This window comes from Desmodus rotundus, chromosome 8, assembly GCF_022682495.2.
Source record: "Desmodus rotundus isolate HL8 chromosome 8, HLdesRot8A.1, whole genome shotgun sequence".
Lineage (NCBI taxonomy): Eukaryota > Metazoa > Chordata > Mammalia > Chiroptera > Phyllostomidae > Desmodus > Desmodus rotundus.
In genome coordinates this window covers 65100106-65219541 of record NC_071394.1, presented here as the reverse complement: position 1 = coordinate 65219541, position 119436 = coordinate 65100106, and the positions used below count along the sequence as shown (strand labels likewise).

Genomic DNA, 119436 nt, shown 5'->3' with positions numbered 1-119436 from the left:
GATAAGAAATCTGAATTTGCAAATTGGCTACTATCCTATAAGAACCCAGCAGCTCTCAATTAACTTCTTGTTGGCAGTTTTCCCAACTGAGTATTTAATTATACTGCACTGTGGACTTTGTAAAATGATTTTTCTCAGACTCTACAACAAAGAAAACACCCAGTTCATGGAGTCATGAGGATTAAGGAGTTACCATGAGTATCAGTATGCACATTAAACACCATGGTCCTCTGATTGCATTCTCCTTTGAGGAAATTGGGGGGAGAGAAGTTGGAATTTAGTAGGAGATGCCACTTTTAGACTTGTCTTTTTTTGTTGGTATAACTTTATTTTGGTGGCATTTTTTGCTTTTGTGCAAGCTCACTCTAGACGCTGTTTTGGCCTATGTGCCTGGGCATCACTGTGGTAACTTTGGCAAGGACCATGGGGTTCACATGACAAATGTTTCGCACTCAGCATTGAACTGTGTCTTTTGACTGGAGAGAGTATAGTAGGTGCAGAGGAGCCTCAAGAAGGTAAAAGGCCTTCTGATGAGGTCACCTGTGGATGTGGTCTGTCAAGGGAAAAGCATAGAGCACAAGTTTGGCTTTTCAGTTCAGTGCATTAAGAAGTGTATGTATGTTGGAGGGGGGTGAATTACCATGTCAGTGTTGCTGTCACATGCTACCCTGTCTGCTTCTGAGGATAAAAAGAGCTGGGTAGGTGGGCAAGCCAAGGCTGCAGGTTAAGTTTTTCAGACCTTTCAGTTCTAACTGCCGAGGAAGGACTGAGAACAAAACCACTCCTAGTGTCTGTCCAGAGAAGGCCAGCAACTAATATGGTATACACAAGTGTGTTGTGCCTGTGATCCGTTTTCTTGTGCTGATGCTGCATGTCACTAAACCTCCCTTGGGAGCTGTCTGTGCTGGGACCAGTCAGGATAGGGGATCCTGCCTGCAGGTCTGCATTTCTGTCATTGTTATAGAAGGGGGAAAGTCTCTCCAGAAAGCTGATCTGGGTTATGTTGGCCCATTTGGTCACAATAATTTCTTACCTGAAGTGGGGAGGGGACCAGACCCATGAAAACCTCCTGTCTTCAGACATCACAAACTCATCCAGCTGGGGTACCTTTATGTGTCTGACACTGAACTCTTTTCAGGTATAACTTGAGTGGCACTTTAAAGACTACTTATCACCCTCTACTGCCTTATATCACATAACCTGTCTGTCATATGTTAGGATTTAAAAAAAACTTTTCTTAAATTTTTTTTAAAGATTTTATTTATTTCTAGAGAGAGGGGAAGGAAGGGAGAAAGAGAGGGACAGAAATATCAATGTATGGTTGCCTCTTGCATGGTCCCCACTGGGGACCTGGCCTGCAACCCAGACATGTGCCCTGACTAGGAATCGAACTGACGACCCTTTGGTCCGTGGCCCACGCTTAATCCACTGAGCTACACCAGCCAGGACTAAAACAAAAATTCTTTAGGCTTGAAAATAACCCATATCAGCGGTTAGGATTTGGGAAAGGAATCTATTCAACCAACTGGATCACTGCCTTTATTGCATCTTTACTGTGAGTTTTGAAAAAATACAGAACACAATCTAATATATATAAAAAAATGTTTTGGCAAAACAAACTTGAGGGAAATTAGATTATGTACTGATTTTTGTACGTATTCAGCAGTGAAATATATTAACATTCTAGGATGTCACTTCTGTGGTTATAAAAAAATTTTAAATGAAATTTACAGTGCATATTGAGATACAAATTTAAATTTTTGTATTAATTCGGAAGCCCTGTTTGCTAAAGTAGCATTAATATCACATCAGATTTTGTTATACAACTTTGTAGCTCAGAAAATGGCTCTGATAACAAAAAACAATTAAGTTAATTTACTTAGGACAAAAATAATCTATATGGAAAGGGGGGAAGGACCAAAAGATTGTTTATATGCTTATTTAATTCATATACATAGAATTTTCATGAATAGAAAATCATTAGACTCATTTGAGTTCAAATGAACTCTTCAGTCCATCTGGTTTAATGAACTTAAAACTTTGAAAACAAAAATGGAAAAGTTCATGTTACCTTTTATATGTCCATCCCTAAGTATCAAATTGCATCAATTTATTATGAATTAAAAGGCCATCACACTTAAAAACAAAAGCACAGATATGCCTGATTCTTTTAATCCCACAAATACCTGGTATCCTGAAGGAACATGTAAACAAAACTCTATGCTTCTCAATAGATTTTTTCTCATCTCTAGACTAGAATGAATGGTGCTGGGCCTGTCAGTACATGACTTTCACGTAAGGATGCTTTCGTTTGTTACTTTGACTGCATTTCCTTAGTGGTGTGGCAGAGAGGGGAAATTTTCAACTATTCTATTTATTTAAAATAAATCGACAGGTTTGAGCACCTGTCTTCAGAAAAAGCCAGCAGCATTAGTTAACATACTCAAAGTCAGATTTGGCCTAGGCCCTCAGTATCTTCCTGAACAGCCACACAACTACACACACCACGTGGGGTATGTCAGGTGAGGGGGCAGAACTGAGGTGAAGGCATCCAGACTGCTTCTGCAGGAACGCTGTTGTGATGATGCAGCCGAGCAGCTCTATAAAACTAGAGCCACTACGGGCACGCTGATGTAGATACTTGTTTTTAATAAAGTCTCTTGCTTCAAAAGTTAAGGGTAATTCTTTTTCCTGGTCAGTCAGTTCAAGGGAATAATAAATAAAGTAGAAAAGGATGAGTTCTTTTGCATATTCTGTGTAACAACAGAAAACATTTATAGTTAGAGATGTTCAGAAAATTCACTGTACAGAACGAACAGCTTATTTACACTTATCTGTGCAATTTTTCTTGGCTGGGGTATGTGAACACCAGAGTTCCCCAAGACGAGAAACCTCATTTATTCTTGTCCAAACCCCTCTGTTTCTTCTATTGCAAAAAGAAGTTTCTCCTTCAGTTGCTCGTAACTCTTATACGGTGGGAGATCCAAGCGATTAAAACTAAAACAGAATCAGATGTGTGTTCAATAAAATGAAGATTTCTAGTACAGTATTTTAAAAGCACATTTGAAAATTTAAAAGGACAGAGACATGTTACTATACTAAACTATTATTAAGGTATCTAAATTTGTTAGAGCAGTCTATTCAGACTTAAGACCTAGTCATAAGACTATTTTAACGTTTCTCAGAAAAAGTGGTCCATCTATTTAATCACTGCCTTGAAAGACATTTACATCCCTGTCTCTCCTCTCTCCCTCTTTTGACCTTAATCAACACTCAGAACCTGAATGAATTCAACCTTGTCCTTTCTCATTTCTTGTACTTTGATGGGGGACATCCCAGGAGTAGGTAAATTGGTGTCCCTTTCCAGTAGGCAGTCCCATCCTGCCTGCAGCCTTGCCTTCCTGACAGCTCTCTCTTTCTGAAGTTTCTCCTTTCTTCAACCCTCACCAGCGACCTTACCTTATATTTTGAAAAAAAACAAAAAGCAACAGTTGATAATTGTCTCCCTTTCACAAAATCTAAAATCTGTCTATAGTGACAACCAACTTTTCTCCCTCCCATTACAGCAAAGGGTAGTTCCTTTCAGCTGTCCTTGGGGATTCTCTCTCATGGAATGCCCTTCCCTCCCTGGCTCGGCAACTCCTCCTCTACTGGCTTCACCAATTTAATCTAGGCTGGTATGCAAATGTCTGGTCACAGGATCCCTTTTCACACTTTAAAAGTACTGAGAACCCAAAACAGCTTTTGTTTATGTGAATTATAACTACTATATTAGAAGTGAAAACTGAGAAATTTAAAAAATAATTCATTTTGAAACGTGACCTTGTTTTATATTTCTGCAAATCTTTTTACTGTCTGGACTCTGATACCTGTGCACTTGCTCTGCTGTTCTATATGATCTTGGTTAGCAAATAATGTACATCTGTCTCCACACATGTGCAGTAGGAACTAGAGATGGACTCTAGTCACTTTTTCAGATAATTGTGAATATTATTCTTTGACACTATTTGACCAGGTTACATGTAATACGGGTTCTGAAATCCTATCCAAGAACTTTTGGTACTGTTATGTAAAATTTGGATTGTGTTGCCCTCTGAACCATCTTTTTTGACCTGCACATGATTTTGTGACATGTATTGGTCACTTGCAAATATTGGTTCACCAACTTAGGATTTTCTAATGTGACACATTTAATTATGTAATAGGAAAAAAAATCATCTTGTAACACTGCTAATCTCACTAGAAAAATTTTGGGAAGCTGTCAAGCCCATAGTGTGTGTATGTATATATGCGTGCATATATAAAAGTTTTCCAAAATTCTAATTTTTGCTCAAAACCTTCACCGCCCACAAATGCTGTGAATTTCCCTTGAAGTGACATGCTTACTTCACTACTTTCAAGAAAGTATTTGCCAAATACCGAAGTCTGAATAAACCATTTGTTAGTCATTCTTTGAAGTAATGGGAGAGTGTTCATAAAAAAGCCAGCTGAGTCAGTCTTCAACTCAAGCAGCTCCCTGAGAGTCTCCCCTCACAACAGGCACCATCGTCAGATAGATGCTTAGATACCAGATGAACAAAGTCAATTCTCACAGCCTCATGAAGTGCAATCCTCAGTGAACCTGGGTTGTTGGTTTTTTTCTTTTGCTGTCAACATCACACATGGGGCACAAGGACCTGGTAAAGGGGTGACAGTTTGCCACCAGCGTGCAGATGTGAATACCATAAAAAGGCAAAGCGTGGCTTAGCATGAACACAGTTCTGACAGAAGAGAACCATGCACATCAGGCCGCTGCCTGCTGGGAACACTGACAGTTGTGTACTATCTCCCTGTTCACTGTCCCTGGTCTCTCCTCTGGCCAGTGGATTTCCTTGAATCTCATCACCTACTTAAAACACTTGAGAAGCTTCCACTTGCCCTTACAGTGAAACCCACATTCCTCAGAGGAGCCCGGGGCCCTCCTGCACAGTTGACCTGTAATGACTGCCTGCATTTCCAAAGCCCTTATCTCTCTCCCCTGACTCATACTCTGTTCCTTTCAAACCAGTCATTTCTGCAATTTCTCACTTCAGGGTCTTTGGAAAACAACCATGTACAAAGAATGCACTTCCCACATCTCCACAGCATGCTGTTCATCAAACTCCAACACAGCCTTTTCTGAGGGCTCCGTGCCCACCAAGCCAGCTGTGTCTACCATGGCTTAGCTTCATTTCCCTCTACAGACTTCCTAGAACTGTCATTTCTGTGCCCTTCCCCAAGGAGTGCAAACTGACAGTGGATATTCTAAATATTGGTTCAGTCAGGGCTACACTTGTCAGATTAACTAGCTAGAAACCATTTGGTGGTGCTCAGTTATAGGATGCTGCATTAGTGACTGTATTCTAAACACTGAAATCTGGCTACTCTAAGGAACTAGCAGTTATATTGGGTCATATATTTAAAAAAAAGAAAACACTGGCTTTCATCTTCCACTTAGGACTCTCTCCCACTTACCATGTGTGGCTTCTTGGTAACCAGGTGTCTTTCCCAACTTTTTCAATGCAAAATTTTTGAGGCCCATTACTTCCTAAAGCAGGAAAATAAGATAAAATTTATCTGATCCTTGAAACTTTTTGGTCTTAAAAACTAGTTATATAACACATCACATAGATAATAGAGTGAGCTAAACTGTCCCTTGCTTCTGCCAAGAACAGCTCCTTCTGGCTGCAGGGACCCAGCAGCAAACATCACATCAGTGCAAAGGCCAGTATCTGCAGAAATCTGCTCCCCCGTCACCATGAGGGGCAGAGCAGTGGTCACCCAGGCAGGTGGCTTTCCTTGTCTCACCCTATGTATATAGCACCAGGAATGAGCCTTAGGCCAGTGACCAAAGTGACCCACAGAGGTGGCACTCACCCATGAGCTCAGCGAAGCCTCCAAGGGGCAGGCGGCAGGTCCCCGTGACAAACTGTAGCAGACGCATTCTCACCTCATTGTCTGTCTCCTTCACAAACTATAACAAGGTCAAAGTTAATGTAAAATAAATGCCAAGTTACCTTCAGTAATGAAAATAATAGACACTTAAAAGTGCTCCTAAATTTTTTCCAGAAAATTAAGAGTGAACTTGAAGAATAAGAAATTTAACAATGAAATTGGTTCAAAAGAAAAGTGATAAAAAGTGGCTGCAGCATTTACCATGTATTAGGGCTAGTCTGTGCTGTGCTGAGAACACTACAGAGAGGAAGTAGAAACTTAGAAACATCATCACTGGTCCAAGGAACCAGGACAGGTGTTACATCTGTCACCTCTGGAGGGTCCCGCCAGCACAGTGTTGTGAGCTTCTTGGGTGTGCAGCCCTCACAATACTGTGAGATGGGTCCTATATTAGCATCCCCATTACATGTAAGGAGACAAGGCCTAGGGAGCCAAACACTGTGTTCTCAAATGGCTAATAAGTGGCAGAACTAACCTCTGAACATAGGTTGGGTAAGCTCTGAACCACTGTCCTGTCCTGTCCTGTCCTGAACAACTGCACTTTCCCTTTAGGGACCCCCTCAAAAATGACCACTTCCTCCCACTCAGCACCACTTCCGAACTTTGCTCTTCATACATGAAAACCCAAAGTATGCATTCTTCCACAAATAATCTAGTTCACTGTTTCTTTTCAAAGAGGGACACAAATGGGTTATGTGCTGTTACAGTGATCTGAATTGGTCTGAGCATCGTCAAAGAATGCAGGGATACTCTGAGAGCAGACATGTACCTTACAGGCAGGACTAAACTTAGGGAAGGACAAGTCATTTACTAATCCAACCACAATGTTTCCATGCACAGTGGTGGTGCTGACATACTCCATCGGACACAAGAAACAAATGAGTGGGTCTGGCATACACCTCACCACTGTCCCAAAAACCAACCCAATCCATATGGATTTACGTGGTTTAAGTGTCAGCTCCTCAGATTTAGACACATCCAAATGAACAGGCTCGTGATGAGCCTAAAGAAACAATGGCAGACCCCTGCACTCAGGCCTGAAGTCACAGGTAGTAACAGCAGCTTCCATGCCTTTGCCTCCAGCTGCTCAGCTCTCCACTTCTCAGAGCTGGCTCCTCTACATTCGGATTTTTCTTTGAACCAGCAGACAGTGTCACAGACACACCTCCCTTCCCCCTTAATGCTCTATCGAAACCATTCTCCAGTGTCTTTGTTGATCTGCATTTAAGAAGAGTGATTGCAGAGCACAGTATTGCAGAATGGATATATTATAGTTTATTTACTCAGTCCCCTCCTGATGCACATCAGGTGTTTCCTGTCTCCGTCAGTGTACCAATAATGCTGCACTAAGTACTCTGGTATGTGCCATTTTGCATGTCAAAATATTTCTCTAAGATGAACACATGGCACATATCCTTCCATAAAGACACAACTTTTGGGAAATCTTTTTCTAGTAATACAAATACCCACACTATCTTTGCACCTGGGAGTGAAGCAGTAAACCAGCTCAGTCACTATGTGAGTCTCAGTTACTAGGTTTATGTGGAGACTGCCCCCTGGCCTAGAGATTTTAAATTTTCAAATGAACACAAAAAACAGTCTATCATCAAGATCAGTATGCATCACTTGGATGCCCAGAAACCACCTGATGGCAGCTTTAGCCAAAACAAAGGAACAAGAAAGGAGAGGGTGGACATTACCCTGTGGATTATTCTAATTCCCTAGCATGTTGTCACCTTCAGATGAATTAAATGTCTGCTTTGACTTTCTCGTAAAACATACTTCCTCCTTCACTTACAGAACTAAGTAGAATTTGTAGAGTACTTTGATATTGCTAGAAAAAATGCTATACCTAAACTTACTACCATTAATCACTTAGAGTATAAGATTCTGCCATTTATTCTTTCATCCAGAAATGGTCAAAATAAGCAATCTTTTGACATGTATTCACTTAAAAAAAAAAATCCTCACCGGAGGATATGTTTATTGATTTTAGAGGGAGGGAGGAAGAGAAGGACAGAGAAAGAGACAGAAACATTGACAGGCTGCTTCCCATAAGCGCCCCAACTGGTATCAAACCCACAACCCTAGGTGAGTGCTTTTACTGGGGACTGAACTGCCACCACCCCCACCTGTGCAACATTTTGCTGTATGGGATGACGTTCCAACTGAGCCACCCAAACAAAGCCACATACTCACTTTTGGTCTGGAATTCAACGACTAAAAAATCATGTCCAAAAGTCTCAACTTGGTGTCAATTATAAAAATTAAAAAAACCTTTTAAATTGCTGTTCATTAGAAAATATCTTAAGTACTTTGTTTCAAAAAAAAATAAAAGCAAATACCTGCCAAAACCAAATGATCTGCTTGCTGTTTCTTGTGTAATGTCGATACACAGTATTTCTCTGCCAGTCAGCCAGGTCGACCTCCTGCATGCCACAGAGCATAACCTGGGGCGGGGGGAGCACAGTCTCAGTTGTGGTCAGGACTTGGAAATAAGAACTATGACCCCATGTGCACGACCATGGGCACAGTAAGCAAATCCACAACATTTATGGCTATTTATCATGCAAGATTCTTTGGTACCTTATCTATGTTTTCTGAACTCAGAAAACAACCTAGCTGCTATTCAAGAAAATAGGTGTGTTAAAAGAGTATTTCCCTTTACTATAAATACACCCTAAATTAGGTATCCAAATTATTGATGCATTTCAAACATGTATTTTTGCTTTTTAAAAGTTTGTGCTCTTATCTCCTTAAAAAGATACTAACCTGTTTTCATTTATCCAGGATTTGTGAATAAAATATTCTATGTATGTCAAGTTTTCAAATAATGCTAACTTATTATACGTGGGATGAAACTATTTTGTGTGTAACAGAATAGTATGGTACATATGATACTTCTCACACATCAACTCTGAACTATAATTTACAGACAACAAGATGCACATTTTAAGTATAGAGTTAGATGAGCTTTGACACACACACACACACACACACACACACACACACACACACACACACACACACACACACACACACACACACACACACACACACACACACACACACACACACCCCCCCCCCCCCCCCCCCCCCCCCCCCCGCATAACCACCACTGCAATAGAGATGCATAACGTTTCCATGATGTCTCCTTTGCAGTCAAAAAGCCACCACCCTCATCTGGTGCTAGGTGACCAATGACTGGATTCTCAAGAATGTGGCACACAGTGTGCACAGTCTTGTTTGTTCCCCACCCAACACAATGTTATACCTGGTGCTGTGGGTACCAGCACTGTTTCATATCACTGGGGTGTATTTCTATATATGAACATACAACACTTTATCCATTCACTTGTTGGTGGATGTTTAGATTACTTCAGATTTTGGGCTTTGAGGCATAAAGTTGTGATGAACATTACAGAAAAGTCTTTTGTGGATTTGTATTTCCTTTCACTTGGGTAAATACCTAATAGCTGAGTGGCCAGGGCATGAGGGTGAGGTATGTCTAACATGGTAGTAGAACTAAATGGTCCCAAAGTGGACTTCATGGGTCTTTCACTTGCACTTTCTAGGGACTAAGGAGTACCTTTCAGGCATTTACCTGCTGTCACTGCCCTTGTGCTAAACAAGCCTTTGTCAATATCTGATGCCATATGTGGGCTGTCTTTTAAGTAAACACTTTGAAGAGGAGAAAGTTTCAGTTTTGGTGAAGTCAAATTTAACCTGTTTGTATGGTTTATAGTTTTTTTGTGTTCTAAGAAATTAATGCCTACACCAACATTTTGCTTCCATGTTTTATTTTTAGCTTTCATATTTATGTTTTGACTTATTTTAAGTTAATCTTTTTTTATGGGCTGAGGCAAGAGTTGAGGGTAATTTTCTTCCACATGGATATCCTGGTGATCCAACGTCCTTTGTTCAGAAGACTTTCCCTTTCCCCACTGAAATGTATCATCACTTCTGTTAAATATCAAATGACAATTCCATACGGGTCTATCTCTGGACTTTACAATGTTCCACTGATCTGTTTGTTTCCCCTTTCACAAAGACCACGTTGTTGCCAGGGTGCTAACAATTCTTGAACACAGGTACTGCACAGCCTCCAAGTTTGTCCTTTTTCAAAACTGTTTTGGCTGATCTAGAGCCTTTGTATTCCCTAGTAATTTTAGAATCGTCCTATCAATTTTTACAAAAAAATTCTGCTGGGATGTTGACTGGGGTTGTGTTGAATATACAGATTAATTTGGAGAGAAATGACATTTTTACAATACTGAATCTTTCGATATATAACCTGATATACCTCTCCACTTATTCCAGTTACCCTTAATTTTCGTGAGCAATGTTTGGGTTTTTAGGATAGAGGTCTTACATGTCTTTGGTTAAAGTAGTTCATTTTTTTTTTATGCTTCAGTAAATGAGACTTCCAACTGTTCATTGCTAGTAAATAGAAGATAAAAATTGATTTATACAATTACTGGACCTTGTACCCTATGGTCTTGTCAAATTCACTATTACTTCAAATAGTTTTTTGGTAGGTTCCTCGAGATTTCCTAAGTTGACAATCAATGATGTGAAACTTTCTCTTTGTTGATGCCTTTTATCAAACTGAGAAATCTCCCGTCTAGTCCTAGTATGGTCAGAGTTTTTATAAAGAATAACTGTTACATCTTAAAGTTTAAAATATTTTTAACTTATAAAAAGGGGCATGATTATGAATAGGCATTACTTTGAGTAATGATATGAATACCTATTACTGAATATTATTCATGGGTTAAGAGAGACAAGGGGAAGAAAAGAAAGAACAGACTAGGAATAAAAATCAAAACAAAGCAAGAAAGGATGGGTGTTTTCTCACAGTTCTGCACTATGAGCTAAAAGCAAGTTAGTACCCAACAGGACATAAGACTCTTTATGTATTGCAAGCAGCACACTATGTCTCAGGCTGTACACGAAAACATGTGAAGATCATCAAGGGCCATGGACCAGCACAGGCCCATCATGGCCTTCTGGGCCTCTGCCGTAGCCACTACCCAACACCCTTTCCCCAGGGTACCTCCAGGAAGCGCTTTCATCAGTGCCATGGAACATTTTAGGTTTATGTGTTTTGAGGATCCAGAATAGTTTAATTTTCTTCAGATTCTTAGTGAAGTCTGTGATTAAAAAATGATTAACACTACCCGAAGATTCTAGATTGTGCCACATGATTTAAAACTATTGGGCATTCTGTGAAAGCACCAAACAGCCCCTGCCCCCACTCTCTATAATACCTAGTTAAAGTGCCTCACCTCCAATTCTTTTTCGTCAAAGTACTGCAGCCACTGAAGAGGAACAACTTCATTGAAACCATCCAGGAAAGCTTTGGTCTGCTCCTGCACTCCTCTAGAGAAACGCCATTCTGTCATTAAACTGGAAATAAAGACGACATATAAAGTAGGTCACTTGTATGTGGTAAAAGGCTTAGGTAAAAATCCTAATAGTCCATTTTTTCCTAAATCTACCATCTATAATCCTCACACACACGTGTGTAGTTTTTGAGTTAACACACATCTACACGAGGAAATCACTGCAGCACACGTGCAGCTGTCAAGGTGCTTTTCAAAGTGAAGAACACATAAGAAGTTCCCTGTCGATGAGGCTACACCATGAGTAGGAAGGGCAGCCACAGCCAGCAGATGGACTCCACTTCCTCCTGACTCATAGTCCTCCACAGAGAAGCAATGGTGTGTCACAGGGACACCAGGGACGCTGTCTACAGGCCTCAGATGGGACAGGTTATGATCCCTGTCCCATCCCTGTTAGAGAAGGCTCGACACTGATTTACTGGAGAACACAAAGGTTTCCTAACACTTAAAGGAGAAATCATTTAAGACAGAAACAAAACATTCAGAGGAGTCATACGCAGCTGTAGAGGAGACAGGCAAGAAGGAGAAAGAAAAGCCGGCAGTTAGGTCTGGAAGGGAGGTGGATGTGGAGGCCCTGGTGCAGGAGCAGCCTCTCCACGTCCCCTGCTTCCAACCCCTCCCCTGCCTGTGTGGAGGAGGAAAGTGGTTGACTTGTTTCAGACACAACCTTTCATCCTTGTTACCTCCAAAACCTCCCTTCATCAGTGACTTAAGCCCTCAATTCTGTCCAGTTGCCCCCATGTGGCTCACATGGCTCTTTTCAAACACTCCCTTCAGTCCATTGCCCCTCCCTGCCCCGCCACCACTCATTAGAAGGGGATCCTAGCTCACAATCCTCACCTTCTCACCTCCCATTCACTCAAGTTTTAAACCACTGTAATTTGGCTTTCAACATTTCCTCCCACAGGAAGAAACAACTGCCTTCACAAAATGTCACCCAGGCACTGGAGGGGCCCAATCTTGTGCCCTTTTTTCTGTGCTCGTGTGACATGCTACCCGTGGCAGTGGCATGAGCATTCCCAGTCCTCAGAGCCCTTTCCATCCAGCAGCACCACAAGCTGATTGGTTCTGCCTATTCCTTGAAGGCCCTCCACCTGTCCTATAGGGTATCTGTCCTATAACTGAGTGTCACTGAGACCTCTTACCTTCTCAACTCTTCTAGTCACTCAACTATCTAAAGACGATTCCATTAATTACTGAAGTTTCAACTGTTGGGAACCGCCCTGCCTGGTTTCAGAAGCTGTAACCCCCCCATGGTTAAGGCTGAGTCAGAAACCTTGGGACCAAAATCAATTAAGGAGACAAAGCTTATCTTCCTGGCAGGGGTGCCATCTCTGCCCACTTTACTTCAACCTGCTTGGCCCTGAGCTTGACCAGTTAGCCAATGACGGGTAAGACTGCTCAAGGGAGGAACAACCTAAGACAGGCATGGTCACAAAAAAGGCCCACAGGGAAGGACTCGGGGGGCTACAGAAAAAGGGGGTGATGGACCCTTACCCCTTGGCTTTGACATAGCCTGAGTCCTCATTCTGTCTGCCAGAAGTCTCCTAATCTCTTGGCTGCCTTACTTCCCCTGCCTGACTTAAGCCTGAAACAATGACAGAGGGTGGTGCAGTCCTGTGCTGGAAAGGGCAGATTCCCAGGGGAATCAGGCCTAACAAAGAATGCATAAAATCCTGTGAAACCTGCTCTGTTTATACCCTCAGCTTAAATGATAAGGGCCCAGGCCTGAAATGAGTTTGTTTCACAAAGTTTTATAGCCCTTTAACTAACTGACCTTAACTCAGAATAAGCCCTCAAAGTTCTCTATATGTTATCTATTGTTTGATCCTTACTGCCTGACAATGATTGATGAGCTTTACCTGTATTCCTGTGCAAAATGAACCTAATAAAAGCCCATGGAGGAAAAGGCTCTTGGCCCTTCTCCTCTGAGAGATGGGCCACCTTTCCTCCCCAAGCAGATCATGTCTTGGTAGATTTATTCTCATCCGTGGTGGATGGGGGCAGCAGTAAAGCTCCCCCACATTCAACTATCATAGAAAAGCCAGTAATTCTTAAATCCCCAAATCCTGCTTTTCTCCTGAGATGAAGACATTTGTAATTCATCTCTCTGGACATCTTGCTAACACATCCACTATCAATCAGTCTAGAAACCTCAATCGTTAACTACTTCATTTACTATTTCCACACTATGTCTAAGTAATGACTTACTCTGAACCACTCCATTCCTGTAATGTCCTCAGACACCCATCCCTTCATTTTTATGTGTCATGCCTGTTTCAGGTCTCTAACCCCCACCTTCTAAGTTCCTGGGCCACCTCCTACCCAGGGTTCCTCCCCTTTCATTCACTTCCCATCTATAACCCCCCAGTTCATCCTCCACAGATGCTACAACTAGCCTTCCAAAACCACTTCTGATCATCCCATCTTGTTGGGTTTTGATGAAAATCCAGGTTTCTTAGAAATAATGCAGTTTCTTTAGACTAAGGCACAATGTGTCTACCTCTTGAGGCCCCTCTCTGGCCACTATTTGTCACTATTTGCCATATCCCTGGAATATCTCAATCCTCTGCTCTTGCTGGCTTCCGCTTCCCAAAGAGCTGTCTATCCGGTCGTATTTGTGCGCTAAAAACTAAGTATCACAACTAAGAGAATTATCACATTAATTTTAAGAACCAGATTAAAAAAACAAGATCAAAGTCTGCTCCTGTATCAGAGACTGAAGCAAAACCCTCCAAAAAATTTTATATTCAAGATTAGATATGAAATTAACTCTAATATAGTAGGTACTATAAAGAAAAGATTTTTTAAAGTCGTGGTTACCTTAACACAAAGTGTAGAATGCAAAGAAGCAAATTATGTAAGTATTGTACAAATATTAAACTGATTCTGATGTTTGAGAACATGGATAGCACTTTTTAAATGCTTAGGTTGTGTTATTTAATAACCATTGGATTAGACTTTGGGGAAAGCTTAAAGTTTAACAAATATAGAAAGCTGGGTGCCTTACTCACTACCTTTGTGAATATACTTTCTTAGGATGTTTTTCTAGTAAAAGTGATAAATGTTCCATGTGCTTCAACATGTATACAGAGGAACAGGCATGGGTGATTCCATACTCAGAGAAAATGAGGCTGACTAAGTATGGGACACTACCGTAACAACTGTAGGTTAAGAAGAAAGAAAGCAAGCAACACAGCCATGTCTATTCAATTGTCTTTAACTAAAATCTCCCCTTTTGGTAAATCTCCATGACAAGGACAGAGACAGCAGAATGACTGGATTCATGTTTACAGTTTTCTGCTGCCTGGTCTGTAGTGGCCCAAGCTGGACACAACCCCAATGGTGCAAGTAATACAGAATGGACATACCATGATTAACTATTAGGAAGCAAGTTAATCTAGCTCTCCTGACCTGCAAAAGCTAAGAGTAATGTATGTTATGTGATCCCATTTTGGGAACAATTACAGAAAGCAAACATAAAGAATCTGAAAGGAACAGACAAAGGTAACACTGAGAATCTTAAGTCTAGAAGGAGGGTGAAGACGCAGTAGAAAAAATGAGAAATCTGATGGTAGCACTTTACCATGGGTCACTTAGGAATTCAGGAGCCTGTGCGCCCAACATAGTCTGTAATTTGCTTTTCACAGAGCCCATGAGCTAAGAACAGTCTTTATATATTTTTTAATTATAAAAGTTGAAAAATTGTTAAAAGAATATTCCATGATTTGAAAACCACATGAAATCAAATTTCAGTGTGTATTCTGTGATTTTATCAGAGTACGGCCACGTGGGTCTATTCTCATCCTGTCTGCACTGCTTGAGCTCCAAGTGCAGGGCGCAGCAGTGGTAAACTGCCTGAAATATTTACTATCTGGTTCTTTCCTGGAAAAGTCTGCATTTACCGGGCTGGCAAATGGAAATGATTTCTAAAGTTCAGGTTTAACTTTAACAGAACACTGAGGTCATGAGAGCAGATTCCCCAGAGAAACAGGCTGAATGAAGGACCTTGGACGGAGATCCACATTTAGGAAGTGGAAAGAGATGGAGGGCACCATCATTGAAAGTGAAGAAACAACAGGTTGTAGGATCATGGGATTCAAGAGGACAGTTTAAAAACGGTGTGGGAGCACCTGTTAAGACTGGAAGTGGGAGGGCAGGTGAGATGCCCCAGGAGATGAACCCTGCAGGTCAGTCAGAGCCAGGGTCCATGTCACACTGCCCCATAGAACACCTCAACCACTCTTCTGGAAGGAAGCAGCTGTGGGCTCTGCACAAACCTCGGAGCACCAAGGGCAGTGACGTGTGATCTAACACAGGAAGGGAACACACAAGCCAGTGGTTGTGGAGAAGGAAGATCAGTGTACACTTCTCTTACTTCAAGAACAGAGAAGGACAGAGGGAAATTACTATAGTACACGTGAACTCTGAAGTATGGTGGAGCATGTATATAGGTTGAGTAGAGAGAAAATGATGAAAAGGTAAATGACAAGGAATGAATGTGGAGTCCTTCCAGAGTTGCAGAGAGGGAGGAAGCTGGGGTGTAGACATGGGATTAGTGCCAACATGTTCTGGAAACCTCACCCAATGTACTCATCCTTGTTGTCCTCAGTCACCAGGATATTGGCACCTCCCAGCTTCAGGTCGTGTGAGGTAACTTTTCCCAAAATCTCCATGTCAACAGAAAAGTACATTTCTAAGCCACATTCTTCAATGTCGTTGTCTCTGGGTGATAAAAATATATACATACTAATTAACAAGACATATAAATTGGTTTCAAGAAAATGCCTTATTGAAAGATAAATCTTCAAACCTTATCCAGATAAGGGAATTATAAAATTCAGTATCAATGGATTCCAAATCCTTAATCGTCAGTTTTTTACTTAGCATACGCTTGTAGAATGGTAAAGAGAAACCAGTATCAATAAACTTTCCATGGAAAAGTGCCTGCCAAGAAAAACAAAAAAATTATTTTAAAATTTACAAAATAGTTTTCTTATTGAGCGCACAATGGTAACAGAAAAATCACATGGTTTTACCTATTTAACTGAGGTCAAACATTCAGCTACATCATGTCCTATTAATAAGTAAAAGGGTGATAAAGGAGCTTTACCAACCCCACTCTAATGTACTTTATAAATTCAATTAACCTAACTGGATGTGGAATGGAGGAAGGGCATAAGGGCTCCCCGACTCCTGACTTTTCCCACTCTTCCTGGGGGTGTTCAGGCCTCCCTGGGCACACTGTGCCTTCATTGCTCTGACAACAGCCAGCACGGGGAGCCTAGTTCCATCAGTCCCCAACTTCTGTTGTGCTATGTCCTCTAAACTGCGCAATCCATCACTAGCAAAAGCTCCCAGAAACTCAACTGTTTCTCTTTAGAAAAACAGTGTCTTGCCCAGCCTGGGCAGCTCAGTTGGAGTGTTGTCCTATACACCAAAAGGTTATGAGTTCAGTCTTCAGTCAGGGCACATACCTAAGTTGTGGGTTTGACTCCCAGTCGGGGCATGTACAAGAGGCAACCGATCAATGTTTCTTTCACATTGATGTCTCTCTCTCTCCTCTCCTCCCCCATCAATAAACATATCCTTGGGTGAGGATTATAAAAAAAACCAAACAAACAAACAAAAAAAAAACGAGCATCTTGCTCTAACAAAAGTCTGGTATTTCTCTGAGGACCTTGCTTCCCCCCAAGTCCTTTCAAAGGGGTACGATTTCTTTTTGTCCCCTCATGTCACCAGGCCAGGAAGTGGGTGGGTATGTTCCTCCCTACTGATCCCTCCTCCCCAGCTGCCCATGACATGTGGTAGTCTCCTCTGGCTGTCTGGGCTCCTCTCCATCTGTTCAGTGTCACGATCTCTATACAATTGCCTGGTCCTACATGTTTCAGAATCCATGTGATGAGCCCTTTCTGAGGCTGGCTTTTAGTCCTTCCAGTGACTTTAGACTTTAACTTAGTGAAAAATGTTCAGCACCTGCCAGGGGTGCTGTGATGAGCAGTACACGCAATTCCTCTGTCACCTCAGATGCACATCCACCTCCACCCAGCTCAGTGCCTGTGGTAGTAACAGCAGGCATTTCTGCTCCACAGGACCTAATCCATAGAACTGCTACCTTTTCATTCTCAGCCCTGCACTGTCCCTGTATGCTCCCTTTAGATTCCATACCTTCAAAATCCCAAGGTCACGAAATCCAACTCTCAGCTGCCAGCCTGTGGCTGGGTGCTGGAACATGCCAGAATGGGTGTACAACCACATGCCTGATTCCTGCCCACAGCCCTAAGTGCAGTGCAGAGCAGTGCTGTGGTGCTGATATCCCACTGTGTTCACACCTACTTACTCGGCCAGTGGTGGGCTCTGCTCTTCCAGGAAACAGCCATCGGAGGACTGGCAGGGTCCCCATAGGTGCTCATGACCAGCTTACTACTACTCCTCTGTGCTCACACTAAGCTTCTCCTGGGTCTTGTCCTCCAGGTCTCATTGCACTGGCCTCTCTCAGTTCCTTCCTCTCCCACTCCATCAGCAGCGACAGCAGATAAATGTGTGAGTCCCTCCCATTCTCAATCCCGCATCAATTCTAGTCACTGCCTAGCTTCTCTCTGATCCTTTGAAGCAAGCTTCTTTATATTTCTCTGGCTTTCACTCCTGATTCTTACCTGGCCACACCAAATGGTCACTGCTCAGACCTCATCGTGCTCAGCCCAGCAGCACTGATCCAGGTGACGATCCTTTGTTCTTTCTTCCTTTGTTTGCTGGGAACCATTCTTACTGGATTCTCTGCTCCTCAACCTCATCTCTTTTGCTGGTTCCTCCTAATCTCATCTCCCTGATATAAATGTTCTTGAGCTTCCTGTCTGCCCACACTTGTTCCATAAACAACTGCACAGCCTCACCTAGCTATCCCCTTATTACTAGACTGACCTGCTGGCTACTTGTCCCCCACCAGGATGTTTACAGGTGTCTGAAACCTAACAAACCAAATCCAAATTCTTGATTCCCCAGCCCCCAAGTTTGCTCTTGCCACAACCCCACCACCTTAGGAAATGGAACTGCAAACTGACACAGAGGTCTGCACTTGATTCTGTCTCACACCTTGCATCTAAGCAGTCTGAGAGCCTGTCAGCTCAAACACAGAATAGCAAACCACTTCCTACCACCACGTTGCTGCACCACTCAGGTCCCTCATCTGCACTGCCACACGTCCCCACTTCTCCTGGGGCCTCTTCTGCCCCAACTATAGTCTCTTCTACACAGCAGCAAAGTCAGCACAATAAAGTCAATGTCAGACCATGTTACTTGGATCCTGCTGCTTCTCTGCTCACTGTCCTTCAGGTAAGGCCTGAAGGGTCCCTCGGTACACATCAGCCTGGGCTCTTACAACACCTGTACCTGCTCCGCTGTAGCCAAGCCGCTGGAGATCAGAACTGCAGTTCCAGCATCCCTGGTTTGCTATTCCCTCTGTCCTGAACATTGCTTTACAAGACACTTGCATGACAATGAACAGATATAACCAAGGACAATGCATGTCATTTTGCTACTTTTGAAATAAGTGAAGTTTAAATGAGTATCTTGGGGTCAGTCTCACCATGGCAATGAAGCGACCAATGAAGCAGAAGTAGGAAAGGTGGTCTGGGTTGATGGTGGATGCAGGGTTGATCTGCAGACAGTAGTTGTTCTTGCCAGCATACTCGAACAAGCAGTACATGGGATTTAGGACTTCATGTGAGAGCAAGAAAAACCATTCTCTAGAGAAAATAAGGTAAGATCATTTCTTAGCATTCACATGCACATGGATTTAAAACCAGACCAAATATACAAAATTCTGGCCAGTCCTGCACTGCCAAATAAAAAGCTGGTGTCACCACAACTAGTACTCTCACTTCTCTGGAGACTTGTTGTGTATGTCCCCTATCCCCTCAGCTCCAACTCCACCTCGGCAGGGGGCCCGCATTTTCCTTCAAGTCCTGCTTAGATCCATCTCACTTTGTGCAGTTTTGTGAAGTTATTTCCAGAGTATTATGTGTACCAGTAACTGGTAAAACTTCACAATTGTATTCCTTTTTCTGCAGATGTCCAGCCCCATCTACCAGAGTATAAGCCCCTCAAGAGAAAGAGCGACCTTTTAATACATTTTTGTAACCTTAACTCTTACAGGCATTGTAGGACTACACACATTAGGTTCTAAGAACTATTTGCTGGTAATATGGAGATACACAGCACTGCTGCTGTGGAACACTTTTAGTTTTAGCGCCAAAGCATTAAAAATGGAACTAAAATTAAAAAGGTGAAATCTTTAGATGTGATAAACATTCTCTAAATTGCTACCTAGTTTGCCTCATTTATAAAGGTCTAATACCTGAAATATAACTAGAAGAAAGACTAATAATTTATATAACAAAATAAGCTCAATTTGCAAAAGGCTCCTAAATAGCAATTTCTTCTAAAGCAGGGCTCTAAACCTGGATGCCTGCAGTAATCGTTGATTGGGAACAAGGGGCCTTAATTTACTACTTACCCACAAGCTCCTGCTTTCTACTGTATCCCTGATCAAAGTCATATTGGCTTTAAAGAAAAATGATTTCTGGGCATATAATCACAGTCCTTAGACAAAGGGGCAGTGATGGGCACAGGAGTGAAAGAGTGTCCACTAGACCACAGGGGGCAGGGGGAGGCAGCTCCTCTGATTCAGCCAATTGATGCCACGTGAGAAAGTGGCAATGTGGGTCTAATGTTTTTTTAAAGAAGCCAGAAATCTTGATTCTTAAGCATAATGTAGGAATTTTCTTTAATGTTGTCGAGTAAAATTTAAATAAAAATGGGGCTCACTCCTATGCAGGCTAGATCCGGCCTGGCAGGCTGTTTACAAATGTTTTTCTAGAGATTTTAAAACGTAATCTCAGAAATGCCTGAAAGGTACAGAAGGGAGTTCCCAAACAAAATCAACTAAGAAATAGGTACCAATTCCCAAAACTAAATCCAGTCCGAACACAGTAGCTGAACCAAATGGATAGGTGAAGTAATAAGGCATGCCCCAGGGAAGAGGGCTGGAGAGATCTGTTGAGAATGTGCTCGCTCAAACACAAAAACTAGGAACAAAGTTTCTGGTTGCTGCACATCACTGCCAGCAAAAGCAGCCCAGAGAAAACTGAATCCACTCAGAAGGAGGGCATTCACATGGCATCTGACCTATACCTGACAGCAGGAAAGAGGGAGACATTCTAACTAGCGAGAGGTAAAGTCACGTTCAGCACACCCCTCTCGTAACACCCTCATTAACTAAAAAGACACAGGAGTTCAAAAAAATCATAAGGCAACAGATGAGCTAGTAGAAAATAAAGGAAATCACAGCAAAAGCAGCAGAAGGCAGGCAGCACTGCAAACCCAGACATGGGAACAGGTGTGAGAAAAACCAAAACAAAATGGAACAGTGCAAAGAGAAAGAAAGCAGAGAAAAAAAATAATAGGCATGTATGGCTGACTCCACATGCCCATGACTGATGTTCCTCCAGAAAATGGAACATGCAGAACAGAAAAAATGTTCAAAGACATAAGAGAAGAAAATTTCCCTTAAATTAAAAAAGTCCTCAATATGTTCCTAAAAAAAAAAAAAGATATAAAGCAATCAACAATGAAATAAACAAATTTCAAGGATAAGGACTGTGTGGGCCCCCAGAGAAAACTGTTTTCCTAGGAGAGCTGGGCTCCCACTGGCAGCACTCACATTCATGCTAGAGGACAGGAGGCAATGTCCACAGAATCATTGTGCATGAAATTGACATCTGCTGAAGCTGATATTTATATACAAAAGCAACAGAAAACACATTCTGAAAACTGCAGGAATATACCACCCTTGTAAATTCTGAATTCCTGAATAAACCAAAATCAACACACGAATCAAAACAAAGAATTTGGGAATAAGAAAATTATGGTATGGAGGAACTAACTATATGCAGTAAAACTGTCAAAATATAAAACTAAACCAAAATAGTTGAGGTAAATAAGGGTTCGACCAGAATGAATGTTATAAAGGCAGACACTGTAAAAATAATACCATATTTCATTTCTAAGATGTACCTTTCTTTTTAATGTCTGAGCATTTCTGAAATTGAAATATAGCACAATAGATAGATGTAATATAACATTTATTGTGACAGGTAGTGTTTCTTTTCTTTAAAAAACTTCCTTAATAATGTTTTAGATGAGAAAATATGCTAATACAACCAACACTAATAATCCCTCTTATATACTCCCAGCAGTGGTGCCCAGTCCCACATCTCTTTTTCCCTGCTGCAGTAAAGCTATGATTTTGTAACTCTGTATACTTATGAAATGTGAGTTCAAAAAGAGAGTTGTTTCTATGAAAAGCAAGTTTAATTCTTTGGAAAGATTTAATGGAAGTGTTTTGCTAAAAAAACAAATTATTGTCATATTATGTGTGGGTAAAGCAATTAAAAAAAAAAACATTAAAAGAATTCCCCAATCATTGCTTCACAAGTATCTACTGTTAACAACATATTGAGTGAATGTGGAAAACTTTATTCTCAAAAAGACTCAGGCTGGATTAACAACACAAACATAAAACCAACACATACTGTTACAACAGTGAAAAATAACAAACAACTTTATACATGCTGATCCATACATTATGATATCTCCATATAATGAAATATTGTGCAGCCATTAAATGAAAAGAGTAATAGCTACGTATAGATTCTATAAAATTATAATTATGTAAAATAACAAATGTTCATATTATATAAAATAACAAAACCAAGCTTCTATATTGTTCACACTGTATGATCAATTGTTTAAAAAACCAGCAAATGGAGCTTCCGGCCATAGGTAGACACACTGCGCCTCCTCGCACAACCAAAAGGAGGACAACAATTTAAAAACAAAAAACAACTAGAACTGACAGAAAATCGAACTGCATGGAAGTGTGATAACCAAGGAGACAAAGAAACATTCATCCAGACCAGTAGGAGGGACAGAGAGGACTCGCAGCAAAGCCGCGGCTGGCGAACTCAGCGAGGTGGCGGATTGTGGAAGGGGGCAGGCAGTGCGACTGCTAGCAGACCCCACAGCCCCACACTCACGTGCATAGATAAACCAGGAGGAACAGCGGGATAGCTAAACAGACTGCGCAACCCAGGGCTCCAGCATGGGGGAAATAAAGCCTCAAACCTCTGATTGAAAACACCCATGGGGGTTGCGGCAGCAGTAGAAACTCCCAGCCTCACAGGAAAGTTCGTTGCAGAGACCCACAGGGGCCTAGAGCATGCACAAGCCCGCCCATTTGGGAATCAGCACTAGAGAGGCACAGTTTGATTATGGGTAGCAGAGGGAGTGACTGAAATCCGGCAGAGAGTGGAGCAAGCACTATTGCTCCCTCTCAACCCCTCCCCCACATACAGCATCACAGCGCAGTAACCAGCATTACCCCAACATGGTGAACACCTAAGGCTCTGCCCCTTCATGTAACAGGCACACCAAGACAAAAAAAAATGGCCCGAATGAAAGAACAGATCAAAGCTCCAGAAATAATACAACTAAGCAACGAAGAGATAGCCAACCTATCAGATGCACAGTTCAAAACACTGGTAATCAGGATGCTCACAGAATTGGTTGCATTTGGTCACAAATTAGATGAAAAAAATGAAGGCTATGTTAAGTGAAATAAAGGAAAATGTACAGGGAACCAGTAGTGATGGGAAGGAAACTAGGACTCAAATCAATGGTGTGGACCAGAAGGAAGAAAGAAACATCCAACCAGAAAAGAATGAAGAAACAAGAATTCAAAAAAATGAGAATCTTAGGAACCTCCAGGACATCTTTAAATATTCCAACAATTACAGGGGTGTCAGAAGGAGAAGAGGGAGAACAAAAAATTGAAAACTTATTTGAACAAATAATGAAGGAGAACTTCCCCAGTCTGGCAAAGGAAATAGACTTCCAGGAAGTCCAGGAAGCTCAGAGAGTCCCAAAGAAGCTGGACCCAAGGAGGAACACACCAAGGCACATCATGATTACATGACCCAAGATTAATCAGAAGGAGAGAATCTTAGAAGCAGCAAGAGAAAAGGACACAGTTACCTACAAAGGAGTTCCCATAAGACTGTCAGCTGATTTCTCAAAAGAGACCTTACAGGCAAGAAGGGGCTGGAAAGAAGTATCGGAAGTCATGAAAGGCAAGGACCTATATCCAAGGTTACTCTATCCAGCAAAGCTATCATTTAGAATGGAAGGGCAGATAAAGTTCTTCTCAGATAAGGTCGAGTTGAAGGAGTTCATCATCACCAAGCCCTTATTATATGAAATGTTAAAGGGATTTATCTAAGAAAAAGAAGATAAAAAATATGAACAGTAAAAATGACAGCAAACTCACAGTTATTAACAACCACACCTAAAACAAAAACAAAAGCAAACTAAGCCAACAACTAGAACAGGAACAGAACCACAGAAATGGAGATCACATGGAGGGTTATCAACAGGGGATTGAGAGGGGGAAATAGGAGGGGAAGGTACAGAGTGTAAGTAGCATAAATGTTAGGTGGAAAATAGACAGGGGGAGGGTAAGAATAGTATAGGAAATGTAGAAGCCAAAGAACTTATAAATATCACCCATGGACATGAACTCTAGGAGGGGAATGTGGGAGGAAGGGGGTGGGCAGGATGGAGTGGAGTGAAGGGGGGGAAATGGGACAACTGTAATAGCATAATCAATAAATATATTAAAAAAAACAAACCAGCAAATGCACAAATCTCATAAACAGACACAAATTTATATATGTGCAGAGAAAATGTTTAGGATAACCAAGAGTACTAATAGTAGTTATCTACAGAACTGTGTGTTTTAATTTTAATTTTTAAAAATAATCTTGGATTGCTATTAAAAATATATCTTATCAAGAATACATCCATTGCATAAATGGAGCCACACTGTTTAGAAGCAGATATTTTATTTTACCTTGCTAAACCACCATAATCAAGTCCTTCTTCTCCTCTAAATATTACATATAATCGCCTCCTCAAGTCATAGGGTTTTAATGCCATAATCTAATTAAAAACAAAAACATGGGACATTTAAACACATATAATACGGCACAAATTTCTTCCAAAACAATTCAACTTAAATTTCATCTGTATTTTCAAAATTACACATTTCCTTATGTCATACCACAATGCCTTTAACTCTAAACATCAATCGATTTGCTCCACAAAGTGATCAAGGTGTGCCTTGTGCTACTAGCTCTTACTCTCATGTCATGTCTTCTTGTACTGAGTGTTGGCTCTACTTTGGGTCAGTGGCAGGAGAGGAACAGTCTGGCAGGGAAAGCTTTAAGGTTAGATACTATTCCCTCTCCCTGTCAATCCCAAATTTTACGAAAATCTTGTAAAAGGTGACTTGCAACTTTTTCTGACTAGCAACACTAAATGATAAGTAGAAGATCTCGTTTTGGGTCCTGCTTATACAGACATTCCATTTCTCAGTAGGAAAGGAACTTCTTTGTAGCAATGATTTATAATATGATGCGTTTATGCATAGGATGTCTTAAAACAATACCTATAACCAATTTCATAATCCTTAATGGCTTATATTAAGGTTAATATAGTAAACAGACTTCACTTTTGGATAACAATGAATTCCTCACACGTGTCAGAACCCAACCTGAGGCCGGCATGCATGGTCAGGGCCCTCGCACATGGTGGCACGGGCTGGTCCTGCCCGTCAAATAGACCACAATTCTCCCAGGCAAAGCACAGAGCAAAACAAAACCCCCATGAATCTGGATGTACACAAACCAAAATAAAGCTTAGATAGAGCTTGGAACAGGTAGAATAATTTGACACTTACTTTGCTAAGAATTTACTAACTCAAACCAAAAGACAAGTCTGAAGAGTAACTATAGTAAGTGGCCTGTCCTCTCTCAATAGCTGGTCAAAGTAAGGTAGGACAAGAGCATCCTGACTTCAGAGTGCTCTGTTCCTTTCAAGCCTGTGCCTGTGGTGTCCACACAGGGCCTTCCGGGTCCTCATGGGAGTGCTTTGCAGGGATTGAAATGACTTACATGAATTATTCTCCAACTTATCACAATAAAAAGAACTGTCAAGATTCTGATGTTTTATCTTTAAATATTCTGCATAGGACTCAGGTGAGTAAACATATTACACTCATTTATCTGCTTACCAAGTGTTTCCTGAGCACCTACTATGTGCTGGGCTGTTCCAGGCACAACCACAGTCAACAAGACAATCTGTGCTCCCGTGTAGTGACATTCCAGTCCATCAGGTGGTACAAAATGTCAGCAGAAAGAATCAATTACCAAAAAAAGCTCTGTAAGGGGGCTGGGAGGGAGGTGAGCAGGGACTACCAGCTTAAAAAGTGAGTCCACACAGGGCTCGATTAGAGCATGACATTTACTCAGAAATCAGCAGGAGGGTTATTAAAGGAATACTCACATGGCAACAGTATCTATACCTATTAAATTTTAATTTGGTAATATTACCAAGACTTTGTGTTTTTTAAGTTAAAAAGTCTTAGCAAAATAAGTGTCAAAATGTGTCATTTTGTCCCAGAAGTTGTTTAAGGTTTAGTTTAGCAATCTCATTCATGGTAGAATGACTTTGTCTCAGCCTCAGCACCTCTGGCTGAGAAATGGAAGGATGTTGTGGGGATGAATTAAATGACAGTGCCATGCACATGGCAATCCCCCCAGGCCCGATGAGGTTTGTTACAACTGTGACAATAATGGGCATTCAGTAAGATAGTCACTGTTACAGCTGCATTCTGGGTGGTTAAAATATCTAAAGTCCTCACTGTCCCTCACAATAAGACAGCTCATGCTGGGTTACTCTGGTAAAGTTTTTCTTACCTGCTGAAAGGAATCTTCAAACAATGTCTGTCGGGACACGTTGATCTTTACATGACTGGGTAGTGCATTGGACTAAAAACAAAAATAGCATTACCATATCATGTAAGCTTAGTAGACACATGTGTAAAAATACAACTAAATACTATGATATGAGACTCATTTAGCAATGCAGTACCTGGCACAGATAACGGAAGTGAGCAAGCTTCCACCTAAAGCTGCGTTCATAAGCAATCTGTGGACCACCTTTAGTTCTAAAGAGAAACAGAACAAGCAGGTATTAATTCACATTAAAGTCACAACTTTAACATTCAGTATAACACGAGTGTGCCAGAGGCCTATAACGACCACAGAACAGTTATTTTCTGGGAGAGAGTGAGGATGTATCTGCTGGGCCAGCAGGAGCTTGCGCAACAAGGACACGTGACACCTGCACATGTAGAAGGCTGTATTTTGGACAGGGCTTTGTAAAGAATCAGTTAAGTGAAATACCAACATCCATTGCAGACTGTTTCAAAGAGAACCTCTGATAACCCTTAAATCTAAGGGACAGAGGAGCTGGGTAGAAGGGACATGGAGGCAATTCTACCACACCTTAACTGCTGAAACTAAAACAAACATAAGCAAGATGGGACCCCAGAGATAGGTGGGTCAGTGAGGGAAATGGCCAAGCTAGTGGCATGTAGGGACAGGTTTTACAAACAGGGCTCAATTCCCAGGGGAGGGCCTGAGTCTCCTGCCTCCTGAGTGAGCCTGAGACATGAGCACCAAGAGCTTTCACTTTCCAAGGGCACACTTTGGAATGGAGGGAGAATGTTCTCATGCAGCCAGGTTCAAGTGCATTCATTCAACAAATGTTATGAAATGTGTGCACACAACTGGCCCACTCCTGGACAGTGAGAGTGTTCTTTGTTTGTAAGAGATAAAAGGACTCCTTTTGTGGAGCTTAAACATGAGTGAAGGAGCCAGACAAGAAACAGCATGAATAAGTAAACTATTTCTACAAGGGGGACATGTCTCCCTGTTCCTCAAAAAGAAGAGAAAAAGTGGTGTGGAAAAGGATAGGGGGGGAGCAGGAGAGAATCTCTCACTGCTGAAAAAGCTAAGCAGAGTAGGGCTCACAAACCAGCACCTGCATGAAAACATGGAGGCAGAAGCCATGGAGATATCTGGGGAAGGGGCACACAAAGCAGACGGGGCATCAGGCATTACAGGGACAGCTGGGTGGCCAGTGGTGCTGGAGCAGAATGAAGAGGAGAAAAGAACCAGGGGTCAGGTGCTGAGGGGCCTTGTAAGGACTTTGCTTTTTACTCAGAACAAGAAGGAAACAACTGAATGCTTTTGTGCAAAGGAATGACTTCTTGCTTAGATTTTTTATTAAACAATCAGTCAAGGTGCTGTATGGAGAACATCACTGTGTGGAGTTATGGTAGGAAGCAGCAGGACAGGCAGCACTGCAGGTGATACTTGATGGTGGTAGCATCCTGAGACAGCAGTCAGAGTGCAGGGAGCTACAGTTCCCAATGGACTGAGGATTAGGTAAGAAACAAACAGTGCTCAGGACAATTCTGAGACTTCGGCCCAAGCATACCTAAGTGTGAGGTGGCCATCAGCTAAGATGGAAATATCTCTGGTGGTATAAGTGTTATGGAAATTGTCAGGAAGGGATGATAAGCAAAGATAACAAGGAAGTAGCTGAATAGAGGAAACAAAATTTGAAGTGAAAGATTGAAGTGTGTCATCAGTGTATCAATGCTTTTGAAAAGCATGACAGTGGATAAGAGTCACCAAGAGAACGAGTGTAGGTAGGTGAGGAGGGAGCTCTGGGACCTTCCTTTGATGTTGAGAGGCTGAAGAGAAAGGTGCACAGAAAGCAGAGGAGCAGATAAGACCAGAAGGAACATGGACATTCAGACCCCACCTGCTTCTGCCCAGAGACAGGTGTACTGTGTCAAATGCTCTGAGAAGTCCATAAAACAGGATGCAAGCCAGCCCCAGAATGACAACGTGAACAGTACTGGTACCCTTAACAAATTCAGAAGCGGGTAAGTGTCCAGGAGTTGGTCCAGACTGAAATCAGAAATAGCAACATAGACACAACTACTTCAGTTTTTTTTCCTGGAAAGATCAGTAATAGAGACAAATTTTTACTGAATGGATTTATAAGGTGAAGAGTTATGGGCTTTGTTTTTATTTTTAATCTAAGAGAAGTAAGAGCTGACAAGAGTAATTTAGTGGAAAAAGAAAAACTGATGATGTAGCACAGGAAGATGATCACTGCTGGAACAATTAAACGGGAAGGAGGGGACAAGACCCAGGCACCAGCAGAGGGCCTGAACTTTGATAGGAACAATGACAAGTCACTGACAAGATCAGGAGGGAAGACAGATGCTGGCAGGTAGGCAAACGTGACAGCAGGAATTTGCAAAAAGGCCTTTCATGATGGCTTCTATTCTCAGTGATGCAAAGACCTCACGCCCAGGAGTGAGGATGAAGGAGACATCTGTCAAATGCCTCAAAGATGCCTTCATCTCGAAAACTCAGTCTTGTTGAGTGTCTGAGCCCCTGAGATCATGGCACTGAGATGTGGTAGTCAGGGGCACAGGCAGCAGACAGACTACCTGGGTCTGAAACCAGCCCCATGACCTGCTATGTGATTCTGCCCAAGTCAGGCACACTCCCTAAGCCTCAGCTTCTGCACATGGTAAAGTAATCTTCCTCAAGGGGTTGCTGGAAAGTGAAACAAGCTAATGTCTGTCAGGTGCTCAGAACAATCTTTGGCACACTGTAGCCAATATATAAATATTTGCTACTGTTATTGTTAAGGAATTACATGCCCCAAACACATTCTAGGCTATTACTCAGCAGGTTTTCTTGATCCAAAGCAAAATTTGAGGCTCACTTAGCAGCTAACCCACATCCTAATGAAGCAGCATTAAGAACCTCAGGCTGTCACTTACACAGATGATTTCCCATTTCGAGGATCTTTAAATGTTGTTGTTCTGGTGTTATGATCAACAAAGTACCGCACACCTTCCCGAGTATACCTAATCTCCCAGCCTTCTGGCAGCGGCTCTTCATTCTGCAAGCTGAAAGAGAAACAATCAAAGGTGAAGACTCTCCAGGTACTAAAAACATCTGAGTCAAGGTTTACCTGATTCTAGCTACGTGTAGACATATGTAGAATGATGTAAGTAAGGCTGTAATATATACATACCCTTGAGTTCTAGGATCTTCCCACTGGGTGGTTTTTGTGTTATGATTCACGAAGTAAACTCTGTCTGTTGAATCTACTCTTTTTTCTAAAAAACAGTGAATATAGCATTTAATAACCATTTCTATATATACTTTTCAGGTATTTTTACCAACAACATATTGGCTTACCCCAGCCTGGTGGTAAAGGCCCGTAGGGGTCATTTTCTGCAGCTAACATTGAAGCCTGATTGGAGAAAGGGTTGGAAGGGAAATAAAATAACAGGATCTTAGTATAAAAGTGGAGACAAACCAAGCACTTGTCAGAACCACATTTTCTAATAATGTTCTAATTAATATAATAAAGGAATGTGTATATAGTAATTTCAAGACACTAAGTCCTAAAAGTACCATGAGTTAAGGGGAATCAATCAATTCTTATGTTTCTACAATGACTTAGAAATAACACTCTATCACTGTTTTCATTTTAGCCTTTCCACAATAATCTAGAGGCACCAGGTAGGAGGAGAGAAGGGCACATGGGAACAGTGGTACTTAAATGAGGCAACAGTATTTATGTAAAAAGACAACAATTATCACAGTTCTTTTTTAAAATAAATGCCTATTAACACAACCAATATTAAACTCCAGTATCATCATTACACAAATAAATGTTTATCTTAATATTCTCCTTGATGTAGTCATACATAAAACACTTATGCTTATACATTATTACAACCCAGAAAGGTATTCTGAAGCACATGTAAACATACTACCATCAATTTGAAAAGAATGACAAAAGTAAAATCATGACCTGAAAAGCCATTTCTCAGTGATAACGTACATGCATCTTGATGAACATTTTATCACTTTGGAAGAGCTGCTGCTACCCGTACTCAGTGTCCCTCCTCTCTCCTCCTTCCTTCACAAGAAGCCACTGTTCTGTGAGGGCAGTGATGTGCTGGCTAGTAGTAGTCCATCCCTATTCTCCTGTGCACAGGTCTGGCTGGTGGGATGACCATTCTAGACAAGGAGGTCTTGGCAGAGGTTCCTGCGGAGGGCCTCCATTTCTGAGTAAAAGGGCAAGGGCTTGCTAGAAAAAGCCATCTCCCTTCAACATCCCTTACCGTCCTTCTGCCTCAACTGGGGAAGTGAGGTCCCAGGAGAGCAGCTGCACAGGATGAAGGTAAGAAGCACAAAGCATGAGGACAAAGGAGCCATGCTCCTTCAGGGCAGAAAAAGCCCAGGCCCCTGATGGCATTACGGAGCCAGTGAGGACTGGCTTGGACTCCTCCCCAGACTTGGCGTTACATTTGGAACACTAACCCTCAGTCCATTCAAGAATGTTTTGTCATGTGCAGGAGAACACAGTTCTGATACACACCTGTTACCCGAGTCTGCCCTGTTTCCCCAAGGTGTTCCTGTGTACACCTAAGTCCCACTAAACACATACTCACACTATATAACCCCTGGTTTACTATATTCAGCCAGATGATGTGTATCACCACAGATTCTGTATAAGTTCCATGGGTGGCAGCTGGGTGGCCCACACCTCCCTGGTTGCAAACGGCAGGAAAGGGGTCACCTACACAAGAGACCTCATCATCTTACCTCTGAACAAGGCAGGACTCTGAAAGGCTGATTTTTCTTTTCATGTATTTGCTACCTCCTGTCCATCTACCAGCCTCTATATTTGGGGTTTAAGTTGCCTCAAAACACTATCTACAGATGCCCAGTACTTATAATTTATATTTTCTCCCTCCTATGATCAAACACATTTAACAATGGTTTTTTAGGGTTTTTTTCCAACCTTCTTGTGGATATTTACTTATGGCAATAAGTAAATCACCAAGTGGTCAAATTTTCAGGCACATTACATTTTTTTTGGACAAAAAATCCCCAATCCCAGGAGCATCTTTGACAGGCCAAAGGAGAACAAAGTACTGTTTCGGAACCTGGGAAGAGACCCAAAGCAGTTTGCGTATGATGAGGCTAGCCTTAAGTACAACCAGGAGCTAACTGCTTTTATTTAAAGCCAATAAAATGATCACAATTAAAGGTGGAAGACTGGGAATTTGTAAAGGCATAGTACTTCATAAAGAAATTGCAATTATGAAGCTACCATTTAATAAGGACAATGAGTAAGTTCTCTTAGTATGCCAGAAATTTTTTTTAAAAGCTTGACGTGGTTATCTATACCACAAACAATGCTAATTATTTATCAAAGGTTGACTATGAAGGGCCCTGTAATGCAGTGCAGCAGAATGTAACACAGTAGAATGCAGTGCAGTAGAATAGAATGCAGAACACAGTGCAGCGAAATGCAACACAGCAGAATGCAGTGCAGTAGAAGGTAACACAGGAAAATGCAGTAGAATGAAGTGTGGCAGAATGGAATAAAGCAGAACACAATGCCGTGGAATGCAATGCAGCCAAATGCTGCGCAGTTGAATGAAATGCAACAGAATGCAGTGTAGTAGAACGGAGTACAGTAGAATGTAATGTTCTGAATGAGGCAGACCCAGGGGCCATATGCACTCACTGAGTAGAGGTAGCGCTGATTGAACTGCTGCAGGGCACCCTGGAGCTGGCTGCGCTGCGACTGCCACTGTTCAAAGTCCCGCACCGACTCCAGGGTTGGCCGCTGCCACGTGGTTGTCCTGGTGTTGTGGTCCACATAGTATACCCTGCCACGGTCGTCCACTCTTCTCTCCCAGCTACCACCAAAAGTGATAATAAAAATAAACAATCTCTCAGTAGAAGACACTGAGAAGTAGTTAATACTACAAATAATTTAAAAACCAAGTCCAAGCCATGATAAAATAACTTAAAAAAATGCAAATTATGATATTTTTCAGAAAAGCTATGAACATATTAGAACTAAAATAAAAATCATGTTAACATAAAATGCTGGCAAGAATACAGAGAAAAATCAATCTTTTATATACTGCTGGCTAGAATATAAAATTGTAGGCATTTTGGAATACAATTTGCCATTTTTTTAAAAAAGAAACATATAATTACCATGTGATCTAGCAATTGTGCTCTTATGCATCTACTCCAGAGAGACAAAAACTTGTATTTACACAAAATCCTACACATGAATGTAATAGAAACTTACTTTATTTTAGTCAGTCAACTAACTAAAGAAGATTTAAAAAATTTAGTCAACCCAAATCTTCTTCAACAGGCAACTGATTAAACAATTTTGGGGGGGAAGAAAAACAAAGGGAAATATGTGAGGTAAAGAATGTGTGAATTAACTGGACTGTGGGAATTTTTACACTGTATACGTATATTAAATCATCATGTTGTACACTTCAAATATATTACAATTTGTCAATTACATCTCAATAAAGCTGAAAAACAACCTATGATAAAAAAAAGAAAAGCTATGAACATGTAATCTGCTATTTATCTTAACTAAATACTTCCCATTCTACCACTATGTGATTTCCAAATATTACTGGTGGGTGGTTGGCCCAGGGAGTAGCCCCCTGGCCAAGATAGTGGCAAGTGAAGGTTCTTACACTGTGTTCATGAACAGCCCTCCCCCTGGCCTCTCTAGTACCACATTGATGCTAGGACCAGGGGAAGACAGGCACATGTGCCAGAGAAGTCAAAATGGCAGCAAGAGAGGTGCTGGACCCAAGAGGCCTGTCAGCGTAGCCTGGGGAAAGATGGGATTGGTTGGGAAGTGGACCTATCCAAAGCACGCAAAAGTCTGGGAAATCGGTCATTTTGAGAAAGCACCTGGTCCATCCCACATCCAATTCAATATAAATACAAGGGAACAAAGATTGCTCTCTTTCTTGTTCATGGCTCACCTGCACTTAGATAGTGAACTCGCCTGTTCTGTCCATGGACCACGTGGCCTTAGCAGCCACATGGCCCATAGCCTCCAGGAAGGAGACTCTCTCACTCTCTCGCCCACCTGGTGAAGCATGCGTTGGCATGTTCTCCACCCTGGGAGTACACAACTTTGAGGAGCTAGCATGGCCCACGGCAGCACTGGCTCCACATGCAGGCTCCAGGACAGAGCCTGAAATAGGCAGAAGCTGGGAACAAGCTAAGCTACCTGGATGACCACTTAGCAGCTGCCTGCAGACTCCAAAAGATGGTACTTTAAGGTGAAGCAGGAACTCTGGGCACTGGCTTTTGTTTTGGTCTTGCTGAGGATCGTTGGTTGCGCAGAGGAGATGGCCTTTGAGACAGGTAGTCCCCCATTCTCCCAGATTACATCTGAATAAAATCTCTCCTTTTTCACTAGCTACTGTTTCACGTACTTGGCTTTTGTGGCAGGAGGCAGATGAACCCTCCTTTTTTTGTTTGGTAACATGAGGATGGTGTCAAAAAGGGCCCAGAGACTGAACCATCCCAGAATTGATCCAACTACACTTCCTCCCCCTTTTTTTTGATAAGCATTTACTGAGTGCTTATTGTATATTTGGCAATCAACCCCATAGCCACTCACCACATCAGGATGTTAACTCAAGTCTTGACAGTTCTTTGCCTACCGTCCTGCAGCTGATGTGAGCTGCAGGTGCAGTCATGTCATCCCACCTGCCATAGCTCTCAGGGACAAGTCAGAAAACATCCCAATTCCAGCCTCAGTGCCCCAACCCCCCAATGCTACCTTTCAGAGAACCATATGGAGCCACATGAACACCCTCTTTGTCCCTTGGAACAGAATGTCCCTCCCAGTCTCTGCACACCCAAACACATTCAAGCTCCAGGGTCCAGTTCACCTCGAACCTGTTGTGGTCATTAATTTACACGGCAATCTCAGAATTCTCTCAGCAACCAATCTCACAGAGTAACATTCCTTGCCTTGAATTTTCTAGAACTGAAATGTGTTTTGTATTGGTGGACAGAGCTCCCAAGTGTCAAAGATGGAAAGGAGAAATGCCAAGGGCAGTCAAGAGTGTGGGGACACTATGAATAGTAACCAAGCTGGCTATCAGTGGGGTGTGCTCATGAGGTGAATACATGAAACTTAAGACAAGGGACATCAGTTTGTGAGTGGCCTTCAGTGACAGCCTAACAGTATGAACTGTATTAGTAGCAACTAACAAATATCTGCATTTATGTAAACCCTCTTTAACATCAGCCAGAATGTAATGCAGTTTTAACTTGTGGCAACCTGCGGATTTCACTGTAAACCACTCAAATATCTGCCAGAAAATCCCATAGAACAACAGGGTTTGGATCACTGTCTATGAAAACCATGAATAAAAATTGTCTTTCATTCCTTAAAAAATTAAACAGGGACTGGCATTGGACCAAAATTCTGCAATGACCCTCAGTAACTCATTCCAGTGTTTGACAATCTCTTAGGAAGCCTTCAAGACAACGTAAGGAAACAATATGCAGAATGAAAGAATCACGTTATGTCATATGACGCAAACTTGAAAACCATGTTTGAGAAAACAACTGAAGATGGTAATACTGACACCTTACCCTGGTGGTAAAGGCTGTGGCCTCTCCCATGTGGTCGTTCGAGTATTATGATCCACGTAATACGTTCTTCCATGAGGATCTTTCCTCTGCTCCCACCTTTTAAAAAAATGTGAAAATATAAGTAAAAGACAACAAATATGACAATATGAAAATGACTCCTCCTTATAATCAGTAAAGTTACAGATACGTTTTACTTTCAAAGCCTACATATATATTATAAAGTTGTTTTTTTCCTCAATTATTAGTGCTAAGTTCTTACACATTTCCTTTTTCATTAACACAACTGGAAATTCAGTAACTATAGTTACCAGAGAAAGCTAGAGTAATATGCCAAGTTTTTAAAAGATACTAATTTACAAATTTCCAACTCATCAGAAAAAAGCAATTAAATCAAGGGTAGACAAACTTTCAGCCTAATATCAAGCCCAAGGCACAAAATGTCAGTGAAGTAATATTCATTTTTGCCTGCAAATTCAAAACCACACATCTAAAAGATTTCAGCAGAAACTACCTTGAAGAAGCGTATCGTGTTTCTGTGTCCTAACAGTTCTCCCTCTGTGTGCACCCCGTGTCTCCTCTCTGCGTCCATCTGTCTCTCTCTGGTTTGGGCTAAGCCTACAAATCTACACATATCCTGCTGTATTTTCTCTGTTCTACTCTGAAGACTCCCTCTCATTTTCTCCTCTGTGATCCCTGCTTCTATCTCTCCAGTCTTCCCATACCATGATATAGAAGAAATATTTCAAACATATAAAATAAAAACCTGATATTTCTGAGTTTAACATTCTTGGTTTCAATTTGAAAGCAGAATAGAAAGTATTTTTCTTTCTCTTAAAACACAGGGACCCAATTAAATCTGATTTCTTATTGATGAGAGGCCTTTAATGATTTTTTCCTATGCAATGACCACACTTGCTAGAGGTATTCCCTGAACAAGGTGTACAGATGAAGCTGTCAGTCTCCTGCACATGCACACAGACACACACACAGGCACAGGCACAAGCACACACACGCACAATCACACACACGCACATATACACTCACTCTGTAACACTCACCCTCCACCCAACTGTCCCCAAAACACACATGCTAGGCCCTTCCTCATGTGACTATGGAAACCCACCTGACAGCTGAGCCAGGAACAGGACGAGTGCTGTTCCCCTGTCCCTGCCCTTCTGCCTTCTTCCTTCTCCATATGCATCATCATTCTAACTGCAGGTACTTATCTTGTCTGTTGCCCCAGGTGAGAACCAGAACCCCTTCCAGCCCTTCCAGACCCCATTTCTTAGGTCCGTGACTTTCATTTTCTCTGCCTGGTTGGAGAACACAAGTCCTAGTAGCTTCCTAAGAAGGACACCTGGGCAGGACACTTGGATAAGCCTAGGGTAGGTGTCTGCACTCACACTCAACAGTGTAGCTGAACACAGAACTCAAGGTCACAGACAACATCCCTCCAGGATGGAAGCACCAGCCAGTCTCCTAGGGCTCTTTGTGTTGATTTTGAGAAGTCTGATACCATTCTGAGGAGTGTGAGACCTGCTTGCCCCCATTTCTTAACCTCTGGAAATGCTGAGGATTTTTTTTTTTCCTTCAGCCCCAAAGTACTAAAATTTTCCTAACTGAGTGTCTTAATACAGATTTATTTCCCCTTGACCTGAGTTTTGGTGAGCCCTTTCAAAAAGAAAATCATGTCCTTCACATTGTGAAAGTTCTGTTGTTATTTTGTTAAGGATTTCCTCTCATTTTCTCTTTTTCTGAAACTTCTCTTATCAGACCTTCTATTTTATAAATTTATCTTTTTATTCTACTTTCTGGGAAATTGCTTTACCTTCATCAGCCAAGTCTTTCACTGAATTAGATTTCCAAGAGCTTTTGGTTCTTCAAGTATTTAATTTTTATAACATCTTATTGCTTAATTTATGTTATATCTACTCTTATCCCTGAGAATATTGAAATAGTCTGTTTCTTCTGGTAGCATTTTCTAGGTTTGTTTTGATTTCTTTCTTTCTTTCTTTCCATAAGAGATTTCCCTTGGATGTCTAATGAGTAGAGGACCAAAAATTGCCTGGGACTTTGTGTGCCAGGGTGGGGCTTGTCGGTCGTGGGATTAATGGAAGGGCTATATGAGGCAATTTCACTGGAGAACAAACAGATACCAGTGTTTTTGTCTTTTTGGGGGGATGGGGGAATCTTCGATGGAAGACACTTCCAGTCTTCTGGGTGGAAAGGTAGAATCCTGGCTGTCAATACTCTGGGATTTGGGTAGGAAAGAACCAAGTGCTTCATTCATGTAAAAGGCTATGAAGCCCTTTTCAGTTTCATCCTAAATCAATTGCAAATATTTCCAGTTTAACATTTAACAATATTCAGTTAGCACTTATGCTAGCCACTGGTTCTTAATTTTTCCAAAATGAAAGATTACTCCCAGAATTCAGTATTTTTGTTCTAAACAGAATTTATCTTTCTCAAACTAAATTGCTTGCTACACAGAACATTATATTCAGAACTACTTTAAGATTTCTTCTTTATATTTTCTCTAATTCTTTTTTCTGGATCAAGGGGAGACAAACATTTTCTGTAAAGTGCCAGATAGTAAATATTTTATGCTTTGGGGAACAAGAGGCAAAACTGAGATCACTGGGTAAATATAAACCTAATAAGAGAGAAAACTTCTGCTGTGTCCCACCCTGTTTTCTGGGTGGGGCATCCCAGGCTGTGGGCGTGCTGACAACATTCTGGGGACACAGAAGTCCTGGCCCAGAGGGAGAAGCCTGGTCAATGTCGTGTCTTTCCAGTGAAACTGTCTAACCTCTCCTGACAGCTGGCCAAGAGCAGGAACTAGCTGAGCTACCACTTCCAGATGAGGCCCTGCCTCCAACAGTGAATCCTCAGTGTGTAGGTGGTGACCAGAGCAGCCTCAGCAGCAACAAAGGAGAAAGGTGCTGGGGAGTTCGGGGTGGGCAGAGGTGTTACAGCAGCAAAGGAGGCACTCTGGCTGTGCCTATGGGTCCTATAAAAGTGGCAGGCTGGAATTGGCCAGAGACCACATTATCCAGTAGTGGAAATTCATGAATACCCCTTAAACAGGTGCAGATTACTGATCTGATTAATGAGACTTCTCAACAGAACTCTTTATTTCCCTGGAGAGAAGTGCTAATTTGTAACTGGCGCTATCAACTTTACCCACAACATTCTCCTTTCTAGTGTTTAAATATAGTCTCTGCCTCACTAATCATAAAAAACCCCTCAAAACCTACTACTTACCACAGACCTTGTTAAAACAACAAAAGAAATAAATTTGGAAGAGTTTTGTGAAACATATTACAATAAAAACAATAGAATTTAGTTAGTGGTTGCGGAACTATGGGTTTCAAACCTGAGTAACAGGGCAGAGGGTGAAACTGCCTTCTCACAAGCTCAGTCCCACAGTCACCTCTCTCCTGCCCTGCTTACCTGCTGTCCCACTGTCCCCTCAGCAGCTGACACCCTTTCACCTATCTCAACCCCTAAAACAAGCAATTGCCCCCAGTTCTGTCTTTTCTTACCCGCTTCCACATATGTTCACAGGGAGAGGGTAAGAGTTGCTGTCACACCCCACCTCCCAGGCTCCACCTTGCAGCAACTTGAATACAGCTCTCATCATTTCCCAAAACCACTTGTCAAAGGTCAGCAGCAAATAACCTCTTTGTTGGTAAGTTCAATGGTGCCTTTCATTTCTTATCTTCCTTCAACTTTTCAGCATATTTTGACCTTAAGTCAAGCATTTCCTGATGTATTCACAAGGTAGGTCCTTTGCCCAACTGCTCACTCACTCAAAATCACTCACTTAAGCTCTAATTCACTTATTGAACAAATTGGCAGACACAGTTATAGGCACGAGGACTACAGAAATAGGAAAAAAAAAAAAACCCTTTATCAATGGAGAGAAAACTGATGATAACACAAAAATAAAATACATCACTAGGCAATCTTACTGCTACAAGAAAAACAATACCAGTTCCATCCACCATGCTGATGGAATGAACCCGACTCAAAGAGTTCATAATGAATCCATTAAGTTCTAGAACAGGGAAAACTAACCCATAATCTGTAGTGGAAAAAGTCAGAATAGTGACTGCCTCTCTAAAAGTAGTTACAGGAATTGACTGAGAAAGGGGTTTGAGAGAACTTTTCGGGGTGATGGTATATCTACAAGGGTTTGGGTTAACAGATGTATGCATATGTCAAAGCTCATCAAAATGGTACACTTAAGACTTGTATATTTCCTCCTGTATAAACTTTACCTAAAAAGTTTTAAAAATATTGAACTCCAGTTAGTGAAATGCAAGCTGAAGTGAGAGGCAAAATGTACTGGTATCTGCAACTTGCTGAAATGCATTTAAAAATTAGATGGACAGAGAGATGAAGAGATATGATAAAGCAGACAGTAAAATGTCAATTGTAGAATCTGGTGATAGGTATATAGGTGTTTCCTGTAAAATTCTTTTTTCTTAATGTGTTTTTTCTTAATTTTTATTGTTATTCAATTACAGTTGTCTGCATTTTCTCCCCATCCCTCCACCCCACCCCAGCCAAACCCACCTCCCTCCCCCACTTCCATCCTCCCCCTTGATTTTGTCCATGTGTCCTTTATAGTAGTTCCTGTAAACCCCTCTCCCCACCCTGTAAAATTCTTTAAGTTTTCTGCATGTTTGTAAATTTTCATAAGAAAAGATTGGGGAAAATACAGCAGTATAAGAGTTGGGGCAGAGGGGCCTGATATAGGCGGGGGATTGGGGGAGGGCAGGAAAGGCCTGTGGAATGAGATAGCCTGACCTTGAGCTGTGTATATACAAGGAACATTTTTCACACAAGTCACAGCCAACACAGGGTCTTAGGTGAGATCACGCTCAGCATAGCACCCAGGTGTCTTTTCCAAGACCCAACACACTTTCTGAGGACACTGTAATGCTACTGGCAGGTAGCTAAACAAGTGAGTAAGTAACCAGAGAGGAAACACAGGGGCACAGGCACTCAAAGATTTTTGAGGAAAGAGGGAAAGATGCAGATTTGAACACTAACTGGGTTACACCAGCCAAGTCCTACCAGAACCAGAACCCACACGGGCTCTGCTCTCCTGTTCCTCCTTTCCCTTACAACTAATTCCCAGGCCCATCTTAACATCACCCTGAAAGGCCAGCAACCACCTTAGTTTGGGCTATTTTAATTTTTCTCAGGGATCAGTGGCCCACAGCTCACAGAGTAAGAACTATATTTTACCCTAACATCTCATGTACAGTAAATGTTACTTATTTACAGTTTTATACAAACACACTAGGAGAACCCACCTTCTGGAAACAGTGCTCACTCTTGCTACATACCGCCCATGTCAATATTTCCTATTTTCATCTGTACTGAGTCACTTCATTAGGTGTCCAAATTCTGGTCATAATCTGTGACATCCTCCTACTGTCCAGACCACGTACAGTGCCTGAAGCACTGATGTGGCCCCCACAGAACTCAGTTTCTGTCCTCACTGCTTTGAATTGGAATGCCTGCTTCTTTCATAGAACAGCCCGGCTGCTCTCTTGTCCCCTACTCAGTCTACAGGACTGCCAGCATAACCTTCATCACACTCGAGTATGACACACACCCCTCCACTTAAAACTCATTAGTAGTACTCACTCCTGGTTTTCAGGATAAACTGTCAGCCCCTCTGCAGGGATCACACTCTTCACATACTCACACCTCGGCACTCACACCTTGCCTCCCCAGTGCTGAACTCCAGCAGAAACAGACACTCTCTCCTGAGTGTGGCTCACCCATTTCTGTGATGCCAGTGACCCAAACATGTACTCATCTCCCCTGAGTGAGCCCACCAACACCTGCCTCAACTACTCTTGAGAAAGCCAATTCAGGGTAATCTCTCCCAGAAAGACTTCCTAGATGTCAGTTAGCAAGACACTCCCACCACATTGTAGACTGAACTCTCGCAGAGCTGTCACTCCACTGTGCAGTCCCTGGTTGCCTATCTTTACCCCCTAGACCATGAGGTTCCTGACAGTAGGAACAGATCCTTGTGTGTGTGTCACAGTTGCAGACACATAACAAATTAGGATAAATAAATAAGCTGCCAAAGACAGGAGACAAAGGGACAATGAGAGGTTTTTTGAGGGGCAGGGAGGATAGTGTAGGGTCTGAAATGCTTGCAGGAAGCAGAAGTGGGGACTTCCCATTCTGTAAGTGGTTGAAAACAAGTGCAAAGGAAGATCTGTCTGGACACAGAGCCTGAACAACTAAAGTGAGGGACAGTGCAAGCCCCCATAAGGGTGCAAGTGCAGAGGACTGCAGCTGGAACCAGGGAGGCAGTGGAAACACCCAGTAAGAGCCAGAGGACAGCCCTGAGCAAACCAGCTCCAGCTCCCAGAGTGAGCAGTGGGCACACCACTGACTGTAGTGACAGCGTGAGGGCTGTAAGCCAGACCCTGGATGTGTGGCTGCCGGGCACAGAACAGACATGCCACTGTTCGACTTGTGTCCAGACCCCAATCCAGCATTTCCAACTGTATCCTGGATGCATGTTTACAAGTGTGAGCCACTAAATAAACCTCTCAAAGGCAGAGACAAGGACTCATTAATATTGGGTTGGCCAAAAAGTTCTTTTGGGTTTTTCCATAAGGTGGCTCCAGTAGTGCTTAGTTGTCTTTAACCTCAATCAAAACAATTTTGTTAGATTGTATTCTGACAGCTGTCATGTCAGCATGCATTTTTAAAAAACTTATCAAAATTGGTGAATTCCTGTTGAAGATAGAAGAAAATAAGCAACATTGTTGGCATATTACACTTTATTGCAAGAAAGGTAAAAATGCAACTGAAACTCAAAAAAAGATTTGTGCAGCGAATGGAGAAGGTGCTGTGACTGATGCAACATGTCAACGGTGGTTTGTGAGGTTTCAAGCTGGAGATTTCTCACTGGCCAATGCTCCATGGTCGGGTAGACCAGTTGAAGTTGATAGTGATCAAACCAAGACAGTAATTGAGAACAATCAACATTATACCATACAGGAGATAGCCGACATACTCAAAATATCCAAATCAATAAAGTTGTTTGTGAAAATGAAAACAATTTGTCTTTTATTTTATGGAAAAAACTAAATGGACTTTTTGGCCAACCCAATATTAGTATCTCCAGAGCCAAGTGGAGAGTAAACAACCTGTGAGTGACCATGGGAGTGAGGACCAAATGGAACACACATACAGAGCACTCATTGAAGCAAACCCTGGGATGCTGAGTAAGGACCGTGGGAAATGCATAAGTTAAGAATCACTGAGCAGCAATGAAAACCCAAGTTTGTAAAAGCCCATCATCAGGATTGGATGACTCCCCAGCATTCAGGATTAACAGAGGAAAAGACTGCTTTTTCTTGAGACTGGAGTGAACGGAGCAGACCACAAAGGAGTCTAAAGCTGAGGTTATGATGAATGGTGCCTTGGTCACTCTTAGTAAAAGAATACACCAGAATCGAGTCAAGAGGGTCCTGTAAATTAAAATTGTTTTTTTCTTTTCCCCTCATACTGTATGTGTTTCAACAAGATGAATGATCTTAGTTTTAAAACAGGCGTGTCAAACCCACAGCCTGCGTGGGCCACGTGTGGCCCAGGGTAGCTATGAAGGCAGCCCAACACAAAATAGTAAATTTACTTAAAATATTATGAGATTTTTTTTGTGATTATATGACACAATGTACTTAATGTGTGGCCCAAGACAACTCTTCTTCCAGTGTGGCCCAGAGGCGCCAAAAGGTTGGACACCCCTGAAAGGTACTTGCTTTGTAACAAATAAATAGTATGAATCAGATTTCAAGTCCAATTACTGGAAAAGTTTTACACACACATTCAGCAGTCAAACATGATCACACATTTGAGAGGTAACAACATACCCTGAGGGCAGGGTTTCTGTGCTGGTGTTAGTCCCAGGCTCCACACACCCACCCGGCTGCCTTAACTTGACTGATTCAAAGGCAGAGCTATTTCCAGAAGCAGAGGCAGCGGGGTCTAGGTCACTACCAGCCCCAGACCCGAATATCATGCCATCAGAGAGGACGCATCCATTGTGTTCTGAGGACACTGGCACTTCTGGAACAGGGGCCTCCTCACTAGAGGTTCCAAAGCAACTTGATGACAAGGCGCCATCCTCAGGGACCACCACAGTCAGCGTGGCAGGAGGGGCATCAGTTGCTGCAAGTGAGGTCGATGCTCCATTAACTGCAAAGGGCAAATAAACAAAACAATCTGAAAAGAATGACAAAGCAGCCAATTATTGCACACGTTGTAATACCTCAGGTATTGATGAGAATCAAATAAGATAGATTCTATTCATTGTTGCTCACATTTTAGAGATGAACATGTGAATAATAAAAACTTAAGAAAAAATATACATTTACATACAAAGAACCTTAAGGAAGGAGAAACCAACATTAGAATAACAAATGTTTTTCCTCAAAATTATCAATTCTGAAAAGTCTGTATGGGTTATAAAAAAAACCTTTAAAATGACCCCTTTCAATCTCCCTTTTTGTATACAAATAGTAGCTAGTATGTGTCAAGGGTAGGGATACTCAGTGGCATTAACTAAGCTAGCACACCACAGGGGCTGCAGAAGTGCTCCAGGACCTCACTCTACATGTTCTGGAGAAATAACCCAGCCCTGGCATCCATTTTAAATGTGATGGATCCATTTCAACTACAGTCACTATAAAAGTGAGTCAAATTAAAACTGGAAAGGAGAAGACTATTGAACAAAACTAATTAAAAGATTGCACCTCAAAGTTCACACTGAAGTGGGGAGGGAGCCATAAATAAGTGTAATGAGGTCATTAGGTAAACCAGTACAGAGAGAGACTTCCATGGGAGAAGCAAGGAAAGAGTGTGCTACTGAAAAGTCAAACTTAAGTGCACAACAAGGGCAGATCGATCGGGTTCTGCACCAAGCTGGGGAGAGAATTGCTTTGGAAAAAACATCAAGAATGAACTATGAGAAATAGCTATCACAATTACTCTGCTCCCAGCACCATCAGAGAAGATGCAAAGTGCACAGAGACTAAATTCCGGGTCTCTCACCCAATGTGCATTCACAAGAATGGTCTCATTTAGCATGTACTCTCCAATGGTATGCATTTATTTCCCACAAAAGAAAAGATGTAGTCTTTTCAAAGCAAAATAACACTAAATGGGAAAAGAGGAATGCTTGAGAAAAGATAATCCAGAACAAGAAACAGTCATAAACCTGTGTGCATACTGAAGCACAGACATAAAATACAGTTACAAAACAGGAAGAGGATTAAATATTGATATTAAATAGCACAATCAGCTGTGCTCTGAATGTCACCTCAATGCCTGGCCCACCATTTCTTGCTTCTATTATAGCAGGGTGTCAAACTCATTTTCACCGGGGGCCACATCAGCCTCACCGTTGCCTTCAAAGGGCCGAATGTAATGTTAGTACTGTATAAATGTTACTACTCTTTAACTAGAAGCAAGGAACTCAGCACTGCTGCCAGGTAGAAACAAGGTGTTGGGCCAGATAAAACAAGGTGGAGGGCCAAATTCGGTCCTGGGTCCTTGTGTCTGCCAACTGTGTATTATAGCCAATAGCCTCCTGATTGGTCTGCCTGCTCCCTCTCTTGTCCAACTATCATCCAGTCTCCAAATAGCCACCACATAACAGATCTTTCACTCCCCTAGTAAACATGCTGGCACATTCTCACTACAACCAGAGAAAATTCCACACCCTTAACCATGGCAATAACAAGGACTCTACCTGGTCTGGTCCACAGCTACACCTGACCTCTCACAGTGGTCTGTCTCCCTGCTCCTTGAGCACTGGGCTGTGTATGAGCTCTCCCAAAGTTCTCAGAGGACTTCAGACTAGCTGCTTCTCATGAGGTAGAGTATGTGCTCAATCACATATTCAGGACAGGAATCTTGAGTATCTTATTTAATGCTGTACCTGCCCCTCCCTCTTCCCAGGCTCCATGTTACACTCTTGTGTTTCTCAGGTTGTGAAATCATTTTATTTTTATTTATTTTCATTAAGTTCAGAGTGTAACAACTTAAATTTTTTTCACTTTTGTATTCCCAAGAGCTACAAAATGCCTTGCATATGAAAACAATAAATATTTGTTGAATCAATAAAGACAAATCAAAGAACTAAACATACCTCTCTCAAAACTATGCAGATAACAAAGCATTAGTAGAAAAATAATTAAGTATAGGAAGGCTTTATTAACAATATCAATACCCCTGACCTAAATTACAGAGTTAAAGAGGTACTTTTGAGTTTCTACTCTGTGTGTGTGTGTATTTTTTTTCCATCCAAACATCCTAAGAATTTTTAGAAAAACTGACATATGTAAAGAACAAAACAAAATCCCCAATTCTACAACCAGGAGGCCACATTCTGACTATAATTCAATAAAACTAGAAACAAACAAAACAAAATTTATTGACATGTTTATCAGAAGTCTGGCATCATCAGTTAACCCAGTGAAACACATTTTTAGGGACATCTTATTTTACCCTCCCATGGCCTGTGCCCCTTCTAGTTTCCTGACTCTGATACCGCACTACAGTCATGTAAGATGTCAACACAGGGGGAGACTGCTGAAGGGAACGGGAGACCTTCCTGTACATTCTTTGCATGTTTCTATGAATCTGTATTTCAAAACAAAAGTCCAGTTAGTCACACCTAAAACTTACCATACTGAACTGTGATCTATTTTCTTAATAAAACAATAATTATATTTTAGAAAAAGTTATTTTACACTACAGGTTTGGTAAAGAGGGAAGAAGTAGAAAAGAAAATAATCTCTCTCTTAAATTCCTACACTGTCCAAGGAGTACGGTAGATATTTTAGGTTATTGTGTTTAAAACAATCCTATAATGTAGTTAGTTGAGTATTATCCTCTTTTTGTAAATGGAGGAGCTAAATTTTGAGGAATTAAATTTGTCCAACCAATGTCACACATTGATTGTTAAGTGGCAGAGCTGGGATTTAACCTCATCCTGTGAGAAGCAAAGTCTAATCTTTACTACATCATGACTGCCTACTATTTAGCTTAAAATAATGACCAATATTCACAGCAACTAAACTTAGTGAATGGATCCCCTTAGTCAAGACTCAAAAGAATGGGGTGGACAGGCGGGAAGCCATCATGTATATTCTGTCTCTGGTGAAATCCTTTGCTTCAAATTCCTTATTCAGCACAGGCCCACAGTCCCTGGGCAGTTTCACATCTCATAACCCGGAGGAACTTAAGAAGGTGATATGACACACATTCTGTACATCACACTAATACCCAAGCAGGTGTGGGGCCCAGAGTCATTAAGCACAGTAATGTTTCTGCAGCAAAAAGTAAGAAAACTCATCCTAAGTATGATAAATTCAAAACATCCTCAAATCAGTTCTAGTCATTCTGCCATCAAATGGGTTCCCCAGCCTCTCACCGTCCCCCAAAATTTGTTTTTAAAGATTTTAGAAATTTGGTTGTTGTAGGTAAGGGATTAAAAACCTGTCATATGTGAGACACAGAACATGCACATTCCCACCCCCACTCCACCAATGAAAACTAATTTTTAAAGTCCTTAATTAAAAAAAGGAATACCATTTTTACAGTAACAGCTTAAAAGAGATTACCATTCCTTGAAAATACACCTGAATTCATCTATTCATCCTCCCACTAAGGGATGACAGATAGTACGAAAGACATTGGTCAAGTGGTTGCTACCAAGAGAGCAGGGTTCAGAGCCTTTGTAGACTGGCCAAAAGAATGATGGCAGTTGTGTGTCAGATGTCACCAACAATAATCAGAGGAGGTGAAATCACTAAGTTGGCTGGAGAAAAATTATTTGAGGCTATCATGGCATAAAAGACAAACAGCAAAAATCTGAGACACTACAAAAATCCCATATATCCAGGTGCAGGGAAAGCAGAGGGCACAGCAGAGGGCCAGAGCTGGGTGGCAACCCAGTGCCTCCCCCTCCCAGCCATGAGCTCTCAGGCCTCAGGTCCTCTCCAGGACTAGTATCTAGTGAAGACTTACTGTGATGGTTAAATCGGGAAATGGGTGCACAGTGTCTACAACAGGTATAGCACAAATGTTAGCCACTATTATTATTCTGATTGTCTTAGGTTTCCTGTAGTTACTGTGAATGTCATGGGCATTATTGATGATAAGCTTTCATTTCTAGTTCCTCACATGTCTGTTTTATTTTCACCTTGGGATTTCACGCAAGGACAAATAAAGTGAATTTATTCCCAATGGAAAGAGTCTCTTAAAGTACCTGACAAGCTATAGGGTGTAAATAAGAGATTCTCCCTTTTGCATCAACACCTGAGTACACCCAAATGCCAAAACATGCAACGAACTGGTGGTAATGGGTCCCTGTAGCTATCAACTCAAAGAGCCAAATATTTTAGCAAAAAGAGCTGAATCTCCAAATTCAATATATGTTAGATGAGAGTTCTGACAAGAATGAAAGAGGGTGTTGGTATAAGCCTTTCCAAAATGAGCATTCAACATTCTTACAGTTTTCATCAGTCAGGAGTGGATTTAGTTAATAATTGGCCCTACCATCTAATTACATCCAGAAAGAATGGAAATAGATCTACCATTCTGAATCCAACAATAATCCAATAGAAGAAATCACTCATTTGTTTGGTCACATAAGGTTTTATTTTCCTTTTTATACAACCTCTTTGGAAAGTTTGCAAGGGAGTTACACTATTTAAAATATAATTTCTTATGGGGGCATACGTAGGTTTTTCCCCCCATCATGTTTCTTGGGATGGATATTTGATAACTCAAAAACCCCTTTGGCCAAAAAGCACTAGATGCATGCTTTACTGTAAAGAACTCTGATAGTCACATAAACCATTTTTCTACATGTTAATAATTTTAAAAAATAAGATTTTGGTCCTTCCTATAGGTACTTCCTTAGGCTATTTTTAAAAACTGTAATATTTATTCTAGGACAGATAACGTAGGGCAGAGTTCTAGGAATCTCACTATTGTATTTACTCTTGGAATTATTAAGGATGTTGTTCACATTATGGTGTCTTTTCATTCTGTTCCATAAAAGTTGGAATCTCAGGGATAGTACCCATTTTAACTGATCTGTTCTTAATTTAGAGACAATCCTGGAAAATCTAAGCTGATGTTTCCTTTCCTGCTTTGCTAACAGAAATATGATAAAAAATGTTCTTCCTAAAAAGGTCAGAATCAGAAACTAAATGTATTTGTTCACTACTTTTACCCTAGTTAAATGAAATTTTTCTTCATTTTCCAGCCACTTTAATGACTAAAAACTTCTACCTATTGTGGTACTTAGGATATTTAAGTCCATATTGTTTTTAAAAGGCAGCATTAATAAACCAATTAAATTCTTTAAAAAATTCATGTCAGTTCCATGTTTACAAAAACTTTCAGGAAAACACATGGTAAATACTCTCCAAACTTGAGTATAAATGCAAATTGTCTTATCTATAAATCCATCTATTTTCACTGAATCACTGAATTGCTTCTCTGCATGTTTCTACTTTTTACTACTTTACCATGAGCAGAAAACACAGGAAAGAACACAGGCTCTGGATCAAGAGACCAGGACTCTAGCCAAGCACACGTGCTAGTTATCTTAAGCAAGTCCTAAAATGTTTGAGTTTCAAGAGATTCATCTGAAAGGGCTAATATTAGTGATCAAGTAAAAAATAATTTGTAACATTTATAGCTGATTCCACTGAAAACCAGGATCAGAGGAAATCTTCCTTAGGCAGTCCTTCTATAATAGATAATAGTCTTGGAAAATATAAAACTCTCTGGGAGCTGTATCAGCTCACAGGACATTTTTCTACTAAGTTACATGCCAAGAAATATTTGTATACTAACAGGTAGGTTAAAGGAACCTTTCATTACTGACAAATCAATGAATTCTCTTAAGTTCTTGTAGAAATATATTCCCTATTATGAATTAGTGATTTTTTTGTGGCATAAAGCCTAAAAATCTAGTCATAAATATTACTATTGCTATGTGAAATGTGTTGTGATCTCTAAACTAATATATTTTTGGCATACTTTCCTAAATAATCTACAGAATTCAAAATTATTACCAAAAAATTCAGGCATTGTCATTTTAAAATTCCTATTGCAGATCTGAGGATTAAGAAAGGCTGTATACTAAAAAGAGAGTAGGCACAGACACGTAAGTGTCACTGAGTCTTCATGCACACAACGTATCCAAACAGCCATACTTACCAGCGTCACTGGCTGGCTCAGATGTGACTGGTTTGGGAGCTGGTGTGTTTCGGGGTCTGGCAGCATCCTGAGATGGAGATGAAGGTGTGCTGTCTCCATTAACTACAGGTGAACAGCATGAATTCGGCGCCACAGTGCTGGAAGGTACATGGTTATCTATTCCATTTGGACCTTCAGGAGTCAACCTTCAAAAAAAAAATGCCTTACTTCAATGAGTTCAGTACAATTAAATAACTACATCAGTATTTTCATAAGAATAGTTACTAAATTCTTACCATTCAAGCAAACTGACAGATACAGAGAGTAATGAACAAATTTATGGCATGTTTTTTAACATAAAAATCTAAATTATTTTCGGTTCTAAGTGTATTCCATACTGGCAGATAAATCTATACTGAAAAATACAACTGTACTAAATCAAAATGAATTCAAGTCCCTCAAAATAATGTTCAATTTATACATTTTAATTATTTAAGTCTAAGAATATTAATCTTTATTTTAAATGCTCTGAAAGTGCCTTCAAAATACTCATGAAATGTAAAAATAAATTTGAAACTATTGTAATGTTATTGAACACTGAAAAGTCTTCAAATGTTGATTGTAAATTATTTACTAAGCACTAAAATTTTAAGTACATGATCAGAAAAAGCTAAACACTGCACCAGAGTTGGAATTTATAGTGTATAAATTCGCTGTATATAAACAAAACTACAAACACAAAAATCAAACACTTTAAATCTTATTGGCAAATGATAGAGAGTGGGGTGATACTGTGTAAGTAACCATGAGAGTTTTCCCAAATACGCACACCACTCTACCTACTCTCCATAGAGCAGCCCCACTTTTAAAAAAAATATAAATCAGAACGTGTTCCTTCCCTGCTTAAAATGAGATCTAGACTTCTGACCATAATCAACACAGCTTTTCGAAAACCAGCCCTTCACCCTGTCTACCCTTGCAACCTATTCTCCAAGCTCTTTCTTGCTCACCTCACAGAAAGCATACTATAACAATTTTACTAAATATAAAAAGCATGCTGAAGTCTTCAAATGCTTATTAAAAATTATTATATGTGAGGCAGTAAAGTCATAAAGACTACAAGATTACTAAAAATTTAACTGTTATATTCTGGAGTGGGAAGAATTTATAGAACATAAATTAACCAGAAATAAACTTGAGGTCCTAGCATTGCCATTTCCTCTGCCTAAATGCTCTTCCCTCAGAATTCTGTATAAATGTTTCATTTTAGCTTTTTAACTTTAGCTCTAATGGCACTTCCTTAGAGATGACTTCTGGACCTCTTTCTTTAAAACAGGCTCCTTTCCATCCTGTCACCAGAGCTCTCATCAGTCTTGCTGATTAGCTAAGTTATTTCCTCAGTTGCTCACTATCCACCAGAATGAAAGTTCCATGGGAACAGGCATGTGTAGCATTGGGACTACTGTCTGCCATCAAACAGACATTCGTAAGTATCTGATGCATGAAGAAATGTCCCGCCGCTTTTCCTTGTCACCTGTGCACGTGCGGTGGGGTATGATGAGGAAGTATGGGCAGGTAAAATCTGACAAAAGCTCATGAGTGATTCTTATGTATACACCCCACCCTAGCCATCCAGCAAGAAGTCCAGGTAAAGAGCACACTTGCAGTTCTCCTGGGCTGCAGAATGAATCTTTGATGCAAAATGTGTTACTATGCAATAAACAACATTAGGTTTCAGACTGGTAGTGAGTCAAGCTCTTTTAACCATTTAAAATTGTATTTCAAAATAGACATGCATACACACACGTCCATTTTAATGAAACTAACTTTACCCTTTCAGTCCTTAATTTTCTCAATGTAAATTATAATATGGGCACTAAATATATTTATTTAAATGAAATATATATTCAATGCTCTATGAGAATCATTTAATGGTAATTAAGGAGTAGTGATATTACTGACTGCAGATTGATAAAGGTAACAACTTGTTACATACTAGCATGCTTCTTTGAATACAACAAGTGACTTTCACAGTAATATATTTATATAATTTCAGGTGTTCATTCCATTATGTATGACTTACTAAAAGTTTTTATTCCAATTTTAGTTACTTCAAACAGAAAGCCTTTATAAATTGTCATCAAATGTAAATGCAAGCAAGTTTTGAAATGGCAGGATGATTTCTGAGGAAAGATCACATCTTATCTTCCAGTGATCTTCAGGGAGCTGCAATTCTGACAGCAAGACTCCCATTTTCCCACACGATCTGCCTCTATTTACTGATAACTATGCCTAAATGCAGATTTTAAAAGCCCATTTGCAGTAAGACAGAATGAAGCAATGACACACACTACCACATGGGCGAACATCATGCTCAGTGAGACAAGCCAGACAATAAAGATCACACACAATTACAATGATATAAAATGTCCAAAACAGAAGAATCTTTTGAAATGGAAAGCAGACCAGGGGCTGGAAGGAGGCAAGAATGGGGACAGAATACTTGTGAGACAGAGTTTCGTTTTGAGGGTGATGAGAGTGTTTCAAATCAGAGTAAGGAAGGGTACACAGCTCTGTGATTACACTAAAAGCCACTTAAGTGTCTACTTTAACAGGGTGGATTTTATGGTATGTTCATTTTATCTCAACAGAGCTGGTTTTTTAAACTACTTTCTCAGGAATTCAATCCTAATGACATGTTTTAAATTCTATGGCAGACTCTAAGGTTAAAATTAAAAACTGCATATATAGGAAATGTTACATTACTTTGCCACAAACACTAAAATATGATATTCTACCTGGTCGTTGTCCTGGCTGATGGCTCTCCATTTTCATGTAAGGCATCACCATTTTGCTGTATTTCTACTGAATAACAAGAAAGAAAGAAACTAGGTTTTTATACACTTCCTGCTGATTTTTTCCCTAAATTTTAAAAACACAGTTAGCTTACTAGTTGGAGGTAAGTTGCAGCTCGTTAGATTTTCTGGCTCAATCACCAATCCATCCAGCACAACTGTTAATTCACCAGTTTGCACTATGCCATTCTTGTTTTCCAAGGAAAGTTTTAATTGTTCTTTCACTCTTTCCACTAGAAAAAAAAATCCTAATTTAAATGCTTCTGCCACATACAAAAAATGTTTGAGAAATCAAAACTACATATGCAGAATGACTCTAACTCAGTACTTAACTGCATGTGGAAGGGGATCCTTTCCGTTTCTGTCTGTGTGCCCCTCTGCTACACCAGAACTGCTGTCTCCCACACCTTCCTCTCCACCCACCACATGCTTCCAGTGGCACTTTTAGTTTCCTCTTTGCACAGCATAAACCTCAAAAGGTGTAAATGTATCTAGATAACAAGTGTAGCAATCATCTCAACAGGCTCTTCAGCCCAGGGCACCACACAGAAAACATACGGTTGAGGCAAATTCCTGTATGACAGTCAGTTTGGTTACTAATTCTACTCTGCTACTTGTAGATGCACTTTGAGTTAGTAGTCAAACTACTTTGAACCTCAGTTTCCTCGCATAAAATGGCGATAATAGGAGCATCAAACTAAAGGGATTACCGTAGGTACAAATGCAACACTACACAAAACACTCATACCCATATGTGACACAGAAAGCACTCACTAAATGGTTAATTCTGTGACAACAGTTTTCTCTTTTATATATACAAGGCCAAATATTCCCTTCCTATTAAGATATCTAGTTCTTAGACTCAAGGTCATTTTGTTTCAACAACTTCTATTCTATAGAATGTAAACCAGTTAACAATAAAAGGAAACCTTATAGAATATCTACCCCAAATATTTGTACCACCATAAACCTCATTTCCTCTCCACATCACAAATATAACAATGAAAACAATAAGAGAATGTAGGAGAAATACAAAAGCAGGCATTTCAGCTTTATCTAGACTAGCGATATTACATCTGAAGAAAACTATACTGACCCCATTTCTATTTCACTCTTGTCATCTCTCTCCACTCAAAGTATCTGCAATTTGAAGAGTTAGCTTATTGTTCCTAAAACATATAGGTTCTTAAAGAACAGCCTTTCAAAATCCCTTTAGTGTAGCTTTCTTAGTGGTAAATTCTCACATTTTAATCTGTATTTGCATTCTCATTCTCCACAGAGTTGATGGGCATACAATTTCACATTGATAATGACCTTCTCTCAACTCTTTGAAGATATTTTCCCACTATTTTCTCCTATTATGACTACTTCTGTAATTCTAGTTTATAAACTTTTGCAAATGCCTGTTTTTCCCTAGTGCTGCTTTTTTTTGTCTTTGGAGTCATGCACAGCACTAGGATGTGTCTAAGTATGACGTCCTCTTTATCACACTTCTTGAGATAGTATGGATTTGCAAATTCACAGTTTTCATCAATGTTCAAAAACTTCCAGTCAACTTCCAGTCAAAGTGGAGGTGTAGGTAGATACACTTTGCCTCCTCGGACAACCAAACAAAGGGAAACAACAAATTTAAAAACAAAAAAATAACCAGACCTGCCAAAAAATTGAATTGTATGGAAGTCCTACAACCAAGGAGTTAAAGAGGAAACACACATAAAGATCAGTAGGAGGGGTGGATACGGGCAGCCAGGATGGAGAGGACTCCCAGCAAGGCAGGGCCTGGAGGACCAGGGCAGGCAAGGCAGTGGCTGGCAGAGTGGGTGGTCCCACATTTGCGTGTGGATAAACCAGGAGGAACAATTGGGGAGCGAGGCAGACAGTGCAACCCAGGATTCTAGCATGGAAAAATAAAGCCTCAAAACCTATGACTGAAAAAAACCTGTGGGAGGTGATGTATCAGGAGTAACTCACAGCCTCACAGGAGAGTTTGTTGGAGACACCCACAGGGTCCTAGAATGTACACAAAACCACCCACCCAGGAATCAGCAACAGGAGGGCCTAATTTGCTTGTTGGTAGCAGAGGAAGTGACTGAAAGCCTGCAGAGAGCCAGCGGCATTGTTCCCTCCGGGGCCACTCCTCCACATACAGCACCACAAAGCAGCAACGTGGTTTGCCCTACCCTGGCGAATACCTAAGGCTCTGCCCTTTACTACTGAACAGGCAAGCCCAGCCAAAAAATATGGCCGAAATGAAAGAACAGATCAAAGCTCCAGAAAAAATACAACTAAGCGATGAAGAGACAGCCAACCTATCAGATGCAGAGTTCAAAATACTGGTAATCAGGATGCTCACAGAAATGGCTGAATATGGTCACAAAATAGAGGAAAAAGTAAAAGCTATGAAAAGTGAAATAAAGAAAATGTACAGGGAACCAACAGTGATGGGAAGGAAACCAGGACTCAAATCAATGGTGTGGACCAGAAGGAAGAAATAAACATTCAAAAAGAACAAAATGAAGAAACAAGAATTCAAAAAAAATGAGGGGAGGCTTAGGACCCTCCAGGACATCTTTAAATGTTCCAACATCCAAATCATAGGGGTGCCAGAAGGAGAAGAGGAAGAGCAAGAAATCGAGAATTTATTTGAAAACATAATGAGGAGAACTTCCCCAATCTGGCAAAGGAAATAGACTTCCAGGAAGTCCAGGAAGCTCAGAGAGTCCCAAAGAAGCTGGACCCAAGGAGGAACACACCAAGGCACATCATAATTACATTAGCCAAGATTAAAGATAAGGAGAGAATCCTAAAAGCAGCAAGAGAAAAGGAGACAGGTACCTACAAAGGAGTTCCCATAAGACTATCATTGATTTGTCAAAAGAAACCTTACAGGCAAGAAGGGGCTAAAAAGAAGTATTCAAAGTCATGAAAGGCAAGGACCTACATCCAAGATTATCCAGCAGAGCTATCATTTAGAATGGGAGGGCAGATAAAGTGCTTCCCAAATAAGGCCAAGTTAAAGGAGTTCATCACCACCAAGCCCTTATTATATGAAATGTTAAAGGGACTTACCTAAGAAAAAGTAGATACAAAATATGAACAGTAAAATAACAAACACAACTATCAACAACCAAACATAAAAAACAAAAACAAAAATGAACTAAGCAAACAATTAGAACAGGAACAGATTCAGAGAAATAGAGATCACGTGGAGGGTTATCAGCAGGAGAGGAAGTGTGAGAATGGGGGAAAACATACAGGGAATAAGAAGCATAAATGGTAGGTACAAAATAGACAGGGGGAAGTTAAGAATAGTATGGGAAATGGAGAAGCGAAAAAACTTATATGTATGACCCATGGACATGAATTAAGGTTGGGGAATGATGGTGGAAGGGGATAGATATATGGGGAGGAGGGGAATAAAGGGGAGGGAAAAAATGGGACAATTGTAATAGAATAATCAATAAAAGGTATTTTTTTAAAAAAACACAGTCATTATTTCTTAAATAACTTCCTCTACTCCAACCTTCACTCCGGAGGTGAGCCAACTGTGGTCCCCAGGTGGAATTTGCCCACTGCCTGTTCTGTGCATAGCCATATTCTCTTTTACATGTATTCTGGGGCTGCTTTTCTGCCACCATGGCAGAGCAGAATGGCTGCAACAAAGACCATGCTGCCTGCAAAGCCACCCTATATACTCTCTGGCCCTTTACAGAAAAGGCTGCCAACCCCTGCTATTGGGGCTTGTTCTTATAACCTGCAATCTTTGATGGAGAGTCACCCTGGGTCATTCGTCTAAGACTGACATTTGGGCTTGAACACAGTCAGGGTCTGTATCTAATTCTGCCAGTGGCTGAGGGTATCCCCGAGTCCAAGCTGAACTCTACTATCTGGCTGTCAGCCAAAAGCTCAGTTCTTGAAAGCTGCTATCAACAATGTCCAAAATTCTAACTCTAGTTTATAAGGCTTTCTTTGTTTTGGGAGGGGGGAGGGGTTGGGAGGTTAGGAAGGCTTTGAAGAACACCCCAATCTCTGCAAAAATCATCAGTGCTACAAAAACTTGCTCTGTCCAGAACCTGACTGCTCTGAAGGCTGGGGAAGGGGTGTTGACATCATTTAGTATCTCATAATTCTGAACATGGAACACTGGGGTCTAACATTTTTGAGTCATAAAATCGGGGGACATTCACATAAATAATTCCCATCTACACATGTATGTGTGCAGGGGGAATTCTACTGCAGTAGAAACAAGCCAACTCAGACGTCATCCACTGGACAAGAGAGTGCCTTGTGCTCAGGGGCTGTACTTGGGGAAGCAGTATGAATCTGCCTAACGTAGGCTCCTGACACTCACCACTCACTTCTTCCCATGGACTGAACACCAGAATTGGGGCGGTGAGGGGGGAGCACAGGTCCTACTTCCCCCGACTGCAGCCTCCAATACAGCACAGAGACTCTGTCCATCTCATTCAGTGATGCACCCTCAGTCTCTGACAGAACAGAGGCACTTAATAAACACTGAAAACAAATTATAAAGATAGTGCTGTCTCTGGGAACTATAAGATAGAAGCTACGTCTTCCTACCTGCTAGATATTCTCCCTCAGTTTTAATAGGACAGAACAGTCAGAGTCTGAGGAACCAAGCATAAAACTAGACCATTTATCCTATAATCAAGAATTTGTCAAAACCATACATGCTTTCTCTCCCCACAGAAAACAAAGTCTTCAAAAACCTTTGTTTTAAAGGGATATCACCCATTTAAAATAATTTAGTTCAGAGTCACATTTTGAACCTATTTTTAAAAACCACTTGCATACTGTATTACCTATTGCTGTGTAACAAATTATCCTTAAATTTAGTCACTTAAAATGACAATAAGCACCATTATTATTTATAATTTCTATGCTCCAAGAACTTGTGAGAGGCTAGTACTCTATATACAGAGCTGGTAAGTTGATGTGATGCAGCTGAGAGGCACCACAGTCCTCCCCATCTGGCCTCTCCCTAGTGTCTTCACAATGCTTCCCTCTGAGTGAGGAAACCAGGAGACCCAGGAAGAAGCTGAACTGTCTTCCAGGACCAAGCCCTGGAGCCCTGTGCCATCACTTCTGCCATATCACTTCTGCCATATCATACTGTTACACAGACCACGCGAAGGAGTGACCAGAAGCAGGAGTGCTGGGGATCACTTTGGAGGCTGGCCGACACATAAATAAATATGATGGTAACAGATTCAGAAACAAAACAAGTGAAGAAGTAGGCCACAGATCCTGTAAGTCACAGACAGTCCCAAGAATAAAGCAGGCTTTCTCACTCCAGATCTCCCCAGCATGTCACACTATGGGTCAGTGTGCACCAACTCACAGACAAAATTAGGTTCCCATGCCTATCAGGTAATAAGACAAATTTTAGAACTTATGAAAGAACTCAGAATAGAAACAAAGCAATAAATATGTAAGAATAAAATAGGGAACGATCTAAAATAGAATTGGAAAGGATTTTCTGAGCATAAAAACAATGGAAGATGAATTAACTTTTATGACACAAATATTAAACTTCTATAAATCAAAAATGAGGATAAAAAATCAACAGGCAAATGATTAACTGAGGGGTGAGAAGAGCTTTTACAGTAAGAAAAAAGGAATAGACCAAAAGAAAAAAGTGCAAAGAATAAGACAATCATGAATGATGAAAGAAAAATGAAAAATAAACATCTGACTTTATTAATATTGAAAAATGCTTTGATAAAAAAATCTTCATCATGTTTATCTGCTAGTGTGGCAAATATTAGTGTGGGCACTTTCATATGCCACATGTACAGATTAGGATGACCTTCCAGGAAGGACAGCCAGGCACAGCCAGAGGCTTACAACTGCCCATTCCCTTTGACCTAATAATTTTAATCCTAAAAATCTTTCTAAATAAGAGAAATGCACTTATATCACTGAATATAAAAATACTGTTTGTTCTAAACCTCAGCTTTAAAATGTCTTAGTTCGCGCTGATTGTAAGTAAATTTTTAAAAGGATAACTTTAGACTTAGTAAATTAAACAAATAACTAGTATCAGCTAAGTAAATAAGGCTAAAACAAACTTAAATAAAATTAAATTTGACTATGCTCTGTCCTTCAGTATAAAGGACGCATTTCTCTGATGTTTTGTTACTTCAATGTAAGAGAGAAAGTTGAAGTTTAAGTAACCTTAATAAGTTTCAACATGGTTTCTTTGACACAAACTAAGTTGGTTCTACTGCCACCATAAAAAATTTCACTATAGAATAAACATGGAGAACCAAGATGGCGGCGTAGGTGGACACACTGCGCCTCCTCGCACAACCAGAACTGACAGAAAATCAAACGGCAAGGAAGTCCGACACCAAGGAAATAAAAAATAAACATTCATCCAGACCGGTAGGAGGGGTGGAGATGGGCACCAGGGCGGAGAGGACTCGCGTGGCCGAGGCGGGACCCAGACTGGCGGAGTGTGGGACGAACGTGGCAGGCAGTCCAACCACTGGCAGACCCTGCGGCCCCACATTCGCGCACAGATAAACCGAGAGGGCCGGACTCAGAGTAGCAGAGAACGAAGCAGGCAGTGTGGCGGGTAGCACCCCGTGGCCCCACATTCGAGCACAGATAAACTGGACAAACGGCGGGGAGCGAAGCAGACCTAGCAAACCAGGGCTCCAGCTCGGGGAAATAAAGCCTCAGACCTCTGATTGAAAGCGCCCGTGGGGGTTGGGGCGGCAGCAGGAGAGACTCCCAGCCTCACAGAAGAGGTCGTTGGAGAGACCCACAGGGGCCTTGGGTGTGCACAAGCCCACCCTCTTGGGAACCAGCACCAGAGGGGCCCAGTTTGATTGTGGGTAATGGAGTGACAGATTGGAGTCCGGTGGAGAGTGGAGCAGGTGCCATTGCTCCCACTCAGCCCCTCCCCCAAGTACAGCGTCACAGCACAGCGACCATCCTTACGCCACCCCAGTGAACACCTAAGGCTCTGGCCCTTAAAGTAACAGACACGCCAAGACAAAAAAAAAAAAAAAAAAAAATGGCCCAAATGACAGAACACTTCAAAGCTCCAGAAAAAATACAACTAAGCGACGAAGAGATAGCCAACCTATCAGATGCACAGTTCAAAACACTGGTTATCAAGATGCTCACAGAATTGGTTGAATCTGTTCAAGAAACAGATGAAAAAATGAAGCCTATGCTAAGAGAAACAAAGGAAAACGTACAGGGAACCAATAGTGATGTGAAAGGAACTGGGACTCAAATCAACGGCGTAGACCAGAAGGAAGAAAGCAACATCCAACCAGAAAAGAATGAAGAAACAAGAATTCGGAAAAATGAGGAGAGGCTTAGGAACCTCCAGGACACCTTGAAACGTTCCAACATCCGAATTATAGGGGTGCCAGAAGGAGAAGAGGAAGAACAAAAAATTGAAAACTTATTTGAACAAATAATGAAGGAGAACTCCCCCAGTCTGGCAAAGGAAATAGACTTCCAGGAAGTCCAGGAAGCTCAGAGAGTCCCAAAGAAGCTGGACCCAAGGAGGAACACAACAAGGCACATCATAATTACATTACCCAAGATTAAACGCAAGGACCTACATCCAAGATTACTGTATCCAGCAAAGCTGTCACTTAGAATGGAAGGGAAGATAAAGTGCTTCTCAGATAAGGTCAAGTTAAAGAAGTTCATCATCACCAAGCCCTTATTATATGAAATGTTAAAGGGAGTTACCTAAGAAAAAGAAGATAAAAAATATGAACAGTAAAAATGATAGCAAACTCACAGTTATTAACGACCACACCTAAAAAAAAAACCCAAGAGCAAACTAGGCAAACAACTAGAACAGGAACAGAACCATAGAGATGGAGATCACATGGAGGGTTGTCAATAGGGGAGAGGGAGGTGGAGAGGGGGGGAAAGGTACAGAGAATAAGTAGCATAGATGATAGGTGGAAAATAGACAGGGAGGGTAAGAATAGAGTAGAAAATGTAGAAGCCAAAGAACTTATAAGTATGACCCATGGACATGAACTATAGGGGGGAGTTTGGGAGGGAGGGGTTGGGCAGGATGGAGTGGAATGGGGGGGGGAAATGGGACAACTGTAATAGCATAATCAATAAATATATTAAAAAAAATTTCACTATAACCCAGTGTTTGAATTGCAGCCATCCCACGCCTCTCCAGACTGTTTGAAGTAGCTTCCCATCAGTCTCAAAATTGAAATACAAAATGCAGCTCTGTATACATGCCAGCATAGGGACCTAAGCTGCACTGCTCTTATACCTTTCACCCAGGAACAGAGTAACAAAGATTCTCTCCTTGCCCTAGCTCAAGCCGGGCTCCTCTGAGCCCTCTTCTCAAACAGGCCTCCACTTGGTGCACAAAAACTGCAAATTCTCAGCACAAATAATTAAGAGATGTGAACAAATACTAGTAGAGTTTCTACCAGCTCCAGGCAGTTAGCAACCCCATGATGACCCTAGCCCCACTCAAACCACCTGCCTGAGAAAGCTCAGGGCTGCCAAAGAACTGACGGCTTGTTCCAGCCCACACCCATGATAGGCCCAAATATCCTGTTAGAGCTTTACTACAAAGGGCTTCAAGGCAAGGGTGAATCCCTCCTCTGTCCTGAGATGAATTTGTACCTCCTACAATTCAGGTGTTCTTCTCAAGGACTCAGAAGCCACTGCTCTGATATGTTGTCATCAGGAAGGCCAGGGCCTCTGTCTCCCTATCTCTGTGGGAGGAAAAAATTCTAACTATGGGACAGAGCTGGCTGAATTGCATTTACACCAATCAACCTTTTCTGAAGTTTCACTTTTCTGACTCATCCTAATTCTACTTACCCCTCTCTACTCCCTTGTTTTCCCTTTGAAATGTCCAGTAACTTCTGCACAAAACAGAACTCTCCTCCTTACTGCAATAGTAGAGTACTGGTTAAAATCTGTCCTTACCAATTTGACTAGTGTGTCTGCCTTTGATTATCTTTGATAATAGATGAGGTTTTCCTTTGCAACTTAAGAAATAGTAGGGTTGACAGGGAAAAATATATCTCAGTCATTAGTGTCTAATCATGGTGACAAAAAGAAAATTAAAAATACCACACATATCTGCAGAGCCAATTAAAGAAATTCCATAATTCAGGATGGTGTCTGTGTGATCTAAACATTAACAATGTTAACTGAGGCGCAGATGAAGGCTTAAACCCACCAGCGTTCTGAGATAATATATCAGAGGGCTGTCTGAGCAAAGGTTCTAGACACACCTGACCAGGCTTATTCCTGAAGCAAGTGAAGCCCACCAGGATTGAAAGTGAAGAGGGAGAGAGTCTTAAGCTGTACGGGTATTTTCAAGGGAAATACAGATGTTTTATTTTGGGTCAGTTGTGGGCTTTATTTAGGCTATGGATGACTAAACAGCTATAATACACCATGAAGACTGAAGAGGTAAGTATCTTCAAATATAGAAGAAAACTTTCAAATCAACTAATCCTCCACTCTTACCCTGAATATATCAGAAAAAGGGACATGTGAAACTATGAATTTTTGATAACAAAATGTCAGGGCCTTGAGTACAGGAAAAAATTAGCCTAATACATTGGAAGAGAAATAATGACCTTGACAGTTGTAAATACATTTTTTATCCTCCCTGAGAACATGCTTATTGATTTTAGAGAGACAGGAAGGGAGGGGAAGAGAGAGGAAGAGAAACATCGATGTGAAAGAGAAACATAAATTGGTTGCCTCCTGTTCTCATCCTGACCTAGGGACAAAACTCCCAACTAAGGTATGTGCCATAACTGGAAATGGAACCTGCAACCTTTCAGTTGATGGGAAAACACTTCCAACCAACTAAGCCACACCAGCCAGGGCTGCAAGTATGTTTTGATATGGGAGACTGCTGGGTTCATATCATGGTGTGGGTGAGGGGAAATCAGAAACTGTGTACTCTTCATTTTTTTTGTTTCTTCCTAAAACTCAGTAAATGTTTATTTAATGAATAAACATCCTTAAACATAACAAAGATAGAAAACTTCAGGGCAATATCACTGATGAACATAAGATGCTAAAATACTAAACAAAATATTGGCAAACCGCATCCAGCAATACGTTAACAAGATCATACACCATGATCAAGTGGGATTCATCCCAGGGTTCCCAGGATGGTGCAATATTTGCAAATCAATAAACGTAATACACCATACAAACAAAAGCAAAGACAAAAATCACATGATAATATCAAAAGATGCAGAAAAAACATTTGATAAGGTACAGCATCCATTTGTGATAAAAACACTCAGCAAAGTGGGAATAGAGAGAGCATTCCTCAACCTAATAAAAGCCATATATGAGAGACTTACAGCCAACACCATACTCAATGGACAAAAACTTAGAATTTTCCACTAAGATCAGCAACAAGACAACGATGCCTGCCTTTATCACTTCTATTCAACATAGTACTGGAAATCCTGGCCACAGTAATCAGACACGAAAAAGAAATAAAAGGCATCCAAATTGGAAAGGAGGAAACAAAACTGTCATTGTTTGTTGATGACATGATAGTGTACATGGAAAATCCTATAGACTCCACCAAAAAACTACTTGACCTAATAAATAAATTTGGCAAAACAGCTGGATACAAAGTCAATACTCAGAAATCAAAGGCATTCTTGTATACCAACAACGAAACATCAGAAACAGAAATCAGGAAAAGAATCCCATTTGATATAGCAACAAGAAAAATAAAGTACCTAGGAATAAACCTAGCCAAGGAGGTAAAAGACCTGTACTCAGAAAACTACACAACACTGAAGAGAGAAATTAAGGAAGACACAAACAAATGGAAGCTTGTACCATGCCCATAGATTGGAAGAATTAACATCATCAAAATGGCCATACTACCCAAAGCAATTTGTATTCAATGCAATCCCTATTAGAGTACCCATGACGTATTTCAAAGATATAGAACACACAGTTCAGAAATTTATATGGAACCATAAATGACCCTGAGTAGCTGCAGCACTTTAGAGAAAATAGAACAAAGCAGGAGCTATCACAATACCTGATATCAAACTGTATTACAAGGCCACTGTCATCAAAACAGCCTGGTAGTGGCATAAACACAGGCACATAGACCAATGGAACAGAACAGAGAGCCCAGAAATAAACCCAAGTCTCTATGGTCAATTAATATATGACAAAGGATGCAGTAGCATAAAATGGAGCAAAAACAGCCTCTTCAACAGATGGTGTTGGGAGATCTGGACAGCTATGTGCAAAAAAATGAAACTCGATCACCAACTTACGCCATACACAAAAATAAACTCAAGGTGGATAAAAGACTTAAATATAAGTCGTAACACCATAAAAGTCCTAGAGGAAAACATTGGCAGGAAAATCACAGACATTCCATGCAGCAACATCCTCACAGACACATCCCCTAAAGCAAGGGACATAAAGGAAAGAATAAACAAATGGGACCTCATCAAAATAAAAAGCTTCTGCAAGGCTAAAGAAAACAGCACCAAATTACAAAGAGAACCAACAGTATGGCAAAACATATTTGCCAGTGATACCTCAGACAAGGGTCTCATCTCCAAAATATATAAAGAACTCACATGACTCCACTCCAGGAAGACAAACAACCCAATTAAAAAATGGGCAAAGGACTTGAACAGACACTTCTCCAAGACAGACATACAGAGGGCCCAGAGACATATGAAAAGATGCTCAGCATCACTAGCCATCAGAGAGATGCAAATTAAAACCACAATGAGGTACCATCTCACACTAGTCAGAGTGGCCATCATAAACAAATCCACAAACAAATGTTGGAGAGGATGCGGAGAAAAGGGAAACCTAGTGCACTGTTGGTGGGAATGCAGACTGGTGTGGCCAGTGTGGAAAACAGTATGGAATGTCCTCAGAAAACTAAAAATGGAACTGCCTTTTGACCCAGCAATTCCCCTGCTGAGATTATACCCTAGGTGCCCTAAAACACCAATCCAAAAGAACCTATGCACCCCAATGTTGATAGCAGCACAATTTACAATAGCCAAGTACTAAGTGTCCATCAGCAAATGAGTGGATCCAAAAACTATGGTATATTTACACAATGGAATTCTATGCAGCATAGAGAAAGAACGAGCTCATACCCTTTGCAACAGCATGGATGGAACTGGAGAGCATTATACTAAGTTAAATAAGCCAGGAGGTGAGGGACAAATACCATATGATCTCACCTTTAACTAGAACATAATCAACAAAAGAAAAAAGCAAACAAAATATAACCAGAGACATTGAAGTTAAGAAAAATCTAACAATAGCCAGAGGGAAAGGGACAGTGGGGACAAGGGTTTTCAGGAACTACTGTAAAGGTCACATAGATAAAACCAAGGGGGAGGGTGTAAGTAAAGGAGGGATGTGGGTTTAGCTGGGGAGAAAATGCAGACAACTGTATCTGAACAACAATAAAATAATTTAAAAAAGAACAAGACATCCTTTATCTGAGAAAGTTAAAATACAATTAATTTTATAGACTTCTAACTTTTATCAAGTTATTAGAGCATGTAACAGGTAGAAGATGCAACTTCTGGGAAGACAGAAAGCTTTGAACCAAGCATATCAAAAACATCCCAAAACAAAACAGCCATTTTTATTTTAACAAATCATAAGTAATTAGAAGTAAGAAGATAAGCTTTATAGGCTGTTAACTAATGGAAAAATAAAGGTAAACATCAACTAAGTTCTGATTAAAAGATTGCAGAGGTCAAAAAAATAAATTCTTAAGTTGTATGAAAAAACTTTTAAGAGCTTAGGTGAAGGAAATATGATTTATTGATTAATACATACTACGAGGACTTTTAAATAAAATCTTAAGAACTATTATAAATGAAATGTTTTGGAAAAAAACTAGAAACATAATGGTAAATATCAAAACTTAAAAACAACATTGGAGGCAACAAAGAAAGGAGTTACCAGCAAAACAGAGACCAAACAAATAGATGACACAGATGTTACACCCAGGAAAAAGGATCACCGTGATTAAATAATATGAATTCAGAGTCTAAAGAAATACCAACAATAAATGGCAAGAATCACAATGAGAGAGAAACTTAGCAAGGTCTAAATTTAGAAATTTTCCTAAAACAAAGCACAGATTTCATACTAGCAATTAAGAAAGTACACTGAGGACTTCCAGAATTGACCATTAGAAGACTGTAAAAAATTAAAATTCTACAAAAGAAAGATAAAATAAGCAAGCAAAAAGAAAGAAAAGCTGTTTAAAAAAAAAACAGGAATAAATTCTGATTTTGAAACTCCAACATAATGAAAAAAAGTTGCAGGCTGCATGAATCCAGTATGCTAGCCACTAATACCCACATGTGGCTATTTACATTGAAATTAATTTAAATGAAATAAAATTTAAAATTAAGCTGCTTAGTTACACTAAGCACATTTCAAATGCTCAACTATTCCATGTGGCTAGTGACTATCACAGTGGACAGCACAGATATATAACACAGCCACCATCAGAAAGTTCTGTTGAATAGCAACTTCTAGAGAATTGTGCTAATGAAGTTACCTTTTCATTCTGAAGACATCATAAAAATAAATCAATTACATAAAAATCTAACACATCGAAAGAATGTGTAAATAAAATTCAATGGCACTGGGATCACAAAAGAATAAATTTAAGATTAGAAGTCAAGGTTCTGGTCAGGACAATTGGCAATGGAAGGCATAGTCTGTTATTATATTGTCATTTTGGTACTCTCTTCTGTCCTCTTCGTAAGATTCTTTGTATTTCATCTTTACTTAAGTGGTTCTATATAAATATTGGTCCCATACAAGACAAATATCTTATAGAGAGCATCATTACTAATGAAAGAAGGAGATAAGAAAAGCCATTTTAGGTAAACACAGCAACCATAAAAAACAGTTTAGCATGAGAGAAATCTGGATCATTATCTACAGAAAAAACTCCATCCCTATAGCAGAGATATTCAAAGTTTCTTCTGTTACAGAAAGTTATTACAATTAGTTATGTTTTTACTTGTGAAATTGTTTCACATATCCCCACCCTATTCCAAAAATGATTTATCACGTTTAAATAAATTTATGTTGAAAGATAAGGGTTTAGAAAAAGTTATATTCCAATAGCATTTAGACAAAGATACTGAGTCCACCCCAGAGCCCGCACCCCAAGTCACTGTCAAGACAAAGGGTGGGGGCTGTTAGGTAAGTAAAACAGCCACATTCATATCCATGATCAGAAAAATTAGTACCATGAAAAACCTGGGCAGCAACAGAATTAACTTAGGTGTATTTTTTATACCCTTCTCCATAATTCCATGTATATTAAAGAATTAAACATAAAAACACACTAAATACATGCATAATTATTGAAAATACTAAGAAGCTGATAGGAAAACACACTCAGCAGATAATGAGAAGGCAAGCTGGACAAAGCAGGCCAAGTACTGAGCTGTAAGCAGGAAATCAGATAAACCAAATTAACACAAGGTGTAGAAACCAGGAGCTGGACTTGATCTTCTAGCCAAGTGGTTTTCAAACTGGTTTGAGAAACAGGGTTCCATAGAAGTTAATTCAGGAACTATTGGGGGTGCAAGGGCATGTGAGTGTGTGCATGCATGTGCTTGTGTGTCCAATGTTGCTCTGTGTTTCACATACAGTCAGATTCCACTGTAAGATTTTATCTGAACTCATTCAAACCTTTGGCTGTTGATAGTGGAAAGCACTGAAAAACAGAGATGAATAAAACAGTCTCTACTTTCAAGCTGCTTATGAATTCCATTGTCTGTGATTCACAGTTTTATAAATGTCATCTTCAATTCCTATATCAACAGTCCCTACTGTGACCACACCATGTCCCTGCATCCTAAAATTACCCTAGAATATCACAGCCCCACAAACATTTCCTCTGGTTGCAGTTACCTCCTCCATATTGTAATTTGCCTCTGAGGACTTTATCCTGCCTGCTATTCATTCATATCACCACTGTTTTTAAGTGTCTTGCCAGAAACTGCACTGGCACTCTACAGGCACATTAGATCGAAGTGCTGTTCTCTGTCTATTTTACTCCCTCTCAGAACATTCCTCTCCAACTTCATCCCTAAAAACCTATTCTCTGTAAAGGGGCACGGAACACACACAGTGCAGAACACTCCTCCCTGCGCTGGAGCCCTCAGTACACGCAGACTCTATTCATGCAAGTGACAATTAACTATCAAACATATTCTCAATATAATACCTCAAAAACATAATACCATTTCATTAATAACTCATACCCCTAGACCAGTGAGTATATTCTCATTTGACAGTGGGGACAGATGAATATAAAAACACTAATTGTCATGTTTTTGTTGGTTTGCTTCTTTTTAAAAATAACTCCCACAACACCCTCCAAACTGAACTAGAGCTCATTCAACTGATTCCTAAAACCTGAGTCAAGTGCATAGCTGAGGCTGAATGAAAGGCAGCTAAAAATTTGATCTATTATAAGTGTATTTTTAAATTCTGTAAGGCTGTCTACTAGTCATATTAATTTTCTATTACTTCTAATTAAAATCGAGCACCTAGGAATCAAAAACACTGTGCTATAGTCATAACTCTGCAAGTACTTGTATTCTTGAGCAAGTCATGAACGACCAACATCATTTTGTAAATTTGTAGATGGAGAAGGCTAGAGTAAATATTTCTCATTTCACAGAACACTATAATTACAGAAAGTAACTGACATTTTCACTGATAAATACACAACTATACTTTTATTTGTGGGTTTCTGGATACTTTCAAAGTGTCTCAAATAAATTTTAAACAAAGGTTAGAACAAAACACTTACACTTTCTGTTGTGTATTAACAGAGCCTGTTTCAGATCTATTGTTGCTCTTCCTAATAAAGCATCTGCTTTCAAAGTGTGATGACTCCAAACACGAAATTCCAATGTGGTCTGTGGGGTCACATTTCTGTGGGGGTGAAATTATAACAAAAATATAGAATGATATACCATTATTCTAACTGCTAATTCCTATTAGTTCATTTGCTTGAATTATGTTTGAAAGTCATGATTCAGTTTATTTCAGGAAAAATGCTGTATGCACAGTAAACTATTTGAGTCATTAGGATTTTAATATCTAGGTAAGAATTTTTGTAGTTAGTGAACCAAAACACCAGCAATACATCAATGATATGAGATTTCATAATACTTATTTCCATTTGAAAAAATTTCTAAAGATTTAAGACAATTGATGGCATTGGTTATAATACACAAATTTATAACACCATATTTCAGAAATACCAACAAGGAACTGACAATTTTTTTTATACTTTCAAATCAGGGGTGTCAAACTCATTTTCACCAGGGGCTGCATCAGCCTCACGGTTGCCTTCAAAGGGCCGCATGTAATTTCAACTCCTTAACAGTTAAGGAGTAGTTACATATATACAGTCCTAAAATTATTTCAGCCCTTTGAAGGCAACCTCAAGGCTGATGCGGCCTCCAGTGAAAATGAGTTTGACACCCCTGATTTAAATGGTCTACTCATAATGGAAAATGGCAGTCATTACTATGAAGTTTTCCTACAAAATAATAATTTTAAAAAATTACAAGAAGCATACTTCCTTTTGAAGATTTTGCATACTTTTTATGAAGTACTTACATGGTTAGCTGTTCATCCCATTTTGGATTAGAAGAACTATTGGATTTTGCTGTTTTCTTAATTTCTCCATCTACAACTACTTCTGTATATATTGCTGTTCCAAACCAGTTCTTTTTTCTTTTTAGTTTGGCACTAGAAACTAACAGAAACATGATAATCACGAGTGAATATATGTAGCCAGAAAGCAGTATTTGTTCTAATAAATCAACAAAAATGAAACTGCAGCTTTTGCAACTCCAACTCTTTTCATTGAAAAAAAAAGAAAATAAAACACTATTACAAAATGTAATAATGTCAACTAATAACCATTTGAAATAAAATTCAAAAACATTTTTGATTCTCTGGCTGGTGTGGCCCTGTGGATTGAGTGCCAGGCCACAAAACAAAGGATGCCATTTCAATTCTCAGGCAGGATACATGCCTGGTTGCTGGCCACGTCTCCAGTATGGGGCACGCACTAGAGGCAACCACACACTGATGTTTTTCCCCCTCCTTCTCCCTCCCTTCCCCTCTCTCTAAAAATAAATTTAAAAAATCGTTAAAAAAAGAACCCATTTTTTAATTAAAATTCAAAAATAGTGTTATTGGAATATAATTCACTCATTTCAACTGTACAATTCAATGGTGCCTGTGCAACCATACCACAATTGATTTTTAAAGATAGTCACTGCCCACAAAAGGCACCCCATACCATTAATGGTCAACTCCCTCTTTCCTTCCAATACCTCCCAATTCCCCCTCTCCCAGTTTTAGGGAACTACAGTTGAACCTTCAACAATACAAGTTTAAATTTGGACAGGTCTACTTATCTGTAGATTTTTTTCAATAAACACATAAAGTACTGTAAATATATTTCCTCTAGCTTCTGATTTTCTCAACTTTCTTTTCTCTAGCTTACTACAGTATATAATACAAATGACATACAAAATATGTGTTAAAAAACTGTAATCAATAAGGTTCTGGTCTACAGTGGCTATCAGTAGTTAAGTTTTGGGGGAGTAAAAAGCTGTACCTAGATTTTCAACTATGCAGATGATCAGTGCACACAACCCTCAAATTCATAAACGAGTAACTGTAGTGACTTTTTTTCTTATTTTCTTTTTTTCTGTTTTTTTTGTTTCTTTTTTCTTTTTTTATTATTCAAGTACACTTGTCACTATTTCCCCCCTACTACTTCCCCTACCCCAGCCATTGCCACCTCTCACCCTTGATCCTACCCCTCTTTGGCTTTGTCCATGTTTCCTTTACATATGTTCCTGAAAACCCTTCCCCCTTTCACCCCCATTATCCCCTCCTACCACTCCTCTGGTTACTGTCAATTTGTTCTTAATTTCAATGTCTCTGGTTATATTTTGTTTGCTTGTTTGTTTTGCTGCTTAGGTTCCACTTATAGGTGAGATCACATGGTATTTATATTTTACCACCTGGCTTACTTCACTTAGCATAATGCTTTCCAGACCCATCCATGCTCTCACAAAGGGTAGGAGCTCCGTCTATCTTTCTACTGTGTAATATTCCATTGTGTAAATGTACCACCATTTTTTAATCCACTAATTTACTAATGGGCTCTTAGACTGCTTCCAGCACTTGGCTATTGTAAATTGTGCTATGAATATTGGGGTGCATAGGTTCATTTGAATTGGTGATTCTGGATTCTTAAGAGTATAGTCCCAGCAGTGAAATTACTGGGTCAAAAGGTAGCACCATTTTTACTTTTCTGAGGAAATTCCATACTGTTTTTCACAATCGCAGCACCAGTCTGCATTCCCACCAACAGTGTACTAGGGTTCCCTTTTCTCCACAACCTCACCAGTACTTGTTGTTTGTTGATTTGGTCATGATGGCAATTCTAACTGGTGTGAAGTGGTATCTCATTGTGGTTTTAATTTGCACCTCCCTGATGGCTAGTGATGCTGAACATCCTTTCATATGTCTCTGGACTCTCCATATGTACTCATAGGAGACGTGTGTGTTCAGGTCCTTTGGCCATTTTTAAATTGGAGTGTTTGCCTTCCTGGAGTGGAGGTGTGTGAGTTCTTTATATATTTTGGAGATCAAACCCTTCCTTGTCTGAAGTATCATTGGCAAACATATTTTCTCATACGTTTGCTTCCCTTTTCATTCTGGGGATGTCTTCTTTAGCCATGGATGAGCTTTTTATTTCAATGAAGTCCCATTTGTTTCTTCATTCCTTTATACTCCTTGCTCTAGGGGACATATTAGTGAAAATGTTGCTTCATGGAATATCTGAGACTTTCCTACCTATATTTTCCTCTAGTACACTTTTATGGTGTTGCAACTTATATTTAAGTCTTTTATCCATCTTGAGTTTAGTTTTGAATATGGTGTAAGTTGGTGGTCGAGTTTCATTGTTTTGCATGTAGCTGTCCAAATTACCCAACACCATTTGTTGAAGAGGTTATTTTTACTAGATTTTATGCTTCTGCCTCCTTTGTCCAATGTTAATTGATCAGAGACATGGGTTTGTTTCTGTGCTCTCTATTCTGTTCCATTGATCGATGTGTCTCTTCTCATGTCAGCGCCAGGATGTTTTCATTACAATGGCCTTGTAATACAGTTTGATATCAGGTATTGGGTTCACTCCTACTTTATTCTTCCTCTCAAAATTGCTGCGGCTATTTGGGGTTGTTTATGATTCCCCAAATTTTTGAAATGTTTGTTCTATATCTGTGAAATATGTCATTGCTACTTTAATAGGGATTTCATTGAATCTATAAATTGCTTTGCGTAGTATAGACACTTTGATGATGTTAATTCTTCCAATCCATGAAAATGGTATATGTTTCCATTTGTTTGTGTCTTAATTTCTTTCTTCAGGGATGTGTAGTTTTTTGAGTACAGGTCTTTTATCTCCTTGGTTAGGTTTTATTCCTAGTTATTCCTTAGGTGTTTCTTGTTGCTCTATCAAATGGGATTTTTCCCCCTTATTTCTGTTTCTAATATTTCATTGTTGGTGTACAAAATAGCCTTCAATTTCTGAATATTCATTTTCAATCCTGCTGTTTTTCCAAATTCACTTATTAGGTCGAGTAGTTTTTTTGTGAAATCTATAGGATTTTCTATGTACACTCTCATGTAATCTGCAAATAATGACAGTTTTACTTCCTCCTTTCCAATTTGGATAGCTTTTATTTCTTTTTCTTGTCTGATCACTGTGGCTAGGAATTCAAATACTATGTTGAACAGAAGTGGTGAAAGCGGACATCCTTGTCTTGTTTCTGATCTTTTTGGGAAAGCTTTTAGTTCATGCCCAAGAGTATGATGTTGGCTCTAGTTCTCTTGTACATGGCCTTTGTTATGTTGAGAAATGTTCCCTGTATTCCCACTGTGCTGAGTGTTTTTATTTTAAAGGGGCATTGTACCTTATCAAATATTTTTCCGCATCTATTGATATGATCATGTGATTTTTGTCTTTCCTTTTGTTTATGTGATGCATTACAGTTATAGACTTGGGAGTATGGTACCATCCTCCCTGGGATGAATCCCACGTGATCATGGTGTGTGATCTTTTTAATGTATTGCTGGATGTGGTTTGTCAATCTTTTGTTGAGGATTTAGTGTCTCTGTTCAATAATGATATTACCTCTAGATTTCCTTCTTTGTTGTGATATCTGGTTTGGGGATTAGGATGCTGGCCTCATAAAGAGTTTGAGAGTCTTCCCCCTTCTTGGATTTTTTGGAATAGACTATGAAGGATAGGATTTAATTCTTCCTTAAATGTTTTGTAAAATTCTCAGGTGAAACCATCTGATCCAGGGCTTTTGTGTACCGGGAGTTTTTTGATTAGTGCTTCGACTTTGTCAGCTATTATCAGTGTCTTCAGGCTTTCTGCTTCTTCTTCATTCAGTTTTGGAAGATTATACTTTTATAGAAAATTGTCCATTTCACCTAGGTTTTCAACTTTCTTGTCACATATTCTTCGTAGTAATTTCTTACAATCGTTTTTATTTCTGTGTTAGCAGCTGTAATATTTCCTATTTCACTTCTGATTTTGATTATTTGAGTCCTCTTTTTTTCCTGATGAGTCTGCTTAAATGTTTGTCAATTTTGCTTATCTTTTCAAAGACCCAGTTCCTGGATTTACTGATCCTCAGAATTGTTCTTTTAGTCTCTGTGTCGATTCTGCACTGATCTTGGTTATTTCCTTCCTTCTACTTGCTCTGGGATGCATTTGTTGTTGTTCCTCCAGTTCTTGTACATGTAGGGTTAGGTTGTTTATTTGAAGCATTTCTATCTTTTATACGTGGGCCTTTATCACTATGAACTTCCCTCTCAGGACCGCCTTTGCTGTGTCCCATAGGTTTTGGACTGTTGTGTGTTCCTTTTCATTTGTTTCCAGAAAGTTTTTAATTTCTTCCTTGATCTCATTGTTTACGATTCAATGTTAAATAACAAGTTATTCAGTCTCCATATATTTGACTATTTTTTAATTTTTTTCTTGAGGTTGGTTTCCAGTTTCAGGCCCTTGTGGTCTGAGATGCTTGTTTCAATATCAATATTCTTGAATCTGTTGAGGCTTGTTTTTTTGTCCTATCATGTAGTCTATCTTTGAAAATGTTCCATGTGCGTTTGAAAACAATGTGTATTTTCCTGCTCTGCGACAATTGTTTGATATATATCAGTGAAGTTCATTTGATCTAGGGCATTGTTCAATGCCGCAATATGTGTCCATTGTTAACAGTGGGGTGTTAAAATCCCCTAGTGTAAGTGTGATGCTATCTACATCTTTCTTGAAGTTCTTCAGGATTTTCCTTACATATTTGGGTGCTCCTATGTTGGATGCATATATATTTACAATGTTTATGTCTTCTTGACAGATTCTTCCCTTGAGTATTATGAAGTCTCCTTCTAGGTCTCTTTTTATGGCCCTTGTTTTAAAGTCTATTTTGTCTGATATAAGTATTGCTACCTTGGTTTTTGTTTCCTGTCTATCTGCTTAGAATATCCCAGACCTTCAGTTTCAGTCTGTATAGGTGTTTTGTTCTGAGGTGAGTCCTTTGTGGTCAGCCCATATGTGGGTCATGTTTTCTTACCCATTCAGCTACTCAATATCTTTTGATTGGAGCATTTAATCCATTTTCATTTAAGGTTACTATTGATAGGTATTTGTTCATTGCCATCTTACAGCCTTTGTACCTGTATTCCTCTCTCTCTCTCATGTTCTTTCTCCCTCTTCTTAAAGCAGTCCCTTTAGCATATCTTGCAGCGCTGGTTTGTTGGAAGTGTATTCTTTCAGCCTTCTTTTGTCTGGGAGATTCCATATTTCACCTTCCATTTTAATTGAGAGCTTTGCTGGATGGCATAGTCTTGGTTGAAGGCCTTTGTTTTTCATTACTTGGAATATTTCTTGCCATTCCCTTCTGGCTTGTAATAGTTCTGTTGAGAAGTCAGCTGCTAGTCTTACCAGGGCTCCCTTGTATGTTACTTCCCGTTTCTCCCTTGCCGCCTTTAAGATTGTCTGTCTAGGAATTTTGCCATTTTAATTACGATGTTCCTTGAAGTGCCTCTTTGGTTTCCTATTGGGAAAGCAAAGGGACTCTCTGTGTTCCCTGGATTTGTGTGACTTTTCGTCTCATCAAAATAGGGAAGTTTTCCATCATTACTTTTTCTTTTTTTTTATTCCTGCCTCTTTCTTTTTTTTTTAAATGTTTATTGTTATTCAATTACAGTTGTATGCCTTGTCTCCCCTTCCCTCCCCCCAACCAGAGCTGAACCCACCTCCCTCCCCCACCCACACCATCCCCCCCCCATTATGTCCATGTGTCCTTTATAATAGTTCCTGCAATCCCCTCTTCCCACTGTCCCCACCCCACTCCCCCCTGGCCACTGCTAGACTGCTCCCAACCTCAATGTGTCTGGTTGTATTTTGTTTGCTTTTTTCTTCTACTGATTATGTTCCAGTTAAGGGTGAGATCATATGGTATTTGTCCCTCACCACCTGGCTTATTTCACTTAGCATAATGCTCTCCAGTTTCATCCATGCTGTTGCAAAGGGTATAAGCTCCTTCTTTCTCTCTGCTGCGTAGAATTCCATTGTGTAAATATACCATAGTTTTTGGATCCACTCGTTTGCTGATGGGCACTTAGGTTGCTTCCAGTAATTGGCTATTGTAAATTGTGCTGCTATGAACAAAGGGTGCACAGGTTCTTTTGGATTGGTGTTTCAGGGTTCTTAGGGTATAAGCCCAGCAGCAGAATTGCTGGGTCAAAAGGCAGTTCCATTTATAGTTTCCTGAGGAAATTCCATACTGTTTTCCACACTGGCCACACCAGTCTGCATTCCCACCAACAGTGCACTGGTGTTCCCTTTTCTCTGCATCCTCTCCAACATTTGTTTGTGGATTTGTTTATGTTGGCCACTCTGACTGGTGTGAGATGGTACCTCATTGTGGTTTTAATTTGCATCTCTCTGATAGCTAGTGATGCTGAGCATCTTTTCATATGTCTCTGGGCCCTCTGTATGTCTTCCTTGGAGAAGTGTCTGTTCAAGGCCTTTGCCCATTTTTTAATTAGGTTGTTTGTCTTCCTAGAGTGGAGTCGTGTGAGTTCTTTATATATTTTGGAGATCAGGCCCTTGTCTGAGGTATCATTGGCAAATATGTTTTGCCATACTGTTGGTTCTCTTTGTAATTTGGTGCTGTTTTCTTTAGCCTTGCAGAAGCTTTTTATTTTGATGAGGTCCCATTTGTTTATTCTTTCCTTTATGTCCTTTGCTTTAGGGGACATGTCTGTGAGGATGTTGCTGCGTGGAATGTCTGAGATTTTCCTGCCAATGTTTTCCTCGAGGACTTTTAAGGTGTTACAACTTGTATTTAAGTCTTTTATCCATCTTGAGTTTATTTTTGTGTATGGCGTAAGTTGGTGATCGAGTTTCATTTTTTTGCACATAGCTGTCCAGATCTCCCAACACCATCTGTTGAAGAGGCTGTTTTTGCTCCATTTTATGCTGCTGCTTCCTTTGTCAAATATTAATTGACCGTAAAGACTTGAGTTTATTTCTGGGCTCTCTGTTCTGTTCCATTGGTCTGTGTGCCTGTGTTTATGCCACTACCAGGCTGTTTTGATGACAGTGGCCTTGTAATACAGTTTGATATCAGGTATTGTGATCCCTCCTGCTTTGTTCTTCGTTCTCAAAATTGCTGCAGCTATTCGGGGTCGTTTATGGTTCCATATAAATTTCTGAAATGTTTGTTCTATATCTGTGAAATATGTCATGGGTACTCTAATAGGGATTGCATTGAACCTATAAATTGCTTTGGGTAGTATGGACATTTTGATGATCTTAATTCTTCCAATCCATGAGCATGGTACATGCTTCCATTTGTTTGTGTCTTCCTTAATTTCTTTCTTCAATGTTGTGCAGTTTTCCGAGTACAGGTCTTTTACATATATATTACTCAAAGAAAATTACCATACAGATACTTATATTGTTCATACACAAATATAAACGATACTTAACTATATAAATTATACACTGTTTGTAATTATGAAAATGATACTTTATAAGTTATAAACTACTGTTTATACAAACAATATCTGCAAAAAAATTTCTAGAAGTACAATTGCTGGCATAGTGACCACTCCTCCTTGAATCATGTATCCCACCTAGCAAGAATGAATGATCTGCATCCCAAGTTAAAAACAAGGTACTTTCATGCTCTTGTAAATGCTGTTTCCTCTTCCTCCAACGCTCTCTGCTGCCATTCTGATTGGATATGAATTCCTATTATTCCTGCAGGAATTCAAGTGTTACCCTCTGAGTCTTTCTCTTACACATTCTGTACATTCATAGGCCACCTGCAATCCCAAGCAGACCTAAGACACCTTCCTCTAGGTTTTCACTGCATCCAGTTAATGATCACTCTGCATGGTAACTGTCCACACAAAACAAACCTGTCCTACGACTATATATTCATGGAGAACTAGGGCCTTTATTTTCATATATGTAATTCCACTTAATAAATATTTCCCTAAAGACTGAATGGATAATACTTGCCCAATGATTTAATGGATGGCTAAATGGATGAAAGAAGGAAAGAAGGCCTTCAGCTTCCTTCTCCATACTAATAATCATTTAAGGACCAACTTAATGATACTAATTCCAGTATCCAAATTCTCCCATCAAAGAGGACAGATATATCTTCTCCATATACAGCACAGGTTCTACACATACTTTATTTTCACTGAATAAACAAAGTACCTTTAGAAGGTATCTACCATTGAGGACTGCTGCAACAAATACTCTACAGTATGAATCTAAACGACAGCTTCATCTGGGAACCACTATTTTAAGTTATGAAAATAACTTACCAGTTACCTGTAACTGTAACCTTCTACTGTGGTTATTACTAGTATCAGACCTTGATGAAGCAGTGGCCATGTCCCACAGTTCAGCTTAAACCTATAAAAAAATTCAATTTATTCATGTGTTAAATGAGATTGTAATTTTCAATATGATTAAAACTAGTTAAATCAATTAAAAACCTATGGGGAAGTGTTCCACGCATGGGAAATGTGGCCCAGCCTCCATTCGGAAAAGCCAGTGGGGAGCGAGGTTGGCGGGCAGGACCCACACCCACAGACAGGTTCTCCTGTGGGAAATCAGGCCTGCATTGTACCTAGGCTGCTATGAGACTTGCTTTTGCTAAAACTCCCTCACCCTGGATTGAGGCAGCAAATGTTTACTGAGTATCTTTAACTTCCTAAAGTCTGTGCTAAGCCACCCAAGTATGAAGTGTGGCCAGTTTCCCCCTTGAGCTGTAACATCCTTCTCTTTGAAGTAAGTAATTAGCAGTATTCTGTCCTTTGTTGTCTGTAAAAGGTAATCACCTCCAGTGAACCTGTGCATAGTAAATGAGGACCATCCTCCATGTAATGTGCCCAGAAAAGCAATAAAAATTTGTCCAGGCAGGGGTCGGCTCTCTCTTGGGCTCTTTCTAGCCCTCTCGCCCTCTCTCACTTAGAGAGTGGCCATGCCATCCCTTTTTCTCCACAGGATTTCTGTAGTCTGTGTGTATTTGTCTATTGCAGCCACAACACAGGATCCTGTGGACCAGGATCTGCGTCAAAAACCCACACCTGATACAGTATTTTCAACCCATCCTATGCCAATATATTCGGCTGTCCCCCATTTTGAATTATGACTTAGTAGTATAAGCATTATAGATGAATATGGCCAATAAACCACATCTGAGTCAATGTGAGCAAAGTATCCCTGGTGATGTACTGATTTATCTGTTTATCACATATTATAATATTTATGTATATAGGAGGGAGGACCCAAAAAAAACCCCTAGAATTATTTTCTGGAGGGCAGGCCACTTGTAGTACAGGCTTCCCCTGCTAGGTGAGTATTCTAGGAATCCATCTGTATCAGTGTATCAGCTAGTGGCGTTGTGAGAGGTTATGTTCGGCTTCAGTGAATTTTTTTTTTTAAGACTCAACACATTTACCTGTTTCATGACGGGTGATTTACAAGCACACCTACCCCCATTGTGCTAAATGTTCGACAGTTTTGGACCAAAACTGGCATGACCCCATATCCCACCCTCCCTATTTACCAATTCTTGACCCTAGCAACACATTTTTGGTCTCCACGATGAAAAGTCCTCAAAGGGAAACATTTTGTTGATGTGGAAGAGGTGAAACAAAAAACAGCAGAAGCACTAAAAGGCATCAAAATTGACAAGTTCGAAAACTGTTTTGGGCAGTGGACAAAATGTCTCAATAGGTGTATTGCATCAAGTGGAGAGTACTTTGAAGGTGACTGAAGTTTAAACATGTAAGCATAAATTCTCAATTTTTTATAAATAAATTCCAGTTTTTTGGGTCTCTCTTTGAATGTATTATCTGAACCACCCGAGTAGCTTGCCCCTTTAACCTTTAATATTTAGTGTATATTTCCTAAGAATAAAAATATTCTCAAATAATGACAGTACAGTGATCAAATTCAGGAACTTAACTAGTATATTACTATTACCCAATATATGTCTATTTCATCAACTGTCTTAACCAAAGCGCGTTATCATTAATTTTTATTTTTAAATGAAGAAATAGGATCAAGTTTCTTGATCCTACTTTTTTTTTAAAGATTTTATTAATTTATTTTTAGAGAAAGGGGAAAGGAGAAAGAGAAAGAGAGAAACATCAATGTGTGGTTGCCTCTCATGTGCCCCCTACAGGGGACCTGTCCTGCAACCCAGGCATGTGCCTTGACAGGGAATTGAACTGGTGACCCTTTGGTTTGCAGGCCAGCACTCAATTCACTGAGCCACACCAACCAGGCCTTCATTAATTTTTAAACATAGGGACTAGTTAGGGTCTAAATGCTGCATCAATTATATGTCCCCATTAAATCTAGCATGTTTCTTTTTATAGATATTTTTTCAAGTTCTGTTTCATTCCTCCACCCCAATATTTACTTGTAAAATAAAAAACAAAGCTACTTCATCTTTCTTCTGCATGACAAACACTTTAAGGCTAAACTTCCATCTACCCTTAACCTACTGAAGGTAAAGTGGAATATTCTAGGCAAGATTGAGAAATATTAGTATTATCTATGTTATTTTTCCCTGTTTGTAGTCTTTTCTATTTAGAGTTTTCTCCAAATTCAGGGAGCCAATACTCTAAAATCATTATACCTTTTTCACTTATTCATGGTTGCACATATTATATATCTATATGTGTGCATGAGTATGTGTTTGTGTATGTGAAAAGACAAAAGAGACAGTACTGCTCACTACTTTAGTAACTGAGTTAATTAACATGTAGTCTAGTCACAGGTTCTGGAACTTCATTCAGGCCTACTCATCCTACAGATCAGCAAATGGGCTCCAGGATGACATCTATATGCAGGTATACCAGTTGCCTTATTCACATGCGCAAACCAAGGGAAATGGAAGCTTTGGAAAATCAATGAACATGAAGAAAAGCAATGGACATTGAGGGGTTTCAATTTGTAGTAATCTGGTATACGCAGGGTCTGGCAAAAGTAATGCCTGCTTGAGTGTGGTTGGTAGAGTAATATGGGTGTAATAATTTTTCGTTTTAAGTTGAATATTTTACCTTAAATGCCATATGGTGTGCTTGAGTATGACATTGTTATGTTACAAAGTTACCTACTTATGATTTTATAATAAAAGATTTTGTAATAAAAAAGGGATATTACTTGTGCCGGATCCTGGAGATATTTTGAAAGGTCTTCCTGCCTTAATGCAAACAGATCCTGGATAAATAAAAACCAATGCACTTTGCAAACACTGTTATGTTCTCAAGAAATTATTAAAGCTACTCTCACCCACATAATGGTAGCCAAAAAAAAAAGCAAAACAAAAAAATCCCACTTTTTGAAAGTGAGTTGATGTATCAGAGGAAATAGGGAGCAATAAGCAAAAAAGAATTTGATTTGAGCATTGTCCTGGATCTGCATGCTGTAGTAAGTAGCACTGGAATCAGGAGACAGAGCAGTATGCCTGCTGAATGGTGAGGGCTCAGGTCAGCAGGAACTCTATCATATAGCAGAAGCATAGGCGCATGCTCAGGAAAGCACCCCAATTTAAGCCCCTGGGATTATCCGTGATGAAGAAAAACCAATTATGAGCCTAGGGGTCTCCAAACCCCAGCTCACAGAATGGTATTGGTCCCTCGCCTGCTAGGAACTGAGCTGCACAGCTGGAGGTGAGTGGCAGGTGAACCTACGAAGCTTGGCTCACATTACCACCCGAGCTCCACCTCCTTCCCACACCACCTGACCCAAAATTGTCTTCAATGAAGCTGGTCCCTGGTGCCAAAAAGGTTGGGGATCGCTGATATAAAAGACAAAACTTAAAGGAAACAAGCCACCAAGAGTGAGTCAGCAGAAATAAAAAATAATAGTTTCCAACCAGCCAAGGACTTTAAAAAATATTATGATTACCCAATATAAACTTTTAAAAATTAGTTTAAGCAATGAAAGATAAAACATGTCAAGCAAAAAGAGACTATGAAAATGACATTGCATTATTTGGAAAACAGAATTTACTCTTTATTTTAGAATAGTTTTAGATTTACAGAAAAATTGTGAAGCTAGTAGTCTCTTTGTAGCCTCCACAACTAGTTTCCCGGATTATTACACCCTAGACTAGTGTGCTGTATTTGTCTTAATTAATGAACCAATATCAACACATGAATAATAAAGTCCATCATTTATTCAGATTAGACAAAACTTAAGAGAAAAATCAGTTAACTTGAATATAAATCAGAAAAATTATTTAAAAGGAGTGCTGAAATAAACAGAAAATGTCAAAGAGGCTAAAGACAGGAAGAATAAAATGAGATCTGACATATATCATCTACTCAATAGTCCCAGAAAATGAAGAAAGAGGAGGTCAAATTAAGAGAGAAAATTAATTAACTTTCTGGAACCAATGACAGACATTTATCCACAATTCTAAGAAACACAACATATATAAAAGAGGCTGGAGAAAAAAAGAAATTCAGCCCTGGGACACACAGCACTGAAACTGCAGGATGCCAAAGCAGAGACCATGTTAAAAGCAGCCAGAGGAAGGGAGTAAAATGACAGCAGAATCTCAACAGGGACAGTGGAAACACAGAAAGTAGGATAAGTACCTACGAAGGGCTAAGGCAAAATGGTTCTACCACCAAATTCTGAGGAACACAGAAGGCATTAAGACATTGCCAGATAAGCCAAGAGCAAAGACCTTTACTTAGTGACAATCTAAGAGATGTTTCATAAAAGTAGAATCCACACATCCACATCCTTTCCACAGGAGGATGAGCTGAGAGGCAAGGAGAGACTAGTAGCATACAAGTAAATCTAAATAAACCTTGTCTGAATTAAATAACTGTAAACAATCTTATTATGATATTTAAATCAAAAGTTTTCAGTATTAAAATGTAGAACAAAGGAACAAAAGCATACAGTACAGGAAGGACAGGGAGAAAGTGGAGGAGTTAAGGTGTAAATGCATGCATTGTTCAGCAGATGGATTATGATCCATTTAACTTTAGACTATGTAGCACTGTCAGAGGGCAATCATAAAAGAAAAGCAACAAGAGGGAATAATTTTCAAACTGGTAGGATAGAAGAGAAGACAGTAAGAAATCAATTCAGTCAATTACACAAAAAAGGCTAAGAAAGAAAGAAAGAAATAACTAGGACTATCAGAACAGACAAAGTAAGAGAGTCCATATATAGAAATAATTAGAACAAATGTATATGGGCAAATTCAGGAGATAAGAGACACATACGAATAAAAATACTGATACAATGAAGCAAAAATATGAAAAGGGACATACCAGGCAAACAAATTTTAAAAAGCTGGGATTAGTTATAACAGCAAATACCATTATTAAGGAAAACAGAGGAAATGATACAAGGTTCAATTCAGTAAGTAGATACAAAACTCTTAAGTTTGCATGCTTAAGAAAGGCTAACTTTGTGTTCTGCCCCTGCCCACCTGCTCCAACATCAGCAAAAAAGACAATAAAGACAACTATGTTCCTAAGAGACTCCCAGCTGAGGATGGCCACACTGGTAGAGGAAGCATCCATATGCCAAACCAGTCAGCTGGATGGATACAAGATGAACTGGAAGATGTTTTAACCAGCTGGCACAGTAATAACAACATGCATAAGGCAGCTCCAACTGCTCATTGCATCCTGACCCCTGCTCCATGGGCTGCTTGGGAACTCAGTGATTGACCGGAGTTATTGCCCAAATTGCTACCCTACATGACGCTTCTGGGGAACCCAACTTGTGATGTGACATTAAGTCTCCACCAAGGAATTCTATGGAAGATTAAATATCAGTGCAGTGCATTTACCATGTGAACCAAGCACTCAGGAGAACCTGAAAGGTTCTGATGATGCTGAGTTTAAGAATCTGGATTCCCTGCTCAGTGTCCTGAGCTTCATGAAGAGTCTCTAGGTGACAGAATTCCCATGGACATGGCTGATCAAACACAGGGTAAAGACAAGAATAACTAACTATTCTTTTGAATGAAAAAGAAATCGGGATTCTGACAAAACAAATAGGCTGGGGGAATTGTACTGCCACAGACAGCTCTGATGAGTATGCACTTAGGAGAGGTGACAACAGCTTTGAAGGCAAACATGGCAGTGGTTATGGAGGCCAAGACTGAGACTGCAGAGGCTATGGCAGAGGTGAAGACTCCAGGACACGCAGTGGCCGATGTGCCCATGGTAGTGGTACTGTGGAGCTGATGACTACAGAGGAAGCAGATGGCTAGGGAGACCAATACACTACATGGGTTGTTCAGTCATGGATGATCACAGGTTGATGACAGAGGTCCTTCTCAAAGACCCAAATTTAATCAAAGCCTCAAGAGTACTACTAAGGAAGATGACTCCTCCTCTGGTGCCTCCCTATCTAGCCAAGTGGCTTCTCCCTGGAGGGGCAAAGCCTGTTTACCCCGCTGTGGAACAAAAGGAACCACAAGAGCAGCTACCAAAGGAAGAGTAGAAATCCAGCCTTATCTACAGGAACCAAAAACTAGAATGACTGAAACTGCAAAGTGAAGACACTCAGGAACAGGAATGGTCAAGGACACAAGTAAGTCATCTCAGATTGGGACCTCAGCCCCATTATGTCAGAAGTCAGAACAGAATGCTCAAAAGAGAAAGAGTGAGAAATCTCTGGAAGATGAAATCCTCAGTAAAGCAGAAGACTGACACTCTTCAACTCTAAGCCTCCCAGACCTGATCAGCTGCTAATGGTAATGCTGGCCTCTTCATCACAGGAGGGTGTGTGGTGAAGTGCTCATCCTTCTGCTTGATGTCAGAGCAATGATCCACTATCAGTGATAGGGAAGTGGCTGCAGCTCAACCGTCTCAGTAAGGATCCACCTGGAAAGATGCAAATCAAGTAGATGGATGAGTGTCACAAAAGTGGGGACTCCCATGGTCCAAGAGGTAGAGGGAATGAAGACTATGGAAGGAGTCTAAAAGGAAACATGGCAAGGAGGATCAAGACTCCAAATCTGTACCTGAGCCAAAGAAACCTGAAAAATCCAGCCTGTTAGTGCTGTAAGTATGCTACTCTCTAAGCTGATGGTGAAGACCAACACAAGGGGGAAGATTATACAGAATACACTTCTACAGCCTGTGCTTTCTCCAAGTCTTTCTCTACCCTTGAGCAAATCAAATCTCTGTCCAGACATTTCCTGGAGAGAAAAAGAAGCCTTAAAAACCTGTTAGAACTACAGAAAGAAATTGACAAATTGGCCTTGTCACAATTTCAACACACTCCAATTTTTCATAGATCAAGTGGACCAAGAAAATAACTACGAACAAGCAAAATTTAAAGAACATACACAGAATCTTATACCCAACTATTAGAAATAAACTTTCTTCACAAGCATACATGAGACATACAGAAAAACACACAACAGGAAATAAAAATCGCACTGGATTTCAAATTTGTACCATGTTGTTCCCAGGCTCTGACCCTAATACAATTAAGTTAAAGTTCAATAATAAAAGATAAATTTTTAGACCTGTACTCAGAAAATTATAAAACATTGAAGAAAGAAATTAAGGAAAATACAAACATATGAAAGTACATACCATGTTCACAGATTGGAAGAATTAACATCATTAAAATGTCCATACTACCCAAAGCAATCTACAGATTCAACACAAGTCCTATCAAGATTTCAAAGACATACTTCACAGAAGTAGAACAAATATTTCAAAAATGTCTATGGAACCAAAAAAGACCCGAATAGCCTCAGCAATCTTGAAAAAGAAGAACAAAGTAGGAGGGATCACAATACCTGATATCAAACTACACTACAAGGCTAATGAAATCAAAACAAAGCCCAGAAATAAACCCATGTCTCTATGGTCAATTAATATTTTACAAAGGGAGTATGAGATACAATGGAGTAAAAGTAGACTCTTCAATAAATGGTATTGGGAGAACTGGACTGGTATGTGCAAAAAAAAAAAAAAAAAAAAGAAAAGAAAAAGAAACTAGACCACCAACTTATACCATACACCAGAATAAACTCAAAATGGATAAAAGACTTAAATATAAACCATGATACCATAAAAGTCCTAAAGAAAACACAGGCAGTAAAATTTTAGATATCTCACGTAGCAATATTTTTGCTGATATATCTCCCAGGGCAAGGGAAATAAAGGAAAGAATAAACAAATGGGACTATAGCAAATTAAAAAGCTTCTTCACGGCTAAATAAACCATCATCAAAATGGAAAGGGAACTGATTATATGGAAGAACATACTCACCAAAGATACATCAGACAAGGGTTTGAGCTCCAAAATGTATAAAGAACTCATACAACTCAATGGCCAGGAAGACAAACAATCAAATTAAAAAACGTATGAAGGGCCTGAATAGACACTTCTCCAAGGAGAACATACAGAGGGCCCATAGACACATAAAAAGATGTTCAATGTCACTAGCCATCAAAGACACAAATTAAAACCACGAGATATAACCTCGCACTGGTCAGGAAGGCCATCATTAACAAATCAACAAACAAGTGATGGCAAGGATGTGGGGAAAAGGGAAACCCAGTTGGTGGGAATGCAGACTGGTGGAGCCACTGGGGAAAACAGTATGGAATATCCTCAAAAAATTAAAAATGGAACTGTCTTTTGGCGCAGCAATTCAGCTGATGGGAATATACCCTAAGAATCCCGAAACACTAATTCAAAATAACTTATTCACCCCTATGTTCATAATAGCGCTATTAATAGCCAAGTCCTGGAAGCAAGCTAAGTGCCCATCAGTAAATGAGTGGATCAAAAAACTGTGGTACATTTACACAATGGAATACTATGCAGCAGAAAGGAAGAAGGAACTCCTACCTTTTGTGACACCGTGGATGGAAATGGAGAATATTATGCTAAGGGAAATAAGCCAGTCAGTGAAAGATAAATACCATATGATCTTCACCAATAAAAGGAACCTAATGAACAAAAATAAACTAATAAGCAAAACAGAATCAGAGGCATGGAAACACAGAATAGACTGACAACAACCAGGGAGGGGGAGGAGTAGGGGGGTAATGGTAGAAAGAAAGGGGAGGGATTAGCCAAAAAACAGGTATGAATGACCCATGGACATGGATAAGTGTTGGGATTGACTGTGGGAGCAGGTTGGTGGGCTGAGCTCAGGAGGGCAAAAGGGGAAAAATTTGGACAACTATAACAGAATAATAAAAAAATTTTAAAAAGAATAGACATCAAATAGATTTAATTCTAAAAATTTAAATCTAGATGTTTAAGAAAGAAAAGAAAAATAAATCATTGACATAAATCAACAAAGGTTGCTGTGGGGTATCAAGTAATTAGTCTGAAAATTGATAAAAGAGATAAATATTTATTCTGTTTTCCTTTATGAATTATATCTCAGGGTTACCTCACAAGGGAAATTCAAAAGAAGTAAAAGCAGATATAAAGGATAGAATTAGAAAATCAGAACTTTAGAACTCAATAAAATACGGGTCAAGGTTATGATTTAATAGGTATTAAAACCATTCATTAAGCAAAAAGTTGGGAAATTTTTATTTTATTCTTATTTTATTATTTTTAAAAATAATTTCCTGCTTTTAACATGTACATAATTTAGATTTGGTAATCATTTCCACATATAGTCAGGCTTATAGAAGAATTTCATATATCAAGGTGGGAAATTTGTAAATGAAGTAATCATGCTGACACTATCTGAATCCACAGATCAGACTGAGCATCACTATAAGTCAGATAACCAGTTAACATGTGCCTCACAACTTGATGCAAGTGACAGTAGTCAGAACCACCTATGAATTTTTGCCTAAAAGAAATACTAAGAGTGAACCTGAACTAATAAAGTATTAAAGATTTAAGATTTTTTTTAAAAAAAGATAAATTTAAAAAATATAAAGAGAAAAGAAAAAATATTTCTAAATATTTCATAGGTCATAAAAACATACTGGACATTTCTTTTAAAAATTCTAGGAACTGCCTAGTGTGGTTCAGTTGGTTGGAACATTGTCCCATAAACCAAAATTCACATTTTCAATTCCCATTCAGGGCACATGTCTAGATTGTGAGTTTGATTCCTAGTCAGGGCACATATGAGAAGTAACCAGTTGATGTTTTTCTTTCACATCAACGTTTCTCTCCTGCTCTCTCCCTCCCTTCTCCTCTCTCTAAAGTCAATAAGCATGTCCACAGGTGAGGATTTAAAAAAAAAAAAAACCATACTGGGAAGTGAATAACAAAGATACCATAAAATTGTGGATGCATTAAAAGTTATACTTACAGGTAAATCTATATAGCCTTAAGTAAGACTTACAGTAGGAAAAGAAGGTTGAACATTTATGTATTAATAGGCCAATCTGTTAGGGTGACAACACAGTAGGCAAAGAGGTAATAACCTGAACAGGAATTATACAGACAAGGAAACTTGTAAGGCCAATGAGTATATGAAAAAAAGTAGAATGTCATGATTCATCAGAGAAATACAAGTTAAGATCACGAGACGATATTTTTAAACTCACCAGAATAGTAAAAACTAGAAATTTTGGAAGTACCAAATAATGGCCCAAAAAGTGGCACAGCAGAGGCTCTTACACATTGGTACCAGGTGTTTAAATTGGTAAAATCCTGCTGGTAGGTTTACCACATGGCACTGTCATGTGTGGCTGACTGAACATTTGCATGTCCTTCAATGAGCCATTATAGATATACACTATAAAACTGTTTGTACCTATCTGCCAATTATGAGCATTCTTACTAAAAGGAAACATGAAAATCAGACTCACACAATGGAACATTGAACAGCAGTGGAGATGACTGACTGGAGCTTTGGCATCAACACAAATGGGTCTCAGGAACATAACAGTGAAGGAAAAAGAAAAACAAATAGGGGTTCTAAGTATTAACACTGCCTTTCACTCAGTCCTACCTTCAACATTTTACACTCCACACTGAGGCCATCAAGAAATGCTTCCAACTCGTAAAGAAAGAAATGAATTCTTTTGGTGGTTGTCATGACCCCATGTTTTGCTCTGCATTTCCTTTGAAAAATACCATGTTTCCATGATTGAAAAAAAAAAAAAAATCCAGAAACATGGGGCACTGTGGATCCTGAATCTCAAAAGCTACATAACCAATAAACACTGAATGAAGGCCACTGAAGAACGCTGAGGTCAAAGGGAACCAATCACATGAAAAGCTGTCGCCATGAATCTAACCAAACATTTCTGCACAAACTAAAGAAACTAGAGTATGGAAATGTTTCTGCTATATTTTCACACTGTGTAGGAGCTTTAGTTTGTGGTACTGTAATATCCACACAGTCAAAAAGTAAGTCTCCATCACTATTTTCTTACTATAAATTTGAATGTGCATATTGAGATTTTTCTATGTATTCTTTTATGATGCTTTAATGTTTTCTTAGAATTGTACAAACATCTGTAAATTAGATTGTCCTCTATAATAAAATACCATTTGTGCAAGTTTTAAAAAGTGTATAAACAAAAATTATTAAACTCAAACCAAAGATATATATTTGTGATAATACTATTTTTAAAAGAAGAGATTTAAGAAAACAAATCCAGAATAGCAGTTACTTCAGGGTTGAAGAAAGACAGGAATGTGTGGCAACAGAGGTGCTCCATTAACTAACTGTTGGTATTGACCTAGTTCTTAAGTCAAGTGGTTAGTTCCTAAATGCTTGGTTTTATTAATTTTCATGTTACATATAAACTGAAATGTTCAAATTATAGAACTTCTAAAAATTCAAAGAAGAACAGGAAAGTGCAGATTAGTAACTCATCGGGTGTGATGGGGAGAGGTCTGTCTATAGCCTGTGAAGGGTAGCAGGGAAAGGCATAGCTTTCACAGATGATGTGTACTTTGTCTGTCAAGGAAAAGACACTCCTTCCTCTGCATAGTAGCATATGAGGACTGAAGAATAGGTGAAGATATTAATTCATGTGGAAGTAGATTAAAAGAAAATCGAGGGACTTTATTACTGAATTACATAGAAAGGTAATTGCTGAGAATAAAAAAGACAAACAGGCACAGGATTAGTTATTTGAGAACAACTGTGAAGTTTAAAACACTATGTAGACTGGGAAAAAGTGCCAACGAGGTAAAATATTGTACTGCCTCTGTTCCCAGATTCCCAACGCCAAGCTATTTCTTCTTTTGTTCAATGTCAATAAATCCTCCAACTCAAGAGTGTATGTCTCTACCAGTAACTGCCATTTTAAACTACAAAACACGATTCAAAAATGGTACCATCTTGCCTTAAAATGTAAGATACACAGCAAATAAAATGATCAATTTCAACAAACAGTTCCCACACTTTATTTAATAACATAAAGTGGGTGGCACTTAAAACATACTGTTATATATATTCTTTAATTTGAGTATTACTACAACTCCATATAAGTAGGGAGGTACTATTTCATCTTACCCATGAGGAGGCTGAGCCTCAGAAGTATTAAAAGTCTATGATCCTATTTTTTAAGACAACGTTATGACCAGGTCTACCTAATGAATTAGGTCTATACCTAATGAATAGGTATAATTCATTATCAATATGTATGGAGTTTGATGGTTAAACATAGTCTTAGTTTAAAAAATTATTAATCACTTACTCTGTACCAGGAACTGTACCGGATGCTGGAGATATAAAGATGAGTAAGACACGATTCCTTCTTTCAAGGAGTTCATAGTCTAGTGAGGAGACAAACCTGTAAACAAATAGAGAGCTTTCAGTGTGACAATTACTGAAATAAATGCTGAACATAAAGTAGCACACTGGGGGCACCCAAGAGGAAGTTACTAATCCAACCTTTGGGAATCACAAGAAGGTTCGTGTCTTAAATTATGGAGAATATGGAACGTTCAGAGAACTTTGGTGTGGCTGGACAATGGGATGGAAGGGTAGACAGTGTGTAGTGACAAGACTGACGGCAAACAGGGTAGCCCAAATTGTATAAAACCCCAAGGAATAGTTTATGTGGCACTCAAAGTATACAAAACACAGTACTTTACAGTTTATCCTGAATATAACTGATATACACTGAAGGATTTGAATAGCCACTATTGCATTTTACAAGAATAACTTTGTTAGTAGTAGGTTTTTAAATGAATTTATCTGAAGCAAGACAACTAGTAGTGTGAACAAAAAAACCTGAGGATTGTACAAGATCTCTGACCAGAAGATTATGTGGTAGATGAAGGTTAACAGAAAAATTCTAGAAGACTAAAATGTCCCACCTCACTACCTGGGTAGATGATGGCACCATAACTAGGATAAGTACTGTTAAGAACAGGAACATATTGTGGGAGACAAACAGCACAAAGTTTTTAAGAGTGGGCTCTGGAGTCCGACTACTTGGACTGCATTTCTAATTCTGCCACTTATTCGGTCAAGTATGGCAAAAGAAAAAACAAAGCCTGAGTTTTAACAAACTTAAAGCAAATTGGTTATTCATCCAAAGGAATTTAGGTCATAACCTAGGCCCAGAACATATGGCCATTTATACATAAGCTGATTATGTCCAACTCAACCCTTTAAAAATGCCACAGAACAAATAAAGTTTCATTATTATTCAACTGCAAAGAATAGAGAGTCCTTAATGTATATAATAAACTACGCCTTCAGTCCTCCAGGGTTACAATCAAATACTCACTTATAGGATACATCTTAATTGCCTGCTTACTTTCAGATGTCATTCTTAAGTCAGAAGCAACCATTTTAAAAGAACAACAGATCGTACCCAATTTGCATACCATGCACAATGTTAACACCAGGAAAATCCAGAGAAATACAGGCACATATCTATCTGTAAAGCTTGGTAAGAACACAAAAATGGTGGAAGACAGACTCCCAGCTTCAGGCCAAGTCTAGAAGACAATGCTAATCCACAGGAAGCATCTCGGGGAACAAGACAGGATGGTACGACTGTAGAACTTGGAAGGTTAAAAAGCATACATTTAGGCAAAGCTACTGCACCAACAGCACAAAATGTAAAACTCAATGATTGTGGCAGAGATAGAGATGAACCAAGCAGGCTCCCTTGCCCTAGAATACCTGATTCTGCAACTTGAAAGCAGAAAACAAACCTTTCGTAAAAATTTAAACCCAAAGTAGGGAATCTAATTTTAAACAATATGGGAATGTTACTTCTATATAGAGAGAACATTTATAGAAAGACACTGTTGGTCATTTGAATGAGTTTATAAAATGGAATAGGAAACAAGAGAGTGACCGTGTGTCCTGATTTGCCCAGACCACTCAAGTTTGAATCCTGCTCCCTGGAAAACCCCATAGGTCTGGACACACCAGGGTGGGTGTCTGGTAACCTTAGTAAACAACAGAATGGCTCTAACTGTGTAGATAGCTTTTGTGATGTATCTCAGAAATTCTTCTAGTTGATTCCTGTTATAATAAAGCATAATTCTGTTCAACTTTACATTCCTGCATGACCTAAATATTCAGAAGGGGGAAATCCATTTTATCAGAACTGCTTATCAGGAGGCCTCAATGTCACATGGGACTGCATGTGGGGAGAAGAGGAGGCAGTAGGAAGCTTTCCCAACACAGCCCACTGAATTACTTACTTTCACCAAACTCCAATAGCCACCACTGTGGTCTCCTAAATTCCCCAAGAAATGTCCAACTCCCTGAATAGCTTCCTGACAACACGGTTCTACTGCTCTTCCCCACCCCATACCATCATCCCCACTTGAGTCTCATGCCTCTGCCAACAACCACTGGCCCAGGATCTGGCCAATGTCCATCCCACTGACTAGCATGGATGACAGCTGGACTTGAGGAGCCCTCCTCTGCTCAGTCACAGGACAGTAATCTCGCCACTGCACTCTGTCTACTTAACTCTAGCAATCCTTGGTCCCAGCAGCACCTACTGGCAATAACACCACTACTGTACTTTGCACAGCTTCAGAGTTTCAAACTTTCACACATGTGTCTCAGGGAAATAGGTGAAGTGCAGTCCTCTTCAATTTTAACAACGTCATGTTAACATTCCTATCCTATCTCCCATAGGCTTTTTCTTCCTAGGATCTCTCCTTAATCACTGTGCATTCCCTCCACCTTGAGATAAGCTCTGTATTGAGGTCTTTTTTTTTTTTAATTATTATTATTATTTTTGTTATTCAATTACAGTTGTGTGCCTCTTCTCCCCATCCCTCCACCCCACCCCAGCTGAACCCACCTCCCTCCCCACCTCCACCCTCCCCCTTGATTTGGTCCATGTGTCCTTTATAGTAGTTCCTGTAATCCCCTCTCCTCACTGTCCCCTCCCCACTCCCCCCTGCCCATTGTTAGATTGTTCTTAACTTCAATGTCTCTGGTTATATTTTGTTTCCTTTTTTCTTCTATTTATTATGTTCCAGTTAAAGGTGAAATCATATGGTATTTGTCCCTCACCATCTGGCTTATTTCACTTAACATAATGCTCTCCAGTTCCATCCATGTGTTGAGGTCTTAATGTACACATTTAACTGTTTGAGGTAGAAGCTAGCTGATTTCTTAGACCCTTTACTTGTCTATACTGACCTCTCTGTATAAATATCACTAATTAATCCTCTTAAATGCAAAACACAGGAATATCACCCTCCTGATAATTTACAAGTGCCAATGGGTGAAAAGGAACACCATCTCCAAAAAATGCCGTCCAGTGACTTGAAGAGCAATTGTCGTATTTCCCAGAGGACAAATAAATTTGGGCATCCATGAGTACCCTTTAACCTCTAACTGGAGTTTGGGGGTTTATTTTAATCTAAAAATGTCCATCTAACCATTAGATGTAATACCCTCATCTTTCTCTCTCTCTCTCTCTCTCCATCTTTTTACACTTTGGGTCAATTTCCAAGTCTCTGGCACATTACACAGTAGTATTTCTGATGACAAAAATGTATTTATCTTCAAAATGCCAAATTTCCTAAGTCAGCATTAATGCCTACTCTTCTTTATCTCCATCCAATTTCAGATTTTCAACCAGAGGAGGTAAATACATAAACTTTTCCCAAACCTTCTGGTTCTGTTTTCACTCCTCCAATTTTCACCTCTTCTTTTCCAGCAACACAATCCAGGCCTTTTTCTAGACTTCTTTTTTAGATACATCTCACGTCTCCCCTTTCAAAGATTCATTCTCTTCACATTTGTTTTACCTATCTCATTTTCTTGTGTACACTGAATTTATATTAAACTGCATTTTTTAATTTTAAGTGTTATTCCTCTCAAACAATTACATGAAAAAATCTCTGCTTTACAATTACCTCAAAATTTTTTTGTAAGTATATATAAAACTGCTCACATCAAGATAGTAAGCAAAAAAAAGAAAATAATAATAATCTTAAACTGAAATGCACCACATACACCACAATTTTCAATTTTAACAATGCCATGCCGTGGGGCCTACATAAGCAAACCCAAATCTATACCTGAATGACTCAATGTTGGGAAATCAAAATGCTAAAGCAATCAATCTCAAAGAGCCAATTAGCTTCTAGCTACAGCCAGTCAGATAATTTTCTTCTTTGCTCCAGCACTTTCTGAGTTCTTTCCCTGGCTCTTATCCCAAAATATTCCTAACCACTTCCCGCTTGGCACTGTCCCATTCTAATAGCTTCTTGCTTAAATCAACTCTTAAAATTCTTAATATACCTGTTTATCTTTTAACAGTTCTAAATCTTGGTCCATCTCTAGATTCCTTTTTTACTGCCAATTCTCAACCATTTCCAAACTATGTGAATTCCTTGCTCTCAAAATTACTCTATAACCCATGTATTCTACCAGTGATGTAATCAACACAAATTTATTTCCTTTAATAAGATAAACATTTGTATCATTACCTTGTGCTCCTCACTGTAGTAATTAAAAGGTTTGATGAATTTAACCTCATGCCTCCTTAATTATCATGGCTTATAACGCCTGAATAACTGTTGCCCACTAATTTCCTGCAGTTAACTTCTTCACTGATTCTCATCCTAATTTCTAATAATCCTTCAAGATTCAGTTCAAGTGTCATCTTTCCAGTTTTGCACTCGTTACTCTGTGTTTTATAGCACCAAGACCTTATCCTTATGACACTGTAAATTTCTTTATTATAACTCATCTTTTAGTAATTTTTATTTTCAATTAACAGTTGACATACAATATTATATTAGTTTCAGGTGTACAACATAGTGAGCACATATTTATATAACTTACCAAATTATTACCCAGTAAGTCTACCAGGGGTGTCCAACCTGTGGCCCAGGATGGCTGTGAATGCGGCCCAACACAAAACTGTAAATTCACTTAAAATATTATGCAATCTTTTTGTGATTGCATGTCGCAGTATATTTAATGTGTGGCTCAAGACAATTCTTCTTCCAGTGTGGGGCAAAGACACCAAAAGGTTGGACACCCTGGCCTAGACCTATCTGACACCACACAGTTAATATATTACTGACTATATTCCTATGATATATTTCACACGCCTGTGACTATTTTGTAACTACCAATTTGTACTTCTTAATCCCTTCACCCTTTTCCCCCAGTCCCCAACATGCCTGTCTTCTAGCAACCAACAAAATGTTCTCTGTATCTATTAGTTTGTTTCTGTTTGTTCATTTATTTTTTCAATTCCACCTATCAGTGAGATCACATGGCTTTTGTCTTTCTCTGACCCATTTTACTTAGCATAATACCTCTGGAACCATTCACGTTATTGCAGATGACAAGATTTCATTCTTTTTTATGGCTGAGTCATATTCTATTGTATAGATGTAACACCTCTTTAGCCATTCGTCTATTGATGGACACTTAAGTTGCTTCTGTATCTTGGCTATTGTAAATGCTGCAATGAACATAGGGATGTATATATCTTTGAATTAAGTTTTGGGGTTTCTTTGGATAAATACCCAGAAGTAGACTTGCTAGCTCCTTCTTTGTCTCTGTTTTAAAGTCCATTTTGTCTGATGTAAGTATTACTATTATAGCTTTTTTAAAATTTACATTTGCATTAAATATCTTTTCCCATCTCTTCACTTTCAGACTCTGTCTTTTGATCTCAAGTGGATCTCTTGTAGGAAACATACTTAAGGATCATATTTTCTTATCCATTCATCTACCCTGTCTTTTGATTAGAACATTTAATCCATCTACATTTAAAATACTTCTTGATATGTAACTTTCGCCATTTTATTATTCATATTTTTAAAAGATTTTATTTATTTTAGAGAGAGGGTAAGGGAGGGAGAAAGAGAGGGAAACATCAATCAGTTGCCTCTCACACACCCCAAATGGGGACCTGGCCCACAACCTAGGCATGTACCCTGACAGACTCGAACCCATGACCCTTCGGTTTGCAAGCCAGCACTCAATCTACTGAGCCACAAGAGTCAGGGCTTATTATTCATATTTTTTATCTTTTTTCCTTCTTTTTAAAGACCTTTTCCCATTTCTTCTTCTTAAAGGGGACCCTTTCACATTTCTTGTAATACTGGTTTGGTTTAGCTTATCTGGGAAGCTATTTATTTCTCCTCTGATTCTGAAGGATAGCCTTGCTGGATGGAGTAGCCTTGGTTGCAGGCTCTTTCTTTTCCTTTCTTTAAAAATTTTCTGCTAATCCCTTTTGGCCTGAAGTGTTTCCGTTATGAAATAAGCTTACAGTTTTATTGGAGTTTCCTCTAAGTAACGGTTTTTCTCTTACTGCTCTTAAGAGTTTCTCTTTGTCTTTAACCTTTGCTACTTTAATTCTGATGTGTCCTGGCGTAGGCCTCTTGGGGATCATCTTGTTTGAGACTTTCTGTGCTTCCTGAACATGTATATCCTTTTCCTTCGCCAAATTAAGGAAGTTTTCCATCATTATTTCTTCAAATAGGCTCTTAATCCCGTGCTCGCTCTCTCTCTTCTCCTTCTTGTACACCTATGATGCAAATGTTGTTATGCTTGATGTTGTCCCAGAAGCCCCTTAAACTATCCTCACTTTTTTGGATTTATTTTCTTTATGCTGTTCTGCTTGGTTGTTTTCTGCTACCTTGTCATCCAGAGTGCTGATTTGATCCTCTGCTTCTCATCTGACCTGTTAATTCTATCTAATGTATTCTTCATTTTAGTTATTAAAGTTTTTTTGATGTAATTATATTTTAAATTACGTTTTGTTATTACAGTTTTCCTCGTTTTTCCCCTTTTGCCCCCTTCCACCTAGCATCCCCCATTCTCTCAGGCAATTCCTCCCCCACCACTGTTCATGTCCACGGGTCATGCTTGTAAGTTCTTTGGCTATACCATTTGCTATACCATACTTTACATCCCCGTGCTTATTCTGTAACTACCTATTTGTACTTCTTAATCCCCGTACCACTTCACTCAACTCTCCCCCACCCCAATCCCATCTGACAACCAACAAAATGTTCTCTGTATCTATGATTCTGTCTCAATTCTTCTTGTTTGCTTGGCTTGATTTTTAGATTCAATTGTTGATAGATATGTATTTATTGCCATTTTGTTGTTCATAGCTTTAATCTTTTTCTTAAATAAGTCCCTTTAACATTTCATATACTAACAGTTGGTTGAGAACTCCTTTAGGTTTTTCTTGCCTAGGAAGCTCTTTATCTGCCCTTCAATTCTAAATGATAGCTTTGCTGGGTATAACAACCTTGACTGTAGATCCCTGCTTTTCATGACCTTGAATATTTCTTCCCAATCCCTTCTAGCCCAAAAAGTTTCTTATGAAAAATCAGCTAACAGTCTTATGGGAACTCTCCTCTAGTTAACTGCTTTTCTCTTGCTGCTTTTAAGATTCTCTACTTTATCTTTAACCTCTGGTATTTTAATTATGATGTGTCTTGGAGTGGTGGTCTTTGCATCCATCTTGTCTGGGACTCTGTGCTTCCTAGACTTACATGTCTATTTCCTCCACCAAAATAGGGAATTTTTCTTTCACTGTTTTTTCAAATAGACTTCCATTTTTTTGTTCTTTCTCTTCTCCTCCTGGCACCCCTAAGATGAGAATGTTGGCCATCTTAAAATTGTCCCAGGGGTTGCTTATACTATCTTCATTTTTTTGGATTCTTTTTTCTTCTTGTTGTTCTGATTGGTTGTTTTTCGCTTCCTTATGTTCCAAATCATTGATATGAGTATTGGCTTTATTCACTCTACTGTTGTCTTCCCATAAGTTGTTCTTTATATCAATTAGTGTATCCTTCATTTGTGACTGGATCTTTTAAGAGCTTATTTTTGACGGGTAAGGGAGGGAGAGAAAGAGGGAGAGAAACATCAATGTGTGGCTGCCTTTCACACGCTACCTCCTGGGGACCTGGCCCGCAACCCAGGGATGTGCCCTGACTGGGAATTGAATTAGTGACACTTTGCTTCACAGGCCAGTGCTCAATCCTCTGAGCCACACCAGTCAGGATATAACTGGATCTTTTTCAAGCTGCTGAGGTCCTCACTAAGTTACTTGAGCATCCTTATAACCAGTGTTTTGAACTCTGCATCCGATAGATTGCTTATTTGCATTTCATTTAGCTCTTTTTCTGGAGATTTCATGTGTTTCATCTGAGCCATGTTTGTCTCATTTTGACAGCCTCACTGTATTTGTTTCTATGTAGGTAGAACTGCTTTGACTTTGTCTTGATAGTTTGGCTTTAATGTAGTGGGTGTCCTTTAGGGTGGAGTGGCACAGCCTCCCCTATCACCCAAGCTGGGAACTTGAGGTGTACCTTTTGTGTGAGCTGAGCACACCCTCCTCTTGCAGTTGAGCCTTGGTTACTGTTGGCAGATCAATGGGAGGGATTTACCCAGGCCAGTTAGCTGCAAGGACTGGTTGTGACCACTTACCACCAACCTCCACCCTCCGTGGAGGATCAGATGTGCAGGGGCAGGTGGTGGTGCTCTGATGTGGTCTGTAGCTATCCACTCTGTGTGCTGGCCCTGGGGTTTCCCAGGTGGTGCAGGCCAAGGTCAACCCCCACCTGTGTTTTGCCCAGGGTACTGCCCTGAGCTATAAAGCAATCTGAGATGGCTCTACTTGTGCTGGGTTTGCATATTCCCAGGCAAAGCCAAGCTGTGAATCTAAGCTGGCTGCCACTGGTGCTGGGCCTGGGGCTCACTGAAATCAGCTGTTGCTTGTTTGATAGGATTTAGGAAGTTGTGAAGCATGAGCCAATACCAGCCATTCATATGGAAAAGCAGCCAGAGTGGGTCGTAAGTTGGGTGGTGCAGTGTCTCCGGGGATCTCCAAGGATTGTCAAACAGTGTTAGCCAGGCTAATGGATTCTCAGATATGGCACCAGCTTCCTGGCTCTGTGTGGGGAGGGTTCATAAAAAAAATAATGGCATCTGCTTGCCCTGATACCAGACTTCAGCTTTTCCCTGTATAGCACCGATGCCCTTCAAGCTGCCACTCTGGTGCTGGAGTCTAGAGGGAGTGAGTCTGGGTAGGTGAGTCTGTGTGAGGGTATTCTAAGAGGAACTGCTTGGGGCTCCAGCTGTTTCCTCCACTGACTCAATCCCCAGTCAGAAGTTGTAGGGATTTATCTTCCTGGCACTGGAACCCTGGGCTGGGGGGCTTGGTGTAGGGCTGGGACTCCTTGCTCCTGAGATATCCCTCTCAAATTTTTCCACTACACATGTTTGTGGGACCAGACCATTCTGCGTCCATGCCTCTCCTATTTGTGTGGATGGATATGGTTTCTTTAATTCCATAGTTGTCAGACTTCCATTCAACTTGATTTCTGACTGTTCTTGAGTGATGGTTATTCTATATTTATGATGTAATTCTGATGTCGTTGTGTGAAAAGTTAAACCATGACTGCCTACATCTCCATCTTGACCAGAAGTTCTATTGTAGTTTTGTTTCTGACTGGTTCTATTTTATGTTTTCTATCTCTTTATTGAAGTTTTTCTGAGATCAATGAGTACCTTATAAAACCAGCGTTTTGAACTTTCCATCTGGTAGACTGCTTGTCTCCATTTTGTTTATTTCTTTTTCTACAATTTTGTTCTGTTCTTTCATTTATGACATATCTGTCTCATTTTTGCTGATTCCCTGTGTTGTTTTCTATGTAACAGAACTATCTGTTACATCTCCCAGTCTTGGCAGAGTGGTCTCATGGAGGTGTCTTGGGGGGCACAGTGGTACAATCTCCCTGGTCACCTGAGCCAGTGCTCCAGGTGTGTCCCTTGTGTGGGCTGTGTGTGGGATCCTGTTGTAGTTGAGCCTTGATTGCTTTGGTACCTCGATGAAAGGTACTGACCCTCACACTGACTGGCTATGAGGAACGGCGGTGAGTACAGTGGAGGAACTTCTGTGCAGGGGTTGACGCCATGGAGCAGGATTCACTTTGTCAAGGCTCTAGTACTTGCTAAGTCCACTTTTGGGTGTACAACTCATCTTTATAATTCCAGCCTCTAGCCCAGTTTTCAGTCTTTCCTAACTAATTAATAAATATGTATTAAATGAAGATTCACAATTAACAGAACAATCCTGTGAAAACAGGATGGCTAGGTTTTAAAAAAATGTACCTTTATAGCATAGAAGTAAAACTTCAATAAAATTAAAACATTATGAAGAAAATCTGTACAAGTGGGACTATAGGCCACCTATACCATCAGCTCCCATCTTTGACCTGCTAATGCTGAGCTCCAAGTCCATGCCCACCTAATCAATGTGATTTCATCTCCACAACCCAAAATACATGCTCAGTAAAAAAGTGTCCAATAGCTCTGGCCAGTGTGGCTTACTTGGTTGGAGCATTATCCCATAAACCAAAAGGTCACAGGTTTGATTCCCAGTCAGGGCACATGCTTGGGTTGCAGGTTCAGTCCCCAGTCAGGGCACGTACAAGAGGTTTCTCTCCTTCTCCTCTCCCTTCCCACCTCTCTAAAAAATCAATAAGCATGTCCTTAGGTGAGGTTAAAAAAAAAGAGTATGTAATAAAAAAGTGAATGTTACCTAAAATGCTCATTTGACTTACTCAATAGTGAAATGGCCACAAGTATATAAACAAGAGAAAAGCTCATTAAACATTGACATTTTCTAGCCTTAATTATTCAAAATAACTCAGAAGTCATATACTAATACCCAAATTATATGTCAACTGGACTTTTAGAAAAGTCTGGGGGAACAACAGTTGCTTAGAACACAGTACCAATTTTCCCACAGAAACATTGTAAATAGTGGTGAGCTATCAAGACCAAGCCACAGAAGCCTACCAGACCCGCAACGGCTGAACCACTTTTATAGAACAAGGAAACCTATTGTTCCAGAGATATTTCAGGGTTGCCAAATACTTCTTCATGTGCATATGCACTGATCCCACAAAATCAAAGCAAAATTCCAAAAGAAAGTCCCGACACTAAGAAAAGGTATTTTGCATGGTGCCTGGCAAATAGTACGTATTCAATAAATTATATTGAATATTTCCAGATACCCCATTTGAAACTTGTGTATTCATGAAAATAGCTTCATTTTCCTTACTACATACTAACTGCAAATTCAAAAGCACAGGACAAATCCTCACCACATGCCTCCCTCATAGCCTACTGCCCATAAGTGTTTGATACATGTCTGCTAATGAAGAACCCTTAGTGCCAACTGAATCTCAAAACAACAAGCAGGCTTGAAACCAGAGAACCTTATTTAGCTTCAGGTGCTTTATTTATTAAATAAACTACATTGCTCCTCAAATTGATATTTTTTAAAAATTGTCAACAAAACAGAGAAAGAAATTACAAAAATTCATATAGAAAATAGTCCTCTAAGAGCTGCCAGCTTAGATAACACTGTCCTAGACAAAAGCAACCTTGTTAAATGGCTGGTGGTGAGACATGGCATCTGAATTCTCTGGGCCTGGGTAATCTTACTAAATAAGAAATGGAGCACAGAACACATCATACTTTCTAGTTTAGAATTACTTGACTAAAATTACTGCATATTTCATGAAAACATGAAATAACAGCAATCATGCATAATGACACCAACCTAACTCACAACTGTTTTCATTCTGATACCATTAGTTTCCTCCAGTACACATTTTTTTTCAAAGTTGCAATCCTAGTGTAAAAATAAATTTATTTTCTACTCCCTACCCTCCATTTACAGTAAGAACTGCCCATTACAAACTAGATTTATTCCTTGGCCAACGTCAGAGCAATTTATGCTTACAGTTGTAAAACACAGGTTTGGCAACAATATTCTAGAAGACCACAAGATGGTGATATTGCTCAAAAACAAATGCACCTTTTAAAAATATATAATTAAATACATTATACAAAAAAAACCCAAACAAACCAGTTTTCCTTCCTTGTAAGTAAGGGTGGTCAAAAAATGTTTGTATTTTACTAGGAAACATTAGTGAGGAGAAAAATACTTTCATCAAATTTAGCAGCAACTATTCTAATTTTCAAGCTAAACAGTTATGGTGTCTAAAAACAAAACAAAAACTTAGGCACTACTATTGTCTTTGATCACACTTACCTTTCCTTCTCTGCTTGCTCCATTCCCTTCTTCCTCAGGTCATAATAGAGAAATGAAATACATTTTTACTTGTCATGCACTGAACTCTATTTTTTGTAATTATTGTTAATTTAGGAAGATAATTCCTATTTCTGTTTCAAAAAGTAAATTTACTTACATTGACAGTGGAGAAGAATGCCAAATAGTATCAGCAATGAGAATCAGATCATTTCTTACTAATAACTTCCTGCATTTCTTATAATATGCAATGTTATGTTAATAATGGCAAAATACCAAAACTTTTCAAGCAAATATTGTTGCATTTGGTAATTTTCCCCATGCCTTAGTGATTATCAGTAGACACAGGTTTCCCATATCTGTGCTGCATGTCAATTGAGAAACAAGATTCAAATAACACTAAGCATCTTAAAACTTGGGTTCCAAACTTACAGAATCAACTAAATATATAAAAAGCACTCCCTGGCTTTTTGTAAATACTCTCTGGCCAGAATAGACAACAGAGCATACCTATCTGAGACCACCTGCACTTAAATTGGTGTGTAAGTGATGCAGAAACACAGTCAGTCTTAAACCTGGAATCTGAATCAGGTCTCTGACTCCAAAAATAGTAAGAAAAATACTGATCACTTATTGGGCTCCTATTATTTGTCGGTCACCATATAAAAGAAATCTCTAATGTTAATAATTACTCTTCAGAGTCTTGATTGTTCCTACTAACAAATGAGGAAAATTAGGTTTCAGGAACTGAAAGTGCCCAGGGCCACAAAACTAGTGAGTCAGGATTTTGAACCCAGAATTGTTGGGCTCAAAGCCAATGCTCTTTTCACCACATCTGCACTGCAAAAACAGAAAATAAAACAAGAAATGCTGAGCTAAACCCATGCCTTGAAATGAGCACTTTCCACATCAATCAGATGTTACTATTCATTTATTTTTTTCACTTAAACATTCAGAGTAGGGTGATTTTGAGAGGCTTTTAAGCTAGTCATTGAAAATGCTTTGTCTTATGGTTGAAAGAGAAAGAATAAGTAATCTTTAAAATGACAATGTGTAATAGTATAAACACATTAAGAGTGAAGAAGAGGTAAGCTGTAAGGACTTTTTAAGAAATCATTTCCGTGTGTTCTGGGTAAAACATCCAGGCCAACGTAACATTCTTACTTTGCAAAGATCAAACTTCATAAAGTTATAGTATTACAATCTCATATTTCAAAATGACACAAACATTTCCATAAATAATTGGTCATTTGTTTCAAAGTGTGGTATTTTAATAATATTAGTCTTGCTTACCAGGCTTTTTTTCCTTCAAATCCAAAAATTTTTAATATTTTGGTATTCAAATACCCAGCACTTGCTCCATCTCATGAAGCAGCAGAAAGCAGAGTCATGAAAGCCTAGAGCTGAGGCTGAGAGGTGAGACCCTTTTTCAGGGACAAAAGCCTCTAGATGTCAGGCCTGCTGGCAAGGCTAGTTGTCCTCTGCACTGCATTGGTCACAAGGGTAGCATGACGTTCAGTCCAAAACACTTCCTGAGTATTTCCGAATACATTAAGGATTCTAATTTGCCCACATTTAAGCAGCCCTGGAGATCTGTGAACTCTCCAATTCCAAAGTGCCAATTTCTAGTTTGAAAACCATGTTGGGGTAATATGATATGGAGGACAGCTTTCAGAGTCAGAGGACCTAGGTCCAAGCCTCGACACTACTTTCTGTGTACATGCCGCTCTGTTTCTTATTTGTAAAATGAGGATCCTAATATGAAGGGGGGAACTAGCACTGCATCTAGCATCTGAACCAGTGCTAATTTCAGGCTCTAGCACCACAGCCACCCTTGCTGTGCCACCCAGCAGAGCCACCTACTGTACTTCCATAACAATACAGACAACATCAGTCACAAGCCCTGCTATAAACCTTTCATCTGCAGCAGGATTAGACTGAAATTACATTCAGGCAGCTGAGAGAAATACAGTAATGCTAAAGTTTTTGTTATAAATGTACAATTTCAAGATATTTCAAAGTTTATTCAAGTAACAGACACATAGTGTTAATTTACTATTTAAAAACACTCTTCCCGAGAAATTTTAAAGCACACTGCCAAGTATACTTTCATCAGATATCTGCACTCTTAGAGGCAAATTTATAATTCAAAACACAGAAACTTCCGTGAGATAATCAATTAAATAGTTAAAATTTTGCTCCTTGAATAATGTGTTTCTTCTCATGCTTAAAATACAGGAACACAATCCTTTATCCATAAATCCAAGACCCCAAAAGCTCTAAAAACTTAAAGTTCCTTCATAACTCATTGGGTGGCAAAATCTGACCAGGCATGTGGCTATTTTGTGTCCTTATTTACCCACACTTAACAAACGTTTGCCAAAGAAAATACAGGATGCTGCCCTAGACTTTATCAGAGCTTTATGTAACATAGTATATGGAGTGTATTACCTTTCTCATATTAAGAAATAGTAATTTTGAAACATGTCTGACATCAATGAAAAGCTAACATGAACCTATCTTAGTGAATATTTTGAATACTAAGTGCCAGGTTTAAGCCACACAATAGATCTGTGAATTTATTATTACTACTACTTTACATATGAATACTGTTTACATATGCTAAAACTCGGGCTTAATCTAAAGTGAACATAACCAAGCTCACTCAGCCAAAAATGAGTGCCAGAACTCAAATCTAGGTTTGTTTTACTTTAAGGACTGAGCTCTTTTAACAGCCACACTTAAAAAAATTAATTACAAAAAAAAAAGTTTTAAAAAAGTTAAAATCACCAAAACTTGTACCCTAGGAAAAGGATACAATGTATACTTTCCTCCTGGGTCTTCGCATTTAAACAGTCACACCATATTTCACAGCTCACAGGACAAAAAGAGATGAGTTTATTGTTTTTCTCCCCAAACTACTGGCCACAAAGTCAGTGAAAACACACAAAACAATAGGCTCCTCAAACAAATGTCAACTAATCCCTTCCATGCAAATTTAGACAGAATCACAGGTTTGGCTTTTTTTTTTTTTACCACAAAATGTAACTAACATGATAAAAATATGGCTGATACAAACATAGGTTAAGTTTTTCCAGTAACAGCCCCAAATGAAAGATCTGCTGTTCCAATGACAGCCATGGTCACAGAACTGAAAAGTGTTTAAGTGACATAGACAGACTGTCACCACTACTACCCTAAGCAAAACTCAGAGAAAATAAGTTTCAAGTTTTGGGGGTTTTTTTCATTAATCAATTTAAAATTTAAACTGTTTCTCATGATTTTCTTCCCAAATCAGTGCCATCCACTAAGCAATTGCTTTCCCCACAACAGACAGACCAAGGCATCCTACCTGCTTCTATCCTAAAACCAAATTCTAAGACACACTTCACTCACAGAATCTATTTTTGAGTAGCTTATCTGAGCAAAGTGAAAAGCACATTACCTGATAACTAATCACAATGTCTAGCTTAACTGTTTCCATAGGCATTAAAACAAAAAATGTCTTCATTCAAAAGACTTTCTTCTTTTGGAGAAGTATGGGGAAATTGTTTGGACAAGCGAACCTGAGGGATGCTTCCTGCTGAATCACTTCTCTTACCTGTTCCTTACTGAAATCACCATGTATCAGGTTCTGGGGTTACCTCAGAAAAGTTCTGGGCAATTACTTTAAGCCTCTTCAAACATCTGAAAGGTTCAGATGTTAAGCTTTCTTTGTATTTACATCACACAGTGTGCTTCATGAGCTGTAGCTTAGAAAGTGTTCTCAAGGAACACCGGAACTCCAAAATACAGGTTCAATTTCTACCAGCACTTCTCAAACTAACATCTGAGTTATCTGTTAAACATGAAATACTTAAACCCTACAATCAGGGACCATACCATAGATCTCGAATGGATACTCAACAATCCACATGGTTAACAAGTATCCTAGATGACTGTGATGATGGTGTTAACAGTATCTCCTTCCCAGACTGCACAGCCAAACCCTCACCAGCTCAGCCATACTGGGTCTCTTTCTCAGATTCATTTTAGCAAGTTACTTTTTATGTTAGGTGAGATTTGATATACAGCTCTGCTCATGCCAAAATAACTGTCTTTGAGAAATGAGTGGCTCCCAGAAAACTGGACTTATTTAATTTTTCAACTTAATAAGGAATTATGGGCAATAAAAATGGTTTAAGGGCTGCTTATGTCCCATGAACTTACTTTCTGCTTTACAAACATTATCTCAATTAACTGTTACAAAAATCCAGCATGAAAGACATTCTTTACATTTGACAGAAGATAAAACTGAGGCAACACGATGAGGCAGTACTGACATTGTTCTACCTGACTTTAAAGCTACAATTTTTATCCCAAATGACAGCCTACCTTCAGTTCTTCAACTGTTAAGTGTAGAGTCATTTAGTTTATTTACTTTTAAAATAAAGTGTGTCCTAATTTAAGTTCATTTAACTAATCCTTCTGCCCCACACTAACTAAACACATGCAAGTGTAGGATATCTTGGCATGTGGGGGATGCTACATGGCCAGAGTATCCATCTTAAGTCAGGATTCAACAGTTTGCTTTCTCCCATGTTATTTAATCAAAATTATGGGTATACTAAACAGCTATAATAAGAACTTCTCTTTCTTAAAGAGCTGTCATACCTAGAATTCTGTCAATGCTAGTACATTTTTAAACTATCCAAATAATTTAAAGCAGAGAGGAGAGCCATTGAGAAACACCATAACGTAATTCTACCTGTCCTCTTCTTTGTGCCCTAGCCCTTCCTATCTACCCGATCATGTTTCTCAGTACAGTCAAGCACCAAACTCCTCCCTACAACAGCCAATGAACTATTTTCAGAAATCTGCAGATTTGCACTAGGATGCAGAAGCCCATTTTTGAGTGTACACGAAATGCTTCAAAAGTGCTCCAAAGCCACACCTAGATTCTTTAAATGAAATATGTTGATTCATTATTCCACTCAGAAGCTATAATACAATAACAAACATTCATTTCCTTCATTCCAGTTAGCCTTAACACTACTTAGATAACCCAAACTTAAAAAAAAAAGGCTACTAAAATAAAATGATAGTGACATAAAGATAAGAGATAAACATAAAGTGAGAAAAACCTAGCTTCCAGTCTTGAAATCTACCTGTTCCTGGATGAGATGAGCATTACCTTATTCCTTGTTTCCTTACGGAGGCCCAGATACAAAGTACTAAAAGTACTAGGTAGTTTAAGTGTCAGCTCCCAAGAGTTTTCCAGAAGCCCCATTTATGTAATAAATGGGTCCAGTATAATCCTAGGATTCACATTCTTGTCTGGTTCCTCTCCCTTGAATCTGGGATGACCCATGACTTGCTGTAACCAACCGAATATGGCAGAAATGATGTTACGCTGGTTCCAAAGACTATGGCTTAAGGAAACCTGGTTGCTACTGCTTTTTAACTCCTGTGGGCCCTGAGCAACCATGTGAGGCCAGCAATCCTTCTGGAAGGGCCATCTGGCAAGCAAGGGGCCCTGAGACAACAAGACTATATGGTACAAGAGGAAGAAGAAAAAAAGACGGGAAGCGAGAAAGACAGAGAGACCAGTACCCAGGGGAACTGCCAGCTGAATGTGGCCAGTTGAGTTACCACCAGCAAAACCAGCAGAAATGTTCAAGTGAGACCAGCCTGGCAACCTGAGAAAGCAAAACCATGATCGAAAAAAAAAAGGCTGTCTTAAGTCACTTGGTTTTAGGGTTGTTTGTTACATAGCAATAAATAACCAAAATAATGCTTACCTGGTTCCTTCTGTTTTTGCATAATTTGCTCAAACCCCAGAGAAAAGGAGTGTAGTTACAAGCATACCTCGCTTTACTGCACCTTATAGGTGCTGGGTTTTTTTTTTTTAAACTATTGGAAGATAAGAACCTCCACCAGCAAAAAGATGAAACCTCACTTTATTGTGGTGTCTGGAACCAAACCCACAATATCCCCAAACTGTACCTATAACTATAATTCCAAATACTCACACAATCCCAGAAGGAAATTTCATTTACTTCTCTTCCCACCCCACCCCACCCCACCTTACCCCATCCTCCAATCCAGACTGAGATTACAAAAGAAATAAGTAAATGATTGGCCTAATACCACCACCTGCTCTCCATACACCCAATTCATCCCTCAGCCTCACCAGCATTCTATCACATGGAAAGAAGAAGAGTCCACACAGACAGTCCAATGAAAACCTAAGACTCAAGAATCACAAATTGTTAACTGGAACGAACCTCCTAGGATCATCCAGTCCTCACTGACAAGGCCACATAAAGGCAGCAACTATACCCAATGATGATAAATCAGTTGCATACGTCATACGAGAAAGAAATCAACTCCTGATTCCACTTTACACACTTGCTAATTGAAATACTTGGGGCAAATCATTTAACCTCTTGGGCTAGTTTGCTCTATAACATAATAGCAAATAACATGTTAGTCAAAATTCACTGTAAACAACAACACAAATGTAAGGAGATAGTGGCCTTACGTGTAAATATAGTATGTCTCCACAGTAAGGGTTCTAAGCAGTAAATAGAAGAATTTCAGAGTTCTAGTATTTTAAAAGCCCCAACTAATTCTGAGAGCTGCTTCCAGGCCAACCCACTGGCCCAGGGGTTCCCTGAGTAAGATTAAGGTGGTCTACAGACTCTCTAAAACAGGGTGTCAAACTCAGTTTCACTGGGGGTGGGGGGCATATCAGCCTCGAAAAAGGGCCGAATGTAATTTTAGGACTGTATAAATGTAACTACTCCTTAACTAGGGGCAAGGAGCTGGTGCTGCCACCAGGTAGAAACAAGGTGGAGGGCCGGATTCGGCCCTCAGGCCTTGTGTTTGCCACCTGTTCTCTAAAATTCTAAGCAGAAGGCACAGGTGCATAAAGAAATTTTCCAGGCCAGGTTTCTTTAATTCCACCAAAGATTGAGAACTCCTGCTACAAAGTAACACATGCCAAATATAAAGCTTCTGTGAATGTTCTCAATACCGTACCACCATTCTCCCAAATAACCTGAATCAGAACCTTATTTTCCCACTCATCATCAATTCTGTCTAATCTACTTCCTTCCTTCTTTCCATTCCTATAATTACCAACACGGCTCAGCCCCTCGCTACCTATGATCGCAGCAATCACAAGGTGTTCTCTATCTCCAAGTCTTCTCTACTTCAATCCACACTGCAACAGCTGCCAGACTAACCCTCTGAAAACAGCTTTACATTACATTCCCAACTCGAAGTCATCTGTAAAACTCCCACTGTCTACCAAATCCAAGGTTCATCTGCCTGCATTAAAAGCAAACATAAATTGGTCCAATTTTTACTTCAAGCTTTATCACCCTTGCTACTGGTACGAATACCTTATGTTCCATCCAAAGATAATTATTTCCATCTCTTCAGATGTATGAACTCTGTGCTCTTAGTCCCCTCTCTCTGCTTGGATTACCTTTCCCTGCCTGTCAAGATTCTCAGTCATCCTTAAAGATTTCACAAGCCAGGACACCCCACCTTCCCAAATGAGATGTAGGCTTTTCCCTTTTTAAATTTGAATTCTGCAGGTACCTTCACTATTTATTAAAAGACAAATGAGCCCTGGCCAGGTGGCTCAGCTGGTTGGAGCACAGTGCGGTGCACCAAAAGGTTGAGAGTTCAATCCCCAGTCAGGGCACACACAGATGGGTTTCATCCATGGCTGGGGCGCGTATGGGAGAAAACCAAACATTTCTCTCTCTCTCTTTCTCCCCCTTTCTCTCTTTAAAAAACAGCCTATATCCTCAGGTGAGGATTAAAAAGAAAGACAAATGAGGCATGTAGGTATAGTTCTACCCACCTAACTAGTCCTTGAAGGCAGAAACCATCATCATGCTCACCTTTATATTCCCCAAATACCTTGCACAGTCATGCAGTAAATGCTTAATAACTGTGCAAAGTAGTAAAAGAAATTTCAGATTTCGTGGGGTGAACAGATTATTCTCTCTTTGAAGACAGAGACTTTACCTGTGACATCCTCTATCACACCAGGCTTCCAAAACATAGCCCTTACTTTCTGCTTTACAAAGTCCAGGAAGAACTATTTGAATATGTCAATAAGCTACATCTGAAAGAACTATTCCATTTAGTTCATTCACACTTCGCAATCTGAGTGGCTCCCAATACTTGGCCACAAAGCATTCAATTTTAAAAAATATTAACTGCTTATGAAAAGTGATCATTTCCATAATAGCTAATTTACTACTTTATGACTAAAAACTAATCACATACATAAAAGAATGCCTTTTTCAAAGGATGCATTTTGCTTGTATAATACAGAGACTCAGTGCCACAGATAAGGTTGACTTATAGTAAGTGGGAATTCTTGTGAAAACCTGCATACAACTGCTCACCAGGTGTTTCAGGTAAAAACACCAAAGGGGGAGAGAGAACTTTGGACATCATTCTCTTCCACCACTATTACCAATAGCATTTTAAAGCACTAACTCAAATCCTTTTGAATATTAGGCTGCACACACACAAAAATATATAAAACTTATCCAACAGAAAATGAAAGCCACGCCAAGCGCCTGGAAGAGTAAAAATGTCAACAGGCAGTGGTCGTGTCTGGTCATCACGGGAGCCAAGGCAGATTCACTCCCAGCCGACGGGGTAAAGGACGGACCTAGCACAGGATGATCCCTCAAAAGTGGCAAAGCGATGAGCCAACTACAAAATTAACATCTTGTAAAGGTCGGCAGGAGGAGGTCCCAGTGGCTAGCAAAAACTGCAAGGTCACTGGGACCTGGCGGGTCACCGGAGTGGAGGTGAGGTGCGCTGGGGCTGCAGCCAGTAGGACTGGGTGACTTCGGCGGAGAACGGGGTCTGGGACGCGCTGCGGAAAGCCAGGCGCGGGCAGGAAGTGCACCCGGTGTCTCAGGGTGGCAGGGGGACAAGGTGAGAAGCGGGGCGGCCGGGCAGCAGAGTTACCGGGACACTTCGCTCCGGCCTGTGCCAGGGCCACCCGGCAGCCCTGCGACCCCGCCCCGCAGAGGTCCGCCCCGGCCCAGCGTTCCGCCTCAGAGTCCCCACCTGCCCCCTGCCCAGTCCGCGCCCCGCCGTCCTCACCAGCTCCCGAGCTCGCAGCAGCACGTCCCCGCGGCGGCGGCGCCTTAGCCCTCGGCGACCAGGACCGCCATCTCGCTGCAGGCGGGGCCACACGTCCAGGCAGCCCGCAGCCACTCGGAAGCTCTTTCGCCACCCGGCCCTCCCCCCCCACCCGCCCCACCGCGACCACCCCCGCCGACCCGCACTCCCCCCCCCAAAAGCACGCCACCCAGCTCACAGATCCCGACCCGACACGCTTCCCCGAGCATGCGCAGTCAAGTCACCGGCGACGCCGCTGGGAAAGTCTCCTCCACCGGGTCTTCCGGGCATTCGGGGATGTGCACAGCCAGCCAATAGGAGAGGAGGGCGGAGCCCTGAGCCATTGTGGGCGTGGCCTGGATCTCTAGGCGGGGCTAGAGCCGCGGTGGGGCGGAGACTGGAGAGAGGCTCCCTTGGGTTGGAGCGGCATGCGGCCGCCTTGACTAGCGGCTGCGGCGGTCCTTTGGGCCGCTTTACAGCAAAGGTGGATTCTAAAATGGTATCTCTTGACCAAGGTGGACGCTGCAGAGCACATTGCAAGAGTAAATAAATGCCATCAGCGGAGGACTACCACCCCTTACTGGCCCCGCTTGAGTACAATGACAAAACACTGAGCAAATACATGGGTCAGTCTCATGCAGTACAGCCCGTCATACCCATTTGTACAAAACACAGGTGCTGTTCCTTCTGTGTGGCTTTCAGAAGAAAGACTACTTTGCAAATACAGTCCGTGGTGACCGCATTACTCACCAGATGACCTTGTCAGCAAAAGGTTGCTGCCACCCAACCAACCAACAGGAGACCCCTTACAGAGTGTGGTAAAAGGAGAGACTACTCAAGAGAACAGTTTGGCAACTGAGGAGACACAAGCTCTGCAGGAAACCAAACACGTGCTCATTTAGAGTAAAGGGAGGCCCCTTACATAGAGGAAGTTTCCATTCTGGTCCTTGATTGATCCATTTCTATGCAAATGAGGAATTCAAATCTCCACAGTTTGATTGGTCCAAATTACAGTCTTGATTGGTCAGATTCATGTGTTCTGATTGGTCATTAAAGAGCCACTCTGATTGGTTAGAAAGATGCCTATGAGGATGCAGCTGTGCAGCTCTGATTAGACAGGGAAGGTCTGAACCCATATGGTTGAAATACAGTACCAGGAGGTTTTTCATAAGGGTGTGCTGAGATGGGTGGGGCCCAGTACAGGAAGCTGGCAGCCTAGTCTGCAGCTGTTTCCTTATGTGCTGTAGGTATGAATTTGACCCTGATTAACCATGAAGAATCCTTCTTAAGATCCACACCCTGGGCTTCTGCTTTAGAGGCATAATAAAGACCATCAAGCATGGATTTCTCCAATTTTTGCCCACGTGCCTCATCCAAAACTGGCAAATTACTTGCATCCATACCCAAGCTGACTAGTGTTCCTTCTGTCTCCATCCTGGGTAGCCCTGCTCCTCCTCAAAGTGACCCTCCTCACTGTCTACTCTCTCCTGTGGCATATCTACTCTATCCTTGGCATATCTTTAACCCCACCTTTTCCATTGGTGAAACTCCTCAGCAAATTGGCTGTTTACGTCTTTTCTGTCTAAAATTTTACCTTGACTTTAACACCTCTTTCTAGTTCTCTCTCTTCTTGCATCATAATTAAGCTTGTAAAAGAATCATGTACCAAGAATAGTATTACACTCTGTATTTGTAGCATTCATCATCTCTTGATTGAATGAATGCACATTCTCTTCTCTCCATTGCATCCTCTGACATCATCCCTGGATGCAAGGCACACCATATTTCCAATGATTATTATAAAATATGCATCTGAGCATGTCACTCCTCTGCTTAAAATCTTTAATTGTCCTTCAGAACATTCAAGACAAAGATTAACATGATGTTCAAGGCCACTATGTTCAAACGTCCAGTCACCCTTTATGAAAATGTTTCAGAGTCCTCTGAATGTGCTCACTGATTTCCACTTTACCAAGCACAGTTTCGTCTAACATCTCCCTCACTTTTCTTCACCTGTCCAGTCCCATTAAAAATAAGTTCAAAAACATGCTTACAAGTACCTCTCAGACATTAAATGCACATGTCTAGCAGAGGTCTCTGTATACAGACAGGTTTCCTTCTGCTCCCTGCTCTATTCACCCTCACTCAGAGCAATCTCAAGTTCTGTTTCCCCACTTTGTTCAGTTCCATTCAGAAGCTCCTAGTACTCACCTAGGCTCCTCAAGAAATCAAGAGAAGACTATCAGTCATTAATAGGAAACAACTCAACAGCACATAACACATAAAAGTATGACGAGCCCAAGGTTCTGTGCATAGTGTGACAATTGGACAAGTCAATCCTGCTGCCTCCTACAAGCTATGATAGTTGGACAAATTCACCTGAGTATGCCTTGCCCAGAAAACTCCTCTATTGCTACCATATAATGTGGTACTAAAAAGTAAATGAGTTACTACAAATAAAATACTACAAATAAAATAGCCTAAGTTAACAACTAAAACTGAACCAGGCTTTTATTTTTACATATTTGTTTGGTTTCAAATAAATCCAATTATAAATAAATGCCTTTTATAAATCATTTTCCATGTCCTTACTGTCATAGTTTAAAAAATAATCAAAGATATGAATAATTTTAGCCCTTATGAAACATTGGCAAATTGGCTCCCAGAAAAAACCTAGGTTTGATGTCACATTGGTTGGGATCAAAATGCAGCTCTGCCACAGAGGGCCACGTTGAGACTTTTGTGGGTCCTAGATACTTTTACCTTTGTGGGCCTCTTCTTCCAATAAATAATATTAAAAATTATATTTATAACTGTATTGATATAAAGATGAACATATTATATTATACATTATAACATTTTCTTCAGCCTTAACATTACTGGTAATTTGTTTTCCTTCTCATTTTAAAAGAAATTAAAACATTTTTATAGGACCCAAAAGTATGGTAGTGATGATTTGAAACAACTTCTGATGAAAGTGAAAGAAGGAAGTGCCGAAGCAAAATTGCATTTGAACATCAAGAAGACAGGAATCATGACTACAGAAGAAATATACTTTTACATAAACAAAGAAGACAAACTGTTAAGCGTTTGCTGACCTTGGATTAGTCATCAGTTCAAATGGAGACTGCAGCCAAGAAATCAAGAGAAGACTGAGACTTGGAAGGGCAGCAATGAAAGAATCAGGAAAGATCACCAAAAGCACAGATGTGTCATTAAAGACCAAGCTAAGATTATCCACATACCTGTATTCCCAATTACTATGCATGGATGTGAAAAATGAACAGTGAAGAAGGCTGAAAGGAAAAAATTGATTTGTTTTCATATGGTTTTGGAGGAGAACTCCACTGATACCTTGGACCACCAGGAAGAAGAACAAGTGGGGACTAGAGCAAACAAAGCCTGAAACATCATTGAAAGAAAAAAATGACAAAACTGAAGCTCTCCTACTTTGGGCACATAATGAGAGTCAGGGTTCTCTGAAAATGACAACAATGCTTGGGATAGAAGGCATCAGGAAAAGAATCCTTCAAATATGAGATGGATTGACACTATAAAACAGGGGCATCAAACTCATTTTCACTGGGGGCACATCAGCCTCGTGGTTACCTTCAAAGGGCCGAATGTAATTTCAACTCCTTAACAGTTAAGGAGTAGTTACATTTATACAGTCCTAAAATTATTTTGGCTCTTTGAAGGCAACCACAAGGCCGAAGTGGCCCCCAGTGAAAATGAGTTTGACACCCCTGCTATAAAAGAAGCCATAGGCTGAAGTCTACAGCAGCTGAGCAGGGGTATTGAGGACAAGACATTGTGGATATCACTCATTAATAGGAGACAACTCAACAGCACATAACACATAAAAGTATGATGAGCCCAAGGCTCTGTGCCTAGTGTGACAAATGGACTAGTCAATCCTGCTGCCTCCTACAAGCTATGATAGTTGACTATGCCTTGCCGAGGAAACTCCTCTATTGCTACCATATAATGTGGTACTAAAAAGTAAATGAGTTACTACAAATAAAATACTTAGAGTTCCATGGCACATAATAAATTAACATTCTATTGTTATTATCAAATTCCCATAGAATTCTTTGAGATTATATGATTATTATTCACTGTGCTTAAGTTTTCAAACAAACTCAAAAATAATCTAGAGACTTTGCTAGAAATAAATGATAGAGATTTATTCCAGGGTCTTGGAATTTGCAACCTAGAAACACAACTAGGCAAAAACACAGAAGTGTTCCAAAGCAGAAAGCAAAGTGAAAAGTTCTTATGGCAAGAAGTATTTTCTTGAGCCCTGGCTAGGTTGCTCAGTTGGTTGGAGCATCGTCCCGTAAACCAAAATGTCACAGGTTCGATCCACAGTCGGGGCACATACCTAGGTTGTGGGTTCCATCCCTGGTTGGGGCACATATGAGAGGCAACTGATCGATGTTTCTTACATCGATGTCTCTCTGTCTCACTCTATCTGTCTCTCTCTCCCTCTCTCTTTCCCTTCCTCTCTCTCTAAAAGTCAATAAACATATCCTTGGGTGGGGATTTTTAAAAACGTACTTTCTTGAGAATTATCAGTCCAGCACCCTTAGTTCTAGGACTGGTCCAGGATGGTTATCAGTCAGATAACTGGCAGTAGGGGCGATGGATGCCAGGAGGTCTGGTCAGTCCCTGTGGTCTGGATAATGGATGTCAGGGTGGATGCATATGTGAGCTCTTCAAGGAGATCATCAGATGGCCTGGAAATGTGAGCACTTCAGGGAGTAGTTAGAGGGCTAATGGGAGGTCCAGATATATATCCAGTCATTGACACAGGACTGGAAAGTTCAAGAAAGTTTAAGTTTGCAGGCTAGTTAGAACAAGAATGATCTTTCTTCATGCCCCAACCTTCATCATGTTAATAGTTTTAGCAGCTTGGTAAAGTGACACCATTTTATACACTCCCTGTCTTCACTTGTTCCTTGAAGTCATCATGATATATCATCTTTATGGGAAAATATGGAACTCTATTGTTGATTCATTGTTCATCTTCTTACTGGGGTATTCATAAAAGGCAATTTAATATAATGTAGATGTTAATCCTAGATGTAACATTTTTCTTTTCTTTGATGATTTTTTTGCTTCATAAGTCCTTTCCTATCTGAGATCACATCATTTATCTGCTTGATTTTTTAAATTTGTTTGACAATTTTACTTTTTTATTAAATAATTTAATCCTTTTGGGACAGCCTTCATTTTATGGGTTCCAATATATGAACTGATTTTATTATTACTAACATTTACTAAAAGGATAGACCGTGGTGTAAGGACACGACATGATGTCAAATACAAGGAAGTCAGGGAGTGGGGATTACATTCCCCAGACCAAAGGGACACCACCTCCCATTCCTTCCTTGTGAGGCTTTGCAGGTTATCTGGGCTGCCTTAAGTTTCAATTAAGCTAACCTTCATGAAATGGGCAAGTGACTTAAAAAAACTCCCACAAGGAAATAGTAGATAAAATTAACAATGCAAGCACAATTGGACCAAAAAAAGAAAAAAAAAAAAAGGCCTTAGCTGTGACACTTGTCTCTATGAATAAGCTTTCAGCAGCCATGTTGTTAAACAAGGTCTAATCAGATCTAACAAAAAAGTTCTGTCCCCCCAGGTTCAAAGTTATGATGAAACTATTTGAAATGTGAATTTTTGTGTTATTATTACCAGTGAAGAAACTCACCTGCATGTATTGTGCCTTGAGAAGTAACATAATTAGGAAGGCATTAAAAACTACATACCCAAAAACATAAAGACAATCTTTTATAGTTTTTCAGAAATTTTTGATGTCAAGAGTTACTAAACCTGACATTTAATGAAATTTTGCTAAACTTAATAATACATATTTACTAGTCTACTTACTAATAAAGTTCTCCTTGAAGGAAAACTGTTTTTCCATTCAGTGTGATTAAGACTGAAATAATAAATGAAGCTGTAAGGCACAAACTCATTTGTATTCCTTTGTCACCAGTGTGGGAAGATACATAGAAAACATTGATGAAAACTAAAAAGCAGGTATTATAACATTAGGTAGTGTTAGAATTTATGTGGTATTAGAATGGGGAGGGTATGTCAGCATTTCTGTCTGAAATTATCTTTGCTAGATGGCATTTCAAAAGATAAATTTTCAGCAAGAAAATCCTCAGCTTGCCTCTTAGGGTAGTGGCCTTGCTCCCGCTCTGCAAGGTAAACATCCAGATGTGTCAGAAGCCATGGGTGGGACCTCCAGCATTGCTGGGTCACCTTCGAGGCGGATGAGAACCAGAGCATCACCATGTTGAAGGGCATCTGGCTTATGAAAAGTGTGATTAATCTGATCGTCTAAAGGGTATCTCTCCATCAGGCTCCAAGTCTCAGCAGTATTCCGATGCTTATGGTGCCTCAGTTTCTGATGAAGGATTGAAGAGATGAGTCACTGCAGAGCTGGCACTGGAGCAAGCCAAGAAAGAATCTGAAAATCAGAAATGACTAAGCAAGACAAAGAACTAGAGGAAAAGGCTCTTGCCAATGAGCAGTTGACCAGAGCTATTTTCCAAGAGAGGATATCAAGTGAGGAGGAATGCACTAAGGCAAAGAGCCTGGCTAAGCTGCTGGAAAAGAAAGATTGAGTGATAAAGAAACAGGAAGCATTCTTTTTATTTTTTTCAATTTCTTTTTTTAAAACATATTTTCTTGATCATGCCATTACAGTTGTCCCATATTTTCCCCTTTCTTCCCCTCCGCCCTGTACCCCACCCCCACCATCCCCCAACCTTAGTTCATGTCCATGGGTCATACATATAAGTTCTTTCACTTCTCCATTTCCCATACTATTCTTACCCTCCCCCTGTCTATTTTGTACCTATCATTTGTGCTACTTATTCCCTGTGCCTTTTCCCCCATTTTCCCCCCTTTCCTTCCCTGCTGATAACCCTCCATGTGGTCTCCATTTCTGTGAATCTTTTCCTGCTCTAGTTGTTTGCCTAGTCTGCTTTTGATATTGTTTTTGTTTTTAGGTTCAGTTCTTGATAGTTGTGAGTTCGTTGTCATTTTACTGTTTGTATTTTTGACCTTCTTATTTTTCTTAGATAAGTCCCTTTAACATTTGATATAATAAGGGCTTGATGATGATGAACTCCTTTAACTTGACCTTATCTGCATTTCCATTCTAAATGATAGCTTTGCTGGATAAAGTAATCTTGGATGTAGGTCCTTGCCTTTCAAGACTTTGAATACTTTCCAGTTCTTTCTTGCCTACAAGGTTTCTTTTGAGAAATCAGCTGATGGTCTTATGGGAACTCCTTTGTAGGTAACTGTCTCCTTTTCTCTTGCTGCTTTGAAGATTCTTTCCTTATCTTTCATCTTGGGTAATATAATTGTGATGTGCCTTGCTGCGAGCTTCCTTGGGTCCAACTTCTTTGAGACTCTCTGAGCTTCCTGGACTTCCTGGAAGTCTATTTCCTTGTCAGATTGGGGAAGTTCTCCTTCATTATGTTTTCAAATAAGTGTTCAATTTCTTGCTCTTCCTCTTCTCCTTCTGGCACCCCTATGATTTGGATGTTGGAATGTTTAAAGTTGTCCTGGAGATTCCTAAGCTTCTGCTCATTTTTTTTGAATTCTTATTTCTTCTTTCTGTTCTGTTTGGATGTTTATTTCTTCCCTTTGTTCCATATTTTTCTTTACTTCACTTTGCATAGCGTTCACTTTTTCCTCTATTTTGCGACCATACTCAACCACATCTGTGAGCATTCTGATTACCAGTGTTTTGAACTGTGCATCTGATAGATTAGCTATCTCTTTATGACTTAGTTGTATCTTTCCTGGAGCTATGATCTGTTCTTTCATTTGGGCTATATTTCTTTGTCTCACTGCACCTGTTATGTTGTAAGGGGCAGAACTTTATGTATTTGCCAGGGCGGGGCAACCCTTGTCACTGCATTGTTGTGCTGTATGTAGGGGAGGGGTCTGAGAGGGAACAATGCCACCTTTTTGGCCATTCACTGTCTTTCAGCCACTTCCCCAGCTTCCCACAAACAAATTGGGCCCTTCTGGTGCTGATTCCCAGGTGGGTGGACTCAAGCATGTCCAGGACCCCATGAGTATCTCCAATAAACTCTCCTGTGAGGCAGGGAGTTTCTCCCACCACTGAAAACCCCACAGGTTTTTACTGAGGTTTAGAGGCTTTATTTTCCCATGCTGGGACCCTGGGTTGTACAGTTTGTCTCGCTCCCCAGTTGTTCCAGTTCATCTGCATGCAAATGTGGGACCACTTAGCACACCAGCCTCCACCTCGCTCACCTATCTTCCAGCTGCTGTCTTCCCATGTACATCATCTCTGCCCCAGGCTGTCATCTCTGCTCTTCATACCAGTCTGAATGAATGCTTCCTCTTTAACTCCTTAGTTGTCAGATCTCTACACAGTTCAATTTTCTGGCAGTTCTCGTTATTTTTTGTTTTTAAATTTGTTGTTGTCCTCCTTTTGGTTGTGCAAGGATGCAAAGTGTATCTATCTATGCCTCCATCTTGGCAGGAAGTCAGGTGTGCTTATTTTAAAATATCTGCTAATTAGCACTCTATTCTCTATTGTCATCGGTGAGGTCAACAAATTTTAAGCACTTAGCTTTTTATAAATGAAATGCTTAATTTGTCTTTAAATCCAACAACTCTTTTAAGTATGTTCCAGTGAAATAACCCATGAACTTCTCGGTGGCAGTTATTATCACTGGAATTCCTTATCTCATTATAAAGTCATGTAAATATTTGACAATTTTGAAACAGTTGTGTTTTTATGAAATAAAAATTGTCAATGTTGATGCAGTCTTCTCTTTAATTTCTCTAAAGAAAAACTTGCCCATCAATGATGCAGTTAAGAAATTTCATATAAGAAGACATTACCTAGTATCCTTTTAATTTTTAATTCCAGGCAAAGTAGTAGCTCCACCATAACATATACTTCTCATAAAACATCTGTAAAAAGAAATTTGGTAAGGAATTTTTTTTGTATAAACCATGGTTGCCTTTATGTTGGTAAAAAAAAAAAAAAAAACCTTATTTCACTTG

The 119436-nt window shown here is 39.8% G+C and overlaps 1 protein-coding gene across 7 annotated transcripts; it reads right to left on the bottom strand.

The window, feature by feature from the left end:
* Positions 1–1911: 1911 nt before the first annotated feature.
* WWP1 (WW domain containing E3 ubiquitin protein ligase 1) lies at positions 1912–110661 on the bottom strand. Of its 7 annotated transcripts, XM_053929920.1 has the most exons (27): positions 110347–110485; positions 89380–89475; positions 85595–85695; positions 83458–83604; positions 77047–77137; positions 68716–68854; positions 67898–68022; positions 52119–52256; positions 51967–52033; positions 49190–49374; positions 42820–43144; positions 34901–34996; positions 31983–32157; positions 29633–29687; positions 29466–29550; positions 29209–29337; positions 26427–26502; positions 26252–26323; positions 24346–24434; positions 18964–19123; positions 16192–16325; positions 15963–16103; positions 11262–11382; positions 8319–8423; positions 5896–5992; positions 5494–5566; positions 1912–2997 (listed from the first exon to the last, which is right to left on the bottom strand). In XM_053929920.1, the coding sequence occupies exons 5-27, from the start codon at positions 77114–77116 to the stop codon at positions 2898–2900; spliced, it is 2757 nt and encodes a 918-aa protein (XP_053785895.1). In that variant the 5' UTR covers positions 77117–77137; positions 83458–83604; positions 85595–85695; positions 89380–89475; positions 110347–110485; the 3' UTR covers positions 1912–2897. The 7 variants fall into 7 exon arrangements, with proteins under 7 accessions (XP_053785895.1, XP_053785896.1, XP_053785897.1 ...); XM_053929921.1 differs by lacking the exon at positions 83458–83604; XM_053929922.1 differs by lacking the exon at positions 85595–85695.
* Between the last annotated feature and the right edge of the window lie 8775 nt (positions 110662–119436).

Excerpts from the sequence above, each read along its gene's own strand:
- WWP1 (XM_045186130.2), bottom strand. The coding sequence starts at position 77,116 with ATGGCCACTGCTTCATCAAGGTCTGATACTAGTAATAACCACAGTAGA. Across the intron at positions 16,104-16,191 it reads AATTCCCTTATCTGGATAAG|AGACAACGACATTGAAGAAT; the intron begins GTTTGAAGATTT and ends TTTATCACCCAG. Across the intron at positions 5,567-5,895 it reads AGGCTTCGCTGAGCTCATGG|GAAGTAATGGGCCTCAAAAA; the intron begins GTGAGTGCCACC and ends TTCCTGCTTTAG.